Source organism: Pleurodeles waltl, chromosome 10, assembly GCF_031143425.1.
Source record: "Pleurodeles waltl isolate 20211129_DDA chromosome 10, aPleWal1.hap1.20221129, whole genome shotgun sequence".
Classification (NCBI taxonomy): Eukaryota; Metazoa; Chordata; class Amphibia; order Caudata; family Salamandridae; genus Pleurodeles; species Pleurodeles waltl.
In genome coordinates this window covers 806,511,902-806,656,080 of record NC_090449.1, presented here as the reverse complement: position 1 = coordinate 806,656,080, position 144,179 = coordinate 806,511,902, and positions in this window count along the sequence as shown.

The window sequence follows — 144,179 nt, the reverse complement described above, 5'->3', positions numbered from 1 at the left end:
CAATCATGTGCCATCCACCATGCACACAGTTTACTCACCTGTTTGTCTGGAGGACCGTAGAGTTGCGTGCACTGGGGGATGACCCCATTCACCAGTTTCTACAACTCCTCTGCAGTGAAGGCAGGGGCCCTTTCCCCAGACACTGTAGCCATTATCACTTCCAGACGCAGGTCACTGCAGCACTTGCAGTGTAGGTCCTCTCCTGTTGAAGGTCAGGTATCAAGTGAGGGAACAGATAGAAAATGGCTGTCATGTCCACGGTAGTGCGTACCGTCACCACCGGCGTACATCGTCATTGGCTCCTGGAACCCATAGGGCCCAATGGTAACCAATGCTGAATTGCGCAGCAGTCTTCGACTGCCTACCGCGACGCTGCACAACGCCAGCGCAGTTACCTCATTTCCCCTTGTCCCACCTTACAGGTCAGGCAGCCACCATTTCAGGGGGCCACATGTCAGGCCTACTAACTGCATCATACCTATTTAGGCCAGAAATACAGACAGACAAAGCCACATAGAGAAAATTTAACGATTGTGCTAAACAGCCTTGTGAAACCTATGTGGTGTATGACCGTCTGCTCACCATTCTCCTCCATAGGGCAAGTCCGCTGCAGCAGGTGATAAGATGGCGGCATCCTCCGGTGTACAGACCCCTGGTGGACCTGTCGACAATGGAAGACAGACACATCATTATCACTTGAAGACTTTATCGTGCAACAATCCAGGAACTTTGTGCCCAGTTGGAGCCAGACCTGATGTCAGCTATCCATATCCCACAGGAATCCCCCCTCTAGTGCAGGTCCTGTCAGTGCTCTATTTCCTGGCAAGTGGGTCTTTTCAAACAACAGTAGCCATGGCATCAGGGATGTCACAGCCAATGTTCTCTAATGTGTTGTCCAGAGTGTTATCTGCTTTGCTGAAACACATGCGCAATGAAAGGTGACTTTTATGCCCTGGGACATATCCCCAACATCATTGGTGCCTGTATCAGGGCCGGGCAATGAGGACGTTTAGTCAGTGGTTGAATGATATGGTGACTTTTATTGCAGTTAAAGGTATGGTTCATGTGGTTCTTTGTTCTCCGTATGTACGATGACTGTCTCTTTAATTCTTCTCCTCATCTTCTCGTTTCAGGGCTCCCAGGAGGTGCATGTGGGAACAAGAGCGTCAAAAATACCGGTAAGTAGGCGATCCTTTGCTATGGTTTTTTTGTTTCTTCCTATTTGATGTTCTCCCCCCCCCTTTTGTTCTTTGTCTCCTCTCTGAATCTCTGACTGGCTCTCCTTCGCCTCTTCTATGGCCTACGCTGGCTGCCTCTTCTTCACTCTCTTCTTTCGTTTCTCTCTTCTTTTGTGTTTTCACCTTATTTTCTATAGCTGTTCCTTTGCCTCTTAATCTGTTCTCCCTGTTCCCCGGATCTCTTCTTTAGGGTCTGTCTGCGCTCGCACTTCTTCCACGTCTGGCTTTATCTAGCGTATTGTATGTCGGGTCTTGCACACTAAGACCGCCTTCCGTCTCTGGTCTTTTCCCCTTTTTTTCTGCTTTCTTTCCTATCTCCTGGTTCAGAGCATGTGAGCTTCTAGTATCTCTGTGTTTTGTACAGATTCCCCTAAACACCCTTCGTGTTTAATTGTGCTTGTGCTGTTCCATCACCTCCCTCCCTAAAGAAAACACAAGAAAATACTGTTCTTACCTTTCCTCCCGTACTCCCTTCCCTCCCCCCAGTTCAGGGTAGCCACGCACCTGAGGGGGCCACGCTTTTCCCGAAGTGTGGCTGGAGTTCGTGCTGGGTGCCTCCCGCGGCGCTGGTGCTGGACTCTGGGTCTCTGTCAGGGACTTCCGATCCACAGCTGTCCTCGGCGTTTTCTCCTCTCCCTTCGTCGACGTCTTCATTTGTTCTGCTCCTTCCTCGGCTCTCGTCCGTCTTTTTTTCTTCACCTGGTCCATCCTCCGTTTTTTATCCAAAAACGGCACAGAGCCGCTGTCTCTGCCCCTCAGTTCCCAGATGCGAAAAGGAATTGGATGGCCAGCACTGCACTTCTGGGTCGGGAGTGGCAGTGCCGTTTTCTTCCTCAGAATATGGCGGGTCAATTATTTGTGCCAACGGCCCGTCACAGTGTCATTGATGGTACACATGTGACATTTGTTTCCCCCCCGCAGGAATAAACAGGTGTACAGAAACCGTAAAAGCTACCATTCAATGAATGTGCAGATGGTGTGTTTGGCAGACTAGTACATCTCCCATGTGAATGCCAAGTATCCAGGCTATGTGCATGATGCTTACATTTTGAAGAACAGCAGCATCCCTTATGTGATGGGGCAACTCCAGAGGAACCGTATGTGGCTAATAGGTGAGCCCAAGGTCCTCACACAGTTTAACTTACTGTTGGGGTGTGGGAGATTCTCTAATGTTTGGTGGATGTCTAACAGTTGTCCCTTGATATTTGCAGGTGACTCTAGTTACCCCAACCTGTCATGGCTACTGACCCCAGTGAGGAATCCCAGGACAAGGGCAGAGGAATGCTACAATGAGGCACATGGGTGAACTCGGAGGATAATAGAGCGTACCTTCGGCCTCCTGAAGGCCTGATTCCAGTGCCTCCATCTGAGAAGTGGATCCCTATACTACTCACTAAAGAAGGTGTGCCAGATTATCGTGGCCTGCTGTATGTTGCACAACCTGGCTTTGCGACGCCAGGTGCCTTTTCTGCAGGAGATTGGGCCTGATGGTGGTCTTGTGTCAGCTGTGGAGCCTGTGGACAGTGAAGAAGAGGAGGCAGAAGAAGAAGATGTAGACAACCGTAACAACATCATCATGCAACACTTCCAGTGAGACACAGGTAAGAGGATGGCACTGCTTCCCACATCTCATACTATTGTAGGACCTAGCATAAATCTGCCTTTTTACCTCTGTGTATGGACCCTGACCTGTCATTTTGGCTTTCCATTTCACAGATCTGGGTCCTACTTTGTGCCCTCTGCTATGTTTACTACTGGCCAGCAACTGTGTAACATTGGTATGTGAACAAGTACATTGACATTGCTATATTTCAGAGAGGTTGCAATTACACATTTGTGAAAGCACAGACTGACTCCAGATTGATTTGTGATTCAAGGGTGTTTATTTCTGTGCTAATAAGTGGAGGGGTGTGTAAAATGGGCTGGGGTGATGGTGGAGGAATGTCCATGGTAGAGTCCAATCTCTTGGTCTCACAGGTGCATTGTCCAATGGGGCATAGGAAGGGGAGCAATGGCAGTTTAAGGTGGACAAGGTGACAAAGTGGGACAGAAGGGTGACATTCAGGAGGGTCTTATTTCCTGGTGGGGGTTTTGACAATGTTCTCTGTCTTGTTCCTGGATCTCAGGGACCGTTTGCGGGGTGGTTCTCCTTCTAGAGGAGATGGGGTGCTGGTAGCCTGATTTTTCTGTGGCTGTGCCTCCTGTCCACTAGCGCCGGCAGAGGTGGAGGGCTGTTCATCGTCCAGGCTATTGTCAGGGGCCCGTTTGTGTGCCAGTGTGTCCCTCATGGTGTTGACAAGGTCTGCCAGCACCCCTGCAATGGTGACCAAGGTGGTGTTAATGGACTTCAAGTCCTCCCTGATCCCAAGGTAGTGCTCCTCCTGCAGCCGCTGAGTCTCCTGAATCTTGGGCAGTACCATGCCCATGGTCTCCTAGGAATGGTGGTATGCTCCCATGATGTTGGAGAGTGCTTCGTGGAGAGTGGGTTCCCTGGGCCTGTCCGCTCCCTGTCGCACAGCAGTCCTCCAAGGTTCCCTGTGGTCCCGTGCCTCTGTCCCCTGAACCGTGTACCCACTGCCACTGACCCCAGGTCCCTGATCATCCTGGGTTTCTGGGGTTTCCTGGGGTCCCTGTAGTGGTGGACACACTGCTGATTGATGTGTCCTGGGGACAGTGGCATGGGACTGCTGGGTGGGTGCTGTGCTGGTGTTTTCTGATGGGGGAAGCTCTGTGGTGGATTGGTACTGTGGCAGGGTAACCGGCTGTCCAGAGGTCCCGGAAGGGCCAGGTTGGTCATCGAGATTAAGGCGTGCAGAGCTGCAGTCGTCACTGTGGGCCTCTTCAGGGGGGGGGGACTGGATGTAGCTGGCACCTCCTCTCCGGTGACGTTGAGTATGGGTCCTGTGGGACGCAAATGCAGTGTTATTGTATCTGCGGGTGTCATCTTGTACATGGGTGTGTTTCCCTCTATGATTGTGATTTTCCTGTCAGCTTGGCCTTGTGTGAGTGGTGATTTTGTGGGCTGGGTGAGTCTCTCTACTGGGAATGCTGTGGTGATGGGTGTCCATGCAGGTCTTTGTTGGGGGTCCATGCATTGATGATACATGCAGGGCTTGGTATTGGGATGGGTGGGTTGTGATAGTGGGGTATATGTGAGGTGGTGGAGTGATGGGGGTGAGGGTAGGTGTAGGAGTTTGTGATGGCATGCAGGTAGGGTGGGGGATATAAAGTAGTAAAGATTTGACTTACCAGAGTCCAGTCTTCCTGCTACTCCTGCCAGGCCCTCAGGATGCATTATTGGCAAGACTTGCTCCTCCCATGTTGTTAGTTGTGGGGGAGGAGGTGGAGGTCCACCGCCAGTCCTCTGTACTGCTACCTGGTGTCTTGCAACCACGGTACACACCTTCCCCCGTAGGTTGTTCCACCTATTCCTGATGTCATCCCTTGTTCTTGGGTGCTGTCCCACGGAGCTGACCCTGTCCACGATTCTTTGCCATAGCTCCATCTTCCTAGCAATGGACGTCTGCTGCACCTGTGATCCGAATAGCTGTGGCTCTACCCGGATGATTTCCTCCACCATGACCCTTAGCTCCTCCTCTGAAAACCTGGGGTGTCTTTGGTGTGCCATGAATGTAGTGTGAGTGATATGTGTGATGATGTATGGGGTGATGTGTGGGGTGATGTGTTGGGGTGTATGCTGTGATGTGCGTGGATGGTGTATGGGTGATGGTGTTCTGTGCCTCTGATTGAGTGGGTGCTCCTGGCCTGTGTCTCTCTGTGTTGGCAATCTTGTTTTTCATTGAAAGGGTTGTGGGTAATATGGGTGTGTGTTTTATAGTGGAGTGGGTGTGTGGGTGTGGTGTGTGTATGTGTGTCAGGTGTGTGTAGTTTGAATTGTCCAATGTGGTGGTGTTTTGTAAATGTGTGTGTATTTTGAGCGTGGCGGTGTGTACCGCCAATGGTTTATCACGTATGAAAGACCGTCACAGTGATTCATGGGTCATGATACTGTGGGCGTATTCCTGTTGGCGTAAGGGTGTGGGTTTTGTTATTGCCAGTTTATCGCTGACCTTTGGACTGGTGGACTTGTGTGAGTGTCTGTATAGTGGTGGAATTCTCAGTGTGGGTCATAATAGCCGTAGCAGAATACCACTGCAGGCACGGTATGTTGCCAGCTGTCAGCACGGCGGTAGGCGGCATTTACCGCCACGGTTGTAATGAGGGCCTATATGAGATGACACAATACTTTTTACAGTTGATTTATGACATCATTGTCTACATGGTGGAGTAAGTGCAATCAATTGCACCAAGTACATGTGGGAATCCAGCCATGGTGTAGAATCCTTGCTTGGTGTTCAGTTGTTGTTGTTGAGTTTTGGGGAAGAGGAGGTACTGCAGTGTGAGCTTGATTATGGCATCCAACACAGAGGGGATGAATGCAGAAAATTCTCTCTATGAGATTCCTGCCAATATGGCTGTTATTATCTGGATAGCACCGGATGCCAGCATGTGGATCACAGCCATAAGTTTCACATGTAGTAGAATGTTATTGGGCTATGCAGTGGTGGCTGGACACTTAGCTCAATTTTATGCAGCAATCCAATGATAGACTCCCTCCTGAGTGTGTAGAATTATATGGCCTCCTACTCCCTGAGGTCAGTAAGGCATATGCACTGCAGGAAAACATGATTCCTCCTCTTACGCTGCCTATGTGGTGATGGTGATAGTGGTCTCCTAGCGACTCCAAGTTGCAGTATGATGACCTCCATGGCCTAGCTGAGCTTGCCAAATTGTTTTGTGGGGTTGTTCTTTTTATACCACAACCACTGAGTCATTTACTATGCTTGGTTTGTGGGTGCGCAGCTATTCTGCCACACTTGAGGCTTTACATTGTGCTTCAAAATGATTCATGACACACTGGCAAACCCATAAATATCACTGCATTACATTTGTGTCGGATTTTGTGGGAGATCGCCTACATTGTATATGTTAAATTGTGAGTGGTGCAGCTCGTTTCAATGCAACTTTTGCCTAATGCAACCCAAAAATATGAGACATTTTGGCAAATGTGTTGGTTAAAAATATGCCTTACTGCTTGCACCACTGTTGTGTCACAATTAGTGGTGCAACACCAGTGCAAGCCTCTCATAAATATGTCCCTAGTTTCTTTGCTTACCTGCATGTTGGTTGTATTTTTCCGCCCTCTTGGTCAGTTTTTTAAAGGAGGGGTGATGATGAGATGTCATTGTGCCACTGGAAGTAAAGTTCTTTATTGCCAAGTGGTTACAATGGCGGGCATTTATAAACACTAGGGAAGTAATTAAACAAATACATACAACTATATTTCAAAACAACATCTGTAGCAGGTTGGATACTTAGACATCTATTCATTCACTATATACAGATTGAGGGGGTCATTCTGAGGGAGCCGCCATATGGCCGCTCCGCGGTCGAAAGACCGCAGAGGCCATTCTGGCTTTCCCGCTGGGCTGGCGGGCGACCGCCAGAAGGCCGCCCGCCAGCCCAGCGGGAAACCCCTCCCCACGAGGAAGCCGGCTCCGAATGGAGCTGGCGGAGTGGGTATGTGCGACGGGTGCAGTGGCATAGCAGACACTGAAATACAAAGTGGGGCCCTCTTACGGGGGCCCCTGCAGTGCCCATGCCATTGGCATGGGCACTGCAGGGGCCCCCAGGGGCCCCACAACACCCCATACCGCCATCCTGTTCCTGGCGGGATGGCGGTATGGGGTGCCAGAATCCCCCATGGCGGCGCAGCAAGCTGCGCCGCCATGGGGGATTCCCAGGGCAGCGGAAAACCGGCGGGAGACCGCCGGTTTTCCTTGTCTGACCGCAGCCAAACCGCCGCGGTCAGAATGCCCTGCGGGGCACCGCCAGCCTGTTGGCGGTGCTTCCGCATCCCCGGCCCCGGCGGTCCTTGACCGCCGGGGTCGGAATGACCCCCTGAGTCTCTCCATTGCTCAAACTTGAATTGGCCCCAATACACTGTTCCATGGATCTGAAGGGAGTTAAGAATATAGAAGTTTCCTCGAATATTTTTTCATAAATGCCAAAGCAACTATGACTCAAAATGAGCTTATTCTCTTTTGAATTTGCTCTTCCTCTCTGCAACAAGACTTCACAGTTTCCCCAGAGGGTCCAAGACCAAGAGTGCACTCATATCCCTAATTACAAAGTGAGCACACTCCTCTCTGTGGGAAATGGCTCTTTCTATTGGGTCACCCCCACACTTTGTACCTTCCTCCTTCTACTTTTTGCTGAATTTTTGCTTGTTGGCCTAAGGACTTTATGCACTTTACCACTGCTAACAAGTGCTAAAGAGTTCTCAAATTAAAACATGGTTTAACTGGTTTATACCCATTTGGCATATTTAATTTACATGCAAGTTTTTTGTAGAGTGGTATACCATACAGTCAGTGTGAGAAAACAGAGCTGATTGCAGAGTCCCCTTACCTTTTTGCCTCAATTTGTCACTTTTTGCTGGTGTTGTCCTGACTGTGATGTTTCCCTGGGTACTGCTAAACAGTCCCAGGCCCTGTGCTCTGTATGCAATGAGTATGCAAATTAGGCTAATTATAATTGGCTATGTCAACCTACCTATAAGACCCTAGTATATGGTAGAACATATAGGTTTAGCTACCCCAGCATAGGTGCACTACTGAGGTGCCCAGTGTCATTTTAAAGTCAGGCCTGCCTTAAGTAGTTCCAAAGTCTTAAACAACCTTATTTTTACATATAAGTCACCCCTAAGGTGTGCCATATGTGCCTCTAGGGCTGGGTGCCATTTACCCATAAGCAGGGACCTTAGAAAAATAGTTTTATAAGCCCTGGTAAGGTAAAACAGGCAAATTACTTTTTCCCTCATTGTAGTGAATGGCCTCTGTAGGCTAGAATGGGGAGACTTTATTTTAATGTATAAAGTCCCCTTAAGTGTCAGATACCTTAAGTGTGGTATCAAATTAATTGTTATAATAAATACCACAAATTACAATTGTTGGATTTAATATAACTTGTTCAGGTAAAGAGTTTTAAACTTTACCTAAAAAGTTACCAACTACAGTCATGTAGTGCTTTGCTCTGATTGGCCATCCTTTGGCAGCCTGTCCAAGCTGCCTTGATGAGGTGTGAAGTACCCTGGACTGACCAACACAAAGGAATGTGCCTGTGGGAGGAGATCTTCCCTCAGCAGATGGAGAGGCAGGGGAGGACATTCGGAGCAACCCAGCACCTCCCTCACTTCCTGAAAACCCAGACAATTAGGTGTCCCCCTGATTAGATTAGGAGAGGGCAGGAGAAGGGTGTGTTTATGATTTTTAGACACCCCAGTGGGTGGGCTCAGCAAGATGTAACCTCTAAAAATCACTTTCAGCCATGTTGGATTTTTGAGGAATGTTGCTCCATGGGATTGTTTTTTGTCACACTTCCCAGGAAGTGGTCATCACAGGGGGAAGGACCCTGCACCTGATTGGAGAACCGGGACCCCCCTGTTTTTTACCCAAGAGCGAGGATAAATTTGGCAGACCTGCACCCATGCCTCAGATCCCGACCAAATTCCAACAAGGAAAAACTACAGGAGAAGGAGGACTGCCCTGCTGGACCCCGAACTGCACCTGGACACTGAACTCTGGAGGACTGCACCAGCTGCACACTTGGGCTCCACCACAAGAAGGACTTTGCCTGACTTCAACTGGTTCAAGGAGAGACTCCCTGTTTGCTGCAGGTGAAAAATTGCTAACCAGAGTCCCCTGCACCAACTTCTGAAGAAACTGACCAGCTGACCACTGTCCAGTGGCCGTTTTGAAGTTTGTGCCAGGTGCATTCTGGGAGTTGTAGTTTGCACCCTCAAGGAGCATTTCAGAGCTTCTGGAACCTTGGGGTGAGCTGTGGACCTCCAAAGAGCCTTAAAAGAACATCGGAAAGAAGATCCAGAAGTTTGAAGAAGTTTGGAAAACTTTTGAAAAAAAGCTCCATGAACGGACCGACCCGCTGCAGCAACTCAAGCCCGCTTTCCGCAACCGCGACCCGGACTGACTTGCAGGCTTGTCCCTGTGAAGAAAAGGTAAAAGGTAAAAATTTCCACTGAGGGCTCCCATGACACGTATCCGAGGAGGACTTTGAGAAGATCGGATTGGACTGGCGACTTGGTCCCGCTGAAGAAAATCTTTAAGAAAACGACTAAGTCCTAAGGTAAACTTTTGACCGAGGCCTCCTGCGAGCTATAGCCGAGCAAGGCTCTGTTGCAGTCGGCGTCAAACTTTGAGTTTGCTCCAGTCGAGGTGCGACCAGATGACCAGATTGGCGCTATTCGTTTCTAAGCTCTAAAAAGCATTAATTTAAAAAAAATCATATCTCCGGTTCCCCTTATCCGATTTGAATCGTTTTGGTGTCATTTTAAAGATAAAAATATATTCAATATTTATAAATTGGTGTTGGATTTTCATTGTGTTTTGTGTTTTACTTATTTATTGTTTTTATGATGTTTAAATGCTTTACGCTTTTTCTCCTAAGTTAAGCCTTGTCGCTCGTTGCCAAGCTACCAAGGGTTGAGCTGGTTTTAATTTATTGAGACCTAGCTGGACCTAAGTGGAGGTTAGTGGCCTATTGCTAAGTGTAGGTACTTACCTGCCCTTACCAATAACCCATTTTCCAACAGGCAGGGCCTGTAAATTCAATAATGCTAGTGGCCCTGCATCATTAATTACACCACCTACCTATGTAGCATTTTAAAACATGTCCTGTGCTGAATGCAGTGTACCACCGCCATGTCAGATTGCATTTAAAACTCCTTCCCAAGCCCTACACTCTCCCTTTTATTACATATATGGCATCCCTAAGGTAGGCCCTAGTTAGCCAATAGGGCAGGGTGTATGTCTGTGTGATTAAAATATAGGACATGTACTTTTAAATTTGATGTGTCCTAGAAGTGAAAAACTCCCTAATTTGTTTTTCCATAGTGTGAGACCTACCCCTCCCATAGGGTAACATTAGGGATTCCTTCATACGTTTAATATACTATCATTCCTAAATGAGAGGAGGTAAATAGTGCGTACTTGATACCTATGAACTTGTAATGATAAACCATGTTTAATGGTAATGTCCAATTTATCATTACAAGTTTAAAAATGCCATTTTTAGAAAGTTGACATTTTCCTGCCCTTAGCCCTCTGTGCCTGCAGTCTGCCTTAGGACACATGGCTGGGTGTAACTGACAGTTAGGACTTTGTGAATTCCATCCAGACAGTCACACATTAGTAGAATTACAAGAGCCTGAATGGCCTTCCCACTGGCAAGATGGGGGAGGGCAGAGCTGAGCACAGCCCCACTTGCATGTGAATAGGCTGTGCCCTGAAAATAGGCTTAACAACTCTGTATGGTCAATGCAGCCAGCTTGGAGCCAGGGCAGGGGAGGCAGGAAACTCCCAGAACTTTAAAGAACCTTTATGGAAACTTCTCCCTCAGATCTACTCTTCAGTTCACTAATGGACCTGCAGAAGGACTCTTACAGGACTCCCTGCTGCTGTGACCTTCTGTGCACTCTACCAGTCTGTGGAAGGACTGCTTTGCTGCCTTGAGTCTGCCTTGAACAGTCCTGCTGTTGAGTACTGCATCTTCACCTGCACCCAGGACTTCCAGAAGTGACTCCAAGGGCTAGCTTGCTGGCCTCCTGTTCAACGCCACATTGACTTAAAAGGCTCCCGCCATCTTGAACCTGCACCTGGATCCAGCCTGAGTGAGTCCTGAACCCTCAAGAGATCTCCATCTTCTCCTGAACCCTTGGTTTTGGTGCTAAGGTGGCCAATTCCAAAAAATGAGAACTTTGACCTAAAAGTGATTTGAGAATCAGTAGGAGATTGGGACCAACCTGCTCCACTACCCACCAGAGGTGCATTGCCGGTCGGATTGACTTCGATGCTTCTCCCGCTATGTTCTTCTCTGCCTGAGCAAATCCTTTTCAGCAGTCCTTCCCAAAGGGGTATCAATCAATCAAACATTTATAAAGCACAGCAGATCACCTGTGAGGGTCTCGAGGTCCTAGAGCTGTATGCTGTGAAGTAGAGGTACAATCATTCAAACATCCAGGTTTTTAATTCTCTTCTGGAGCGCTGGAGTGATGGTGTGGTCCTGAGGTGGAGGGGGAGGTTGTTCCATACCTAGGGTGCCAGGTGTGAGAAAAAGCATCCCCTGCTGTTAGCTCGACAGATCTGTGCAGTGCCTAGGATTGAGAGGGAATCTGATCGGAGGGGTCTGGTCAATTGGTGAAGTTCAGGCATTTGTTAATGTATGCTGGTCATTTGTTGTGCAGGGGATTGTAGGAGTGGGTCAGCAACTTGAACTGGCATCTCTTCTGAATATTCTGCATTGGGAGCCAGTCTACTTTCTTGAGATGGAGTGTGATATGGGTCCTTCTGGGGAGGTCAAGTATGAATCTTGCTGCTGAGTTTTGTATTGTCTGAAGTCACTTCAGGAGGCGTTCAGTGATTCCTACATAGAGCGTGTTTCTGTAGTCCAGTCTGCTAGTGATGAGGCCTTGCGTATAGTCCTTCTGGTGTTTGCTGGGAGCCACCTAAAGTTCTTGAGGAGTATGTAAAGGGTATGTCAGCAGGTGGATGAGACTGTGTTAACTTGTTTCTTCATTGATAGCTTGCTATCCAGGTTGATGCTAAGGTTGCAGAATGGTCTGTTGGGGCGAGGGTGGTGCTGAGGTCTGCAGTCCACCATGTGCTGGTCCATGGTGAGGTATTTTTCCCAAAGATGAGGGCTTCCATTTTTTCCGTGTTGAGTTTGAGACAGGTGTCCTTCATCCAGTCTACTACTTTTATCATGAATCTGTGGAAGTTAGTTTTTGTGGTGGAGGGATTTTCAGACAGTGAGATCCATCACAATGTTCACTGTCTACTTTGCGAGCCTGAGACAATGCTGTAGCCTATTTCCTGCTATGCCAGAAGGCGCAAATTAGGTTACTGCCTGCCGACCCTGCAGGAAACCCATAATAGCTCCAGCAGGGAGGTCTCCGCGTAGTCAGCGGCCACCCTGTTAGGAGTTTGGCAGACAGAGTTTTCTGTCATGTAAGGGAGAAGATATACACAGCATACAGGGATAGTTATACAGCTAGTGGATAATTATGCTGATACCAAAACAATTAGTTTTCTTCCCAACCAATCCAAAAGTGCAGCAGACAGGAACTTCTAGCATAGGTGAGATGGTGCCAGAGCAGGATCAGGGACAGGATCAGTAGTGAACCCTGAAAGTATTTCCCACAGGCATATCTTAGGGCTCGGTTTCAGCAGGAAGACCTTGTGGAAGGCATGTACCAAATGAGGGACATGGGTAGCTGACGCTGATTCCCAGGAATTATACTCCACACTGTAGCCCTCCCAGGATACCAGGAACCAAAGATGACCTTGTCATATTGCCGAGTTTAAAAGGAGTTTCACCTTATTTTCCCATCATCCATCTGTGAGAATAGGCGAGGAGGTCTGACTGTCGCAGTCCAAGTTGGTTTTAAATACTTGATGTATTTTTAAGGTCGTAGAGAAATGCAGTTTGGCTGTATTTACTTGTTTCAGTATTTCAAATGGGCCAATGGATTTTTGTAGATAGCCAGACGTTATCACTAGGAGAATAATTAAGCCCTTTGTGATGATGGCGATCTGCAAACATCTTGTAGACTTCTTTGACGGTTTCAATGCTTTTATTAATTTGGTGTCGTACTTCATGGAGTTTGTTAACCAGGACAAACTCATCTAGAAACTAGGCCGTGTCGGCAGGTATATCTATCGGCAAGATACGATGATTGAACCCATAATTGGCATAGAATGCTGACACTCCAGTGGAACGATGATCAATTTGTTGTATGCCAGTTCAGACTGCCATAGCATGTTGACCCACAAGTCAGAGGCTTTGTCTATGTAACAGCAGAGATATTGTTTCAATATCTGATTTATTCTCTCTTGCTCATGTGATTGTGGGTGGTAACTGGTGGACAGACTTGAAGAAATGTGAAGGGCCTTACACTAAATCTGCCAAAAGCAAGTGGAAAATGTGGCTCTACAGTCAAAGAGAATGATATGCTGCAGGCCATGTAACCCAAACAAATTGGACAAGAGTAAAAGTGCTATCTGAGTGGAAGCTGAGAACAGGGATTAAAATGCCCCAGTTTGGTCAATCTATCAGTCACAACAAGAATTACTGTGTAATCTTAATCCTGTGGTATTCCTACCATGAAATGAACACTACTGTTTTTTCCAAGAGCCAGTGGGAGTTGGCAAAGATTGCAACAACCTCTTGGGCACAAAATGTCTCTTTTAGCTTGGGCACAAATATCTCATTTCTTGACCCAAGCTTTGACATCTTTCACCGGTGTTGGCCACCAAAATGTTCAATGGTTTTGTCCATTCCAGAGTGTTCAGTGGTGGCTAACTCATGACTCCATTGATATGCTTCTTTTTGCAATTCCTCATTGGGTAGGAATAGATCAGTACCCACCCAATCCTTGTTTGCTCTTGTGACTAGGATCGCCCTCAGTCCAGTCCTTCTACTTCGAGGCCTGATAAGAGACTTCACCTAAGTCAAGAAAGTTGTCCCAAGTGATTATACCGATCACTTTTTGAGGATCAATATTAGAGTGTGTTCTCCTGGCTTAATCTATAGTACAGGATATAGTTGAGGAGTCTTGCCGAGTTAATGCATCAGCCCAGCGATTAAGCACAACCCAGTTTATAGGTTACTACATAGGCAAAATCCATGAAGAACTGCATCCACAGCCGTTTTTGAGGGGGTAATTGCCTTGAAGATCTCATGAACTAGATGTTCCAGTGATTTGAGTACACTGTCACTGTATGTTTAATCCCCCAATAGGTAAAGTATCTGTTGGACTTTTTCCTTATACAGGGTCATCCCCAGTCTTTTTACCTCCTTCCTCCTATTTTTTCTGACCTGTCGCTGTTGGCTCTAGGACTCTGAGCACTTTATCACTGCTGATCAGTGCTAAAGTGCAGGTGCTCTCCCATCTAAAGTTGGTATGATTGGCTGATACCTAATCAGCATATTTAATTTACCTGTAAGTCCCTTGTACAGTGCTATCTCTATACCCAGGGCCTGTAAATTAAATGCTACTAGTGGGCATTGCAGCGCTGCTTGCGCCACCCACTGAAGCAGACTTTTATATCTGGCTCAGGCCTGCTAGCGCAGGGCCTGTGTGCGCAGTTTTCTGCCACAGGGACTTGGCATCTAAATTTACTTGCCAGATCCAGAACTACCCTTTTACTGCATGTAAGTCACCCCTAAGGTATGCCCTAGCTAGCCCTAGGGGCAGGGTGCCTTGTATGTAGAGGGCAGGACATGTGCCAGGTTGGTGGCCTATCCTGGTAGTGACAAACAGCCTAACTTGGTGTATCACTGCTGTGAGTGCTGCCTTCTCATAGGATTGCATTAGAAATGCTCTGCCTTATGTGTAAGGGGCATTGTCTGATTTATGAGGGGTAGCGTAAGCATATTTGGTATGGTTGTGATGCAGCTTGACTCCAATCCATGTCTGAGCAGAGTGACAGTTGGGGCTTTGTGCATACTTTTCAGACAGCCTGTACACAGGGAGGGTGGAGGTGTCACAGAGGTGAATCTGCATACTGAATAGTCTTCCTGGGCTGAGAGAAGGAAGAGGCGGGCCCACCTACATTTGTAAAAGCGGTGCCCTGGCCTCACACAATAGGGTTGTTTACCCCCAACTGATATTTGGAGCCTGTGCTGGAGGAGAGAGGGGGCACTCCCAGAACCAGTTGTAACTGGTTGGGACCTCCTCTCCCCCACCATTGTAAAACACTGTAAGGACTGAGTATAAGTACAGGGGAATTTTCCCCACAATTTGGAAACATCTTGGAACTGGACACAGAAATTCTGGAAGGACTCACCAGGGACTGCCATGGTCTGCTCCTGCTGTGCTGAATGTAGCGCCGGAGTCACGCTGATTTCAGTGCCCCCGGGGCACCAAGGGAAGTGCAAGATTGACTTTGGAGCAAGCGTGCTCCTAGGGGTGCCCCCGTGGAGCGCCCCCGGGGCACCAGAAGGCCCTTATTTGGGCCTGGACGCAGCACAAGATGGGCAGAAGATGAGGAAGCATCTCCCTGCCCTGCCGAGCCCAGAAGGGCTCTCTGTCAGACCGCAGGCGGGACAGAAGCCTCACCGGAGGCTCCCCTGCACCCCTTTGTATGGCCCCTTGTGGGCCATTGCTGATCCTTGGCCCACCTCTCATTGGAGGGCCAGTGAAGGCCAGGGGGCCCAGCAATGATCGCGGGCCCCAGGAGGGGCCCGCTCTTGAAAAGGATGGAGTGCGTGGCGCCCCCTCCTCCTGGCACTTCCCCTTACTGTGGCCCCCTCATGAGGGGCGGTGGAGGCCTGGGGGACCCCCAGTGATCATGGGCCCCCAGAGGGGCCTGTCCTGAAACCAGAGAGGGTGCATAGCGCCCCCTCCTTTTACCAAAAGTATTCCCCGACCTTGGCCCCCCCCTCGTGAGGGTGGGTGGAGGCCTGGGTGCCCCCAGCAATCGCGGGCCCCCAGAGGGGCCCATCAGCAGTACAGAGGGGGTGCATGCAGCCCCTCTCTGTCTCAGAGCTCACAGGAGGCCCCCGTTTTGCGCAAAGGAGCGCGAGCGGCCCCATTTTTCGTTCTTCAGGCACTAGAGGTGCCTACATCAAAACAGGTACTACCCAATGACAATATATATACAACATGAGTTATTTCTGGAGACTTTCTTGATTTATATGTTGCCTACCTGTTTGATGAGGTTTTCATATGTGTATGCAAATGTTCCTTTTATGGGCATAACATGCTAATATGTTTTTCTGACTTGCCATATGTTTTATAATGTTCCAAATATGGGCGTTTATTATATTCTTATGATAAGTGCTTTGGTGTAATAACGTGTTTCCTGACTACTGCTTATGTTGCAGAATACTAAGTAGCATGTGTGATATAAGTGACTACTGCTAGTTTTGCATAGTAACTAATGTGTAACGTTCTAACAACTGCTAAGGTAGCAGGATACTACTGATATGTGATGTTTTGTCTAATAATTGTGTTGTGTACAATACAGTTTATTTTCATGTAACTTGGTGTTGTGTTTCCTTTGTGGTGGGGATAGTGTGTCATGTGTGTTGGGTATGTTGTGCAAACGCTTTACACATTACCTCTGGGTTAGGCCTGACTGCTCGTGCCAAGCTACAAAGGGGTGAGCAGGGGTTATCTTGGACGTGTAACTCCCTTGCCCTGACTGGAGTGGGTGGGTTCTGCCTGGCTTAGGTGCATACCCTAGACAAGCGGAAACCCCATTTCTTACAGTGTCCAATCCTTAAAATGAATAGCCCCTTTTATACCCAGAGCTCTTTTTTTACTATAGTATAATGGAACTCTGGCTCGGACAGTTGGCAAGACATGTAAGACACTGGATGTAGTTGACCATTTTTCACATCTCGCTGGGAAAGGACAGCCCCAATTGCTATGTCCAAAGCTTTGGCTTCCACAATGAAGGGTTCATTAGAATTGGGATATGCGAGCACTGGGGCATAAATGAAAGCTGTTTTTAGGTGAAGAAATGCTTCTTCTACATTTTGGGTGCATTGGAAGGGAACGTTTTTCTTTAACAAATGGGTACTGGGTGCCACAACAAGAAAAATGGTCAATAAGCCTCCAGTAGTAGATCGCAAATCCCAGGAAGCATTGAACATCACATTCATTCTTGCCGTTTGGCCAATCCTGAACTACAGCTACTTCTCATTCTTCCATTTGTAGACTGGATGATGATAAAATTACCCACAGAAATACCACTTCTGACACATGAAACTTACATTTACTTAGTTTACAAAACAGGTGGTGTTTACACAAGGATGAAAATATTGTGGAAACATGTACATGAGTGATCTCGCTCTCATAATAAATAAAATCCTAAACTGAACTAGGTGATTAGCCTCCATTAAATCAAGTTTGGTTAACATTTGGACCTTTTTTGCCAGTTCTCATAAAACTGTGATAAATGGCGATGATTACCTGTTCGTTCCTTTGGTCTTATTCAGTAGTCTGCAATCTAATCAGGTTCATAGTTTGTCATTTGTATTTGGGACGAAGAGCAATGGTGATACACCTAGAGATCAGGAAGGCCTGATCAAACCGTAGGACAAATGCTCATCATTGACCCCTCCTCTCGATTTGAGCTAGTTAGTTTTCTGACACTTGACTTGCAGCCACGGCTACCTTTTTGACATTACTTAAAGGATGTTACCCATTAAGTTTGATGGGACACTCTTTCACAAAGTGGCCATTCTTTCCGTAGTAGAGGCACTGGCCATTCTGTTGTTTCAAATCTCTCTCTCCCTTAGAAAGAGCTGATCTTATGGCACCTATCTTCATAGGCTCAGAACCTGAGTCAAGGCACCGTGATACCGTTGTGTTCTGATCAAACTGAGGGAAGGACCTTTCACCCCTCTTCTTATCTCCTGAACATCCGGTAAAGTGATGACCCAATCACAGGTTTGAATTTATCAAATACGTACCTCTTTGGCCGTGGCTCTGTTTGAGCCAAGATGTTTTTCTTCCCCTGCCAAAATTCTTGTTCTTTGTCTGTGGTAAGAGTGCTGGCCCTCCTACGTTCTTCCTAACTCATTTCTGAACTCATCCCAGTTTGTCAATATGGTGTCATCATTCCTGACTGGGGATACTACCCACTCATTTGTTTCCAGTATCAGATATGATATGGTAGAGGCTACCAGGGAAAGACATTTGCCCTGGAGGCCAACTGTAGCATAATTTGTGTCAGAAACATTTGGACTTTATTTGGCTCTCCAAAACATCTCTCTGACGCAAGGTATAGGCATTGGAACAGTCACTGAAAACCAAGGTATAGGGAAATTGGTACATGGACCACCTTTAGGAAACCATCCAGAGGGGACATCAAAGTGATTTCACTGTAGCTTATCTAATCTATCCTTAAGGGCTGTAGTCTCTGCCCAAGAAGCTACCATTTCTCATTGGACCTGAGCTAAGGTACCTAACGCATCCTCTAGGGAAGCCATCTTGAAATGCATTGACCGGGAGGAGCTAAATTCATGGGTGCATTATTCTGTCCGCATTGGTGCTGCTCAGGATCAGTGTGATGCTCAAGTGGGTCCACCTCCTGGCACCATCAATTGCACTTGCCATGATGGCATGGAATTTCGATGTGGCAAGGTGCATGAAAGTTTATGGGGTTAGGAACAGTTAGGGGGAGAACTAAAAGACAGAAAATATTTGTTACCCCACTTGTTCTCTAACTTCTATGTACAATGTTTTTGAAGAGCTATGATCTTGGATTAACTGAGTGTTGGTTGTACTTCCCCTATAGACTGGGAATATTTATTCACCCTCCCGGTAATTTCTTTATAGGAGGAGTGGTGGTGAGGTTTTATGATGCCCGGTGAAAGAAAAGCACTTCATTACTATGCAGTATTAATGATGGGGATTCAGAAAAAAAACAGTAGTGAAGTAATCAAACATGTACATGTGCCTACATACAACAATATAATCTGTAGCAGGTTGTATACTCAGGCATTGCTTCACTATACAGTCTCTCTATTGTTGAAACTTGAATTGGTACAGTTCACCCATGCGGTCCAAGACCAAAATATCCCTAGCTGCAAAGAGAACGCACTAGTATCTTTAACCACAAAGAAAGCAGACTCTCTCTCTTCCCTCAGAGGGCCATATTTCCATTCACTTCTCATCTGATGCTTTCCTTTGTGTTACAGCAGTGGGCGGGCTGAGGAGCTGAGGGCTTGAGCTGAAGATAGCCAGTGCAGCTGCTGAATAATGCACACAGTCACCTCAACAGGCCCCGCCTTATAGCAGTGCATGGCTCAAGGTGGCAGAAGGTTTGACAACTCCACGGCACTTGGGAGTTGAATTCTCCCCAACCATAAAGTGTGCATTGTGCCCCACAGTGGCCAGAAGCTGCAGTAAATATAGGGGAGCACATAAACACAGCACACAAGGGTAGTTATGCAGCCACCAGGATATTTATGCTGACACAAACATGATTGGTCTTTCTCCCAATCAAGTCAAAAGCATGGCAGAAAGAAACATGTATTACAAGTGAGAGTGCGTGATAGCAGGGTCAGTGACAGAATCAGAGGGGAACCCTGACATAAGCTCCCCTTTACATAATCCATTTTATATGCCTGCAAGTTAGTATCTCTGCCTTTGAAGTTCATCTTCTGAGGTCTATTCACTCTTTTGTTGTGCTCTTGCTCTGGAGGGCAGTCTATCGCTGCTGGACAGTTTCCATATTGATTGCCCCAAACTGGGAGAAAGTTCTCCAACCTTTTCTGTAAGAATAGGTACTTATGTTCAATGGAAACAATCAGCAGCTAATGATATTATTACTGTTGTAATAATAACCACATCAGATAAGATTACATTTGATTGACCATATGCAAGATTACCATTGGTGATACCCTTAGTGGAAGGCTGCCAACAAAGGATCACTTCAGTGCATCAAGCAGGGTTACAAGAAAAAAAGTAAATACGGTTTTGTTTTCTTATATTGCATTTCCATATGTAATACATAGCAGCAATAACTGCAATGCACCTGGCACAAGTGAATAATATAGTAATAACTCTCCCCTAATGATACATGATTTACCACTGTAATGTATTTTGGAAATTCAGCTATTTTTCCCCAAACATCAACATATGTGGTTTGAAAACTACCCACACTTTTGCTTCAGATGCAAAGTGTCTTCAATTTTGGCATACATATATATGTTTGCTATGCATTAATTCAGCCACGTTGGAGAGCCACCAGTAGCTCACCAGTTACTTGTTGGAAAAGCCTGGACAAGTGGTCACCAAAGGGCCCCAGATTGTCTGTTTATGATTCTCTTATCATCCTTAGATGTGCTCAGGCCCCTTTGACCAGTGACCTCCTTGCAGGATCAAAGAGCCCATGCTGATGTGCACCAAAGAGCCTGGCTCTAACTTCCTCCCACGTGTGCCCCAGCAAGCTATCAAGGAATGCAGAAAGCAACAAATCTGTTTAGAGGAACCTGTACTTCTCCCTGTTCCTATAGCAAGCTCTGGGTCTCCCAGAATGAAAACAAGTGTCTTCAGTGTGTTGTGTCCATTGCAAGAACACACACTCTCTGAGCAAACACATATACACATGCACAGGACTCTAATGTATTGTACCTTTGCTTTTGCATCCATTCTTTCCACCACTCTTAAGCTCACCACGCCCTAAGTCCTAAATGCAGTACCAGCGCACAGGCCCACATACATCCCCATGTGTACACAAAACCACATATATTGGGGGTCATTCCAAGTCTCCGCCGCCCGCCAGACTTCCCCCCTCCGAAATACCGCTCCGCGGTCGAAAGACCGCGGAGGGTATTCTAAGTTTTTCCCTGGGCTGGCGGGCGGTCGCCAAAAGACCGCCCGCCAGCCCAGGGAAAAACTCCCTTCCCACGAGGATGCCGGCTCGTAATCGAGCCGGCGTAGTGGGAAGGTGCGACGGGTGCTGTTGCACCCGTCGCGTATTTCACTGTCTGCCAAGCAGACAGTGAAATACTTGTAGGGGCCCTCTTACGGGGGCCCCTGCAGTGCCCATGCCAGTGGCATGGGCACTGCAGGGGCCCCCAGGGGCCCCGCGACCCCCCCTACCGCCATCCGGTTCCCGGCGGGCGGACCGCCGGGAACTGGATGGCGGTAGGGGGGGTCGGAATCCCCTCGGCGGCGCAGCTAGCTGCGCCGCCTTGGAGGATTCCAAAGGGCGGCGGTACACTGGCGGGAGACCGCCAGTGTTGCCGGTCCGACCGCGGCTTTACCGCCGCGGTCGGAATGCCCTTGGGAGCACCGCCGGCCTGTCGGCGGTGCTCCCGCGGTCCTCCAACCCGGCGGTCATTGACCGCCAGGGTTGGAATGACCCCCATTATTTCCTGAAGTACTGTACCTTCTTACAGGCACACATATATCACAGGAGTTACACGCAACCACATTTGCTATTTCTGATGCACTCTACCTTCCCACAGGTACACATACATCTCAGCACTGCACACAATCCCATGAAGGCCAAGCGTGAGTTATACACATATCGGAAAAACTATACCAGAGAGGACCAGGAGGCATCACTCCTGTGACACAGATAAAAAGGCCTGTTCACTATAGTGATCACTAGAAACTAAAAACACCGGCCCATATTTATGGGCTTTGTGACACAGCAAGTCACCTTGTTGCGCTGCCATGCGTTTAGAGAGAGAGGGCAGGAATGTGCAATATTTGGCACAATACGACTCATTCCTGTCCTTTCCCCTGTACTGAGGCCCTTTTGGCAGCCTAGCAATAACACAGGCACCCATGCACCAGTATGGAAGGGTGCTTGTGTTTCATGCAGGATTGTTTTTGGGCAGGAAAGGACACCTTCCTGTGCAAACAGAAAACTGAGAGTCGTTAATATTCAAAGGGATACTTTGCATATTTCTTGGAATGTTTTTAGTCTAAATTTCTATAACTGTATATGGATTTCTGCTTTGGAGTTCTTCTGCTATTAAAATGTAAGCTCTTAAAAAATATTGGGATACATATTTTTAAATTAAACACAAGTTTTTATGGAGATGTGTGATATATTTATGTTGTTACAACAAAGTACTTTAACTCTTGCTTTATAATTTGTATATTATCATGCTAGTTAGATTGAAAATAAACTACTATCCCCCAACAGTCATTTAACTGTGGCCACAACGGAAAACTGTGAGTTTCTGTGTTGAGACTCCAAGTGGCAGGATGCTTGCTTGCTATGGAAAATTCAATTTTGACTTCACACTATCAGAGTCTGTTATTTATGGGTTTCAATCAGGTGTGTGTGTTTGAACAAGTAAAGATTGATGTTTTGGAACTAGTTGTTATTGCTTCTTTGTTTTCTGGGAATTATTTCCAAAGTAATTTTTTTAAGACTTTTCATATGAAGCATACTGTACACTGATTAGATGTGAGTTTTTCAGATGGATACTTTTCATAACCAAACCAGGTGAAATATTAGCAGCCATATTTGGAGTTTGAGTCTGGTTTATACTCTTGCACATTCTAGTATGTCCATCAGGGAATTGGAGTTAATACTCAGTTACCTAACAAACATGGGCAGGATGGGAGGGTGAAGTGTATACTTGCAGCTGAATAAAGCTGTTCCTATCCCAACAAAAATAGCTGCATACCCCTCTGTAGTGTGTCTGGAGCCAGGACAGGAAAGAGAGGACCTGTGTGCACTTCTAATACACTCTCTGTAGTTACCCCCTCCCCTTCAAAGGCCCCAATGGGTATAAGAACAGGACTTCTGATCCTATTGAATCAATACACTTCTGGACCTGAGGACATCCTATCAGGAAGAAGGAATGTTGTGCTGAAGGGACTATCACTCTGCTGGACTCATGCTTTGTTGTGCCTGCCCTATTGCTGCTGCCTCTTTGCTTGGGAGTGAGAAGGACTGGACATGAATCTCTACATCCACAGAACCAAGTGACTCCAACAGCGTGCTGGCTTGCCTTCTGTTCTGCAGTCTCGGGAACATCAAAGACTGCCTGCATTTCTTCTACAGCACCTGGACTCGGCCACCTCTGAGTCTGTGCCACATAGTGGTGCCAATCCAGTCCTGCGTCCTTCAGAGTGAATTCTTGTGTGTTGCAACTCTCGACACTGACGCATCACCACCATTGCACTGATCGGAACCACCCCATCTTTCCTCAGCACAAAATTGGCACCGCTGCTGCTGAGGACTAAGGCATCGGAATACCAACTGAGCGGCTCGGAACTGGCACAGCACCATCAGCCTCAACGCATCGCCTTTGCATCACTTGGCTGTGTGGCTCGACGGCCATGCATCGTATTCGCAAAGAGCTTCTCTGCACCACTGATTGGGGATTGACGACTGCACAGCTCAACTACGACGCGTCCCCTGACTGCGCAGATTTTAGCCAACGCATTACCCTTACATCATCTCCTCTGCTCCTTGCATTGGATCCTCAACATCGATACAACCTTCTATACAAGGTACACTTTCAGTGGAACAAGGTTGGCTCCTGTAACAGGCCAGCACTCCATTGTGGTCAGCCTGAACTTTAGCTTTACCCCAGTCTAACACAACCAGATAGCCCTGGTTGGTGCTTTATGCTTCTACGCACTACAGATACACTTATGGGGTCATTGCGACCCTGGCGGTTGATGGAGAAGTGGCGGTTTTACTGCCAACAGGCTGGCGGTAAAACATATGGAATTATGACCATGGCGGTAACATCCGCCACTTCTCCGATCAGACCGCCATGGCAGAGACGACCGCTGGGCTGGAGACTTGGGTCTCCAGCCCGGCAGCCATCACAAGATCATCAGCGGTATCATGACCCGGCTTACCGCCATGGATTTCATGGGGTTTGGAACCGCCATGAAATCCATGGCGGTAAGCACTATCAGTGCCAGGGAAATCCTTCCCTGGCACTAATAGGGGTCTCTGCCATCCCCCACCCCCGAGTCCGTCCCCGACACCCCCCACCCCCTGCCACCCTCCAAAGGTGGCAGGATCCCCCTCCCCACCCCTACCCCTACCCCCGACATCACAACACAGACACACACCCGACACGCATGCACCAACACACATTCCCGCACACACACAAACAAACATGCCAACAGACACACACACAGTCATACACGCACACCCTCATTCAGACATACACGCACACATCCATACAGACATACATACAGACAGACACGCACACATTTCCATTCACACTACACCCCCGCATGAATACATGCACTCACACACACCCTCTACATACTCACACGCACACCCCCATGCACCCACACATCACACAACACCCGCCCACCCCCCTCCCCTAACGGACGATCAACTTACCTTGTCCGTTGATCTTCCGGGAGGGGACGGGATCCATGGGGGCTGCTCCGCCACCACCACACCGTCAACAGAACACCGCCACGCCGAATCACAGAACATGATTTGGTGGGCGGTGTTCTGTTGACGTGGCGGTGGAGGTGGAGCAACCTCCACTTCCCTGCCGCCCGCCAATATGGCTGCTGGCGGCTCTCCGTCCGGAAAAGGACGGAGGGCTGCCAGCAGTCATAATACGCCAAGCGGAAAACCGCCACCACTGGCGGTCTTCAGCACGGCGGTTTCTCGACGGTCTTGTCAAAAGACCACTGAGGTCGAAATGACCCCCTTAGTCTTTAAAAATTCGTACCTCAATATCTACTTTTTGGATTTTTGTCATTTTGGTCCTGTATTTCTCATAAATGTATAATCTTTTTTTTCTAACTTGATGTGTAGTCTATCTGTGGTGTTTCCACTGTGTTACTGTATTGACTGTACTTTACGCATGGCCTCTTTAGTTAAGCCTGACTGCTCTGTGCCATGCTGCCAGAGGGTGAGCACAGGTTAATTTAGAGTATGTAACTGACTTACGCTGACTAGGACTCCAGTCCCTACTTGGACCGGGTGCATACCTCTGCCAAATAGAGATCCAATTTCTAACAATTTGGAAGACTGTTGCCTAAATCAGCATGGTATCCGTGCGTAAGTAGCCTTTAGATGAGAATCCAAATAAATTTTTTATACTCGTGCAGGCCTTATAATTTAATTGAGCATCCAAACAAAGCAATATCCTAATTTTTTGTGCCTAAAGAGTGTAGTGCTTCATTCCATTTACATTTTGGGTGAAAACTGTGCACAATTTAACTTTGGATAGACTAAACATAGGAAAATATGTTGCTATGTTTGAAAGGGTCTTGAGCAGAAATAGAATATTTATTTGGCCATATATATACTGCTTCAATTTTTGGGTTATGCACTGTTTCCCTAAGCCAGCACTAATGAGATTCAGGACTTGAACTGCCCGGTGGGCTAAGTTAAATGCTTTTTCTGCCAGCTTGCAGTTCATAAGCCCTCTGCCACCCAACCCCACCCTTGAGCCAATAGTTCTCTTTGGGTGGGATTTGTTTTCTCTTTTAGAGGAAAGGGTAGGGATGAATTTTACACATGTGATTAGTTGACACTCACTGAGCAGATTGGGCATGCCATTCTCAGAGAGACAAAGAGGAGCAAGGGAGAATTCCAGTATCCGTTACACCACAGGTTCCCCTTGAACACTCATTGCTTTTGACGCCGCCCCAGATTTATGAGAATTTGTAAATCTGTGGCAGCTCCAAAAACTAACACAGCCTAAGGGGTGGAGTTAGCATGGAATGCTTTTATTTCTCCTAATTTTTGCTTTTTCTATGTGTGTTGCAGAATGCCATGGATGATTGTTTATGTGCAGGAAGGTGTCCCTTCCTGCAATCATTCCAAAATGACACTTTGGTACTTCTATGTGTGCTGCATTTTGCAGCACACATAGAATTGCCAAATCACCATTATAGATTGTTCATGTGCAGGAAGGGACACCTTCATGCACATAAACAATCTATCCCCTCAACGCAGACACCCTTGCACTATGGTGCAGGGATCCCTGCGTTGGTCCAGGCAGCTTAATTCAGCGCTGGCACAGGGGGAAACGCAGGGGTGCACTGTATTCACGTCAATACGGTGCATCCCAGCATTCCAGAAGAGGCGTAGCGTGGCACAGCTGTTTTTGGTGCTGTGCCACTTTGGCATAAATCAGGGCCTAAGTTTGCAGTTTTAGTTAGGACATGAACTAAGCCACTGGGATATCTAATGTAGACAATCACATGGTTCTGCCTGTTCCCAGTAAATGACAGTCAGGGGTGAAATGCTTATGTGGCATCTTTGAACTGGGAAGAGATTTCCACCTGGGAGTTTTAGTGGCTTTGATAAAATAATGACAGATTCAAATGCAGGTGCCTAAGAGGATCACCATAATCATTAGTGTCAAATGAAGTTTCCTGAAACATTTCTTTTTTCTGTTGACATTTTTTTCACCATCTACTGAGTGAAAGCTAGGTCCACCTGTAAATTGATTGGCACCTTTTCGCTGACAATACTCCTACATTCATCAAAAGCAGTCCTCTACTTGATAACACAGCATATTTTCGTTGTTCCTCTTACAATACAATTTCCTGTGACTCCAGCATTACAGCTTTCTCCACACAGGACTGCCAAAGAAGAAAAAGAAGAGCCATTGTCTTGTGTTCCCATGAATAGAATATGGTACGTTGGATCAAGCACTTTCTATGTTTTCGTACTTGCCTGAATGAACTGGCTATGTCAAACATAAGGCTTGGGTTTCCATCCTGCAGCACATTGGTACCAATCTTCTTAGAGGTTATGGTGCCGAATACGTTTTGACATCTACTTATTTAAAATTAGCAAGTTCAGTAGAAAATCTCCCTTTTCTTAGGAAAGTTGTTGTTTTTACTTTTTCTATTGACCAGGAACAAAAAATAAAGATTAATGCTGTCACTTTGAATAATGCAGTCAAACATACAATGCATTAAATAGTATATTTAATCGTGAAAACTGTTTTGTTTGTCTGTGATCAAAAGTTGGACTCCGAGATTCCAATAGTTAGTTAGAGAGACTGTGATAAAAGAAAGACGTATGTACAAGTTAAAGAAAAGGTCAAGTTTCCCACAATCTCCAAAACGTTGGAAACGTTTCTTTTGCAATCCAGGGACTTCCCACATGCGTCTCAAATTGTAAGGATGCGCGAGGACCATATCACTAGTCTCATCACACACAATATAGAATGGCTGATAAAATGGATGTTGTTGTATGGAACTGCACGCACAAATGAACAATATTGTATTGTATTATAGTGCAACATGTATGTAGTGCTTACTAGAGGAAATGACTGTTAGATCTCAACCACTGCAAAGACAAAGATTAGCATGATAGACAAAATTGCTGCAAGCCCCAGCACACACACACACAAAATAGCTTGGTAAACAAAATGAATGTCGCACATAGATATGCTTTCACACAAAACCACACACATGCAATAGTATGTTACAGAAAATAGCTGCCACGCCACATTTCAGGACCTTGATATGACATGCATAAAGAGGAGCCAATTAAAAACATTCCCCAACCTCATACAGGAAGACATTACCTATAATAGAATATAATTCTGAGGGCTCCCACCACCTTTCTACAAAGACCAGGCTAATACACACACAAGATACAATGCCCATAAAATTGAGGATAACGCTACGAGCAACCTTCCTATGAAGGTAAATTCACTCATCTCATACTACCCGCAAAAAAACATATCTAAAAATCAATCTAACGTCTGGGATTAACAGTACTCTTCCTATTGCCCCCACAGACATCCCACTAAAATGTTAAAATACCAAAACGTGAAGCAAACATATTGTGGAACACAGCTCACCAATTCTAACAATACTTTTACTATTGTATTGAAAAAACATAATTAAACTCAGATCCTGACTATACAAACATAAGACAAGTGGGAAAAAAAAGCATTGGGAAAGACAATAGAGGCCTGATTTTCGTGGCGGATGGAATACTCCATCGCAAATGTGAGGGATATCCTGTCTACCATGTTACGATTCCATTATATCCAATAGAAATCGTAAAACAATGAACGGATTATACATCATGTTTGTGATGGAGTATTCCATCCACCAAGATCATAATCAGACTTTGCCAATGGTTCTTGTATTACAGATGGCACAAACAGTGGTGACTGTGTAATGGCAGTTGTGACAGCATTATTTGTGGTGGTTGTAATGGTGGTGTTGATAATGGTGGATGTGAGAAATACGGCGGTGATGATGGTAATGGTGGTTTTGGTAACGGTGGTGGTGGCAATGTGGATAGTGGTGGTAATGGTAGTGATAATGGTGGCGGTGCTGGTAATAACAGTTGGATTTGTGGTGGTGAGGGTGGTAATAATGATGGTGGTGGTAACAGTGCTTGTGGTAATTCTCGTGCTGTCGTAATGGTGGTGGAATTGTGGTGTGGTAGTGGCAATAGTGTCATCACAAACCCGTGTCTACATGAGCAAAGCTTCAAGGGAATTGTATGGGGTGGAACATCTCCATAGTATTTCCTTAGTTGGCTCATGGCTTGACAGTGCCTGTCCAGCCCAATGCCTGTCATTACAGGTGCCCCTTGGAGAGAGTGAGAGATGTGCAGGTAGGGCCCAGGCCACTCAACTGAGGTCTAGGGGGCCCTTTCCTGTCACTCACTCCACTCCTGTGTGCTACCGGGGAAGGTGATCCAATCCACGTACAGTGTCGGTGTTTCATGGCACCATCAGGCATTGGGTCAGGTGCTCTTGGGCACTGGGGTATAATGCCACAGCAGCTAACGTTGGTTCTTCAGTGCTGTGCACTATGCTGCACTACTCTAAGCATTGCAGTGAAAACCTGTACAGGCACTCACAGTTCCTTAACATATGGATGATCAATTCTTATAGGGCTTTATGTTATGTCATTTCCAAGCGCTGTAAATAAAGAGTGCGTTTATAACTGATCACTTGGTTAACATGCTTGTTGGAGTCACAGTTGTGTATGTACGACCTTCAAATTGAAAAGCACATGCTAATCCCTTTATTTTCAATGCCATCACATATTGTACCTCATTATGAGATGCTTCACTTCTTAGAATGTGCATGCCAAGTCTTTATTTCAGTGCTACCACATGTTATACCTCATTCGGAAATGGCTCACTTCTTAGTAGGTGCATGTCCCCAACTTATGTCAGTGCTACCACATGTTATTACTCATTCTGAGATGGCTCACTTTTTTGAAAGTACATATCACCCCTTTATTTTAGTGCTACCACATGTTATACCTCATTCTGAAATGGCTCACTTCTTGAAAAGTGCATGTCATCCCTTTATTTTAGTGCAACCACGTTACACCTCCTTCCAAACAGCTCACTTCTTGAAATGTGCACGTCACCATTTTATTTCAGTGCTACAGCATGTTATACCTAATTCTTGAATGACTCACTTCTTGGAATGTGCATTTCACCCATTTATGTCCGTGCCACAGCATATTATGCCTCATTTTGAGAAGGCTCACTTCTTGGAATGTGCACATCAACCCATTATTTCATTGCTGGCACATGTTATACCTCATTCTGCGATGGCTCACTTTTTGAAAAGTGCATATCACACCTTTATTTTAGTGCCACCACATGTTATATCTCATTCTGAGATGGCTCACTTCTTGAAAAGTACGCCACCCCTTTATTTTAGTGCTACCACGTCATACTTCATCATACTTCATTCCAAAATGGCTCACTTCTTGGAACGTGCATGTCACCACCTTATTTCAGTGCTACTGCATGTTATACCTAATTCTTGAATGACTCACTTCTTGGAATGTGCATTTCACCCATTTATGTCCGTGCCACAGCATATTATGCCTCATTTTGAGAAGGCTCACTTCTTGGAATGTGCACATCAACCCATTATTTCATTGCTGGCACATGTTATACCTCATTCTGCGATGGCTCACTTTTTGAAAAGTGCATATCACACCTTTATTTTAGTGCCACCACATGTTATATCTCATTCTGAGATGGCTCACTTCTTGAAAAGTACGCCACCCCTTTATTTTAGTGCTACCACGTCATACTTCATCATACTTCATTCCAAAATGGCTCACTTCTTGGAACGTGCATGTCACCACCTTATTTCAGTGCTACTGCATGTTATACCTAATTCTTGAATGACTCACTTCTTGGAATGTGCATTTCACCCATTTATGTCCGTGCCACAGCATATTATGCCTCATTTTGAGAAGGCTCACTTCTTGGAATGTGCACATCAACCCATTATTTCATTGCTGGCACATGTTATACCTCATTCTGCGATGGCTCACTTTTTGAAAAGTGCATATCACACCTTTATTTTAGTGCCACCACATGTTATATCTCATTCTGAGATGGCTCACTTCTTGAAAAGTACGCCACCCCTTTATTTTAGTGCTACCACGTCATACTTCATCATACTTCATTCCAAAATGGCTCACTTCTTGGAACGTGCATGTCACCACCTTATTTCAGTGCTACTGCATGTTATACCTAATTCTTAAATGGCTCACTTTTTAGACTGTGCAAGCCACCCCTTTGTGCTACAGTATGTTATGCCTCATTTTGAGTTGGCTCGCTTCTTGGAATGTGCATATCAACCAATTATTTAAGTGCTGGCACATGTTTGACCTATTTCTGAGATTAATTTCTTCTTGGGATTTGCACATCAACCCATTTATTTTCACTGCTATTGCATGTTATACCTCATTCTGAGATGGCTCATTTCTTGTAATGTGCATGACACTTCTATATTTTAACTTCCCCTGCATGTTATCCTTCATTCTAAGATGGCTCACTTTTTCGATTGTGCATGTCACACTATTATTTTTAATGTCACTGCATATTATACCTCATTCAGAGACGTCTTATTTCTTAGAATGTGCATGCCACTGCCATATTTCAGTGCTTTAGCATGTTATACCTCATTCCAAGATGGCTGACTTCTTACAATGTGCCTGTCAACCCTTTATTTTAATACTACTGCATGTTATATCTCATTCTGAGATGGCTCACATCTTGGATTATGCATGCCACCACTTTATTTCTGTGCTACTGCATATATACCTAATTTTGCGATGGATTACGTCTTGGAATATGCATGCCTCCTCCACATTTCAGTGCTACTGCATGTTATACTTCATTCCAAGATGACTGACTTCTTGGAATGTGCATCTTATACTTTTCTTTCTGTGCTACTGCATGTTATACCTCATTCTGAGAAGGCTCACTTCCTGGAATGTGAATATCACACCCTTTATTATCATGCTCTAGCATGTAATACCACATTCTGAGATGGCTCACTTCTTGGAATGTGCATGTCACCCCTTTATTGTCAGTGCTACCACATGCTATATCTCATTCTGAAATGGTTCACTTCTTTCTTTACGCTATGAGTTGTTCTGTAATGTCTCTATGTTATAGTCAGCATTGTAAGAGTGACAGCTTCATATGAAAGACATCTTGTTTGTGCATCTTGAATATTCAAACACTAGAGTATAACACATAAGAGCACAAAAGCCAGCACCACAGTCATTTTGTAGTATTAGGATTCCCAATGGCATTATATGATGGTGCTCTCTTATCACAGTGCTTGACAGCACTTTGTTGCCCAGCAGGCAGGTGTAAGTACCCCGTAAGGTCACAAGACCTTTCTTACAGCTCACCATGTGCAAAGTAGAACAGCCCAATTTCAGCTGCATCAAGGTACATGAATTAATCTTCACATACACATACATTAGTTGCTCACACATACATTCACCTTCACACCATAGACACACCTGTATACTTCATATCTAAAGTGACAATTAATACACCCATAAACACACAAACTGACCATCACATGTCTTTGAACAAATTCCTATCAATCGACAGGCATCATCTTTTCATATACATTCTCCATCGACAGACATCTACTCATCCATCTATTCATCCACACAAGTTCAACATTCACCCAAACATAAATTCATGAGAAGGCAAGCCTCTGACTCCCCCATCTGCCCACCAACTCACCCCACCATCCTACCACCCACTCCCCAATCCACTTACATAGCCATACAGCTATTCAAAGGTCTACTTAGACATCCACATTTAACCTTTTACCCACTCAGCCATCCATACACTTACACATCAAATAGGGACCTATTATACTGTATATACACAAACTTGTTTTGCTGAATTAGTGCTAGAGCACTTTTGCTGCTATATCCTACTGTACTTGTTTGTGAGAGGGAGAAGCTTGCACTTCTGATGCCCAGGTATACCCGTTCTGTGAGTGCTGCTTGCACTGATTATGGTGTACTGTACCTGTTCTGCAAGGAAGAGGCTTGCACTTCTGCTGCTGTACTGTACATATTCTGTGAGGATTAGATGCTAAAAATGAAGATAGTTTACTTTATTTCTATGAGAGAATGACGCTTGCACTCAAGCTGCTGTGTTGCACTTGATCTGTGAAGTAGGAAAACTTGCATTGTTTATGCCCAGCAAAATCTATTATATATATGGGGAGGCTTACACCTCTGATAGTGTCCTGTACCTATCATGTAAGATAGGGTATCTCACAAATGCCATTCCTTTGTCTCAGAAGTATCACGTATACATGCTACAATGTACCAGCCAGTTGGTGCCCAAGGTGTGCATCTAGTTATGCATTCTAAGCAGATTCCCTGACCGTGAGCATCCAGTGCATGTCCTTATCTTTATTGGAGATCTTCAGAACTGGACTACGGGCTATTGCAAGGCCAGTTCTCACTTCCTTCCTGAGCCCAATGTGCTCATGTTAGACCTTTGCTGGTGACAGGTCTGCTCTCCTTGGCCTCTTTCCAGTACATTGCTGTGTAGGGGACCTGGATTAGAACAAACTAAGAAGTCCAGACTATCTCACTGCGGCCCTGTGCTGACTAACCCTGCTTTTCTAAATAACTCAAAAGTTATGTTGTTAACCCTGTTTATTAACCTGACCCGCGGTCCCGGTCCAACCTAGTTTAGTTGGTAACACCACATTGCTTGTTGGGAAATCTCAGACTCAACCCCCCTAATATTATTGACCAAGCTACACCCTGCATGTTCACCACATTAAAATCCTGAGAAAATGTTAAAGCACTCTATTTGAGTGGAAAGCTATTTCTACATATTTTAGATTCATCTAAACTCTGACCACACGAAAAACAAATCCTTTATAATCAAACTTTTCTTGGGAAAGAGGAAGAAAAGTGCAAACCTTTGCAAACTTCAGAAATGACAGCAAAAAGGAGCTTCACAAAACTTTGCCTGTAGTAAGAAGTTCATTTCGTCAAGTAATAATGATAAATAAAGCTAAAGTAACAATACCCTGTTTTATGGTTCCTACTAAATTAATGGGACTGCATATTCAGACAACAGAACTGTGGAAGACTAAGGGGGTCATTTTGACCTCGGCGGTCTTTTGTCAAGACCGCTGAGGGACCGCCGTGCTGAAGACCGCCAGTGGTGGCGGTTTTCCGCTTGGCGTATTATGACTGTTGGCAGCTCTCTGTCCTTTTTCGGACAGAGAGCCGCCAACAGCCATTCTGGCGGGCGGCAGGGAAGTGGAGGTTGCTCCACCTCCACCGCCACGTCAACAGAACACCGCCCACCGAATCACGTCCTGTGATTCGGCGTGGCAGTTTTCTGTTGATGGTGTGGTGTCGGCGGAGCAGCCCCCATGGCCCTCGTCCCCTCTCGGAGGATCATCGGACCAGGTAAGTCGATCGTCCGTGAGGGGAGGGGGGATGGGGGGGTGTTGTGGGATGTGTGCGTGCATGGGGGTGTGCATGTGTGTATGTAGTGGGGATGTCTGAGTGCCTGTATGCTTGCGGGGGTGTCGAGAGTATGGGAATGAGTGCGTGTATGACTGTAGATATGTCTGCATGGTTGTGTGCGTGTATTTTTTAATGTGGGTGTGCGTGTCTGACTGTGTGTGTGGATGTTTGCATGTATGTCGGTGTGTGTGCGTGTATGTGTGTTGGTGGTGCCTGCGTGCGTGTTGTGTGTGCATGAGTGATGTGATGTTGGGGTCGGGGTGGGGAGGGGGGTCCTGCCACCTTTGGGGGTTGGCAGGGGTGGTGGGGGGTGTAGGGGAGGGAGTCGGGTGGGGGTGGGGGGTGGGGGAGACCCCTATCAGTGCCAGGGAAGGGAATCTTCTACCTAAAAGGGTGCCCCAGCACTGTGTCTCACATAATCGTGTACTGATCTTACATGGCATGGGTTACTGAGTGTACAATGTAAAGTTAAGAGGGCCTCAATTAATCTCAAATTGCTTGCAAAGTGTTCCAGAAATGTCTGGCACGAACTAAGAAGGATCTGCTTCCCAGACTAACCAACTTGAACTTGGGAACAACAAACAAGTGTTAGCATCAAATCTGCCTCATATCTAGGGTGAAATATTGACATTGCTTACATTATGGTCGATGCTGTTAAAATGAACGCTTAAAGCATAGGCTAAATTGTAAGCATGTAAATAGAAATGATGCAATCATCACCATATTTATGTCATCTTATTAGGACTTTAGTGTTTGCAAATTTATTAACATGAGATTAAAATTGGCTATCAGGTGCTATAATTCCCCTGTATTGTCCATAGTTTGGAAAGGCTTTACGATGGAACTATCACGCCAGAAATCACACCGGTTTGCTGCACTCCAACTCAAACTGGGGGTTGCTCCAGGACTTCGAGAGTGGCACAGAAAATTAGCCGTCTACCTGGTATTGCTTATCATTCCTGTACAAGGGCTATGATAGCGAATATCTAAACAAGTATTTCTTGCTAAGAAAGGTATTCAGTGTAATCCATTTTAATTTAAGAAGCTCGATTTATAGTCGTTTTATTTCCTACTTTTGATTAATTTAGCATAGTGCTTTCAAGTATCAATAGGGTGTTAAGATGCTAGCAATGTAGTAACCATGTTAAAATTGTTCAAAATTACGGTTTTTTGGCTTTCAGGTAAAATCAAATTTAAACGATGAAGCACCACAGAAGGGAATATTTGTTTCTCCTTGGAAACTGGAAAACCCCAACTTTTGCTTCATTTTTACTTCTGTGGTGCCCTCTAGAAGCAAAGAAGTAGAATTGCAATCTCTACTTCTAAGCACTTTTGTGTGCTGAATGCTCCTGGGGCCATAGTAATCCCATCCTCAAGACCTTCCACCTCCCTGAGCCATTCCCATTTTGGAAATATGGCTCACTTCACATACATTCAGTTCACTGTTCACAACGCATTGCTGGCATTAATTCATAAACTATGGACAGGGTCTCAGTCCTGAGGAAGAGCAACCGCTATGATGGCATCCTCCTTCATACAGAGTGAGATGAAGCTTTTGCTTCTGAAAGCTCAGGTATTAAGATTGTGGCAACAGAGATTTCTGTGGCTGTGAAACATCTACAATGAATGCCTTCACATAAGGAGCTGTAGCTAACACATCCATTGTTATATTTACATGATGATGGTCCTGTAATTGACAAAGTCAATTTCATAAACATCTTCAGCCACAAAGAACAGGGTCAGAAGAAGTCCATCTGCTGGTTTTGTTGAAACTGAGCTGCCTACAGTGCATACTATATCTCATAAAGTCTGCAACGCAGTGTATAAGTTGCAGACTGTGCAACTTAGAATCGAGAAGAAACAATCACTGCTCTGTGTTTCCCAAGTCAGTGCTACATACAACACAAAGTGAATAACAATAGGAGTTTGCAGAACGAATTAGAAACTGTTCTTGATACAGAAACCCAGGTCCATCAAGTTTTCATTTCATTTGCCACCAAGTCAAAACAAAGCTTGGAACATATGGCGCTAAAAGAGGATAGAACTTGGCAAAATCACCAGTACAAATTACAGTGATGAATAAACAATGATTGCTGAATGAGAACACAAAGGTAAAGTGCATTAGGCAACTCTTGAACATGTCAGGAAGGATCACAGTCACCATAATGATTTCAAATAACAGTAACCAAAGGCCTACAAGATTTATAAAAAATAATTCTTAGCTATTTTTGTGCTAGCTTTCAAATGAATACAAAATCCCAGAGGCATGGCCTAGCAATGAAAAGTACATTTCATTAATGATGTGAAATGCGCGGACAAAAAAAAAAAAACATTTTCCACAGCAGCAGAGTTTGCTGTCATCAAAGCCTGTATAGCTAAAAAGCTGCATATTCATTATTTTGTGGAAATCTCCATTATGATCGTATGCAGCACAAATGTGACTGGGGCAGACAGTAGTAAAACATTTATTAGCCACCTTCCAGGTTTCTGGAGACAAAGAACAGGACAGCATGATACGGTTAGCAATAACAGATATCAAACCATTATATATATAGTTTGCTCCCACGTACGCTAATTTATATATGGATGGTGGGAGCAAGAGGTGGCTTGGTCCGATGACAATGATAGTTACATGGACAAAGTTGTATTATGGGTGCAATACATTGATGATCTCTTTATTATCTGGGATGGCTCTGAGCAATCACTTTTGGATTATATAAACAAATTAAATGATAACGAGTTTAACATCCATTTAGAAACCAGTTATAGTAGAGAGATCTTGGAATTTTTAGATGTTTTACTTGAAGTTAAAAATGATCGTCTAGAGACCACCATTTATCGTAAACCCACGTCGTGCAATTACATTCTGCATGCCAACAGTGGACATCCTACGACTTTAAAATGGAGCATTCCATACAGTCAATTTCTACGGGCTCGTAGAATATGTTCTGATGAGAGTAGGTATGATACTGAAATTAAGATCATGACTGAAAGATTCCTAAATAGAGGATACCCCTTAAAAGTTTTGGTGGATGCACAGAACAGGGTTAAAAAGAAGAGCAGAGATGAGTTACTTTTAACAAATGTATTGAGCAGTAATGAAATTACATCATCACCCCCTAGAATAATTTTGGAATATAATCAACAGTATGGCTCATTGAAAACCATATTACAAAAAAATTGCCACATTTTACAGAATGATAAAAACATTAGGGATGTAATTGGCCAACATCCTTCTATAACCTACCGTAAGGCCCGATCATTGGGAGACCATCTGATAAGGAGTTGAGTTTCTTTACCTCAAAGGCCAAAAATGTAACATGGTTGAGTAAGAAGAGTCTGGGGTTTTGGAAATGTGGCCACTGTAAGGCATGTAAATATGCCCAAAATATGCAACACTATCAAACATTTGATGGACGCCATTGTGACATCAAGGATCGCATCACTTGTGACACAGAATATGTGGTTTATGTTGTTGAATGTGGTTGTCTCAAAAAATATGTTGGCAGTACCATTCATAAGTTAAAAATCAGGTTTCTACAGCACTTTAGAGCCATCAAAAATCATGATAGAACATATCCCTTGGCCAAACATTTTTGGGACACACATGATGGGGATTATAGTACACTAAAATGTTTTGGTATCAAATACATTAAATGCAATCCGAGGTTGGGTGATAGAACATCTGAACGTAGACAAATGGAATCTAAGATGATTCTATTACTTGGTTCTGAATCGCCATGGGGGCACAATCTTGATGCTGAACTACATGTCCATTTATGAGATATTATGGGAAAATATACATTAACTATAACATTGGAGAATGTTATTCAATTATGGAGTAGTCAGCATTTATTAGATTTTGCAGAGAGTAGAACATTTAGACTTGCCACCCTAAAGTGGTGTTTTGTAGGACTCAATTTGCCATCCCAATTACAGAACAGTATATTTCTTTAATTGGTTTTGATTTTGATTCTTCAAAATACATTTTTTCTTCATTATATAAAAGTAAGGCAGCAGGTAAGGAGATGAATTTTCCATCATCGTTTTTCATATGCTACATTCACAATATTTTTGTAGAAGTAGATTTTAAGGGTGGCACTTTGCACTTTAATTAGCGGCCATTGGAACACTAGTACAGTTTGTCTTATTTCATTTTCACTTTTTATTTTCTACTTGTTAAAACAATTAGACATCGTGAATGTTGAGAGCTATATTTGGGATCCAATAAATATAATACGTCCACACAAGGTTCAAATTCTCAGCAAAACCTATGATATGAATAGATGATTTAACATAATACCTACCATATTTGACATTTTTAGGATTTTTCAATTATATTTTTGAAAAATGGATAGTGATTGTTTATATATATATTTTTTACATTAGTGATTTAACTGATGAGGAATGTCAAATTTTGTCATTGATAAGGATATTTTTAGGCAATATGTGGATGATCATCAACAATTTAATGTTCTTATTAGCTTTTTAATGCCAATATTTATATTTGATATTATTTGCCAGTATTTAAAATAGTGTAATAACAATATTTAGGAATTAATTTTATGTATATTAAAAATATATTTATTTAATATTGATTGTTACGATTTATTATAAATATTAAAAATATACAAAAACAGTAATACATAATAATATATAACAATCATTTGTAATATATCTAATATATAATGGCATTAAGTTAATAAAGACAGGTTGCTTTGTTGGGGACCTCATTATCAAGTTGGATTGCAATTTAAATTAATTGGAGCTGATTGCTACTTTAGATTTTGTGGTCCTATTTATTGCTGACATTCATCATTATAAATGAAGTCGTTTATAATGATCAGTCGCCTCATTTTGTTGAAATTGTAAATAGCAACAAGTGTTGTTTAAAGTTGAGACAGTGTCTTGCCCTGTAAATTCAGTTTTATTTATAAATATTTATAAGTAATTAGAAGTATTTGCATGTTACAAGATGGCCGCACTATTAGTTTGCACAAGTTTAGCATGGAAATAAATGATGGTGTTTTAATTTTGTATATAAAATGCCGTTTTTTTACGGCCAAGTTTGTCCTGTAGAAGGCATTTGCCGAAACGCGTTGACATTGCGATATTCTATGCAGGAAACTGTGAAATAATCAAATGGAATAAAATTGGTGAAACTTCACTTACGAACATTTTGTTTGTCCGTATGAGACAGCCGAGGGATTAGTGCATTCGTTTGGATGGATATTGCTTCATCTGCTTTGGATTATATATATATATATATATATATATATATATATAAAAACACCATGCTGCCAGGAAACGCGATGTCCTTCCTCGTTAGCAACACACGGCGCTGAGACTATTTGAACATTAGCGTGTTTATTCAATCACCGAACCTTACGCGTTTCGGAGCCTCTGCTCCTTGTTCACAGATTAGTACAAGTGCCCACATTCATTACTGTTTTAAATACCACCACCATCAACGTTATCTCGCAGCTTCAATGGCAAAATAAACAAAGGACTAACCAAGATCGAAATTCTTACAAAAAACATTTTGGTCATCTTTAAATATACTTTATACTTTTTGAATTCACTGTGATGTATTTAAATCTTCGAAATAAATAACTCCCATTGTCAAATCATATGAAATCAAATTAATCCTACCAACATTATTATCCACAATACAATTAAAAGCATGATATCTTTATAACACTACCCTATTAGTTGTTACACTTGACATTTCCTCATGTCTTAATTATTTCTAATAATGCCACAATCCAACCCATGCCTCAAAACTCATATATTAACTCTAAGCATACATCTAGCTTATCTTTTATCAACATAAGAAACAACAAATTTGCAAATAATTAATAAAGATATACATCACAGTTTTGATCTCTTCTTGTTCTGATTCTTGGCTTGATATAATAACTTTTTTGCATTTACATCTGCTGCCTCTAAATCATTCAAAAACAATAGATAAAAAATACAAAAACTATTATTATACCCTGCACATATGTCTATAAACGTCATAATTTTACAATTTCTTTATTTATATATTCCTGAATAGCATCTACTCTTGGATAGACACATGACAGCTCAAATCATCCTAAATGTACTGATAATTCCTCATTAAGGTTAAAACCTTCAGGGGACATTGTTATGTACTTAATAATGTATTTTGACTCAAGTCTTCTCAATTCTCGTTCTCCATTTCCTCCCCTTACATCAATAGAAATATTGTCCAGCACACAAAATTTAAGAAGATTGCTGTTTTTTTCATGGCATTGTGCAAAATGTCTCACTATGGGAAATGTTTTATCTTCTACAGATATGGCCCTCATATGTTCCAGTACACATTTTTTTGCTTTGTGGATAGTACTGCCGATATTACATTTGGCACATGGGCATTGTAATGCCGCAATACAGGGGCTTTGACTTTGGGGGATATATACATACATATATATATGTACATACATATATATATATATATATATATATATATATATATATATATATATATACATATATATATATATATATATACACACACACACTTCCAAAACAATTCCAGAATTCCAGCAAGTGCTGTCGAACTCAGGGTGGGTGCTACTTTCTGTAAAACATGAGGATGGAACTCATGTAAATATGCACAAAGAACAGCACGGAGCACTCATCGGGTTCCTTTCCTTGTTTATTTTAAGCAGACCTGTTTTGGCAACATATGCCTTTCTCAATGCTTAGGTTTGAATAAGTTAACACTTACATGTTCATTTCATATGTCTATATACACTGTTTCTATTGGAGTATCAAGACGTGGCAAGTGAAAAGGGACTCAAATGCTGCAGTCCTAGTTCCAATACTCATTAATTGGCTGCCATATCTGTGTGTTACTTATGATATTGCACTTCACTTGGGAATTACTGCGTTTCCTCAATATGTAGCAATAACAGTAACAATTTCATCTGTAAATCATTCCTCCTTCAATAGGCAGGATATCCAGGCATATTTTCTGAATATTTTCTCACACAAACGATGGACCCAGTCTTTTCAAAATTTTCACCCTAAATGTGCTGCTATATCCCCCAAACAGTAAAACATTTTCTAGCTTTCGCGTCAAGAATTTTCAATTCTATTAAAGACACAGAGGCGATGATTATGCTTCTCTTTCTATGCTTTATTTTTTCAGCAGCCAATTAAAAGAGATCTTTTTAATAACTACACTTCCCATAACTACCATAACCACGTGACCAACCACAGAGATAGCCCACATATATAAACTCTTGACATCATCAGACTTCCTCTTTTTTTGTGAATAAACAACAATAGAACTTGAGTCTGTCAAAATGCTGAAACAGTCTTACAAAACATCAATGTTCCTCAACTTCCAAACTGGAACCAAAACACAAAACTTCTTCTTGCATGCGGACCGATCCACAACTGCACACATGGGCTTTGAACCTTGAGATCCCAGAGACAATATAACTCATAAGTCGCTGAAGATAGCTGATACTTCATTGAAGTAAATCCGGAGACATCTGACCTTATCCAGACTGCTTCAGATCAAAAGAACAAAAGGAAGCCATAACCACCATTCCCTCAACTTTTTAAACAATTAATTAACGGGTGGGTATAACAAATTCTTTGCAATATGAATATTCATAACCAATATACTTATACCTTACGAAAGTCTTTTTACATACCAGCAGGTCTTCTCCTGTATGTTTACCCTGAATCAGCACATGGCCTGCCGAAACAGCCAATCTGTAATTGTTAATCTATAAAACAGGGCAGATTCAGCTAAAGATGACAAAAAATTAATTAAGGAACAGATATCTGCTTGAGAGGGATCCAAACTCCTCTCACCACACCAGCAAACCCATCTCTTCCATGCTGAAGCATAACACTTATGGGTATTTCTGGACCAGGCCTGGTTGATAAAGGCTGAGGCTTTTGCCGAAATACCTAGCAAACTCCATCTACCCCGAAACCCTCCAAGCCACCAGTGCAGCTGATTGGATGAGATCAGAGAATGTGGAAGGCCCACTGGGTCCAGCAACAGATTCGGTAGATAAGGGATCAGAAGAGGAAAGTTGCACGACATTTCTAAAGCCAGTAGAAACCATGGCTGAGCCCTCCATAACGGAGTTGTTAAGATCAGGTTGATTTTCTGACAACTCACCAGGGACAACAGCCTGATAATCATACTGAAGGGTGGAAATGCTTATCCTCTGTGGGGAGATCAGTCCTGCAAAAACGCATCTGTCACCAGAGCTTCTGGATCCGGACGCCAACTGAAGAAGGCCGGAATCTGACAGTTGATTCTGGAGGCAAACAAGTCCACTGAAAAAGAACCCCACAGGCAATTGATCTGCTTGAAAATCTTTGGATGTAACCTCCAATCGCTGAAATCCCAGAGATGTCGGGAATACCAGTCCGCCACCGAGTTCTTCGTGCCAGAAGATATTCCGCAATGATCGAGATCCAATGTTGCAGACAAAAGTGCCAAAAATCCTTGGCAATCTCCGCTAACATGCAAGACCTCATGCCCCCCAGTCTGTTGGCGTAACATACGGCTGAGATGGTGTCCATTCTCAGCAGAATGCAAAAATCCGACTTGATTGGGGAAATGCTCCTGATTGCAAAGGAGCCCAATAACAACTCCAGACAATTGATGTGAAGTTGAAGCTCGTTCTCCATCCAGCACCTCCCGTGGAGAGGGGTCCACACCTGGCCCCCAACCCCATCTGCTGGCATCTGATTCCAGAATGACATCCGGAGTCCTGCTGAAAATTGCTCTGCCATTCCAGGCCTCCATGTGGTTCAGCCACCAATTCATTTCCAGCCTGGCCTCTGCAGAGAGATGAATCTGATCGGAATATGATAGACATTTCTGCAAGTGTTGAATCTTGAGGCACTGGAGAGCCCTGTAATTAAGGTGATCTGGGAAAATCGCCTGAATAGACAAGGCTAGGAGACCAATGATGCGAGCTATGGATCTACATGATATTGTCTGGATTTGGAGAGCAGATCTCAACTCCTTCTTCATATTCTGAATCTTTTGAGGAGGAAGAACAAACTGGGATGACACCGAATCGATCTAAAATCCCCAAAATTCCATCTGTTGAGAAGGGATCAGGGATGGCTTCCGTTGATTGATGCCAAATCCCAGTTCCTGCAACAACTGCATAGTCCATGATAAGTGAGGGAGCACTGTCTGAGGGTCCTGTGCCATCAGGATGAAATCATCAAGATAAATGATTAACCTGACACTCCTACCGCGGAGGGCTTCCACCACCGGTCTCATCAATTTGGTGAAACACCATGAGGCTGATGATAGACTGAATGGAAGGACCTTGTTCTCATAACATTGCCCTTGCCAAAAGAACTGGAGAAAATGCCCATGAGGAGGGAAGATGGGAACTGAAAGGTACGCATCTTTCAAATCTAATCTCACCATCAATCGCCCTCCTGGAGCAAATTCCTTAGAAGATAGATACCTTCGATCTTGAAATACCTGTATATCAGCCATGAATTGAAGCTTTTTACTTCGAGAACTAAACGGGATCCCCTGTCTTTTTTTGCTGACTGAAAAGATATTGCTGATTAAACCCCCAGGATGAGGAGAAGAATGACAAATGGCGCCTTTTTGCAACAGGGACAGAACTTCCTCCGATACGAGCTCTTGATCTTGTTGGGAAAAAAAATATTTCCCCTGGTCGTGAATCCTGTATCGGGGAAGTGTAAAATTCCAGTTTGAAACCCTGAACCAATTCTAGAACCCAGGAGGCCTGAGTAATGTTTGACCAATTGTGTCGGAACAACTGAACCCTTCCCTCCAAAATCACCTCTGGAGAGGGTATTATCTTCACCTGAGTGTCCTGTTTCTTGGCCTTTTTGACAGCCTTTGCCACAGTGGAATTGTTGGTGACCTCCTCGAGGTCTGGAAGGGTAGAAGGTTTGGTCTGATGCTTGGTCCTGCCAGGAATTGCGATACCTGTTGAAGGCCTTGCTCTTTAAGCCCTGGTAAAATCCACAGCCTGACAAGCGGGCTCTATGATATCTGGCCCTACCAAAAAGGGTATTGTGGAAAACCTTTTTTAAAGACAGTTGTGTCTTATCTAGGGTATTGTAGGTCACTGCAAACTTTGCCACGTCCTTCACAAAGGGAGCCCCAAATAACAAACCTGGGCAATGGTGCAAGATTCGGAGGAAGTGAGATAATTTAATTTAGGATCTATACGCATGAGAATTGAACGTCGTCATTCAGTGGACATGGCGACGTTGGCATTACCTAACTGACAGACTGCTCGCTGAGCCCAGCCAATTAAAACATCTGGATCCACCAGGGCACCAGACTCTTTGGCTAGGGAACCCAACTCCAAAATTTTAGTAATGGGACCTGAAATATCCAACAACTGATCCTGACAAGATCGCCAGGCTCTGTCGAGTCCTTTTTTGGGATCCTTGGCCCACTTTTTCATAAAATTGACCATGGTCAGGTCAACCTTAGGAGTGTCCGCTACCTTGCCTTCCAGATCTGGCTTGGGACATTCTGATTTGAGCCTCGCCCTGACCTTTTTGTCAAACCCTTGTCTCAAATGCAATTGTACATAGCTGGCAGCCTCTGGAAGAGGGGACTAATTTGTGGAACGGGGATGGATAATCTCTGAAGGATCGAAGGTGGATACCTTAGTAGATACCTTAGTAGGGCTAGATCCTGTGTCCGCCCACTGCGCAAGATGTTTTTTCTTGCTAGAACCAGGAGTGTAAACCCGATCGCTGTTGGATTATCCTTTGGATGAATCTGACCCGGAAGGGTCCAAATGTTTTGAGGGGTCATCCACTGAGGAGGTTTGCAGTAGAGCGTGGCTGTAACCATGCTCGTCCACGATTATCGTAGACAACTTCTCAAAAGCCTCAGAATGTCACTTTTTTGCTTTAGAGTTACCCTTGCTTTTTCCCTCTGACAATGAGGTAGATGCCGAATTAGGGTCAGTAGATGCATTCAGCAGAGGTAACCATCATTGTTGGCGAGCGAAACATTTTTGATGAGAGGTCAGGGGACCTAGAGCTCTGGCCAGAGCTTTGTTGACTGACAATTGCACATTAGTGTCTAGAGCATTGATACTCAAAGTACGACTCGGGCCGCAGGCGGTCCCCCTGACCTTTACATGCGGCCCCCTGACCTTTACATGCGGCCCCAAAATCAAAAGCAGCAGTGGGCTGAATCAGCGCTAACACTGAGAAAGAAATTCAATAAACAAGCAAGCATTCATGTAAAGATTAACATGAAATTAAAGAAAGGAAGTAACTAAGTTATCCTGCACGGTTTATCTTTAGAAACACCTTTATTTTTAAAGCAATATTGTAAAAATATGATTAAATCCACTCAAAATTCAGAAAGCGTATTTCATTAACATATAAAACCGCTCCACCTTTATACATCACATTTTATAAGTGCATTGAGACCATTTTTTTAAAGCAATAGTTTTTAAACATGAATATACATTAATTTTTCCCCCACCCTGACAACAGTGTCAATAGTGAGCTAAAATGCATGTCAGCTGTTAAGTGCACCCTGTGGGTTGTGTTCCTGTTATACACAAACAACATTATAGTTTATTAAATCAAACACAGGGGAAGGTTTTGCACATTCCACATCGTGAAGTCATGTATTTCAACATGTTTTTGTATGTGATATTAAAGAAAAAAAGGGAAAGTAGAACAAAACAATTGCCTAGGATCACACAATTTGATAAAGTGGGGAAGCTGGGATTAATTCTAGGTTGCAGCTGTTATGTGTTTCGCTTCCAGTACACCCACTTTACTAGCACCATTCCCTGGAACTTTCTCCTTCTGAGTGCCACATTGCTGGCATCAATGAGGCCCTTGTCACATCATAGCCCAAAAATGATGGCCCCCGGTAAAATGTTTGTGAGTACTCATGGTCTAGAGCCTCCACCAGGCTTTCTTCAAAAGAAGGGGAAAACTCTTGGAATTCCCCTCTGTCCTCCTCATAATGATTATACTGGGCTATGATATATATCATATCTGTATATGTACCTTAGTTCTAACCAGGGGGGAGTGTAAACCCCGACAGGCGCAAATAATTGTCAATTAAAGTGTGGAGGGAGGAGTCTGAAACACTCTAGGCAAAGACTATGTTCAATTTTTACAACCCTGGGTACACTCTGGTAACACAGGGTGTAGGGAGCAATCAAATGGCACAAATAATACTCAAAACGAATTCTGGGTAGAGGGATCAGTCTTGGGATGGTGAAGCACACCACAATGCTGCCCCAGAACTTAGGAAAACCGCGATCGGACTTGTGGTATAATGTGCGAATGAGTGCGTGTGTTAGAAGTCTGAAAAAGTCCCGGAGGACTAGAACGAGGAGACACGACCGACCAAAGATGGCAGCAGCATCTCTGCTCCCACTCCACAAAAAAATGGAAACGTGAAAGTCTTTGCACCCCAGGAAGCTGAAGCACTCCCCAAACAAGAAATTTTAGTGCAATGAAACATGAAGCGATGTGCTAAAACACAGGTAAATGCAATCACCATATACAAAGAAATGGAAAGCGTGTACTTAACTGGCTGCGAAGCAGCAAATAAAGAGGAAGTCAGATGATGTTAAGTGTTTATATATGTGGGCTATCTCTATGGTTGGTCACATGGTTATGGTAGTTATGGGAAGTGCAGTAATTAAAAAAGATCTCTTTTAATTGGCTGCTAAAAAACCAAAGCATGGAAAGAGAAGCATAATCTGAGCCTCAAGTCCTGACATAGAATTGTGCCTCCTCAAACAAACTGTGCATGCACAGCACAGCCCAGGTCCCCAGCACTACGTCCTGCATTGTTCAACTCACTGAGTGAACCACTGGCTTAGTGGGACCCTCCTTTGTAGTGTTGAGATGACCACCATGCTCAGTTTTCTTGAACCCGTATTCTAGTTATTCTGCGGGTTCTGCCTGCTTCTGCATGGGCTCTCTGTGTTGCTGAGTGTCCCCTCTGTCTCCTCCTCCAAGGGGCGACCTCCTGGTTCTTCCTGGGTCTGACCAGCACCCATTTTCTTCAACTGCGACCTTTGCAGCTAGCAAGGCTTGTTTGCAGTCTTTCTGTGTTGAAATAACTCTGCATCCTCCAGCACGCAGTGGGACATCTTCTGTGCAAAGGAGAAATTCCTGGCATCTTCTGTTGTTGCAGAATCTTCAGCTTCTTCCACCCGGAGGCAGCCATTTTGCACCTTCATCTGGGGTTTAGTGGGCTCCTGCCCCCCCCTGGACACTTTCGTGACTCTTGGACTTGGTCCCCTTCCTTTGCAGGTCCTCAGGTCCAGGAGTCCGTCTTCAGTGCTTTGCAGTCAGTTGTGGTATTTGCAGAATCTCCTATCACGACCTTAGTGTGTTTCTGGGGAAGTAGGGTAACTTTACTCCTACATTTCAGGGTCTTGGATTGGGGTATCTTGGACACCCTTAGTGTTTTCTTACCCTCCCAGCGACCCTCTACACACTACTCTAGGCCTGTGGTCACTAAGTGATTTGCATTCCACTTTCTTAGTATATAGTTTGTGTTGCCCCAGGCCTCTTGCATCCTATTGTATTCTAAAGTGTTTGCACTACTTTTCTAACTGTTTACTTACCTGATTTTGGTTTGTGTGTATATTTTGTGTATTTTACTTACCTCCTAAGGGAGTATATCCTCTGAGATATTTTTGGCACATTGTCACTAAAATAAAGTACCTTTATTTTTAGTAACTCTGAGGATTGTGATTCTTATGATACAGTGCTATATGATATAAGTGGTATAGTAGGAACTTTTCATGTCTCCTAGTTCATCCTAATCTGCTAGAACACTATTAATCTACTAATAAGGGATAACTGGACATGGCACAAGGTGTAAGTACCATCAGGTACCCACTATAACCCAGGACAGCCTCTTACATTGGTGGTGCAGCGGTGGGATAAGTACTTGGAACTGCTTTACCACTTTGTCATTGGTGCTTTTCATAGAAAAAACATATTTAAAATACTTAAAAATATACACAGTTAACCTAAACAGTTTAACTCTCTTTCTAAAAACCTTCTAAAAAGTGTGTGAAAAGTTTTCAAAAGTTTTGAAAAAGTTAGAAAGGTTTTTCTCTTTTCTTTAAAAGTTTCTAAACCTTTTTTCCCTCTGTCCTAAACCCTTTCTAAAAACCATGTCTGTAGTAGAACTTACTCCCACTGTTGTCCAGGTAACCTCTGGTAGTTTAAACTTTAAAAGTTTGAGGGGTTTCTGCATAAAAAGAGGTTTAAGCATTGGTAAGAACCCTACCCGAGATCTTCTCCTTAGCCTTGTCATAGAAAGTGACCAGAACCAGTCTGGCCCATCCCAGGATCAGGAGGTAGAGGAGGGGGGTACCCAGCAAGAATCAGGGGAGGGTCCGGAAGACTCTGAGGAGGGTTCATTCAAAGACAGGCCACCTAGTGACACTGGTAGTGGGAGGGGGTCACACACTAGTAGGGCACCTTTCACTCCAAAAGGCCACGTAACTAGAGTCCAGCCAGTTAGAGACAGGTCCACTTCTGCCAATTCCCACATTTCCTCTGTGTCACAGAATTCCCAAGCCTCCCACCCTGAGGATAACACCCTAGAGAGGGAACTCAAAAAGCTGAGGTTGGAAGAGACCAGACTGAAGCTGAGGCAGCAACAGTTGGCCTTAGACAGGGAATCTCTAGATGTAGAGAGGGAAAGGCAGAGTTTGGGGTTAGTTCCCCATGGTGACAGCAGCAGTGTCCTTGATAGTAATCCTGTAAGAGAACACAATTATAGGAACCTGCATAACATAGTCCCCCCTTACAAGGAGGGGGGTGACATTAATAAATAGTTTGCTGCACTTGAGAGGGACTGTATGGTTAAGTTGGTTCCTCAAAGGCAGTGGGCTGCTATCTTGTGGCTATCTTTCACTGGTAAGGGTAGGGATAGGCTCCTTACTGTCAGAGAAAGTGATGCTCATAATTAAAAAGTTTTGAAGGATGCACTCTTAGATGGATTTGGCTTAACCACTGAACAATACTGGATAAAGTTCAGAGATACCAGAAAAGAGTCCTCTCAAGACAGGACAGACTTTGTAGACTGTTCAGTGAAGGCCTTGGAGGGATGGTTACATGGCAGTAAGGTGACTGACTATGCAGCCTGTATTATCTAATCCTGAGAGAGCATATTTTGAATAATTGTGTGTCTGACTTGTTGCATCTGTACTTGGTAGACTCAGATCTGAGCTCTCCCCAAGAATTGGGAAAGAAGGCAGACAAATGGGTCAGAACAAGAGTGAACAGAAAAGTTCATACAGGTGGTGACAAGGATGGCAAGAAGAAAGATGGTGAGAAAGCTCAGGATAAGCATGGGGATAAAGGTAAAAACAAAGATCCTTCTTCACATCCTAAACACTCTTCAGGGGGTGGGGGTAAATCATATTCTTCCTCTTCTTCACAACCCACACACACTAAAAAGCTTTGGTGCTATGTGTGTAAAAATAAAGGTCATTGGCCAGGGGAGTAGTCCTGCCCAGGTAAAGCCCCTGAGCCTACCACCACTAATACGTCAAACTCTAGTGCCCCTAGCAGTATCAATAATAGTGGTGGGACTGCTGGCAACAATCAAAGTAAGGGTGTAGTTGGGTTCACATTTGGGTTCATCTTAGAAACTGGGTAGTCAGTCCCAAGAGAGTTTCTGTCACACCTGGTGGCACTGACCTTGCCACATTGGCTGCTTGTCCCCTCACAATGGATAAGTACAGGCAGGCAATTTTAACAAATGGTGTTGAGGCCCAGGCCTACAGGGACAAAGGTGCCAGTATCACTTTGGTGACTGAAAACCTAGTGTCTCCTGAACAACACCTCACTGGACAACAGTACAAGATTATTGATGTCAATAACTCAACTCAGTTCCTCCCCTTAGCTATAGTTCAGTTTCGTTGGGGTAGAGTTACTGGCCCTAAGCAGGTGGTAGTATCACCTAGCTTAACTGTAGACTGTCTCTTACATAATGACCTTTAAATAAATAGAGACCTCAGGTTGGGCTGAGGTAGGGTTTAGGACCCATGCTTCCATGCTGGGTATTCCAGAGGAATTGCTTCCCCTCATTTTAGCTGAAATAAAAAAGCAAATGAGAGTAAAAGGTCTGAAATCGCAGGATCATTCTCCTACAACAGGTAAAAAGAGCATCAAAGTATCCCCTACCCACCCTGCCATTAAGGATACCATTCCTGTGGTGAGAGAAACCTCCCCGGGGTGGAACCTGTACCAAGGGAATCATCAGCTACCACAGCTGTACTCCCTGAGGTGAAAGTACCTCTCTGTGGGATAACTAATACTGGTGAGAAAAATTGCACTATTTTAGTTAAATTGGAGCATCCCTCGAACCCTCCCAGAGATACTTTAGTGCAGCAGCCCTGCACTGCCTCACAACACTTAGGTCAGCAGCCCTGCCCTAGTTTGGAGCTTATACAACAGCAGCCCAGCCCTGCTCCAACTCAGGAGAAACAGCAACCCTGTTCTCTCTTACAGCCATATGGACAAACTTTTGCCCAGCTATGGCCTCATTGAGACAGCATTCCTGTCTGGCATTCTCATCACTTGATATAGGCCCAGTGGACAATTCCCACTGATCTAAACTAAAACATACTAATAGGAATTCTGAGAATATAACTCCACATTGTTGGCTAGCTAAAAAACTCCAAACAGGGCGGCTACACTGCACTTAAGTAACTTTTAAGTCACCTATATGTCTAACCCTCAGTTAGTGAAAGTTAGGTGCAAAGTTACTAATTGTGAGGGCACCCTGGCACTAGCCAAGGTGCCCCACATATTTCAGGGCAATTTACCCAGACTTTGTGATTGCATGGACACCATTACACTCGTGCACTACATATAGGTCAATATCTATATGTAGCTTCACAATGGTAACTCCAAATATGGCCATGTAACATGTCTAAGATCATGGAATTGTCCCCCATGCCAAATCTGGAACTGAGGTGACAATCCCATACATCCCCGGGGCTCCAGCATGGACCCCGGGTACTGCCTAACCAGCTCTCTGGGGTTTTCACTGCAGGTACCGCTGCTGCCAACCCACAGACAGGCTTCTACCTTCCTGGGGTCTGGGCAGCCCAGTCCCAGTCCCAGGAAGGCAGAACAAAGGATTTCCTCTGAGAGAGGGTGTTACACCTTCTCCCTTTGGAAATAGGTGTTAAGGGCTGGGGAGGAGTAGCCTCCCCCAGCCTCTGGAAACGCTTTGAAGAGCACAGATGGTGCCCTCCTTGCATAAGCCAGTCTGGTGCAGTGCGAAACTGGGCAAAGCAAAGGGGAATGACCACTCCCCTGTCCATCACCACCCGAGGGGTGGTGCCCAGAGCTCCTCCAGTGTGTCCCAGACCTCTGCCATCTTGAATGCAGAGGTGTGAGGGCACAATGGAGGCCTCTGAGTGGCCAGTGCCAGCAGGTGATGTCAGAGACCCCTCCTGATAGGTGCTTACCTGACTAGGTGGCCATTCCTCTGAGGGCTATTTAGGGTCTCCCCTGTGGGCTTCTCTTCAGATAACAAATGCAAGAGCTCATCAGAGTTCCTCTGCATCTCCCTCTTTGACTTCTGCCAAGGATCGACCGCTGACTGCTCCAGGACGTCTGCAAAACTGCAACCAAGTAGCAAGAAGTCTACCAGCGACATTGTAGCGCCTAATGCTGCCGGCTTTCTCGACTGTTTCCTTTTGGTGAATGCTCTGGGGGCTGTCAACCTTCACCCTGCACTAGAAGCCAAGAAGAACTCTCTAGTGGGTCAATGGAATTTTCCCCCTGCTAACGCAGGCATCAAACTTCTTCTGCTTCACCGGTCCTCTGGGTCCCCTCTCATCTTGAGGAGCGTGATACCTGGAACACAGGAGCTGGATCCAAGTGACCCCGACAGTACAGTGGTCCACCTGTCCAAATTTGGTGGAGGTAAGTCCTTGTTTTCCCACGCCAGACAGTAATCCTTTATACTGGGTGAACTGCAGCTGCTAGGGCTTCTGTGCACTTTTGCAAGGAATCCTTCATGCACAGTACAGCCCAGGTCCCCAGCACTGTGTCCTGCATTGTTCAACTCACTGAGTTGACCACTGGCTTCGTGGGACCCTCCTTTGTAGTGTTGAGATGAGCACTGTGCTCAGTTTTCTTGAACCCGTGTTCTAGTTATTCTGAGGGTGCTGCCTGCTTCTGCATGGGCTCTCTGTGTTGCAGAGTGTCCCCTCTGTCTCCTCCTCCAAGGGGCGACCTCCTGGTTCTTCCTGGGCCTGAACAGCACCCATTTTCTTCAACCTCGACCTTTGCAGCTAGAAAGGCTTGTTTGCAGTCTTTCTGTGTTGAAATAACTCTGCATCCTCCAGCAGGATGTGGGACATCTTCTGTGCAAAGGAGAAATTCCTGATATCTTCTGTTGTTGCAGAAACTTCAGCTTCTTCCACCCAGAGGCAGCAATTTTGCACCTTCATCCGGGGTTTAGTGGGCTCCTGCCCCCCCAACACTTTTGTGACTCTTGGACTTGGTCCCCTTCCTTTGCAGGTCCTCAGGTCCAGGAATCCGTCTTCAGTGCTTTGCAATCAGTTGTAGTCTTTGCAGGATCTCCTATCACGACCTTAGTGTGTTTCTGGGAAAGTAGGGTAACTTTACTCCTACTTTTCAGGGTCTTGGGTTGGGGTATCTTGGACACTCTTAGTGTTTTCTTACACTCCCAGTGACCCTCTACACACTACTCTAGGCCTGTGGTCACTAAGTGGTTTGCATTCCACTTTCTAAGTATATGGTTTGTGTTGTCCCAGGCCTCTTTCATCCTATTGTATTCTACAGTGTTTGCACTACTTTTCTAACTATTTACTTACCTGATTTTGGTTTGTGTGTATATTTTGTGTATTTTACTTACCTCCTAAGGGAGTATATCCTCTGAGATATTTTTGGCACATTGTCACTAAAATAAAGAACCTTTATTTTTAGTAACTCTGAGCATTGTGATTCTTATGATACAGTGCTATATGATATAAGTGGTGTAGTAGGAGCTTTTCATGTCTCCTAGTTCATCCTAATCTGCTAGAACACTACTAATCTACTAATAAGGGATAACTGGACATGGCACAAGGTGTAAGTACCATCAGGTACCCACTATAAGCCAGGACAGCCTCCTACATTGGTGGTGCAGCGGTGGGATAAGTACTTGTAACTGCTTTACCACTTTGTCATTGGTGCTTTTCATAGGAAAAACATATTTCCACAGGGAAGTAGCCATACAGTGGATGATAAAGGGAGTAACCAATCTATTGCGGAGCTACTCTCCACGTATCACCACTTAGACAATAAAGACTCAACTGGCCAAGGTTAGCCTTATTGTCTTACGCTTGGGGGGGTTGTGTAGGAAGCTAGCCTCTTTCTAGCATTGTTACCGCCACTTTTGGCCTGTTTGTGAGTATATGGCAGTCTGTTTTTACTGTCTCACTGGGATCCTGCTAGCCAGGACCCCAGTGCTCATAGTGAAAAACCCTATTTGTCAGTGTGTTCTATATGTCTCACTGGGATCCTGCTAGCCAGGACCCCAGTGCTCATAGTTGTGGCCTGAATGTGTTCCCCGTGTGGTGCCTAACTGTGTCACTGAGGCTCTGCTAATCAGAACCTCAGTGTATACGCTCTCTCTGTCTTTACAATTGTAGGCTGGTGACCATTTTTACCAATTCTGATTGGCACTCTAGAACATCCTTATAATCTCCTAGTATTTGGTACATAGGTACCCAGGGTTTTGGGGTTCCAGGAGATCCCCATGGGCTGCAGCATTTCTTTTGCCACCCATGGGGAGCTAGACAATTCTTACACAGGATTGCCACTGCAGCCTGAGTAAAATAACGTCCACGTTATTTCACAGCCATTTTACCCTCCACTTAAGTAACTTATAAGTCTCCTATATGTCTAACCCTCACTTAGTAAAGGTTAGGTGCAAAGTTACTAAGTGTGAGGGCACCCTGGCACTGGCCAAGGTGCCCCCACATAGTTCAGGGCAATTTCCCCGGACTTTGTGAGTGCGGGGACACCATTACACGCGTGCACTACATATAGGTCAATATCTATATGTAGCTTCACAATGGTAACTCTGAATAGGGCCATGTAACATGTCTAAGATCATGGAATTGTCCCCCATGCCAAATCTGCTATTGGGGTGCCAATCCCTTGCATCCCCGGGGCTCCAGCATGGACCCCGGGTACTGCAAAACCAGCTCTCTGGGGTTTACACTGCAGGTACAGCTGCTGCCAACCCACAGACAGGCTTCTGCCCTCCTGGGGTCTGGGCAGCCCAGTCCCAGGAAGGCAGAACAAAGGATTTCCTCTGAGCGAGGGTGTTACACCCTCTCCCTTTGGAAATAGGTGTTAAGGGCTGGGGAGGAGTAGCCTCCCCCAGCCTCTGGAAATGCTTTGAAGGGCACAGTTGGTGCTCTCCTTGCATAAGCCAGTCTACACCAGTTCAGGGATCTCCCAGACCCTACTCTGGTGCAAAACTGGACAAAGGAAAGGGGAGTGACCACTCCCCTGTCCATCACCACCCCATGGGCGGTCCCCAGAGCTCCTCCAGTGTGTCCCAGACCTCTGCCATCTTGAATCCAGAGGTGTGAGGGCACAATGGAGGCCTCTGAGTGGCCAGTGCCAGCAGGTGATGTCAGAGACCCCTCCTGATAGGTGCTTACCTGACTATGTGGCCAATCCTCCTCTGAGGGCTATTTAGGGTCTCTCCTGTGGGCTTCTCTTCAGATAACAAATGCAAGAGCTCACCAGAGTCATTGACAGACAGAGACATTGTAGCGCCTAATCCTGCTGGCTTTCTTGACTGTTTCCTGGTGGTGCATGCTCTGGTGGCTGTCTGCCTTCACCCTGCACTGGAAGCCAAGAAGAAATCTCCTGTGGGTCGACAGAATCTTCCCCCTGCTAAAGCAGGCACCAAACTTCTGCTTCACCTGTGTTCTAAGTCCCCCCTCATCTTGACGAGCGTGGTCCTTGGAACATAGGAGCTGGATCTAAGTGACCCCGACAGTCCAATGGTTCATCTGTCCAAATTTTATGGAGGTAAGTCCTATCCTCCCTACGCCAGACAGTGATCCTGTGTACTGCGTGAATTGCAGCTGCTAGGGCTTCTCTGCACTTTTGCAAGCAATCCTTCGTGCACAGCACAGCCTAGGTCCCCAGCACTCTGTCCTGCATTGCTCAACTCACTGAGTTGACCACTGGCTTTGTGGGACCCTCCTTTGTAGTGTTAAGACAACTGCCATGCTCAGTTTTCTTGAACCTGTGTTCAAGTTCTTTTGGGGGTGCTGCCTGCTTTTGCGTGGGCTCTCTGTATTGCTGAGTGCCCCCTCTCTCTCCTCTTCCAAGGAGCGACCTTCTGGTCCTTCCTGGGTCTGGACAGGACCAATTTCTTTTAACCATGACCTTTGCAGCTAGCAAGGCTTGTTTGGAGTCTTTCTGTGCGGAAACAACTCTGCGTCCTCCAGCACACCGTGGGACATCTTCTGTGCAAAGGAGAAGTTCCTGGCATCTTCCGTTGTTGCAGAATCTTCAGCTTCTTCCACCCGGAGGCAGCCATTTAGCACCTTCATCTGGGGTTTAGTGGGCTCCTGCCCCCCGGACACTTTTGTGACTCATGAACTTGGTCCCCTTCCTTTGCAGGTCCTCAGGTCCAGGAATCCGTCTTCAGTGCTTTGCAGTCAGTTGTGGTCTTTGCAGAATCTCCTATCACGACTTTAATGTGTTTCTGGGGAAGTAGGGTCACTTTACTCCTACTTTTCAGGGTCTTGGGTGGGGTATCTTGGACCCCCTTAGGCCCATATTTATACTTTTTTAGCGCTGCATTTGCTACAGTTTTTGATGCAAAAGCGGCGCAAACTTACAAAATACAATTGTATTTTGTGAGTTTGCGCTGCTTTTGCGTTAAAAAGCTGCGCAAATGCGGCGCTAAAAAAGTATAAATATGGGCCTTAGTGTTCTCTTACACTCCCAGCAACCATCTACACACTAAACTAGGCCTGGGGCCCCTAAGTGGTTCGCATTCCACTTTCTTAGTATATGGTTTGTGTTGCACCTAGGCCTATTGCATCCTATTATATTCTACAGTGTTTGCACTACTTTTCTAACTGTTCACTTACCTGATTTTGGTTTGTATGTATATTTTGTGTATTTTACCTACCTCTTAAGGGAGTATGCCTCTGAGATATTTTTGGCACATTGTCACTAAAATAAAGTCCCCTAATTTTAGTAATTCTGAGTATTGTGATTCTTACAGTATAGTGCTAGAAGGTATAAGTGGTATAGTAGGAACTTTGCATGTCTCCTACTTCAGCCTAAGCTGCTCTGCTATAGCTACCTCTATCAGCCTAAGCTGCTAGAACACTACTAATCTACTAATAAGGGATAACTGGACCTGGCACAAGGTGTAAGTACCATCAGGCACCCACTATAAGCCAGGCCAACCTCCTACAGTCAGTGAAAGTGAAACAAGTAGGGAACAAGCGGCCAACGCATTTTGGTTATTTGCCTTCAACTGGGCCATTGAGTCCCTTAGTCTAGAAAGTATTCCTTTGTCGATTTCTACAGAACATCAAGTAAAACATGTACGTCAAACAAAGGACAACTTCAATCACATTTTTAGACAACTCTACCTAAATTTCTTTTTCAAATACATATGATATCAACAATGAAATTCCACTGCTTTATTGGCCTGCTCAAGGGCTGGTTTGGCTGCTTTATGACTGTTGTCTGTTGCACTGCAAAGAAAAAAATACCATATTTGAAATAAAATATATAAAGCTTCATTATATACAGTTAGGTCTTATTTACCCAAGAAAAAAATCTAAATAAATCTATGAGGACAGATCACAAAACATTTTTGCTAGTGCTATTTCATGTTCTCGGTGGTAGTTAAAGGTAATTCTTTCTCCAAATAGCTTTTACTAAGAAAATAGGATTCTAAATATGGTACTATGTGATAGAATGGTTGTGCACATTTGTTGCATGAAATTTTGTTATGGTGGTTAGATGTTGTTTTCTGTACTGCTGCATTATTGCAGTGTGATTTTATCATGTTGTAATGCAGCTCATGTGTTGGATTCTGTTTTGCTATTTTACTATAATACACTATGCTATGTGTTATTGTGTTGCTATACTGCTTTGTGGATGCTATGGTCTACTGTTTGCTTTGTATATATCAACAAATGCTACTACATTTCCTTCCAAAAGTAGCACATGATTTGAAAGTACATGTGAGAAGCAACCATTTACCATTTCTAAGGATGTAAAACAGCACTGCCTAAGCTCCTCAACTATTTAAGCCACCACTGGTGCACTAAGGAAACTTTAAGTTGTGCCTCCACCATGCACATCTCATTACTCCACATTCTATGTCACTGAGAAGATCTTGTATGGTATCTTTCACTGTAAAGTTTTCAATAACATTATTGCTAAGATAACTGGGCATGGCAATGGTGCGAGTTATAGTTACCTTAGGGGACGAGTTATAGTTACTTGAGATTACTGTAACTATAACCGCTGAATTTCTATGGCTTTGAATAAGTAATTTCAGAACCTGCACTGTATATATATATATATATATATATATATATATATATATATATAATCAATTTTCAAAATTAATATGATGGTTGGTTAAGCTGCTGTCTTGAAAGTTTGGGGTGATCATTCAAGCAGGGTCCAAGAAAAAGTGGGGGTTCTCAAAACATGTTTTCTCCAGTCATTTTCCCATAGGACCTTAAGACACGCTTACAGCCTGAACCACTGAACGGAATTACACCAAATTGGGCAGGATGCTAGACCGTGGTGTGCTGATTGTGCTTTCATCACTTGGTGCAAATCTATTCAGTAGGTTCTGAGACAATAAAGATTAAAAAAATAGATATGTGGGGACACAGAGTATCCATTGATCCAACTGTCCTTGTGCAGAAATCTGATTGGCTGCCAGCACTTCAACCAGGAAGTGTTGGCAGCCATTTTGAGACTCAGCTTGAGCTGAGTCTCAAACAGAACCAAAAAAAAGAAAAGGGGGCAGAGTACGTTAACCCTAACCCCCTAGCCTGGGTGCAGGGGAATCCCTGCTAATCCACTAGGGCAAAAAGCAGTTTGTTTAATTCACAGCAAAATTTGCAAATAGTTGTGAGTTTTGCTGTGTATTACCTGGTCTCCCATGTTTAAAAATGCTTTGGCCCACAGGTGGGCCAGGTCCCAGTGGCATTGCGGATTCCGAGAAGAAGGGGAGCAAACAGTTCCCCTCCCCCAGGGCTTTTAGAAGTCTAGGGGACCACTACCTCCCCAGACAAAGGCTCAATGAAAATAATAGCGGGTTTCCTGAGGATGCCTCCATGCCCCGGGGACCATCACCTCACTGGGGAAAAACAGTAATACAATATCAGGGTAGTGCTGTTGACTCCTCCCCGTGCCACTGGGATCACCACAACCCAGGGCAAAAGATTACTAAATTATCCTGGCTCTCAACCCCATGGCCTGCATGCCTGCTGCCTGCCTGTCTCTCCTTGTCACTGCTTTCCCCATGCTCTCAGCCCTGGGGTCTGCATGCCTGCCTGTCCCTCCTTCTCACTGCTTTCTCCTTCCACTCAGCTCCATTGCCTGCCAACCTGCTGCCTGTCTGTCCCTGCTCACTGCTTTCTCCTCCTTCCCACACCTGGGTCTCCATGCCTGCTGCCTGCCTGTCCCTCCTTCTCATCACTTTCTTCTTTCCCTCAGCCCTGTGGTCTGCAATCTTGCTGCCCACCTGTCCCTTCTTCTAACCCATTATGCCAGGCCCTCAGTCCTATGTCCTGCATGCTTGCTGCCTGCCAGTCCCTCCTTTTCATTTCTTTCTATGGGCTCTCCACACTGTGGTTTGCATGCTTGCTGCCTGCCTGACATTCCTTTTCACCGTTTTTTTTTTCTCTTTCCTCTCAGCCCTGTTTCCTGGGTGACTGCTGCTTGCCTGTCCCTCATTCTCACTTCTTTCTCTATGCTTTTAGCCTCTTGGTCTGTGTGCCTGCTGCCTGCCTGTCCCTCCTTCTCATTGTTTTCTCTGGCTCTCAGCCCTGTGGTCTGCATGCTGGCCTGTGCCTCCTCCTCGTCGCTTTCACCAGGCCCAGTGGTTTCCATGCTTGCTGCCTTTCTGATACTCCTTCTCACTGCTTTCTCTATGCTCACAGACTCTTTCTCTGCATACCTACTGACTGCCCATCATTCCTTGTCACCGCTTTCTCCTTCCTTGCAGCCCCATTGTCGGCATGCTGCTGCCTGCCTTTCCCTCCTTCTCACTGCATTCTTGGGCTCTGAGCTCTGTGGGCTGCATGCCTGTCCCTTCTTCACACCTCTTTCTCCAGGCTCTAAGCCCTGTGGTCTGTGTGCTTGCTGTCTGCCTGTCCCTCATTCTCACCACTTTCTACTTCATCTCAGCCCTGTGGTCTGCTTGTCTGCTGCCTTCCTGTCCTTCCTTCTCACCACTTTCTCATGCCTCTCAGCCATGTGGACTGTGTGCCTGATGCCTGCCTGTCCCTCCTTCTCACTGCTTTCTCCATCCTCTCAGACCCTTTTTCTGCATGCCTACTGCCTGCCTGTCTGTCCTTCTCACTGCTTTTTTGAGGCTGTTGTCTATGTGCCTGCTACCTGCCTGTCCTCCTTCTCCCCACTTTCTATTACCTCTCAGCCCCATGGTCTGCATGCCTGCTGCCAGTCTGTCCCTCCTTCTCACCATTTTCTCTGGCTAGCAGCCCTGTGGTCTATATGTCTGCTGCCTGCCTGTCCTTTCTTTTCACTGCTTTTTCCTCCCTCTCAACCCTGTGGTCTGGGTTCATGCTGCCTGTCTGTCTCCTTCTCACCATTTTCTCTTCCCTCTCAGCCCCATGGTCTACATGCCTGTTCCCTGCCTGTCTGTCATTTTCACCGCTTTCTCTGGGCTGTCATCCCAGTGGTCTGCAGGCCTGCTGCCTGTCCCTCCTCCTCACCGCTTTCTCCTCCCTGTCAGTCCTGTAGTCTGCATACCTGCTGCCTGTCTGTCGCTGCTCACTGCTTTCTCCTTCCTCTCATCTGTGGGTCTGCATGCCTGCTGCCTGCCTTTCCCTTCTTCTCACCACTTTCTCCTTTGTCTCAGCCCTGCGGTGTGCATGCTTTCTGTCTACCTGTTGCTCCTTCTGACTGATTTTTCTGGGCTCTCAGTCCTGTGGTTTGATGCTTGCTGCTTGCCTGTCCCTCCTTCTCATTGCTTTCTATGGGCTCTTAGCCCTGTGGTTTGCGTGCCACTCCTTCTCTCTGATTTTCTCCTTCCTCTCTGCCCTGTTTCCTGTGTGCCTGCTCCTTGTCTGTCCATCCTTCTTAACACTTTCTCAATGCTCGCAGCCTCTTAGTTTATATGCCTGCTTCCTGCCTGTCCCTCCTTCTCACAGCGTTAGCCTTCCTCGCTGCCCCTTGTCTGCATGCCTGCTGCCAGCCTATCCGTCATTCTCATTGCTTTCTCTGGGTTCTCAGCTCTGTGGTCTGCATACCTGCTGCCTGCCTGTCTCTCCTTCTCACTGATTTCTCTAGGGTCTCTGCCCTGTGGTCTGCATGCCTGCTTCCTTCCTGTCCCTCATTCTCACTGCTTTCCCCTTCCACTCACTGCATTGTATGTGTGCCTGCTACCTGCCTGTCCGTCCTTCACACCCCTTTCTCTGGGCTCCCAGCCCAGTGGCCTATGTGCCTGCTGCCTGCCTGGTCCTGATTCTCACAGCTTTCTCCTCCCTCTCAGCTTCATGGTCTGCATACTGCACTCCTGTCCCTCCTTTTCACCATTTTCTCCGGCTCTCAGCTCGTGGTCTGCATGACTGCTGCATGCCTGTCCCTCCTTCTCACTGCTTTCTCCTTCCTTTCAGCCCCATTTTCTGTGTGCCTTCTACCTGCCTCATCCATGTGTTCTCCGTTCATGTTGACTGCCTGTAGCTCCTTTTCACTGCTTTCTCCTCCCTCTCAGCCCTGTGGTCTGTGTGCCTGCTGCCTACCTGTTCCTCCTTATCACTGCTTTCCCTCCCTCACAGTGCTGTGGTCTGTGTTGATGCTGCCTGCCTGTGCTTCCTTCTCACCACTTTCTCTTCCCTCTCAGCCATTTGGTCTGCATGCCTGCTGACTGACTGTAACTCCTCCTCACTGCTTTCTCCTTCCTCTCAGCCCCATTGTCTGCATTCCTGCTGCCTGTCTGTCTCTCTTCACTGCTTTCTCCTTCCTCTCAGCCACATGGTCTGCATGCCTGAAGCCTGCCTGTCCCTCCTTCTGACCGCTTTCTCCTTTCTCTCAGCCCCTTGATCTGCATGCCTGCTCCCTGCCTGTCTCTCCTTTTTGCCGCTTACTCCAGGCTTTCAGCCCTGTGGACTGCGTGTTTGCTGCCTGCCTCTCCCTCCATCTCATTACTTTCTCTAGGCTCTCAGCCCCGTGGTGACTGTGCCTGTTACCTGCCTGTCCCTCCTTCTCACTGTTTTATGTGGACTTTCAAATCTATGGTCTGCGTGCCTGCTTCCTGCCTGTCCCTCCTTCTCACCACTTTTTCGCAGCTCTCAGCCCTGTGTTCTGCATACCTGATGTCTGCCTATCCCTTATTTTTACCGCTTTCAACTTTCTCTCAGCCTCGTGGCCTGCGTCCATGCTATCAGCCTGTCCTACCTTCGTACAACTTTCTCCTACCTCTCAGTTCCATGGTCTGTGTGCCTGCTGCCTGCCTGTCCCACCATCTCACTGCTTTCTCCTTCCTCTCAGCCTCGTACTCTGCATGCTTACTGCCTGTCCATCCTTCTCACCACTTTCTCCAGGTTCTCAGCTCTGTGGTCTATGTGCCTGCCTGTCCCTCCTTCTCACTGCTTTCTCCTCCCTCTCAGCCCCATGGTCTGCATGCCTGCCTGTACCTCCTTCTCACCACTTTCTCCTCCCTCTGAGCACCGTGGTCTGCATTCCTGCTGCCTGTGCCTCCCACTCTCCTCTTTCTACAGCCTCTCAGCCACAGGATCTGATTGCCTGCTGTCTGTCCCCCCGTCTCACTGCAGTCTCCTTCCTCTCAACCCTGTGGTCTGCATGCCTGCTTAAAGCCTGTCTCTCCATCTCACCAATTTCTCATTCCTCTCAGACCCGTGGCCTACATACCTGCCTGTCCCTCCTTCTCAACACTTCCTCTGTCCTCTCAGCCCCATGGTCTATGTGCCTTCTTGTCCCTCTTTCTCACCATTCTCTCCAGTTCTCTGCTCTGTGGTCTGGATGCCTGCCTGTCCCTCCTTCTCACCATTTTTTCCTCCTTCTCAGCCCTGTGGCCTGTAATCCTGCTGGCTAACTGTGCCTCCATCTCACCATTTCTCCAGGCTCTCATCTCCATTGTCTGCTTGCCTGCTGCCTGTCCCTCCTTCACACCAATATCTCCTACCTCTCAGCCTCTTGGCCTGCATGTCTGCTCCCTGCCTGTCCTTCCTTCTCACTGCTTTCTCTTTCCTCTCAGCCCCGTGGTCTTCATGCCTGCTGCCTGCCTGGCACTCCTTCTCACAGATTTCTCTGTACTTGCAGCCCTGTGGTCCGTGTGCCTGCTGCCTGCTTTTCCTTCCTTCTCAGTGCTTTCTCTGTCCTCTCAGCCCATGTTCTGGGTGCCTGCAGCTGCCTCGCCCTCCTCACCACTTTCTCTTTCCTCTCATCCCCCTGGTCTGCATTCCTGCTGCTTGCCTGTCTCTTCTTCTCACCACATTGTTCATCCTCTCAGCCCTGTGGTCTGCGTGCCTGCTGCCTGCCTCTCCCTCCTTCTCATTGCTTTCTCCTTCCTCTCAGCCCTGTGGTTTACATGCTTGCTGCATTCCTGTCCCTGTTTCTCATTTCTTTCTATGTCCTCTGAGCCCCGTGGTCTGTGTGCCAGCTGCCTGACTGTCCATCCTTCTCACCACTTTCTCTGGGCTCTCGTCCCTATGACCAACATGTCTGCTGCGTGTCCCTCCTACTACTGGAAAAGTAGGATTAGAGAGAATAAAAAAAACACACACACACACACACATGCACATCTGTCATCTACTGTTAAATCAACAGTTGTTTTTCCGTGTTCATCCTCTTTGTGATGCTTGATTCCCAAAAATGTTTGCCAATTTAATTTTTTGTATGCACTTGTAAATATCAATCCTGGTGCCAGTATAATAGGTAATCACCCTGAAATCACATTTAGAAGAGCAGAGAGTCTGAGAAACAAGTTAGTTCATTGTCATTTTAAACTGAAAAGAGCTGAGGGATGGCTACCATACCCAGGTTTTTGGAAGTGTCACAAATGCAAGGTATGTTCAATTGCAGTCAACGAACAAGACATCCTACAGGGTAATAATCAAAAATGGAAAACCCAGCAACACATTGCAATATGTTATTTATGTGATTGAATGTCCTTGTGACTTAAAATATATTGGCAGCACAATTTGTGAGTTCAAAAAGCAGATCCTAGAACACAGCAGAGCCACTAAAAACAAGGAGGGGAGTAATGCAGCGGCAAAACACATGGAGATATTTCATAACAGTGATTGGAAGCAATTGAAAGTTTATGCCAATGGGTATATAGAAGAATCAGAATGTGGTGGTAATGGGGAACGGACTCTTAGACAAAGGGAGTCAAGTTACATTACACTAATGAGAAGCTTAAGTCCCCATGGATTAAGTCCATTTGTAGAGGAAGAAACTCAGATGAATCAGTTATATAATAACCCCACACTTAGTGAATAAAATGAATAAGGGGAGGACATGATAAATTGACTCAATGGAGATTAATGGAAACCATATAAATGGGAGCAGTTAAACCTATATTTCACAGAATCAGTTGACAGGAAATGATGAAGGAAGGGTTTTTAAAATGGTGGAGGGATCAGTTAGAATCATTCCGTGAGCAAGGTCTGTGTGGGAAGAAATGTGTTGGTATGGATTTTATGATGCGCTAATAGAGGACATGTTATAAATTCCCGTACTGGAGTAAGAGTGCGGTCTTTCTTGTGATTTCACTACAACGTGTTTGGATAGTATTATGGCTGGGTTTCACTGTGGGGAACTCGCACCACTGGAAGGGTGCCGGAGGAGTCGGAATAAGGACCAAGTGAGAAGGGCACATATATATATATATATATATATATATATATATATATAGATTGAACCATGTTCCCATAGAAAAAGCGTTTTTTTGATAAATTTTCACAAAATTTTCCCAAAAAGTGTGCAGGTGATTCTTCATGAACACAGAAAGTTTGGGAGTGATCCATCAAATGGGGGCCGAAAAAGGGAGGGGCCGGCAAAAAAGTTGCGCTTCCCATATTGATTCCCATAGGACCTTTGAACAGAAATACAGCTGAATCGAATGACACCAAATTTGGCAGACAGCTAGCTTTCAGTAAACAGATTGTTATTTGGTTATTTGTTGTAAATCTGTTCAGTAGTTTTTAAGAAATATAAGGAATTCCAAATTTGTTTATCTCGGGCAGTGACGACTTTGCAAATAATGACAAGCTTGTGCAGGGAAATGCACAGCTCTGATTGGCTGCCAACACTTCAACCAGGAAGGGTTGGTAGCCATCTTGAGACTCAGCTTCAGCTACGTCCCTCATAAAAATGTGAAAAACAGAAAAGAGGCAAGGTTACAGCCCCTTAAGTTTTTTGCCGCAAATTCACATTTAAAAAAAAAAAACAAGCGTGGGCTCCTGCGCTTTTTTTTTTAAAGCCCCCAGATAGGCCAGGTCTCGGGGGGACAGTAAAAAATAAGGAGAGTGGTGCATGAGCCCTCCTCCTGGGCATTTCAGTGCCCCAGGGACCGCCATCTTCCCAAAGCTTAGTTTTCATTTAATGCGGGAGGTCGTGTTGAACTCCCCCATAGTCCTGATGACCCTCACCTCCCAGGTCTTGATTGTATTTAAATGTGAGAGGGGGGTGGCCCTCCACAGCCCGGGGGACTGACACATTTCTGGGCTTCCTTCTATTTCAATGCGGGGGGCTTCCTCCCAGGGAAAACATGAAAAAAAAAGAAAGAAGTTTGTTTTGAACCTGGGCAGCCCCAGGGACCACCACCTCCTCAGGGCTAAATTCACGGATGGAGGGGGGCCGCACCACTCCCCTAGAGGAGCCAATGATGGCCCTAGGGGCCACTACCTCCCCAGGGCCGACTAGTGTTATGTCCCCAAACATCTTGCTAGTTTGATGCTTTTACATGATTGTATGGAGAGACCATTGCAATGACAATCTCTCTCTCATTCTCTTCCATCCCACTATGGGATGGGAGAGGCGGAGAGAGAGAGAGAGAGAGAGAGAGAAAGGACTGTGGGGGGAGACTGAAAGCCCCAGCGGTCATAGCTGGCTCCCTACTTATTGTGGAAGCTGGCATTCCTCACACAAGCAGCTAGCTGCTTCAAATAGCAGCTCACTTCTTGTGGAAGCAATGTTTACATCTGTTTCTCTGTACACATATTTGCTGTTTGACAGTTCCCACTGTCAGAAAGTGGACAGCTCCCACCAAGCAAAAGCAAACAACCAAACAATTATGTCCTAGGGATGTACAGCCCGGGACATAGCAGGAGCCGGCCCTGGGGGATGGTGGTGCCTGAGGCTCGAGCGTTTGAAAGAGACCTCTTTCACTCTTTTATTGTAGCCCTCGGGGAGGTGGCAGTCCATTTTATATTTCACCCCTGGGAGGTGGCAATCCCCAGGACTGCCGGGCAGCCCACTGCATCCATTTTATGTATCTCTATTTGCTACCTCCCAGGGGCTGCGGGGAAGCTCAGCACTTCCCGCATTAATTTTCTATTTCACCCCGGGGAGGTGGCAGTCCCGTGGACTGCCAGAGGGCTGGATAGCCCTCCCATTCAAATTTAAAATACCCTTGGGACCTGACCCACCAGGGTCTTTAGTGCAACAAACACTGGAGCCTGCGCTTGTTTCTTTTTTTGGCTGATCTTCTGTGATTTCTGCTGAAAATGTAAAAAGAAAATGCTTTTTTTGCTCTGGAGGGGGTCCCTCTGGGACCCAAACACCAGAGCTAAGGGGTCAGGGTGACTCTACCCTAGCCTCTTTTTCCTCTTTTTTTCAGGAACTCAGCTGAAGCTGAGTCCCAAAATGGCTGCCAACACTTTGTTGTTGAAATGTTTGCAGCCAGTCAGATCTCAGCACAAGATCAGAAGGGTTCGCAAAGCCTTTGTGTCCCTATATACACACATTTGTTTATTCTTTATTTCTGAAAAACTACTGAATGGATTTACACCAAAACAGAAAAAGGTTGCTTTCTGGACCAAGAGCTACTTTTCTGCCGCATTCAATGTAATTCCGTCCAGTGGTTCAGGTGCCATTGCTGTTCAAAATCCCTATGGAGAAATAAATGGGGAAAAACGGTTTTGAGGTCCCTCTCCTTTTCGGCACCCACTTGATGGATTACCCCAAAACTCTCCAGCCAGCATCTCATGTGAGCATTGAAATTTTGTAACGATTCATGTAATGGCGCTAAAGATATAGGCAAGTAGTTTCTCTATAGAAACTAGGTCCTAACTATAACTACCTAGTGGCATTACTATATATATATATATATATATATATATATATATATATATATATATATATACATAAAAAACAAAGGCTACAGTGACATTAGGGTTAGGAAAAAGAATAAAAAATCCTTAGAAAATCACTGAAAAAGACAAAGGTTACAGGGAGATTATAGTTAGGAAATAGGAATTAAAAAACCTTAGAAATTCACTGAAAAGAACAAAGTTTACATGGACTTTATAGTTAGGTACTGAATTTGCCCACACAAACCCATATATATTCAGCAGTTACAGTTACCAGCGCCAACTATAACATACGTCCCCGCAATGCACTGATTATGACCTCATTACATATTACATCACTCATGACATGGTCAGTGACATCACTCATGACATCTTAAAGTGTGGCACATGTGAAGCTACCTTGATTGAATCAAACTCATAAAACTTAAAATATTTAATTTTAAAAGGAACAAAATGAGGCCATCTTGATTGAATCAAACTGGTAAAACTTAAAACATTTAGGCCCATTTTTATAGAAAAAATGACAGAGAGTGATGCTGCGCCAAAACTGGCAGTGCCGTGCTCTGTCATTTTTGCAACACAGAGATGTGCCGAATTTAATTGAGTAAAGCGCCCCCTTGTGTTGTCCCCTGAGCTTGCGCTAAATTTAGCTGCCAGCACCAGCAAAGGCATGTCTGCGTTGAGGGGTGTGGTTGTTTATGTGCAGGAAGGTGTCCCTCTCTTCACATAAACAATTACTAATGGCGATTTGGCACTTCTGCCAGATGTGCCAAAGCGTAATTTTCAAATGATTGCTTATGTGCACAAAGGGACACCTTCTCCCACATCAAACAATCATGTCTGGCATTTTGCTCTTTCTATGCAGAATGCAGCACACATAGAAAAAGCAAAAAACAAGGAGGAATAAAAGTATTCCTCCTTGTTGCATCTTGCTAACGCCACCTCGGGGTGGTGTTATATTTTGGCGCTGCCTCAGGTTCACGAAAACTCGCACATCTGAGGAAGCGTCAAAATGCAATGGATGTTGCTGTGCACGCCCACAGAAACACCCACTGCACTCCCCTTCCACGCAAAGAGCTGCGTGGGAAGGGGTCGTATTTACAAGGTGGTGTCAAGCCACAAAACGTGGCTTAATGCCACCTTCTAAATACAGCGCAGTGCATAGTGACACCAGAGCGTCACGGATCGTGGCGCCCTGGTGGCGCTAAATTCTCATATATCTGCGCCTTAATTTGGAAAGAAACAAAATGAGGGGTTTCACTTTGTCATAGAAATTATGGTTAGTGCTGTAGAAAGAAAAATTAGGACACATTTTAAGTAAGTTCTCAAATATCTTTCTCTTCTATTTCATTAAAACATTCTGACATGTAGACTGAAACTCAAACATTCTGAATTTATGCCAAACATGTGTTACATCTTATTGCCATCTTGATGGAATCAAAGAGGAAAAATAAAAGTGTTTGCTACTGAGGAGATTGCAGCAAATGAGGAGATTAGGGCACTCTATAGCAAAAGAGTCTCCCAAGATGGCCCCCAGAGAAAAAAGAGCCCACATGTAGTACAAAGTTCACCCAAATGTAGCCCAAGTGTAGCCCAAGTGTAGCCCAATAACAGAAATGTGCAAAACTCTTAGGGCTCATTTACACAGTTTTGGTGCAGGGCATCGGTGCAAGGATTCCTGCTGCGCGGCCCTGTGTCAAAACAAAAGGAATTCACTGGATATACAAACTATGGCACATATGTTGCCCCCGCCCCCTTTCACTTGCCTTTCATGGTCTAATGTAGTGCCACTGCTCCTCCCGCCTGCCCAGGGTGGTCAACTTGTTGACTCTGCACCCTCCTTCCTGCCCTCAATTCTCTGAGTCAGTGCCCCTGAACTCTGCATCCCCATGTTATTCTAATGCACAACTAGATTGTTATCATTCTATATTTATTTTAAAAAGTGTGGTATGCCTCGTGTCATCCTGATTTAATCAAAACGGTAATACCAAAAGCATTTTCTTTAGAAATTATGAAAATATGATGGTCTTATTCCCATAGAAACTATGGGTAGTACTCTAGAAACCTAAAATTAAGAAATTTTTTCAGAGTTCTCGAATAGCAACAAAGCAACAAATCACTATTAAAATATTTGCTACCTTTAGGTACACAATTAATGTGTCCTTGTGTAATGTAACTGATGCTCATGTAAAGCACTCCAATACATTCAGGGCAATTCTGTTCTATATAAAACTGCAAAAAAACTAAAACCAAATAAGTATTTTGCACACTTCTGTTCTTGGGCTATATCTGGGCTACATTTGGGTGACATATGTGGTATATTTGTGCTTTTTTTCTCTGGTGGCCATCTTGGGAGACTTATTTGTTATGAAGCTCCATGATTTCCTTATTTAATGCAGTATCCTCAGTAGAAAATGATGCCACTTTTCTACTTGTGTTAGCACTCTGCTTGTTCATTAGAAAACTGTAAGTTGCTGATCACCAGCGAGATAACTGGCAGTCTACTGCTGGTGGTGAAAGTGCACATTTCAGTCCATATGTCAAAATATTTTTATGAAATAGAAGAGAAAGCTATCGGGAACTTACCTAAAACATGTCTAATATTTCCTTGGACAGCACTAACCATAACATCTATGACAAAATGAAGCCCCTCATTTTATTCCTTTCTAAATGGAGGTTTTCCAAGTAAATTATGAAGGAAAGTCTTAAATTTATTAAAGACACAGAGACAAGTATTATGCTTATTTTTCCTTGCTTTAATCGAATAGCAGCCATAGCCAAATACCGTTAAACCAATCCCAAGGGCAAGCAAACAAGCAGCCAATGGGAAAAAAACAGATTATATGATGCACCACCCATCTTGACCACTAGCAGCCCTCTTTTCTTGTGTGAGAATAGTCATGAGAAAGTATCAAACATTGGTAAAACACATGCAATAATACCAACAGCTAACACTAGGGAGAAAATGTTTTGAATCCAGTCCAAGTGAAAATCTGTAACATTTCTGTCCAGAAAAAAAGGAGAAGGATCCTTGGGAGAAACAGTCACCATGAGGAAATTCCAGCCCAGAGAAACGTTGCAATGAAGTTTGTTGGGTGGAAGATGATGTTGCATTTTCTGAGAATAAGGGAGGGGAGAGAGAAATGAACAGTTAGTGAAATCCTGAGGTGGGATAATACTTCCCTCTGTGTCTTTAATAAAATTAAGACTTCCCTTCATAATTTACTTGGAAAATCTACATTTTATGACAAAACCAGAGGCTCATAGAATGCTTCTTTAAGGCACATCAATAACAACAGACAATGCTGTATTAATAGGTTTGCAATAGAAGGTGTGAAATACAGAATGATTAGACCAATCTGCCGATCTCAGAATATAGTCTAACTGGGAATCTGCCCAAAAGGATTTGGAAGCCATGGCCGCAAGGGAAGAATGGGCTCCAAATTTGGAGGTATCAATACCCGCTATGGATATAGCCCATTTAACCCAGTGCGCTAGAGTAGGAGACAAAACATGTTTGTGAGGTATTCAGAAGGATACAAGTAGTTGGGTAACAGAGGACATTCTGAGATGGAGAGTTTTACGTTCATAAGATTTTAGGCAATTTCCACCACACAGTTTTTGTTCATTGGGGCTAAAAAATTAAAAGACAGTAGAAACATTAGTTTTAGTGCATCTTTAACATTGAAACGAATACCATTAGGAGTGAAATGCCAGGCAGGAATATCTAAAGACTTTACACCTGAAAGTCATTTTTATAGAAATCAAACATAATAACATTGTTAATTTAGCCAAAAGCATTTTGAGAGATAACAAATCGTTATCAGGCCAGGACAAAAACAACTGTAAAACAAGATTAACATCCCATAATTCACTGTATTTAGGAATCAGGGGGTTGGAAAATGTTACACGTTTAACAGACGGCGTATAAGGTGGTGTTCACTGACAGGCTTGCCATTAATGAAAGGGTGATTTATAGAGATGGCCGAATGATAGAGGTTGATTGTTCTATAAGATTTGTCTGAACTGGCTTGGGATGCCAGAAAATTGGCAAATAGAGAGATATCTGCTGAAAAGGGATTGCAAGATTTTTCCAAACACCAGCTAGACCAAATCGACCAGTCTGATTTATATGCCTTTGTTGTACCTGGAACCCATGACTTGCTGACAAAGTTTGAAGCTTCAGCCGAAATTCCTGGATAAGAGAAGGAAGACCTGTTAACTTCCAGGCTGGAAAATGAAGTGTGTTGTTGAGGACAAGGTCGTGAGGAAGACCCTGAGGGTTGAGTAGAAGATCAGGAAAAGAGGGGAGAAGAATTGGGACGTCCATCGCTAGCTCTAGGAGGGGAGGATACCAAACCTATGATTGCCAGAAGGGAACAACCAAGACTAAGATGGCTTTTTGGCATTGCACCTGGGTGAGTACCCTGTTCATCATCAGAAAGGGAGGGAAAGCATAATTTGTTGACCCAGACCAGTCCTGCAGAAAGGCATCTGTTGCTGAGGGTAGAGAATCTGGTCTCCAACTGAAAAAGTTGAGGAAGTTGAGAATTCAGGCAAGACGCAAAGAGATCAATGCGTAGAGGTCCCCATGTCTGAAAAAGGGCATGTAAGGCAGATGGGTGAAGTTTCCAATCACTGGTGTCGTGCAAGTTGTGGTAGTACAAATCCACTATTGCATTGAGTTCTCCTGGTAAGTATTCCGCCTGGACAGATATTTTGTTTCGAAGGCAGAACTCCCAGAAGCTTTTCGCTAGTTATGCTAATGGTTTGGATTTGGTACCACCAAGATGATTGATATACCTGCAGCCAAGAGATTGTCCATCCTTAGTAGAATAGAACACTGAGCCTTGCTCTTTGCAAAGTTTTTGATTGCAAATGAGCCTGTAAGCATCTCTAAACAATTGATGTGCAATGAAGACTCCTGTGGAGACCATGTACCTCCAGTAGATATTTGTCCACATCTTGCGCCCCCAACCTGTTAGGCTTGCATTGAATTCTAACACAATATCTGGGGCTGACGCAAAGATAGTGTTGCCGTTCCAAGCATCCAGGTGATTTAGCCACTATTAAATTTCTATACGGGATTCTTGCGGAGGTGGTGAATTTTTTATCGCTGAAGGGACCAATAATGGAGAGGACCGGGAAGCATTGCTTGATTTGAAGAAGAAAGTAGACCTCCAATCCTTGCAAGAGACCTGAGGGAGAGAGAAGGAAGGCATATAGGTTGGGTTATATCTGATTTGATTACATTTACTTTTGATTGGGGCAGATGAAGAGTAGCTTCTGTGGAATTTACCAGAAAACCTAGAAACTCAATGATTTGAGAAGGAGTGAGGATAGACTTTTCCTTATTATGAAGCCTAGGTTCGAAAGGAGAGAAGATGTATATTGGATTTGTTTGTGAAGAGTATGAAGATCTTGACTCATGAAGAGGATGTCGTCCAGATAGATTATTAATCTGATACCCTGGGCTCTGAGATGAGCCACCACAGGTTTCAATAATTTAGTAAAACACCATGAAGCTGATGAGAGATAGGAGAATTGATAAGTTTGATTGTGAAATTGGAAATTTTTCTGTGTTGATGATGAATAAGAATGGTGAGGTAAGCGTCTTGGAGGTCAAGATATACCTTCCAATTGTTCTGAAGTAAAGCATCTCTGAGATGCAAAATAGTCTACATTTTGAAGTGTCGAACCACCACAAATTTGTTGACCTGTTTTAAATTTATGACTGGTCTCATTTTCTTGTTCTTCTTTTGAACCAGAACGATAGAACTTAAGAACCCCATTGGATGTCGTTGGGTTGTTTGAATTGCTTGTTTGTGAAGGAGCGTTTGAATTTCCTGTGAAATTAGAGAGGATGTATTTGTGGAGAAAGTAAGGGGAAAGGGAAGAGACGTTTGAAAAGGTTTTTCGTTGAATTTTATGGAATAGCCCTGAACAGTATTAAGAACCCACAGATCTGAAGTGATGTTTTTCCATCTGTGGAGAAAATATTTTAAACGACCCCCTATGGAAAGATGGGCAAAAGGGACAGTTACTTTCAGAGTGATGGGATCTGAAGTTCCTCTGATTTTGACCTCTGAAGCCTCCTGTTCTTCGGGGGTAGAACTGTGGATGATATTCCTGTTGGGAAGCATTGGAAGAGTCTCTGTAGCCTTGAGATCTGGCAAAGCAGCAGGTAAAGCGACTCCTTCCTCTTCCAGACCTGGCAAAAACACAATTGCTGAATACATTTTTGGAGAGACTGTTGAGCCTTGTACTGGGATGCAAATGTAGTGACGTACTTGCTGAGTTCCTTGAAGAAAAAATCCCCAAACAATAAACCATCAGCTATATAACCTGGATCCATAACAGCTAGGTTGGCTAATTTCAAATACAGCTTGAGAAGTAAGCATTGCACCTCTCATGTTATATGGCCGAGTTCGCATTTCCTAAAAGACAGAAAGCTCACTGGAACCATAAAGATAATTCCTCTGGATCAATAGTGTTATTCTCCAGTCTTGCTATTTCTGCCATGTCAAATATACGGGCTAGAGGACCAACAATATCCAACATTTTGTCTTGGCAGACGGACCAAGCTCTGTCAACCCCATTGCGGGGGTCTTTTCCAAATTTGGTAAAGAAAGTACTCATGGAAGAGTCAATGACAGGAGTGGAAGTTAAATGTAGGGTAAAGACAGTCTGGGGCATTCGGAACGTAGCTTCCTTGTCCAATGGCAAGCGTAGTTTTGCGGTGATATTATCCCCACATGGTCTGAAGGTAGCCACTCCGTGGAATTAGGCTGGTGGATCAGGTTGGGATCGAACATGGGATTGCCCTCTGAGTCCAGAATAGTTTTTGAATCAAAAGGATCAACCAATGGAGAAAACTTTAGTTTTTTAGGAAGGGGTCCGGACCAGAAATCGGAATTATACTTGTCATCCGCAACATCATCTGAGTCAGGATCATCCAGATCAACATGTGTGTCTTTTATAGTGGAAATCATAATCTTTTGGGCAGGAGATAGTAGGTGTTTGATTTTAGACTTACTTTTAATGCCCAAAATTTTCCCCTCCTGATTAGAAGTTCTGTGAGGAGCAGATAGGGCCTGGTTAGATTGTGACATAAAAGATGATACAGTATTCTCCAGTTGTTTGGAAACCTTGCTCATTGAGGCTGACACCGCCTTAGCCACAGAGGAGTAAATAAATGTTTTCAAATTGCTTTTAAACTCCTCCTCACTGTCATTGGATTCATTAAAAAATGAAGAAAAAACAATTTTGGTAAGTAAAGGGTTAAAAAAGTAAGGGGAGTGTTATGGGAGGAGGTTTTCAGTCAGGGAAGGAGGAGCAAGCTATTGTAAATGGTGAAGAGGGGCGTGACAGGCCGAAGGAAGGCCGTATCCACCCAGGAAATGCCAATGGCGTATTCAGGAGGCTACAGAAGCGAAAGGGAAGTTTCAGCGTTGAGGGCCGTCTGGGAGTTGCTGAAACATACCTCAGGAAGGTGTATCAAGAAACATAACCGACACACCCTGAAGGAATTGAAGGAGGCAGCATGATGCGCTCTGAATGAGAGAAAAGGAGACAGTGCGTCGTTGAGAGACGCGCGCGGTAGCCAGAAGCCGTTAAGGCCGGCACCAAGAGGTACCAGGCGGGAGCCGGAAACTTCAGAATAATGTCACAAACACGACAAAGTATAAGAAACAATGTAAGAAACACCACAAATATGCATTAAATCAGCAAACACACACTTTAAAAATACAATATATAGATAATATTTAGCGTGTAACAGAAAATATACTTATCTTGACTGCGAGCAGTAAGAAAAGAGGGCTGCTTGCGGTCATACCTTGCATGGATGCCTGTATCTGATTGGTGTGTTGTATATTCTGTTTTTTTCCCATTGGCTGAATGTTTGCTTGCCCTTGGGATTGGTTTAATGTTTCTTGAATGTGGCTGCTATTGGATTCAAGCAAGGAAAGATAAGCACAATATGAGTCTCTAGTCTTGTCATAAAATTAAATGCTTCAAGTTTTACCAGTTTGATTCAATCAAGATGGCTTCAGGTGTGCCACATTCTTTTCAGAAGTAAAACTGTTAGCTCTCTAGGTGTTCTTTAGAACACTCTGGGAGGCTGCAGTAGAACACAAGGGAATCAACTGACAGGCTGAACCTGAAGGAAGTACATGTTTTACTGAGAATGTCAGACTTTATTCTAACATCGCTGAAAACATAATGTGAATTTATAGAAAATATGCTTTCATTTTAGCTTCTAGGAACACTTTCCATAGCCTCTGTGGGAAAATCATGAGAAAACATGATTTATTAAATCTCAGCAGAAAGCTTTTTCACAGGTTAAAAACACCTCAGAACACAACGTAATTCCTAAACTTAGTATGGTACCATGAACTAATGATTTATATTGTAGCTAAAATCTGTTATCACCCTTTATATGTTCTCCTTTTTTGACCTTCAAAACTTTTCATTCACTACAATGCATTTCAATGCGGTGCTATCATGTAAATTGATCCCAGAACCATGACATTTGTGCTTAGGCTCCACCCAAATATACAAATTTGGTTTTCTTCAAATACCTCTAACAGAACTGAACCAATGTACACCAAATAAGAAAAACCGAGTTTTCTGGTCCAAAAATTACTTATCTGCCATATTTGGTGTAATTCGGTCCAGCAGCTCGGTCTGTTCAAAATCCCTATGAGAATTAAAATAGGAAACACACTTTTTTAACCCCTCCCCCTTTTTCTCAAGCAGATCACCCCGAAACTTTCCATGTACAAAAAGAGCCTTGGGCACACTTTTTAGGAAACTTTAATAAAGATTCAGCAAATGGACTCAAAGATATAGCTAAGTCAAAAAACACTTTTTCTATAGAAACTAGGTCCTAACTATAACTACCTACTGGCAACTGCCTGTAGGTAATATATATTCACTGAAAAAAACAAAGGTTACAGGGACATTAATCTATCTATCTATCTATCTATCTATCTATCTATCTATCTATCTATCTATCTATCTATCTATATTTTTCAAAAACCTTTCTTCCTAATATCAGGAAAGGAAAAGCAAGCACTCTAGGTGATAGAATAATAATCCATTTATTTAGACTTAGCTAACACGTTTCTACTATTATGTTCCTCCTCACATCCTGTGTTTCATTACAATGCTCCATCTCCCTTAGGAAATATATCAAGCAGTTTCATAGACATAGATGAAAAACTAACACGCTCTAACCATGAAAATAAAATAATGCTTCTTATTTACATTTCTACTTAATAAATCAAATCAAATCAAAACACTCACCATAATCTTTATGATACAAAACATTATGAAAATATGAACACAGATTAACATGAAATGATATTAACCCCTTCGCTGTCAGGCCTTTTCCCCCTCTGGTACCAGGCCTTTTTTTGGCTATTTGGGACAGTTCACACTTAGATCCTCATAACTTTTTACCTACGTAGGCTACCCACACCAAGGCCCATATTTATACTTTTTAGCCCACATTTGTGTCATTTTTTGATGCAAAAGCAGCGCAAACGTACAAAAAACTATTGTATTTTGTAAGTTTGCGCCGATTTTGCTTAAAAAAACAACACAAATGCAACACTAATAAAGTATAAATATGGGCCCAAATTTGCGTCCTTTTTTTAACACAGCTTAGGGATCTAGAGGTACCCAGAGTTTGTGGGTTCCCCTGAAGAAGACCAATAAATTAGCCAAAAAACAGCAAAAAGGCTCATATTTATACTTTTTTGGCACTGCATTTGCGTCATTTTTTGACACAAAAGCAGCGCTAAAAGGGCTGCAGAAGAAGGCTTGTGTTTTTTTCCCTGAAAATGCTATCCACAAGGGTTTGCGGTGCTAAAATCACCAGCTTCCCAGCTTTCATGAACAGGCAGACTTGAATCAGAAAATCTAATTTTTCAACACAATTTTTGCATTTTACTGGGACACACCCCATTTTTATGATTTTTTGTGCTTTCAGCCTCCTTCCAGTTAGTGACAGAAATGGGTATGAAACCAATGCTGGATCCCAGAAAGCTAAACATTTCTGAAAAGTAGACACAACTCTAAATTCAGCAATGGGTAATTTGTGTAGATCCTACAAGGGCTTCCTACAGAAATAACAGCTGAAATAAAAAAATATTGAAATTGAGGTAAAAAAATGAGCCATTTTTCTCCCCGTTTTACTCTGTAACGTTTTCCTGCGATGTCAGATTTTTAAAAGCAATATACCGTTACATCTGCTCGACCCTTCTGGTTGCGGGAATATATGGGCTTGTTGGTTCATCAAGAAACCTAGGTACTCAGTGCCAATAAATGAGCTGCACCTTGTAATGGGTTTTTATTCTATACAGGGTATACAGCAATTCATTTGCTGAGATGTAAAGAGTGAAAAATAGGTATCAAGAAAATCTTTGTACTTCCAAAATGGGCACAAGATAAGGTGCTGAGGAGCAGTGGTTATTTGCACATCTCTGAATTCCGGGGTGCCCATACCAGCATGTGAATTACAGGGCATTTCTCAAACAGACATCTTTTTTACACACTTTCTTACATTTGGAAGGAAAAAATGAAAGACAAGGGGCAATAACACTTATTTTGATATTCTGTGTTCCCCCAAGTATCCCGATAAAAATGGTACCTCACTTGCATGGGTAGGCCTAATGCTCGCGACAGCAAATGCAACATGGACACATCATATTTTTACATTGAAATCTGACTTCTTTTTTGCAAAGTGCCTACCTATGGATTTTGGTTTCTAGCTCAGCCGGCAGCTAGGGAAACCTACCAAACCTGTGCATTTTTGAAAACTAGACACCTAGGGGAATCCAAGATGGGGTGACTTGTTGGGCTCTCACCAGGTTATGTTACCCAGAATCCTTTGCAAACCTCAAAATGTGGCCAGTAAACACTTTTTCCTCACATTTCCGTGACAGAAAGTTCTGGAATCTGAAAGGAGCCACAAATTTCCTTCCACCCAGTGTTCCCCCAAGTCTCCCAATAAAAATGGTACCTCACTAGTATGGGTAGGTCTAGTGCCCACAAGAGGAAATGCCCCAAAACACAACGTGGACACATCACATTTTCCCAAGAAATCAGAGGTGTTTTTGTAAAGCGCCTACCTGTGGATTTTGGCCTCTAGTTCAGCCGGCACCTATGGAAACCTAAAAAACGTATGCATTTTTGAAAATTAGACACCTAGGGGAATCTAGGATGGGGTGACTTGTGGGGCTCTCACCAGGTTCTGTTACCCAGAATTGTTTTGCAAATCTGGCTACAAAAAACCTTTTTCCTCACATTTCGGTGGCAGAAAGTTCTGGAATCTGAGAGGAGCCACAAATTTCCCTACACCCAGCGTTCCCCCAAGACTCCCGATAAAAATGGTACCTCACTTGTGTGGGTAGGCCTAGTGCCCGCATCAGGAAATGCCCCAAAACACAATGTGGATACATCACATTTTCCCAAAGAAAACAGAGGTGTTTTTTGCAAAGTGCCTACCTGTGGATTTTGGCCTCTAGCTCAGCCGGCACCCATGGAAACCTACCAAACCTGTGCACTTGTTAAAACTAGACACCCAGGGGAATCCAAGATGGGGTGACTTGTGGGGCTCTGACCAGGTTCTGTTACCCAGAATCCTTTGCAAACCTCAAAATCTGGCTAAAAAAACACTTTTACCTCACATTTTGGTGACAGAAAGTTCTGGAATCTGAGAGGAGCCACAAATTTCCTTCCTTCAACCCAGTGTCCCCCCAAGTCTCCCGATAAAAAATGGTACCTCACTTGTGCGGGTAGGCCTTGTGCTCGCAACAGGAAATGCCCCAAAGCACCATCTGGACACATCAAAATTATCAAATACAAAACTACCTGTTTTTGCGGGGGTGGCACCTGCTTTTTTGGTCATGGGCTCAGCAGCCATCTAGGGAAACCTACCAAACACAGACATTTCTGAAAACTAGACACCCGAGGGAGTCCAGGGAGGTGTGACTCGCATGGATCCCCCAATGATTTCTTACCCAGAATCCTCAGCAAACCTCAAATTTAGCTAAAAAACATTTCTGTGTGGGATCACCGCACCTGGACAAATTTCCTACCCCCAACGTTCTCCTCAGTCTCCGGGTAAAAATGATACCTCACTTGTGTAGATGGGCTAAGTGCTTAGGACAGGGAAGAGCCAAAAACATGTCGAAATTGAGGGTGAACCAAAGTGGGTCCAAAAGGGCAGTTTGAAAAAGTACATTTTTAGGCTGCCAAGTGCAGCAGAATTTTTATCGGTATAGATGAGACAATGCTGGGTGGTAGGAATTTTGTGGATTCCTGCAGATCCGGGAAGGTTCCTTCACAAAAATGTAGGAAAAATGTGTGATTTCCAGCAAAGTTGCAGGTTTGCAGGGCATTGTGAGTAAGGAAATGGTGCAGGGTGCATGTGAAGCACACTGCCATGGAATCAACCAGATGATTAGTTTTCAGATGTGTCTAGGTCTTGTGGATTTTTCTACATGGCAGCGTCCCAAAGTAAACAAAAGTGCAGCCCTCACTATTCCAAGTGGGACAATTTTGAGAGTTACCAAGCTCTCATGGCCCAAATGTAAAACAAAAAACAAAAATATTCAAATGTCCTCTTGCTTGCAATGGGATAAGATGTTCTAATGTGCGGGGGAGAGCTGAAAAACTGTTTGCCCCTTCAGTCGGGAAAGGGGCATAACCAGGCCCATACAGGCCCATACTGGTTGGTAGCCACCACCCCACTATTTTTTTTATTCCCTGGCATCTAGTAGACTTTCTGTCCCCCCAGGGTGTGGATCGGGGGTAATTCCCCAATCTGCCCACTGATGGGCAGAACAACGTTGACACCATTTATTTGGGGTGGGAGTATTTTGAAAAAAATCTTCCCAGGTCTCTGGTGGGCTTTCTGCCCCCTTAGGGGGAAATGGGCTTTCCACAAATAGGTCAATCTGACCCCAAGGGGGGCAGTTATGGCCAACAGTAATGTGCTCCCATGGGGAGCGACCCTTTCCCCAGGGGTTGCCCCCATAACAAAACACACACACACACCCCAATCAATGGTGTCTAAAGGTTTGGGGGCAAATTGGCCTAACAAAAATAGGCCGATCTGCCCCCAAGTAGGGCAGTAATGGCCTAAATACAATTTTCCCCCTAGGGGAATGACCCTTGTCTAAGGGGTCACTCCCCATACATGAAAACATAAAGTAAATAAAAAAAATATATATATCCCTGGTGTCTATAGATTTCTGCCCCTCCAGAGGCAGATACCCCTAATTATATTAGGCTGATCTGCCTCCGGGGGGGGGGCAGAAAAGGCCTAAAAATATTTTGCCCCCCCTGGGGAGCGGCCTTATGTGTTAGTTTATAAAGAAATTCCCTGTTGTCTTGTGGTTTCTTCCCCCGGGGGCGGCAGAAACGGCCTAAAAACAATTTGGCATCCCGGGAACGACCCTTGCCTAAGAGGTCGCTCCCCACACATAAAAAAATAAAAATAAACAAAAACTTTTTTTATCTAGGGTGTCTAGTGGTTTTCTGACCCCCGGGGACAGATCAGTCTAAATCGGCAGAAATGGCCTAAAAATAATTTGGCCCCCTGTGGAGCGACCCTTGGCCAAGGGGGCGCTCTCTTTATGTGCAAGTATGAATAAAAATAAATAATCCCTGGTGTATAGTGGTTTCTGCCAGAAACGGGCTAAAAATAATTTGGCCCCCGGGAGCGACCCTTGCCTAAGGGGTCACTCTCCACAGATAAAAAAAAAAGAAATTGCCTAAAAATACTTTGGCCCCCTGGGCAGCGGCCCGTGCCACAAGCGGCTGCTCCCCTTATGCGCACATATGAATTGTAATAAATAATCACTGGTGTCTAGTGGTTTCTGCATTATATTAGTGGTTTCTGCCTCCGGGGGGGCAGAAATGGCCTAAAAATAATCCCCCCCCAGGAGTGACCCTTGCCTCAGAGGTCGCTCCCCAGACATAAAAAAATCAAATAAAAAAGTTATCCTTGGTGTCTAGTGGTTTCCTAATTATATTAGGACGATCTGCCCGGGGGGGGGGCAGAAATGGTCTAAAAATCATTTGCCCCTTGGGGAGCGGCCCTTGCCCAAGGGGCCACTCCCCTTATGCGCAATTATGAATAAAAATAAATAATCCCTGGTGTTTAGTAGTGGTTTCTACCCCCCCGGGCAGATTGGCCTAACTATATTAGGCTGATCTGCCCCCAGACATGGCCTAAAAATCATTTGCCCCCTTGGGGAGCGGCCCTTGCCCAAGGGGCTGCTACCCTTATTGAAATTTACAAAAAAAAAAAAATCCCTGGTGTCTAGTGGGCATTTCTGCAGCAGAAATGCTGTGAGAGACAAAAAACAGAAAGGAAAGACCTTTCCTTTCCTTTCTTGTCTCTCCCGCCCCACCTCCCGGTCGGAAGAGAAATGCAAAAGCATTTCTCTTCCGTGATCACGCTGGAAGCGTGTGATTTGCATGCTGACGTCATCAGACATCACTGGGGGGTTGAGGGGGTCAGGGGTGGAAGGGGAAGCAATTCCCCTTCCATCCCCGACTGGGGTGTGTGGGCCGGATGCAGGATGAGCTGGTCTCGCCCCAGGCACACAGGAACCGTGTGCCAGGACAAGACCAGCTCGCCCCAGGCACCCTGGGGATTAAATGTTAAATATAAACATGCCTCAGCAAAATAGCCAATATATTTACTCTCATATCACATTTGATGGGTGTAAATATGTACCACACAAAACTATACAAAAATATATGTATATGCCCAGTGCCAAAAGTAGTCAAACACCCAACCCCCAAATGTCCTTTCAAACTTATGTCTGATCTTTGCAATCGGACATAAAGGAGCATAAATTTACTAACCAAAGTTCCCAAGAAGAGGAAAAATAATAGACAATAATACAGAGTGGAAAGACCAAAAGTATAAGCACATTTACTTTAATTCTTCAACCTCAAACCCAAACTATCTAATCTTAGTTCACATCCTACATATACGTAAAGTTTTTGTGAGAAAACAGGGCTGATTGCAGCTGCCCCCTAACTTATTGCCCCCATTTTTCACTTTTTGCTGGTGTTTTCCTTACTCTGATGGTGCCCTGTGTGCTACTAACCAGTCCCATGGCCTGTGCTCTGTGTAAAATGAGTATGCAAATTAGGCTAATTATAATTGGCTAAGTCAACCTACCTATAAGTCCCTATTATATGGTAGGGTGTGTAGGTTTAGGGACCCAACATAGGTGGTGCACCCATAGTTGCACTTCTGAGGTGCCCAGTGTCATTTTAAAGGCAGGCCTGCCTTGCTGGCTTCTTTTAGATTAAATTTACATGCAAATTCGACTTTGGAATTAAAAGTAGTTAAATAGCCTTAAAGTACATTATTTTTACATATGTCACCCCTAAGGTGTGCCCTATATGCCCCCAGGGTTGGGTGCCATGTAACTATAACCCAGCACCTTATAAAAATAGTTTTATGAGCCCTGGTGAGATAAAACAGCCAAATTTGTTTTCCCTCATTGTAGTGAATGGCCTCCGTAGGCTAGAATGGGGAGCCTTTATTTTAATTTACAAAGTCCCCTTAAGTGGAGGATAAATCAATTTTGGTATCAAATGAATTGTTATAATAAATCCCACTACTTACAATTGTTGGTTTAAACATAACTTGTTCAGGTAAAGAGTTTTAAACTCTAACTGAAAAGTTGCCAGCTTTAGCCCTGTAGTGCTCTGCTCTGATTGGCCAGCCTCTGACAGCCTGGCCAGGCTGCCTTGATGAGGTGTGAAGTAGCCTGGGCTGAACACAAAGAGATGTGTCAGGGGGAGGAGAACTTTCTTCAGCAGATGGAGAAGAAGGAAGTGGGGAGGGCTGCCAGACTGGCCTTCAAAGGCAGGGAAGGATATTTGGAGCAACCCCCCTCACATCCTGCAAACCCAGACAATTAGGTGCCCTCTTGATTAGATTAGGAGCGGGCAGGCGAGGGATGTTTTTAAGATTTTTAGCCACACCAGTGGGTGGGCCCAGCCAGGCGTAACCTCCAAAAATCAGTTTCACCCATGATGGATTTTTTTAGGAATGTTGCTCCCTGGGATTTTTTATTGCCCCACTTTCCAGGAAGTGGGTATCACAGTGTGGAAGACCCTGCTTCTGGTTGGAGAACCAGGACCCCACTCTTTTTCATGCAGGAGCAAGGATAAAACTGGCAGCCACATCTCAGTTTCCTACCGGATCCCAACAAGGAAGAACGTCAGAAGAAGAAGGACTACCCTGCTGGACACCTGACCCGCACCTGGACACTGCAGTCTGAAGGAATGCACCAGCTGCATACTTGGGATTCATCCCTAAAAGGACTTTGCCTGTCTTCTACTGCTTCAAGAAGGGACTCCATGTTTGCTACAGGTACAAAGGAGCTGCCCAGAGTCCCCTGCATCAAGTCCTGTAAGCAGAGCCCAGCTGACCTGCGTCCAGTGGCCGCTGGAGGATTCTGACCTGGTGCATTCTGGGAATTGTAGTCCCAAGGAGCAACTCAGAGATTCTGGAACCTTGATCAAGTTGTGGGCCCTTCAAGGATCCAAAAATGACCTCTCAAAGAAGATCCAGAAGTTTGGGGACGTTTGGAGCAACTTAATAAATTGAAGAGGTGCATTGTGGGAGTTGTAGTCCCAGACCCCAAGAGGCAAACCAGGGCCTCTGAACCCTTGGCTGGTGCTGTGGACCACTTTCCTGAATCAGAAAACACTTCTGAAAGTAAGTGTGACAGTGTTACCTCATGGGTGGCCTGAACTCTGGACTCTGTGTTCCTTTCCAGTGTGACCTTTTTAACCCTTTGAGCGCTAGTTGCTTCTATGCCCTAGAAAACATTATTTCTTAAACAATTCATATCTCCGGTTCCCCTTATTCGATTTTATTTGTTTTGGTATCATTTTGAAGATAGGAATATAATATATTCTTATAAATTGGTGTTGGATTTTTTTGTGTTTTGTGTTTTACATATTTACTGTTTTGCAATTTTTAAATGCTTTACACATTTGTCTCCTAAGTTAAGCCTTGTTGTTTGTTGCCAAGCTAATAAGTTTTAAGCTGGGTTTAATTTATTGAGACCTTCTGGACCTAAGTGGAGGTCGTGGCCTATTGCTAAGTGTAGGTACTTACCTGCCCTTACCAATAATCCATTTCCAATAGTTCTACAACTTGGTTAAGTCTGCCCGAATGTCTACTGTTCAGCCTGATGATATATTCATATTCCATCTTCCTAAGGGTGGATTCCCTGTCTCCTCCTCTTCAAGTCAGCACCACCCTGTCAATTGGGAAAAAAGACGTACTATCAATTTCTCCATTGTGCACTGTCTGCAGTGTCTTGCCACAGGATAGCTTACATCATTATTCCTGGTGCCACGCCAATGTTCCAAGATGTGTTTTTTTACAGGGAAGGTCGTACTGCCCACATACAGAAGTCCACATGGGCAAGTTCTAACATAACAAAATTAGAATTACAATTGGTGAACTTTTTTATCTTCGCTTCTCTGCCTGTGGGTAAACTGAAGGTCTTACGATTAGTACTATGTGCACAGACCTTGAATTTAGTGCATCTGTAAAATCCCTGGTGCCCTCCAAACCATGTATCCATCTGCTTAATTGAATAACTATGCACCAGCATGTCCCTCAATGAACTACTCTTTCTGTATGTTATTTTGGGACTGGGACTAACTAATTGGCAAATCACTCTATCTGCTCTGATCAGGTGCCAACACTGTTTCATAATCTTTACCACCTGATCATAATCAGAATTGTAGGTGGTAATAAATCTCACTGTATTGTCCTCCTCTTTCTTTCTTTGGGGATAAAAAGATTATTTTGCTGCATCTTGGAAACCTTTTCACAAGCATTCTATATATATATATGGAACACAAAGGTATCGCCTTCGCTACAGCCACTTACTCACGGTGTCACAGCAGGGCGGCGACCCCTTCAAACATTAATCCAGCGTTGTTTCAACCTCAAAGGAAAGAAAAATCCCTCGATGAAGAACAAACAGCCATGACAGCTATAACGTGTTTATTGGCATAAAGATTCCAGGCGCGTTTCGGAGCACCCGTTCCTTGATCACAGGTTCAAACGCCATACTCACTCGTGCATGTATTTAAACTAACAACACAAACAAAGGACTACCAGCAATGATTGTGCTAATGTCGGCCATTTTGAAGTGGAGCAAATATAATACATCATTTCAGTCTATACGTCCATATCATATCTATCTCAGTGTATTCAGTATAATTAACTTCATTGTACCTTAATCAAAAACAACTCCCTGCTACATGTAAATAGAAATATAAAAATATATACTTATATAAATTAACAGAAACATCATAATAAAGTGATTTGTATTTTGATATACCTAATCCTGTGTCTCAGTCATAATAACAATATTTCACTATATTACCCCTACACACCAATACATCTCAAAGGTTTTTAAAAGGAGCTCAATTATTAATATGGCTCACAGAACAGGTCTCCCCTTCAAAAAATAGAAAATAAAAAATAAAATACAAAAAAATAAAAAATAAAAAATAATAAATAATAAAAAATACAAAAATAACAAAATTTACATAAAATTAGGTATCAACACACGAATAATAATATGGTACTCATCTCATATGTAGAGTATACTGGTCAAGATCTAATAGCTCCTTGCATTTCCCACTGCTCCACCTTCTTTCAACCTTAAACAAACAATCACATAATGAACATTCAAACATAATACCAATAACTAAATGTAACATATACAAAATGTAATTAATTAACTATAATCCCTCTTGAAAAATATATATCACATCACTACTACTCTACTCTAAACAGAATTAAGATGAACGAAAAGTTCCTCATCTTGATAAAATCCATCAGGTGTGTTAGTGGAATACTCAATTACAAACTTTGATTCCAGTTGTCTCAATTCCAGTTCCCTATTACCCCTTCTTATACCAGGTGGAATATTATCCAGCACACAGAATTTCAACAAATCTCTATTTTTGCCATGAACCTCAGCAAAATGTGTTGCCATTGGATAATTTTTAACAACATTTGTTAAAGCTCTCATATGTTCCAGAACTCTCTTCATTGCCCTATGCATAGTACTGCCTATATAATACTTATTACACGGGCAGCTAAGGGCATAGACACAATATTCTGTGTTGCAAGTAAGATACTTCTTAATAATGAAAGGGTTTGAATATCTAGATAGCTGGATCTTACGACAATTACTACTGCCTCTACATGCTTTACATTTCCCACATATGAAGAAACCCTGAACACTAGAGTCTTTACTTCCCTGAGGTGATTGTATTAAGCTCTTACATAAGCGATCTTTAAGGGATGCACACCTCCTAAAGGTCACCTGTGGCTGTTGACCAATGAACTCTGTTACCACTTCATCACTTTTGAGGATATCCCAACTCTTCAATAAAATGTGTTTAACTTCCCAGGCCTGAGTACTGTATGTGGTGATGAACCTAATTGTCTGAGTGTCCAACAAATTTGTACTTTTCTGTAAAACCAAAAGTTTCTCTCAATCTAGTGAAAGTACTTTTTACATGTACTGTCAATTAGTTTCCTAGAGTATCCTCTCTCAAGAAACCTCTTTTTCATCACTTGCATTTCCCGCACAAAATCACTATCTTCACTACAATTCCTTCTAGCTCCTAGAAATTCGCCATAGGGGATACTGTAAATCAAATTTTTGGGATGACAACTACTAGCATGTAAGAGACCATTTCCAGCTTTCTTCTTACGAAATAAAATACTGGTTAATTTTGTTTCCTTAGCACATAGTTTCAGATCCAAAAATTCAATTTCTGAGCGATGTATGTGTGATGTTAATTTCAAATTCATCTCATTTATTTTACGTTGTTTAACAAATTCTCCAGCCTGTTCTTCACTACCTTTCCAAATGCAAAAGATGTCATCAATGTACCGAACCCATAATACTACATGCTCATCAATCATTCGCATATTGTACACCACTTGCTCCTCCCACCAGCCTAAAAAAAGGCCTGCATAGCTTGGTGCAAAGCAAGTCCTCATTGCGGTCCCTTGCAATTGTCGGTACACTTGATGGTTAAATATAAAAAAGTTGTTAGTTTGACAGATTTGCATCATATAGAGTAACATTTCAGTGTGTTGAAAATGGGAAAGTGATCTTGCTCTTAAGAAATGTTTACATGCAAAGATACCTAAGTCATGCGGGATACAGGTGTACAAACTTTCCACATCTAATGTTAATAATAAAAATTGCTCCTGCCAAGGTAACTCATGAATCCTTTTTAGAAAATCCCTTGGGCCTTAATATATGATGGCAGCGCTTCCACGAATGGTCTCAGGAAAAAATCAATATATTTAGACGTATTTTCCAATGCACTGCCCCTCGAAGAGACAATAGGTCTACCAGGTGGATTATTATAGTTCTTATGTAAATTGGGTAATAAATATAGTACCGGTAATTTAGGATGAGCATACCTTAGAAATGAGAATTCTTCCTTCACTATAATCTTATTATTTGCCCACTCAGTTAGTTTCTCAGCATACTTATCATTAGCTTCATAGTACCTCTGTTTACAAGTTTTTTCATATTTACTACTCTCTCTCAGTTGCTTCAAGCCTTCCTCTAAATATTTAGACGTAGGCCAAATGTCCACATTACCCCCTTTATCAGAGGGTTTAATAACTATGTTTGCATTCCTACTCAGCTCAGCTGCTCATAATTAAAATTTCGATAACCACATCTTTTGTTCCTACTCACATTTAGTTTCTTGAACTCACTAACAACAACAACACATTTCTCAAATACATCAATTGCTGCACACCTTACTTGGGGATAAAAAATAGTTCTAACTTTAAATCTGTTAGTGTCCGCACAATCTAAGTTCATTTGGAAACCTTCCCTTTCCAAACTAATTATTGGGTCAATATCCCATCCACTGTCGCCTATTAACTGTCCCATGGTATGGATCGTCTCAATATCCGCAATTTGTAGCGGGATGGTACCGTCTTTTCCCCTCTCATTTGTTGTACCTCATTGGCCTTAGTAGCATACCAATACTTAAGCTTTAATTTCCTACTAAAGTGAAACAAATCTATTCTATTCTGAGTATAGTTAAATAATGATGACGGACAAAATGCTAAACCAAGGGATAAAACCTTCTCCTGCATCTTAGATAAACTTACATCTGATAAGTTTACGACAGTTCCTTCTATGGGTTGATAGCAGTTTGACCCCTGGTGCGTATTCCCCATGTACTTTCTATATCTCTTTGTCATGGTCCGCTTGATTTTGGTTCTCTTCTTCCTCCGCTTCCACGAGCTCTGAAACCTGTTGTGCCTCGGCCTCGTTGGGCCTTTACTCTTCCTTGGGCCAATAGGTTGAACTCCTTTAAAATTTGGGATTTTACTCCCTCAAATTCAGAGTGACTTGACACATCACTTTCACTTGTTTCACTCTCTGCGGATTCCCTTATGATGTTCTCCTGTATATTATTCGATCCCGAAGACGAGGCCTGTGTATTTCGTACTACTTATTGTGATCCTTTATTTTCTTGATTTTCTCTCAAATGTTCATATTTTCGTGCAAAGGTTAAATCTGTCTCTTTTCGTAATCACATTCATCATGGTAAAATGTACGTGGTTTTTAGCCATAATTTCACACTCAACTTTATCGAATCTCACTTGCATTCTTTCCATTTCAGATTTGAATTCATCCACACTACATATCTCTTGTAGTGCAAGAGTGTGTTTCTCTATTTCCTTTGCAGCCTTCTCCACATCCTTTTTTGCATATTTAATTCATACTTTTAGCATTCCCATTGAGCAATGGTGGTTATTATTAGCTCATTCTTCGACCATTTCAGGGTCAGGGTTAAATATTGTTGGTAGGATAAAAATTCTCAATCCTCGTGGCAGTCGGTCCACATCAATATATTTTTGAAGAGTGGTGGCCTCCCATCACTTAGCCTGTTCCCGCTTGGAAGCTTTCCACGAATTGTCCCACAATTCTTTCTTATTTCCTACCTCATTACGTTCTCTCAGTTCATCAGAGAGATTATATTGTCCCCCAGTGGGCAAAAATAACTTAGCTGCTGCTTCTTGTCATTTTTGTTCTCGTGTAGAAATCATGATAACAGCATGATGAGCACAATCCTCACTTTCAAAAGTTTCAAACCAGTTATTTTTTTACAAATGCCAATAGTATCATGTTTCCTTGCCAACACTGACTCAATACTCAATTCGAGTCTGTTGCTGTGTGCCTCGATTATTGGAAAAGAGTCAAAAGCTGTATTTACAGTCTCTTTACACCAGACGATTGTCCGTTAATGGCATACAATTATATGCGCTGACACTTGTTAAAAATGACTAGTCAGATGCAACTGCGGTGTTATTTTAACTGATCTCATGATTAGGCACCGAACCTTTCACTCGCGTCACACCGTCAGATTAGGAAACGCGAGCTTGGTGCTTACACGATCCCGCGGCATTTTAAACTTATAAAGTATTCAGCGCTCCATGCAATATTTCTATTTACATGTAGCAGGGAGTTGTTTCTGATTAAGTTACAATGAAGTTAATTATACTGAATACACTGAGATAGATATGATCTGGATTATAGACTGAAGTGATTTATTATATTTGTCCATTCCAAAATGTCCGACATTAGCACAATCATTGCTGGTAGTCCTTCATTGGTGTTGTTAGTTTAAATACATGCATGAGTGAGTATGGCGTTTCAACCTGTGATCAAGGAGCGGGTGCTCCGAAACGCGTCAGGAATCTTTATGCCAATAAACACGGTATTGCTGTCAGAGCTGTTTGTTCTTTGTCGAGGGATTTTTCTCTCCTTTGAGGGTGAAACAACGTTGGATTAATATATATATATATATATATATATATATATATATAAATATATGCACATTATGTACCCCATACAGGGCCATATCACATAAAGTGAGCATTGGGGGCGATGTTAAGATTAGGGTGACTGGATTTTTTGCAATTCTGTGGCTGAAGCGTTTTCTGCAGATTTATAGATTAATCCATGATCTCTGCATAACCTCCAGATTTTAATAAACGTTGATGGTCATTATGACATTGGCAGCCTATTCCGAAGACTGCTGTGGTGACCAGTTTCAACCTGGTGCTAACCCATTCGCAAACGGGAAGGGGTCCCCATGGAACCCCTTCCCCTTTGCGAATGGCAGCGAAAATACTGATGTGATGACTACAGACTGCTTAAACCCATTTGTTGGATGGATTTACACATTACAGGACATCTGCACAGGATAATACAGTTCATTACATTGCACATTTCTGTATGATAAAGCACTAATATTCCAGTTGTGTTCAAGGGTGTTTATTTAAGTGACAATAAGGAAGGGATAGTGCAATAGAGTGGGGTGATGGTTGAGGAAAACTTCAGTGTAGTGGCCCACTTAATTTGTAGCACAGGTCCAGTGTCCATGGGGCCATAGGAAGAGGAGCAATGGCAATCCAAAGTGAAAAAGGTGACTCAGTGGCACACAAGGGGGACATTCTAGATGGGATCATTTCCTGGGAGTGGTCTGGGTCTTGGCAACTGCCTCTGTTGTCTGTCTGGGGCGCAGGGAACATTTGCGAGGTGGTTCACCTTCTGTATGGGGAGGGGTGCTGTTGGCCTGTGGGTGGTGTTGCAGGTCCTCCTGTCCACTAGCTTTAGCAGATGTTGATGGCTGCTGAGTAGACTGGCTAATGGTAGTAGGCCACTGGTGTGCTCTGTTCTCCCACATCGTATTGGTCATGTCACCCAGCACCCCTACAATGGAGGCCATGTTGGCATTTAGGCCCTGCAACTGCTGCATGACCTCTTGGTGGTGTACCCTCTGCAGCCACTAGTTCTCCTGCATGATGGTGATCACCTGACCCATTCTGTCCTGGGATCGCTGGTATACCCCCAGGACATGTGCGACTGCCTCCTGAGCAGTCGGTTCCCTAAGACTTGCCTCTTCCTGACTCACAGCTGACCTCCCACTGTCCCTGGCCCCCTGTGCCTGTGTCCCCTGAATGGTTTGCCCACACCCACTTACACCAGGACCTTCACCATCTTTCCTCTGTAGGGATGACTTGGGTCCCTGTACAGGTGGGCACACTATTGATCGACGTGTTCTGGGGACAGGGGTCTGGGGACATTGACTGGCTGCTTTGGTGTTGGAGTCAGAGGGGCCCTGTGGTGGGCTGACTCTGGGATGTGGAAGCCGACTGACCTGTGGTCCCAGATGGGCTATGGAATTCATCCAACTCTGGACATCCAGAGTTGCTGTTATCACTGAGGCATCTTTTGGTGGAGGACTGGGTTGCCGTGAATAATTTGCTAGGGTCATTGTCTGTCACATTTTCTGCATTTCTACCTTTCACTATGGGTTTGGTGCTGTACACCCACTTTTGGTAGTATATGATGATGGATTGTGGGACTGGTATTTCTACATGCTGTCCATGCATTGCTGGTGACTGTGAATGCAGAGCTGGGAGGACTGTGCTTGCTATGGGTAGGGCAGGCATAGGTACACAGGTATAGAGAGTCGGGTGAGGGGGTGACATGCCATTCAGGTATCGGTGGATGTAGATTGTAATGGTGACTTACCAGTGTACAGCCCTCCAGTGACTCCAGTGAGGCTCTCAGGATGCAGGATTGCCAAGACTTGCTCGTCCCATGCTGTCAACTGTGGGGGAGGAGGTGGGGGTCCACCACTAGTCCTCTTGATGGCGACCTGGTGCCTTGATGCAATGGACACATCTTCCCCCGTAGGTCGTTCCACCTCTTTTGGATGTAATACCTTGTGGGTGGATATTGTCCCACGGTGTTCACCCTGTCCACAATTCTCTGCCATAGCTCTATCTTTCTAGCAATGGAGATCTGCTGGACATGTACACCAAACAGCTATGGCTCTACCCTGACGATTTCCTCCACCATCACCCGCAAATCCTCATCTGTGAAATGGGGGTTGTGTGTGTTATGTAGAGGGTGTCCAGCGTTAAGGTAGGGTATGTGGTGTGTGATACGTGATGGATATATAGGTAGATGTGGTGTGTGAGCAGCTCTCTATGGGATTGGCCCTGTGAGCAGTTCTCTAATGGGGTGTAGCGGTCTTTAGTATTTGCAAAGGATTGTGGGCTATCTTGGGGTGTGTTTTATACTGCTGTTGGTGGGTGTGTAGGGTGTGTGTGCATGTGTCAGGTGTGGGTTTTTTAGTCTGGTCAATGTTGGCTTCAAGTGGTGTTGGGTGCTCAATTCCGCCCCGGCGGTGTGCATCCCAGTGGCTGACTGCGGTTGAATGTCTGCTGTGGTGATTCGTGGGTCATAATTTGGGGGGCGGTATATTGCTGGCATAGCAGTGAGGGTGGTGGGTCCGACAGTTTTTCGCCTTCTTTTGGGTCTGGTGGACTTGTGGTTGAGGCTGGTTTATGTTGGTTTTATGTTTGTGTGTCATTATCTGGCGGGTGGATTACTGCTTCAGTGGTGGTCCAATGGACCACTGCCTGCTCTGAAAAACTGAAAAGAATACTTTTCATTTTCGTTTTTTAAATGCATCTCGTTTTCCTTTAAGGAAAACGAGCTACATTAAAAAAAAAAAATGCATTATTTAAAAGCAGTTACAGACATGGTGGTCTGCTGTCTCCAGCAGGCCACCATCCCTGTGAGGGCGGCCATTCCCAATGGGGTTGCAAATTGCAACCTGACGTAGGGTTTTTGCGACCCCATTGCGAATTGCAAACAGTGTAAAGTACACTGTTGTACATCCGGTTTTGCGACTCACAAATTGCAAGTCGCTAAGACTCGCAGTTTGCGAGTCGCAAAACCGGATCTTTGTACATGTGACCCTTAGTCTCTTATCTCTTTGCTTTTATCTGGTATATTCGAACAACAAGGCCTAGAATTAATCATTGTACAGACTCCACCATCCTTCACTAAAAGAATGTCTGAAGCAAGACGATTTTGAAGAGTCATAGCTCTATCAGCAGCTAATTCAGTATCTATCAGGAGTATGGCTCCTGAAAATGTTTTCCGCATGTCATCCACAACAGTAGACAACTTTCAAATCTTTATAGAATTCAGAATGAATCCCACTGAAGGGATTACTGCTCTAAATATATATCCCACAATAGCAGAAGAGGACCCCCTCCTCTGTCTCTTATGATGTAATTCAGTCACTTTCAGAAACTTTTTCAAATCCTCCATTGATAAATCTTTGGGAAAACTATCCCCAAATAACATGCCCCATACCATCCTCTTGGAAGACGGTAATAAGCATTAAAACCACAGATGTAATACATCCCTAGAATTGCAGGGTCCCGTCCATTCAACATAAACGTCCATTTACTCTGAAATAAAAAAACATGCCTACCTTCACTCGTTCCCAAAAATAAAGTGTCAGTGCATGATTTAGGCCTTTATATACAAAGTTTCCCTACGTGTTGTGCATCTAAAGCTAACTTTCTTTGTGTTTTAATTGCACTGTATGCATAATCATTCTTGTAAGTCCTTTTCTCTAAGCCTTTTTCTAATTTCTCTTTTAATGCTTTTCTCCTGTCATCTGTGTGATCTAAGAAGCTTTTCTCTAAAGGTGAAAGCAAACATGTCAAATTATTGCGGTGTGCATAAGCTGTACCAAACATCAATGTATGTTCAAAGAAACCTCTAACTATTACTATGTCATTATCCTTAGCTACTCCACTTCAACACCCAATTATAGGAACAAATGAAAACACAACATCACAATTCGAATAAAGGTACTGAATGTACTCCTGGTTATAAAATCTTGTTAGTAACAGACTACAACTTATCCCGTAGGTTAAAGGTAGACTATGATAGGTGACTCCTTCCTCGACTGATGAAGGAATCTGCGTACACACAAAACAATTCTTCGCATCCATTATCTCAACATACTCACTCAATAAGCAATAGAAAACATTAGAAGAAAGTTCTCCCTGTGCACTAGTATCCTCATGCAATGATTTCTTAGCGAACCTAAACCTCTCTAATGCCGTTAGTGCAGTAGTTGTCTCAAAAGCAGAAGCATGGTTGGCCTCTCTATTATCAAGAACAGACATACCCACAATCAACACTACAAACAATACCCCACACATAATCGCCAAAACAATGGGTATATATTTCCAGCACCTAGCATCTTTACCCTGCTGACTAAGGTTACTCATGATCTGTAAAGAATCAGAAAGCAGAAGAAATTTAGAAAAATTTGCAGCAAAAAATCAAAAATAGACAACTCTTCTTTCAGCGGTTATTTATAGCTCTCAGTCTCACTTCCAGGATATCCTTGTTAAAATCGATTAGCAGCTTTGTTAAAATCAGGTTTCAAATGTCAAATCAGGTTATCACTGTCTCTTCTGGTTAATTTCAACAGTCTCTTTCTCAAAATCTCTCTCAGATTGTTTTAACAGTTGAGTTCATTAGATTCCTTCACGTGCCAAAATACTGACCAGGAATCTCTCTGTCAAAACAGAAAGACAAAAACTCTTGCTGCCATTCATTTGTAGTTGCATATGCCCACTCAGGACCTGGGTATATTCAATTTGCTATTCTCTTTCTTTTCAATTTTCGATCACCATTCAGTTCTCCTTCACTTAGATTTTCTCTCCTTGTGGTATCTACTTCCTCCTCGATTATTGGTTCAATAACCACTTCTTTCCCTTTTTCCACCTGTGACTCCGGCCACTTATCTCCTTTCAGTGGACCCTTTGTCAGTGTTCTCTTCAGAGGAGAACTTGTACCTTCTCCTTGGTCTGTTGTGTTTTCTCTTGACTGAACCGCAACCGATTCAGGAGGAGTCAGATCACATTGACTTTGATCCACCTCAACTCCTTCCCCCTCTACGTCTGGCAATTCCTCTGTTTGTCTCTCAAGATCGTCGTCTTCTGGGAAAGCCCTTCCCTGACTTGGCTCTCCTGCTGCTTCAGTTGAGATAGGCTCTCTGTCACCCTCCTGGAGGTCTTCTTCTTCGTCTCTCACCGGCGTGACTGACCCGAACTCAACAGGCTCAGATCCGGTCTCAGTTCCCCTTTGTTCTCCTTCCGGCCCTGAGACTTATGTCACTGTTGTTGGTACTCTCAACAACGCTCCTTCGTGATCCAGTCGACATGCCACTTTCTTTGTATGGCTCGCATGAATCCAGTTCGGAATTCCAGCAAACTTCACAGCTGTGGTAGTTGTCAAAACTACCTGATAGGGTGGTGTCTTCCACCTGCTGAGAAAAAGAGAGAACCACATCAGCCAGACCTTTGCAGTAATCCATGACCATATCATCTGTAATGTTGACAAGTTCATTTGCAGGCACTGCTGGCAACCGCATTGCTCTGCCCATGAGGATCTCATGCAGCGGCAATCATGTCTTCCTGTGAGATGTGTTTCTCATTGACATCAACAATAAAGGCAATGCGTCAGGCCAATTCAAATTCGTGGACGCACACATCTTTGCAACTCTTGACTTCAATGTGCCATTTATCTGTTCCACTAGTCCTGATGCTTCGGGGCGGTAACTACAATGCAACTTCTGCTCAATGCTCAGTGATATACACAGTAATTTAATTACTTCATTGTTGAAGTGCCTTTCCCTATCTGATTCCAAAGCGACTGGAAATCCGAAACGCGGTATCAGTTCCCTAAGCAGTGGTTTAGCTACTGTGAGACTATAATTTCTCCGTGTAGGGTAAACTTCAATCCAGTGACTAAAGATGCAGACCATCAACAACACATATCTCAAACCTCCACACACAGGCATTTCAATAAAATCCATCTGCATTCTGCTGAATGGACCTCCTGCTCTTCCAATGTTGCTCAAATTAACCACTGTCCCTTTTCCTGCATTTAGTTGTTGACAAATAACACATCAATGGCAAACTGCTTCGGCAACTTGTCTAAACTTTGGGTTGAACTAATCATGTTTGAACAAACAAATCATTGCATACCTCCCAATATGTGCTTGACCATGATAGTACCTCACCATTTGAGACAGCAGGCTATTTAGCAAAACTAATTGACCCTCTTCTGAAACCCACAATTTGTCTTGTCTGTGCACACATTTCATTTTGCTCCATGAATGTTTTTCTTCCCTGTCAACATTATTCTGTAACGTTTTCAATTCTTCGAAAGTGTTAATTATTTTCAAAGCATAGCTTGTACAAGTTTCATCTTCTTCAGGTAATAATCCCCACTTGTCTTTGAATGATATACAGTTCAATACGCAAAACCTTGCGACTTGATCCGCATATCCATTTCCCAATGATACAAAGTCCTGAGACTTCAGATGTGTACTGCATTTCACCACAGCAATCTTTTCAGGCATTTGAATAGCATGTAACAATTCTTTAATTCTCTCACCATTTCTCACTGGTGTTCAGGAAACCTCTCTGTGAACACAACTGGCCAAAATCATGGACTATTCCAAATCCATACTGGCTATCCGTATAGATTGTTAACTTTCAGCTGAGCAGAAACATGGCACGCTCTAGTAAGGGCTACCAGCTCCGCTACTTGAGCAGAATACACTCCTCAAAGCCAAGAAGCTTCCAAGGTACCAGTAATTGTGCACACAGCATATCCTGCTCTCAGTGTCCCTGTATTGTCTCTCATACAAGAACCATTTACAAAGATAATTTGGTCATTTTCTTCCAATCGGGTATCTCTAATGTCAGGTCTTGGTTTTGTGCACAAGTCAGCTACTTCAAGACAATCATGCTCAACATCTTCCTCTTTTTCAATTTTGATATTTTCACTCAGAAGTAAGGTTGCCGGGTTAAGCACTGTACATCTTTCCAATGACACATTTGGTGACCCTAGAATACTAGTTTCATATCTGGTCAACCTCGCACCAGTCAAATATTGGGTTTTCATCCATGTGAGTAGAATCTCAATAGAGTAAGGGACCATTACAGTCAGGGGATGTCCCATCACAATGCCCTCACACTGTGTAATGCTATGACCAAATGCTGCAACTACGCGCAAACAATCTGCTGCAACGGGGTCGAAAGTAGCTGAGAAATATGCTACTGGGCGGTTTACACCTCCATGGACCTGTGACAAGACAGACAAAGAACACGCATCACGCTCATGACAAAACAGATGAAAGGTTTCATGTAATCAGGCATACCCAACGCTGGAGCCCTGCACAGACTCTCTCTCAATTCAGTGAAAGCTTTCATTTCATTCTGGCCTAACACTATGGGATCAGTGACTTCCTTAAGAGTCAGCTTCTGCAGTGGTCTTGAAATGACTGAGAAATTTGGAATCCATTGGCCACAATAGCCTACCATCCCCAAAAATATCCTGACATCGCTCTCTGTTATCGGGGGATTTATCTGCAATATGATTGTAATCCTTTCTCTGGATATCTTTCTTTAACCTTCTCAATCTGGTGACCCAAATATTTCACTACTTTCTGACAGTACTGCAATTTAAGCAGAGACACTTTAAGACCATTCTTTCCCAAACGGTTCAACAGGGCAATCGTATCATACTTGCACTCGTCCCTTGTCTTGGACGAAAGCAGTAACGGTCGGTTGGAAAGGTAATTCCAACGACTCCAAATTATTTTTCAAAATCTGATTGAATATGGAAGGTGACTCTGAAAACCCTTGAGGAATTCTGCACCAGCAATAAACTTGATCCAGAAATTTGAAACAAAAGAGAAATTGACTATCCTCATGGAGAGGCACAGAACATAATGCTTGTGACAAATCGATGACAGTGAACCACTCGGCATTACCTGGAATCTGGAAGGTTATCACAGCTGGATTTGGCACCACAGGACAACATTTGACCACAATCTCATTTATTTTTCTCAAATCCTAAACAATTCAAACTTTCCCACAGGGCTTCTTCAAACCCATTATTGGTGAGTTACATTGTCTGCTCAATACTTCCTTCAGAACCCCTTGCTTTAAAATAATCTGCAATTATCTGGGTTACTTTCATCGGGACATCTTGCGGCATATGGTACTGTGGAAGTTGAGGGAAAACTGCATTAGGCTTCACAGTAACTTTGACTGGCTCAACTTCATTTATCAAACCTGCTTCCTTTCCTGTCAGATCCCACACTTTCTCCTTAATCGTTCCCTGCCAATGAGGATGAATTTCTTTCACTGTAAACATTGGGAAAAATTCAATCAAATCATACTCCTCATTTGTGGTTTCATATTCTGTTTCTGGGGCTTGGTCCTCTTCATCAGCACTATTCGTCTGAATCTCAATTCCATCATATGAAGAAGTAATCAAACACCTCGTTTTACACAACAAGTCTCTTTCCAGTAGAGATACCGGACTTGAATCACAGTCTACAAATTTATGCAGTCCCTTAAACTTGCCAATTTCAACTTGAACTGGATCTGTAATCGGGTTCGTCAAATACTTGTTCGCTACTCCCACAACCTGAACTGTTCTACCTGAAAGGGGCAAATTTGGAACTTCTGCACTTCTCACTGTAGAGTATGTAACTCCTCTGTCAACCAAGAATGAAACCTTGTGACCCATAAACTTTTCCTTCATATAGGATCCTCTTTGATCTTCTTCTGGGGAAGTTGCAAGCACACATGGCTCCTCATCTAAACTGCCACTCGCCCACTCATCATTTATTCCATTCTCACTGTGTAACAGGAATTGGTGCACTGTGTTACTATTTCTGTTATGCCTCTGACCTGTGACCTGCTGAGAAAGCATCATCTGTTGCTGTTCCATCGGGCCTGAGGTATTTGAATTTGCTATATAGGTACCATGGGAACCTGCTGTTTCATTGGCTGCAACGGTGACATTTGTGCTCGTGGCATTTGCACTTGCTGCATGGGCTGAACATTTTGCACTTGATTCACATTATTCTGAAAATTTGAATTGGGACCTCTCACTCTCAGTCCTCTCACATTCTGGAATGAATTTATGTCATTACTCTGCTGAACTACACCTTTCTGCACCATCATCGGACACTCCCGTTTCCAATATCCAACGGCTCCGCCAATGTGACATGACAATAACTTCTTCATCCCCTTCACATCATTCTGATCCACTACAGTACCTCTGTCTGGACCACGATTCACATTTCCTCCACGACCTCTACATCTCATTTGTGGCTGAAACATCATGTGTCCCTGCTGCTGCTGCAGCAACTGCTGCAAAAAATTCCCTTGTACTCCTGTTTGAGCGGCTTTAATTTGCATCACCATCGCCTTCTCTTTCAACTTTTTCTGCTTCAACTCAATCTCATCACCACAGTATTTTGCATACTGCAATCAATCGGCTTTGCTTGCCAGCCAATCAAATGACTCTTAATCATCTAGCTAATTTCAGGTCTTAATCCTTTAACTTATCTGAACACAAAATTAAGCAATATATTTTGCCTCAATTGACCCTGTACCACTGTAATGCTTGAATGCCGGCAACAATCTCTCATAATATGCATGAATCGACTCCTTTGCTTCCGGACCTGTCCTGCCAATCCTCTGCCAATCAATATTCTTGGGTAAAACTCAATCACTTTATAGTAATATTTCATTACCTCAGGAGATGGTGCACCTGTATTCTTGTCTCTCTGTGGTTCACTTGTTGGCCAATCTTCACTCCTCTTACACTCGATCCACAGATCAGCTGGAACTACTATCTCTAGTAGTGTGTTCAAGTCCTCCCATAGGCACTTCGCAAGTTTCACAAACCTGTCTGTCTGCTTCTACCACTCTACTGGCTTTTCTCTCGATTTTGGATAATCATTGGTAAATGACAGACTGTCACTTCTGCTCCACAGGACATGAACAAAATTCCCCCTTGGAACCTCTCTCACTGGTAAAATTTTCACTGGATCTTTATCCTGCCTCACATTTGCAGTCAGTTCCAAACAATCCCCTTTTCTCTTGTCTCTTTTCTTTACCCATCTGCCTTCCCATTTACCCAATGCTCCCCAGGTCTGAGCACTTTGAAGCAATTCTTTAAGGTGTGCCTTCATTCCGGCAGATCTTATATGTTCTAAATCTTTAGTTCAAAATCTAATCTCTAAATCCTTTTCAAATGCTTCGTTTTCTCTATTCCTATGCCGTACTTCTCTGCCAAGTCTGCTAATCTCTGATGCACATTGCTCACTTCTCTCGTAATCTTCGGGCACAAATATCTCAATTCTGTCTCTGTGTAGGATTCTAACCTATTCACCCACATAGTTCCCTCAATGAGTTCACCCACTTCCATGCTTATCCTAGTATAATTCAAATGCTCCTCTCCCTTAGGGGCACTGTGTGGGGCATTCAGCTTGTCTAACCATTCTGTTAATTGCTGAGCTGTCAATCCTTGTAACAAAATGTTAATTGCTTGGACTTGTGGCACCTGCTCTGCAACTACATTCGGAGTCTGTGGTGTCAATAATTTCAAACTCTGACATTTGGACCTGTCACAGTATCTGGAAATGCTACAAATGGACTAAGGTCTAGTTATGATCTTGATCCGTCAAAAATCTATCCCGCAGGAGACACTACGCGAGCATTTTCATTATGTCCTCCCGTCATTACGTTCTGGGACATTGTTCTCTGTTCACCTACAGTAGGTCTCTTTTGTGCAAATAATGGTACCACTGGACCAACAGTAATAGGTAGCGATATAGCATCTGGGGCTGTTCTGGCACCTAGGCTCTATGGGGGAGTAACTCCCATATTCCGAATCATAATTGGAGTCCTTTCTGACTGTGTCCCTGTCACTGGAGTAAATCTTGGCATTACCTGTGGCAGCACTTGGGTCAGTAAAATCGGAGTTGGCTCAGTCTGAACCAGTATTGGTCTCGGAAAGACCTGTTCTGTTGGCACCACTAAGTTCAAAGTTGTTTCCACAATGGGCACATCAGGATGCATTCTCTGAACCTGAGGCAGTGGCATCTAGGTCTGCACTACAGGAGCGGTAGGCACATTAGGACCACTTTGCATGGCATTCTGTATCAGGTTAGCATTAACCTGCACTGGACTCATCATCCAATTAACCTGTGTCACGGCTGTTGGATTATGACTGGTACTTGGACCACTCTCATGTACTGTATATGGTGGTGATCTCTCAATAATTGTGTAATAAACTCATCATAGTACGAGTCTTCCTCTTCGTTTGAGGATTTTCTAGCCTCTTTACTCTCAGACGGACTTTTATTAGTTTTCCTAGGAGCTTTCTTTCCTTCCTTCTTATTCTCCAAGCTTTCTGAACACAATCCCATCTAGCCTCTGCTAGAGTCTTTTCTGCCTTTCTCATCCTCCTCTCGAATTTCTGTTGCTGTTGCTGTCTGGCTACTTGCTCCCAAATCACTAATGCCTCAAACTGTGCTGGTCTCGGAAGGGGCTTCGATTCATATAGCACCACCCGTAAATGCTCCAAACCCTCAAATTAAACATCCCATTTGCAAGAAACATTAAGTTCCCATCTTTCTCTGTCAATTTGCACCATTGCTTTAGCCAAAGACATGTCCGACACCCTTCTCTTCCATTACAATGTAAGCTGGTGTACCTTCTGATGGTGTAGCCTCACCTACACTCGTTGTAATATACGTATCTACCCTTAGGACACGTTTTAATGCTTTGAAAAATGTCATCTTTTCGACCCTTTTGTTATTCAAAATCAAATCAGGAAGTGGCTTTTAATCCCAAGATTCCTTTCACCTACAATCTCAGCCAATTGCCTCTCACGGACGGCTGCTAGTCCGTGCCCGACCCTTCTCACTAACCAACCTATCCCAGCGCAGCTCCTATGACATCACACTTACACGTACTGCAGCTGACAAAGTCTTGTGGCTTGTCCTCCCTTCACTTTCATTCACAGAAAACGAATGCAAAAATTGCGAGCACTAACCAAAAACTAAAAACAAATCTGCTGGTTTACTACAAGAAAAGTAACACAATCGCTTCAGAAACCTTACAGATTTTTCACTGATAGCTCTTCCAGCACTTAAAGCTACTCCTGCTTTCGCGGTCTCCCAGACTTGCAAGCAAAATGCGACCCGCATATTTTACTCTCAACTGATCAATGGGTCTGTCCTGGTGAACTAACCAAATCTCAGTCAAAATTTTCTTTCACTCACTTGAACTCACTCTCTGACTTGTTGACCACGCCCGATCAACCTACTAAACCAGACAGATTACAAAATAAACAAAGTGTCTCAAACGCTTTTTAATATACTCCGGAGTCTTAGACCACGCAGGGTCCGTACTTCAACAACCACATGGACAATTTTTTAGCACAAAGTGCCACACACATACTGTATGAAGTTCGATGACTTCCCTACTCTCACACTGCGGAGTACGCACACTCCTACTACAACATCATTTGGAGTATGCAAACTCCCTAAAAACCTCATGAACCTCACAATTCACCAGCGATTTGCATAAGCTGTGCAAGCACACCCTGTTTCTTTCACCCTGTCACTAGAACGCCTGGAACATCCTCAAACAACCATTAGCAGGATCCAGGATCTGGGAAAGTCATTTCTGGACTTAAGGGAACATAATTTTCTCTCCAATTAGCATCACTGAAAGACAGAATCCAAATCTCAATAATAATGAATCGTGCCACCACCTCTGGGACCTTAAATCCTGCTACTATCTTTGTTAACACCTATCACTCTGTACCGGATGTGTATGGCAAGCTCTTAAGGTGACAAACCATCAGTCTCTCTTACCGTCTCTGTTTGTCTGTTATTCTATATCGGAGGTCTATGGTAAGCTCTTAAGGAGATGAACCATCAGTCTGCTACCATCTCTGCTAGCGCGTCTGACCTTAATAAGTGAACTTACAAGGGGACGCTAATAGGTCGATGAACCTTTTGATTCGCAATGAAGATGTTCTTACCATAGCTCCGGTACATAATCAATAATCAATACACAATAATCAATAATCATTAGTGATCAATAATCAATGGAGTCAGTAATTGTCACACACCATGACCTTTCAGTCATGAATAACCACACCTTTAGTATAAGTTAGGATATTTATTTCCCTATATTAATATTGCTAAGGTCATGTAGATTAATCTCAAAATCAGATGAAACGCATACAAAAACAATACTGGCTGTCCGAAACGGCGGAAGAAACATAATCTAATTAAAGCTTGAACAACAACACATTCTAAGATTATGGTGCAAAGCAATAGAAAAGTTAGCTGCGTCAATGTAATTATGTACATGAAGTTTGGCAGAGAAATTCATCAAGGTCCCTGTTATCATAATTCCTTATTGAGCATCCTTAACTAACATCAGATTACTATCAGCATGTTGGGCTTCATGCAAAACAATTTAGTAACACAAATTTGGAAAAACACCTAACTATGGCTCAATCAAAACAGCACATTTGGTACCTAGAAAGGAAAAGCAAAAATGCATAATAATTACAGTTTTGTTATACCTACCCCCAGTATGGATCAGCAAAGCAGAGTCAGTCTTCATCCTCAGGACATCAGTCGATCAGCAAGTCATCAAGATTCAGCATCAACGTTTAGAAAAGGCAAAGTCTTTAAGCATTAAACTTAAGCACGTCTCTTGTCATGAAGCAATATGGTGAATGGTCAGAATGAACTTTCGGCTAGTAAGAAATGGGCAATGGGCTGTCTCTGTGTACTCTTGTTAAGTCAAAACTTTTAAAACTACCCCCAAGGCCCTATTGGTCAGTTAATCGCATGTTAACACTTTGTCCAATAAAACGAAAATCCCACATCTATGAATTATAATATTACTCTGTTCACATGTCGTTGATTGGTTTGTCTTACAATGTCCTAATCATCCGGTTTGTCAGGTAACAATATTGTTGCAGATTCCACTCTATTCAGTACCTTCATTGTTCTTGTCCTGGGAAAGTCAGTCTCACAAACATTACATATAAAATGTTGCATTAGCTGGACCATCATCTGCTAGCAGTCGGTTCTCATGAGAAACTTCTGTTATGAGCACATTCAAACAATACAATAAAAATTCGCAGTTTAACTCCCTAGGGCATCCATTTCATTAAACACTAAGAAATACAGCTTTTACATGAAGCCTGGCAAGTAGGCCAAGACACTCGCTGAGTTAAGGCCACCAATTAATAAGCCAAAGCTGAATTCATAACCCTTAATATCACACATTACTGCATTAGTCTAACATATATTCAACATTTCATAAATAATCATTGATTAGTACACTTCGTTAACATTGGTGGCCATTTTTCGTGATCACATTTTCAAATGTGTGCATTATTTTTCTAATTTATTTTATTTTCTACATAAACTTATTATTCAAAATTCACAAACACTCATTAATAATTGTTATTAAAACACCTGCTCTAGCAGGCATAATGGGGAAGGACGACGACAACAAAACAAAAAATATAAATAAATAAACGTATCTGATTCACCGCTGCATCACCAGACTTCAGGCCACACTAAAGGCAAAGGCTCCCAGCCTGCCCTGCCGCCAGTCCTAACACTGCTATCATGCTGCTGGCAGCATGAAAGCAGCATCAGGATTGGCCTAGATGCTTGGATTTGCGCTCCAGGCAGACTGGGGGCCTGTGCCTACTCTCTCGAACCTATCAACACAGTGCCCAGATGGAGAGAGCTCAGTGAGCATGTGTGTCTGGCCATCCTGAAATGGCCTGCCAAACACACATGCACACTGAGGGTAGTGCACACCACTCCCCGTCCGTCCCTGTCATTCCCCATTACCCCACCTCTTTAAAAATAAAACAATAATGAACATTGCTTATTATTGCCTTATTTTTAAAGATTTGCAGCTGCTGCTATAGGCCGGGGTTTGGGGGGGTCGCTCGCCATTGTGGAGGTGCTGCTGCTGTTATAGTCACCCAGACACAAAATAAGAAAGCAGTACTCTCACAAAATGTGCCACATTACACTAATTTGTCTTTTCTTGCTGCATAATTTACCCAACTCTGCCACATTATTTGATCCTCCCCTGCTGCATAATTCCAGAAGCCTGAGTTATGACTCAGGTGGTCATTACGACTTCAGTGGTCTTTTTCCAAGACTGCCAAAACATTTGCAGCCAGCTGACCACCACTAACTTTTGAGTTAGGATGGATTTCTGCCCGTTTATGGGAGGAAATCCGACACTGTTGGCCTCGCCAACAGAGGAAGAGAAGCAGTTCCACCACCAGCACCGCCACACCAACAAGACTCCGCCGTCTGTATTATGATAAGTTATACAGCATGGCGGGGTCCTGTTGGCAGTGCTGTGCTTGTGGTGGAAATGCCAGGACCCATCCCCTCCTGGACAACCACCTCACCGAAAAAGGTAAGTTGCTCTTCTGAAGGCGGGTGTTGGGTTCATGTGTGTGGTCTGGGTGCGTGTATGTGTGCGAATGGGGGTGTCTGGGTGCGTGTATGTGTGTGAATGGTGATGTCTAGGTGCATGTATAAGTGTGAATAGGGGTGTCTGGGGGTGTGTATGTGTGCGAATGGGGGTGTTTGGATGCGTGTATGTGTGCGAATAGGGGTGTCTAGGTGCGCAAATGGATGCAGTGTCTGGGTGTGTGCATGAATGTACAGGGTAACGCGTGTGCATGAATGCGGAGAGGGGGAGTGCGTGAATGGATGCGGTGAGGTTGTGCATGATTGCTGAAGGGGGGTACATATGTGTGAGTGCGAGTGGGGGGGTGTGTGTTTGTGTGCGGTTGGGTGGGGAGAGTGCGTGCATGTGTGTGGAAGTGGGGGGAGGGTGTTTGCATGTGTGTGGAAGTGGGGGGCAGGGTGCATGTATGTGAGTGGAAGTGGGGGGAGGCAGTATGCATTTTCGTGGAATTGGGGGGAGGGTGTGTGCATGTATGCTGATGAGTTAGGAGGTGCATGGGGGTGTGTGGACATGTGTGTGTGTATGTGCAGGTGAGCAGGAATGGGGATTCCTGTCACAGTGTGTGTGACTGCCAGGTTTTTTGTGGTGGGTCGACCACTGGGAAAGGCCTGGCGGTATGCTGCCTCGTAATGCGGCTGGCAGCCTAAGGCCTACCTCCGGCTCTAAGAAGCTCACCGCCGGCCACGTCGAGCCAGGCGGGGTTGTGGCGGTTTGGCTTCGGCCAAACCCTACAACTCATAGTGAGGCAGTCTTTACCGCTGGGTCTGCACCAATAAGACCGCCACAGCGAGGCTGGCGGTCTGATGACCGCTGGCCTCGTAATGAGAGCCTCAGTCACTGCCACAGTTTTTTGGCTGAGTGGTGTCTTAATTAGTAGAGGAGCCTGGGCAGCACTGTTTTACTATCTTAGAAAGTGCTGAACGGTTGCTTCTCACAGGTACTTTTAAATAGTGTGCTGCTTTTGGAAGGAAATGCAGCAGCATTCGTTGACATATACAAAGTAAACAGTAGCCCATAGCATCCACAAAGCAGAATAACACAACAATTGAAAAATAACATGGCGTATCATATAAAATAGCAAAACAGAACGCAACACCTCAGCGGCATTACAGCATAACAATGTTACACTCCAATAAAGCAGCAGTACAGAAAACAACACCTCACCACCATAACAAAGTTTCATGCCGCAAATGTGCACAACTGTTCTATCACATAGTACCACATTTAGGAATCCTGTCTTCGTGGTAAAAGGAATGTGGAGAAAGAACTGCCTTAACTACCACCAGGAACGTGGCATAGAACCAGTCAAAAATGTTTTGTGAACTGGCCTCAAACATTTATTTAGATTTTGTTTCTTGGGTAAATAAGACCTAACTGTGCATACCGAAGCTGTATGAGTTTCATTTCAAATATGGTAGTATTGTCATAAAGCCGTCAAACCAGTCCTTGGGCAGGCCAATAACGCAGGCCCATTTAATTGTTCCATTCCAAGGTCATTAAGGGGACCATGTAAATACCTTTGAAACTACAATACAATTACAGAGGTCTAAACAAGGAACAGATGTACAATTGTACCTTAGGGTGGCTGCATTAGGAGCACAAGACTGCCTTCTAACAACTCTCTCAATTACAGCTTCACCTGCTCGCTAAACCACACCTGAGCACGGACAGCAGGCAAAGGTATACTACAGGTTTTCTTTGTCTCCATTGGTTCCCGTGTCCCTATCTTTTCTGAGTCCTTTTCTTAATAAAAAAAAAACGTAAAGACGTACTTCAAATTTAGGAGATGGGTGTGAATGCATTTCTGAAAAAAGTAAATGTACGTTAGATAATACAGAATCCTTTTAAAGCAAGCATAGTGAAATCATGTCAGTGAAAATCTTTAGTGAAAGGGAGATATACAGATATGTCACACTGCCACCAAGTGCTGTGCCAGCAAACTGCAAACATGGAGTGATGAACAGAAGGTATATTTGCACGGCTTGTTTTATTTTCCATTTACAAAGTGTCACTTCTAGCTAAATCAATTTAAATACATTGTTTCAGATAGAATTCATAAAGTACAGTTTTCAGAATATATGTCCTGTGGCCAAAGAAAAATACATAAAATCCTTCAGTTTAACAGTCAATAAGGTAATAATTGAGCTCATATTCATTGTCAGCATAACTTTCCAATTGCATTGTTTATGACCTCACCCACGGCATCACAAATTTTGTCGCTTATGTGATATCTCTGATGAGAACACAGAGACATCACCTAAGATGTGACTAAGAATCATAACTAGAACCCCTGAGGTCCCATTGTATACGATTTGATGTGGAGATAAAACAATGAATTTTCACAGGTTCGTTTTAGATGTCCTTGCGGGTGTTTTATCAACGAGATTAATGAAGAAGGATTACTCATAGCTACACTGTGTCCTGTGTTATGGCAACTAATACATGATGTTACTGATCTAACATATAGGAGAATGGATGGAAGGTAAAAACATAATCAGTATAATTATAATATATAAAAGTCACTGGTGTTACTATTATAATATTTTCTTATTTCAAATTGGTTGAAATATCCAAGATTTTGAAATGTGATGGTCGAATTAGAAGATTTTGTGTCACTTTTAACGAATGTCTAAGCACATATAAGGAATAGGATGACATCATTTGGAATATGAGGCACTCAACTAAGATACTATTTTACAAGGCCAAGACTTTGTTTGGAAATAGGCTGAGAGAGTGGGCCCTGGGTCAGGTCCATTCAGCTTTTGACTTGTTCGGCTGATTTTTATTCAACAATTGCATTGACACAGGGATATTCAAATATCGGAACAGCTCAGAGGAGATTTCAGTCTCAACATTGCTCCTAGATGTATTGTTCCACTTTATGGAGAGCGTTTCCCTGCAATGAACGAGGCTCATTGTTTTCAGGAGTAGCAGCAGCTGGGAGGGTCTAGTTGCTAAATGCAGGAAGGCGTCCCCCCTAAAAGCAAGCAAATGCTGGCGGTAAGTGTCATCTGACTAAGTATGTAAATACACTATAATATGTGTCATATGTTACTTAGAATATGTAATGGCCTTTCATTATCTATTAATGTAAGCGAGAACTTCGTAAAATGGTTAGTGGTACGGTGATTTTGCATTTCTGTATAAAAATGGAACTTAGACAGCAGGTAATGATCAGTAGCACTGCACCCTTTCATCTCTATGTAATCTTTGTGAAGACATCAATTCGTCGTTACATCTAAACAAGATATTGGTTGAAAGCATTTCTTTTTATATTGTGAAATACATTTTGTCATAAATTGGGTTATTATTATGGGAGCTGGACACCTACCGAAGTAATAAGCACAATCTCCTTCAGTAGCAACACAATTCTAAGATAATCATGTTTCACCCCTGGTAGATGGTACACGCAGTCAGGAAGCTCTCCAGAGAAATGAGTGTTAATTTTAAGCAGTGCCAAACAACATTAAAGGTAAGGACTTTGGGCCTCATTACGAGTTTGGCGGTCTGACTGCAAGACTGCCATAGTGGCGGCCGCTAAACGACCGCCATGTTGGCGATCATACAGATCGCTGTTGCATAGCTAAGCCACCAAAAGACAGCCAAAGTCCTTGGAGGGTGAAAAAGAGGCAGTCTGATCACTGGGAACGCCAGCCTGCCAACCAACCACCAAACCTATTACAACTCAAAAATCACCATGGCAGTCTTGCCATAGCGGTCTTCCAATGGCGGTGAGAACCGCAGCGGCAGGGGGCCCCAACAGTAATACACTGCACATTGGATAGATTTGAAAACAACATAGCTGACACGCATACGCACACACTAGACGCACCCACCAACCACACTGTAAAACACACCCCTTCACACACCACAATCCTTTGCCTTCACAACACAGACCACAACAACAGTAGTGCAAACAAAAGAAAAGGCACCACTCCACCTCACATGTCACTCATCCCACATCTGCACAGCACTCCCAAATCACATATTTCCACACTACCACGCACTTTATTGCACATCACCCACTCATCACAGCACCTACAAATGTATTGTTTTTCACATTCCCTCACTTTTTTTACACCACCGTTTCACCATAAAAAGACCCTCATTTCACAGATGAGGAGTTAAGGGTCATGGTGGATGAAATCATTAAAGTAGAGCAAAGAATAGTCAACATAGTGAAATCTCTAGGCAGCTACCTGTGCACAAGGAACTACATCAGGAAGAGGTGGAACAACCTCAGGGGGAAGGTGCGTTACATGGCTGCCAGGCACAATCTGGCAGTGCAGAAGACTGGCAGTGGTCCCCCACCTCCTTCCCTACAGTTCACATCATAGGAGGAGGTCTTGGTCATCCTGAGGGCTTGACAGGATTAACTGGGGGAGTGGAGGCGGGTAAGTCACAACTACAAAATGTGTCCCCCGAATGTGTTGTCATGCATGCCCACTGCTCACCCTTACCTACCTAGAATGTCACCCCACTCAGAAGCCCAGTGTCCACCAGCAATAGACCCCTGTATGGCCTCCAACATTTTGATGAGACCCACCTAGGGGGATAACATACCAGTAAACCAGGTGTACCTCAGGAATTGACAACACTACAACTCCCAGCAGGCACTGTGCTACTATCACCAATGCCAGAACACAATACCCCTTAAAGAATTCCCACCCTTAACAACTCCCCATTGGAGTGTTCCAACTTGAGGGGCATTTAAATGGATGCTGAGTGGATAGGACAGGCCATGACAGCAAAGCTAAGGCCAGAATTTAATGGGAATGTCACTCCACACAGCCACAACTGTGTACTCATTTACTCTGACCCTTCTACCTCTACTCAGCTACTGAACTGTACTCACCGAAGAGGATACCATCTGTATACCCTGTGGTGAGGACAGGCCATGACAGCAATGCTAAGGCCAGAAGGCACTGGGAATGTCACTCCAGTCAGCCACAACTGTTTACTCACCTACTATGACCCTTCTTCCTCTACTCAGCTAGTGAACTGTACTCACCTGAGGAGATCCCATCGGTATACTGTGTGGGGAGGACAGGCCATGACAGCAATGATAAGGTTAACAGGCACTGTCTACACAAAATACCTGCCCAATGTGTATCTGTACTAAGATCCTCCCACATCATCTCTCAATAAAACTTTCCGCACCAGAGAGGAGGCCTTATGTATGCAGTTTGTAGTAGTTGATGTAACCTTACTTGAAAGCCCAACACGATATGTGCCCCAATGCAGCCTCCTTCCATGTATGGTCCAGCTGGTCCCATTGCAGTTGTGCAAGTGGTTTTGTGGTAGTTCACTTTGTGTCTTTTGTATGTTTGTCCTTGAGTGTATTGTGCATGGCATTTTTAATGCATTGTGCTATGTGTCTCTGTGATGTGTGTGGATTGCGTGTTGTTTAATGTTGGTGTTGTGTGTGTGCCATGGCAAATGGATGTATATGTGTGTTGAATGTGTGGCCAGCCCCTGGCCAGTGTTGTGTATGAATGTGTGGAATATATTTGTGTATGTGCATTAGTTGTGTTGATGTTGCTGTGTGTGTGTATTTTGTGTGGCCTTCGGTGTCCCTTATCGAGAGTTGTGTAGCCATGCGTATGTGTGTGTTATTGCCGTGCAGTGAATGTGTGTGCTGGCTGAAGTCTGAGTGTTGTGAATGTGTGGGTGTCTGTGTTGCAGTATGTGAGAGTGTGTGTCATGAATGATACGTGTAGGTGCTGGCCTTGGCCTCTACCCCCGATTATATGTTTGGTAGGGGTACAAGTTTAATAAAAAAATTAAAAAATAGAGGTAGGTGTATGTACTTACGGTTGCTGTCGTCCATGTCAACATTGCATCCGTTATCTTTCGGCGAACAGGAGCAGCTGTATGACGTTGAGGTATGGCTTCTTGGCAGCTCCAGATGTGTATTTCAGTGTGCAGGTGAGTGTCTCCCTTTATACTGCTTGTTTCTGCCTAGTGCTACATGGCGGTTCCACCGCTGCAGTCACATTGGCGGTGTGCAACCTCGTAATATGTCATGTGGAAACATGGTGTCCGCTGGCCTGTTTGTTGCTCCAGACGTCCGCAGTAGTCCGTGCTGCCTGGAAGTAGTGGTAGACCGCTAGTGATCTCCTATTTTCTATGCTGCTGGTCTCATACTATGGCAGTCCAGTCTGTGAGGCTGTTGGTGGTTGGGCCGCAACCATGGCGATCACGGGACTGCCAAACTCATAATGAGGCCCTTAATATTATACAGATTATTGCCCATATATGTGATCATCAAGACCGTGATGCCATGATCCAGGAAGCCAAAAAGCAGGGACATCTACACTATGAAAATAATGACGTGAGATTACTCCCAGACATTACCTTAAGGGTCCAGAGGTGAAGGGGCAGTTTTAATGAAGTTAAGAGAGTGTTATGAGAAAAATACATACATTATGGACATGATGCTCTTCCCAGAGAAGCTGCACATAAATGCATTAAATATACACTGCTCTACAGGAAACAGCATCAGCAGAACAGGAAAAGTATGTGATTAAAACTGTGGGGGAACTTCAAGTATCTGGGGAATACCACCATGGGTGCATATCACTGGGCAGAAATTGTGGGTGAAGTAATGGTCATACAACGGAAAGAGGAGGGCTTGACAACATTCAACACTAAGCCCAGTGACAGCCATCAGCCGCACAGTAAATACATAGTGAGTTGACTGGGGATGAAAGCAAACTATCGACAGTGCAACAGTGAAAATTCTCAAAGAGGTGGGTGTTGAGCCTTCTAGATACTAGTTTATTGTAAGTCCTACAAGTTGACATGATGGAATTGTGTTCAGCAGGCACTCTGAATTGGGGATGCACGTAGTTAAAAGATAGCAGTGCAAAAAGGTGGAGAGGGGGGAGTTAGGGAGGGTAGGACACTTGAGATTTTGGTATGTATTGTCATCACAGCAGTTCAAATCCTGTTGTGGTCCTGCTCCCAAAGACACACAACTGGGGATTCAATTAAGGGCAATAGAAAGGGAAAGGTACATGGTCTTGACCCACTCAGGCTTTACATATGATTTGAGAGGGACAACAATCTTGCTTATGAAGAGGATATTCTTTAGACCGGGCAGATGTGGTCTGATAACCAGGGTGTTATGCAGCTTTCACTAGAAACTGGAATAGAATAACCTTAAATCACTGCTCCCTATACTTACCTCCAAAACTGCAATCTATCACATTAAACACCATTGGATTTATATTAGTACTTTGATGGTGCCTTAATGCTAAAAGTACTGGTAGATGACTTCAGTAGATGGCACCATAGGCTGGCAAAGGATTCACATCATTTCATGGAGGTCCTACGTCTGACAGATATTTGGCAAGCTCAAACCTCCGAGGTTCTACTCTATTCTGTGGCTCATAACTCCTGCATTGGCTATTTATCACAAACTGAGATACTTCCAGGATGATTCCAGGATGAGAGTGTCCTAACCACTCCATATCACCAGCCAGTATAAATAGCATTCCATGGACTGCAGAGGAGGATGTATGAAATGTCAGTACTTGATATGCGGTTTTTGAGAGACAAAGTGCTCCTGATAGAAATGCACAAAGCCACAGACCATCACTTTGAGGAAACTTCATGAAAGATGAGGTTGTATACACCAATATGGGAAACTTACAAGATGACAATCAAGAGTCTGGGCCTTATTGAATCATATTAATGGACCCAGGCATAAGGACAGGGAGAACCAGATGGTTTATTAAGCAGACTATGGGCCCAAGCTAGAGTTTGGCAGAGAGGGTTACTCCATCACAAACGTGATGGATATCCCATCTGCAGTATTATGATCCCATTATTGACTATGGAGATCGGAATATAGAAGATGGGATATCCATCATATTTGTGATGAAGTAACCCATCTACCAAACTCTAAATCAGGCCTTAAAACTCTTAGGTAATTAGAGAACTGCAAGCAGGTGAAGTACTGGGTTCTGATGGCCACCTAGAGGAATTGTATAAAGACATAGCATGCAAAAAGTCTCCTTACCTTCTTAAAATGTTTAAAGAGGCCAGTGCAGAGAGTCTGCAGTCGTATGAGCAACACCTGGTGACTATAGCTGTAATACTCATAGACTGCAAGATGATGCACATGTGCAAGTCATAAGGGCCTGTGATAACCGTGGTTGTTGATTGAGGGGAAGGTGTGAGCCCTTCTCAAGCAACTCAAGCAACACTCACATTCCTTATCAGGGTGAACCACAAAAAGTCACTAAATTAACCCTCTGGCAGCTTCACATAAAAGCTGCCAGGCTTATCCTAGGGGCACAGTGTAAAGTATTTATGTAGCACTCAAACAACAATAAAGTGAAAACACAACACAAAAAAATCCCACACAAATTTAGGAAAAATAATAAATGCTAATTAGTGATTTGTCACCGAAATTACAAAAATGCAATCTGTAGAACCAAAGTTATGAATTTGTATGTTTTAAAGTGAAAAACAGCACCTACAAGATCAGTGCGCCAACTGCTGATACCTTGTCGTGCAAGACCAAGACAAAGCCAAAACTTATGGCTGACTGTGATGGAGCATGGTTTGGATACACAAAGTTGATTGGGCTGGCCTCCGCTTACCTTCAGACTTATAAGAATTTTTGAGAAACAAATTCTGAGAAGGTAAAGTTCAACACAGCAAGGCAGCTGGCAGTATCCAAGGAAGAGGCATCATTGTTGGGGAGCCACTGGATGAACTTGCAGTGACGATTTCTACATTCAGACTTAGGGCCTGATTTAGAGTTTGATGGATAAATTACTCTGTCACAAACGTGACAGATATCCCATCCGCCGTATTATGATTTCTACAGACTATTATGGGATTGTAATATGGCGGACGGATATCCGTCACAGTAACCCCCTCCTCCAAACTCTAAATCAGGCCCTAAGTCTCTTTTTTGGAAGTTCAAAATCCTAGCTGGAGGAAGCTTGAGGCTGTAGCTATTGAGGACTCCATGAAGTTGAATACTACTTCTGCAAACAGCTGCTAATCCAGATTTGCTGATGAAGAGAAGAACATAGTGGATGCTACCATAAATTCAGACTGACCAGCAATGCACCTTGGGCAGATTGGCAAGCATGCAGGTTCTTTGTTTCCTTTCAGTTTTCAGGGTTCTTTTTGACAGGAAATGTCCCCAGGTTTTGGATTTGGGCTATCCTGGCTTCTCTAGCACCACTTCCGAGGCTTCATGAGTGGAGTTGCACCACTTGGAGGGTCAGGACTCATTCAGGCTGGGTCCGGGTGAGGGTCCAAGATGAGTGAAGCCTTTTCTATCTCTGAGGCTCTGAGCAGGAGGCGAGCCAACTAGCCCTTGGGGTCCCTCTGAGATTCCTTAGTTCTTGAAGAAAGGCAGGTGTCAAGCAGCAAGGCAATTCTCTTGGAGCAGCTGAGCAGTTATTTGAAGCACACAGCAGGCCACAAGCAGAAAGACAGGCCTCTGAGAGGCCTAGCCGGGTCCAGAAGGGAGCTGAAGAGTGGGCCTGATGGTCTTAATTTTATTCCTGGTGCCAGTTTTGAAGTGGAAGAAACCTCTAGAGCTTTTCCCCACAGATGGTTTTGGAATTTCTTTTCTTATTGCCCTGGTCTCAGGATATCTGGGAAGGCACAAAAGGCTAGTGTGAAGTTCTTTGTGTGGGCTGAAGAATCTTCCTTGAACCACAAGTGGAGCAGTGCATTGCTCTGCCATCAACCCTGTAATTGCCCAGTTCCGCTAATCTGTGACTGTCTGGGAGCAATACACAAAGGCCAACTGCACCTACTCATGTGACTGAGGAAACAAGCTACAGGCACCAAATGGTTAGTACAAGAAAATGCCATCTTTCTAAAAGTGGCATTTACAAAAGGGTGATTTGAAATCTGACTTTAACATTGCAGAGCGTTTTAAGTAAATTTAAAATTTACTTTTAAAATTTTATATTTAGTTTTAAGTTTAGCAAAGTTTTTTTTTTGCCAAGTCAAATTGTTAGTTTAAAACTACATAGGGCTGCAATTCCAGGCCTAAATAATATTTAAAGGAGCAACTTAGATGGGTGGCCACAACAAATGCTGCAGGATCAGCTCTTCAAGGCTACATATTTGAAAAGAATAGAGGGGGACTGCGTGGACCCATGGGCCCTGGGGAACACCACCTCCATGGGGCTATATTTTATGTTCATACAGAGGGGCTGTGCGGACCCCTCCGGACCCCAGGGACCACCACATCCCCAGGACTACATCATAATGAAATTCCCCAGGACAACAGCTTTATACTTTTGAGGGGGGCTGCATCGGTCCCGCCTGGGACCCAGGGACCACCACCTCCTTGGGGCCACAATAACCAAATGAAGCAGTGGGTTGCAGGGCCCCCTCAGGGCTCCAGGGACCACAATCTCCCCAGACTATATTTAAAAATAATGCAAGGGCACGTGGACCCTCTGGGCCCCAAGTCCATCACCTCTCTGGGCCAAATAAATTTTGTTAAAAAGAAGGGGGGCATTTGACCCCCCTCTCTAGGCCGATATCAGGACCCTATCATCCGGGGACAAGCCACATGTTGGGTGCCCTGGCCTCATCCATGCAACCCAGTTAAGACTTGGGGGTTAAGACATTTTAAATGCATTTTTTAATTTTGCACATGGTTACCACCAAGTTCAACTTGGTGGTAACCATGTGCTAATTTTAAAAATGCATTTAAAATGCATTTTTAAATTGTACATGTGAAGCACACATGCCCTTTTGGCATGTGTGCAACTTACATGTCCCCCCAAAAATGTTTGGGGTGCAGCAAAGGGGGCCTTAACCCCCAGCACCTGGGGTTTTGCATTTCCAAAACTGTGATTTCTGGTTCATAAATCGTAACTTTGGAAATGCTAAAAATTCGCAGATATGGGCCAACAGGCCCATAGCTGCGAATGAGGCCGGTATCGCAATTTGCGAATCGGTAATAGCATTTGCGATTTTTAAGAAATCGTTATTACTGATTCGCAATGTGATACATGGCACTTTGTGAGTCGGAAATAGCGATTTCTTAAAAATCGCTATTTCCGAATTGCAAAGGGCTGTGATGATACATCTGGCCCTTTGTCCCTATCTAGCTTTGCGTGGATAGCACTGTGCTGATCCTATGTTTAAAAACTTTGCTAGACAAACAGACCTTTGAGGTGAGCAAATCTAGTGTGTCGCTGGTGTTGCAGGGCGCTCCTTACTGGAGCTGCTCTCCACCTAAAATTGAGAACTATCCAGAGTTCTCTTTTCTTTTTTGCATTTGTATATATATATATTTGCACCAAATTTGGCAGGAAGCTAGAACCTGTTCCACAAATTGTGTTTTTTGTGATTTGGTGTAAATCCGTTCAGTAGTTTTGGTTGTTTTAAAGGTTACAAATATAGATATCTAGGGACACAGATTCTCCACGGATCCATCTATCCCCATGTTGATATCTAATTGGCTGCAAACGCTTCATCAAGGAAGCGTTGGCAGCCATTTTGGAACTCGGCTTCCGACAAGTCCCACAAAACAAATTAGAAAATAGAAAAGGGGACAGGAGAGGGCTACCCTAAGCTCCTAGCCTTGGTGCAGGGGTCCTCAAAGACCCCACCAGGGCTAACAAAAACGATCTTGGAAAAATCAACTGGTCTTTCTGAATGTTTGATCTTTAAAAGGGCGATCTCCCACTCTTTTCTTTTATTTTGCCCCCAGGTGGGCATGTTCTTTGGGGCATTTGGAGCTTAAAAAAGGGGGTGCACATGGAAGGGCTTATATTAGCCCTGGGGATAACCAACTCCCTCAGGGCGATGATACAAAAATATGTAGTGGAGCTTTCAGCACCCCAGGGACCATCACCTATTCGGGGCAAGATACATTTATAACAGTGGGGGAGGGGGTCCTGCGGATCCGTCAGGGACCACCACCTCTGTAGGAAAGAGCCTCTTTTTGACATGGTTATCCTCATGTTTTTGCCTGATATCTGATGTGATTTTGACTGAAAGTGGACTGGGTTCCTGCTAACCAGGCCCCCAGTGGCAGATCTCTTTCTGTAATGTTTCCTTGATTGGCAAATTTTTTAGTGCCCTCTGTAAGTCCCTATTAAATGGTACTCCTGGTACATGGGTGCTAAAGAGGGTCTCTATGGACTGCAGCACAAATTATGCCACCCCAAGGGACCCCTCACCAGGCATGAAAGGGTGCCATTGCAGGTTGCATGTCTTGATGCAGACATAAGTGAAAAAACAACACAGCACACAGACTTTGTGCCATGTCCCCTAACACTGCATGCAATATGTGTAAGTCACCCCTCTAGCAGGCCTTACAGCTCTAAGGCTGGGTGCATTATATTACATGAGAGGGCATATCTGCACAAGCAAATATGCCTCTGCTATGTCTTTGTCAATTTTCAGACCTAGTGAGTGAGTAAGTATTTTAAATGCATGTGCTGAACACTCCTCAACACGAGTTCCCCAGCTTCATGATGGCTTCACTGACGATAGGGATGTTTGGTACCAAACATCTCATATTGTTGAACCCACACAGATGCTAGTGTTGGATATACCAATACATGTACCCAGTGGGCACCTTAGAGGTGCCACCTGAAACCCTATCAGCCTCCGGTGTGCTTACTCACAAGATTTTGCCAGCCTGCCCCCGTGACATGGTTCTGGCCCCTCTAGGGTGAGAGCCTTCTGCTCTCACAAGGCCCAGAACAAAAGCCTGTCCAGGCAGAGAGTGTAACACTCCCTCCTATGGAATGACCCGCTGATTAGCCTTCCTAAGGTAGCAAGCCTCAAAAGGCTGCCACCTTTGAAATTGAAATCTGGCTCCCCTCACAGGAGAGGAAACCACCCCACCATCCAGAGCCCATCTGGCACCTGGATAGGTAGTAAAATTAGCTAGTCGGGTAGGCATGTCACCTCCAGGTGAGTACCACCCCTAAGATAAGCTACTGCGAGGTGGACAGACTACCTTCTGCCTTAAAACAAGACTAAAAAACTCTTGTGAGCAGCTGACCTGTTCCCCAGCAAACTCCAAAAGAAGGGACTCTGAAGCCTCTGGAACCACCAAACCCTGACACCTGAAGTCATCACTGTATCCACCATCTTCAACCTGAGTTGAAGTGGACCACTGGTGCCAACAAGAATCCCAAGTATTAAAAATACTGAAGCTAGAACTATGCGACTCAAGTCAAATTAAAAATCTTTATTCGGCCAACAGTAAGAGACCATAAAAAAACAAAAAAATCCATATGAGTGTATATATATATTTCTTACTGGTGGTCGGCACCTACCTCATGAATATTAATGAGGTAGGTCAATTTGCGAGCCGTTTGGAAATTGCTAAATGAAACTCCTGAAGTTTCATACATTCAAATTGCGATTACCTAATAGTGGTTCGCAAAACATTGCAATTAGGGAATCGCTACTGGCAAAATTGATACATTTGGCCCCACGTTTCGACTGAAAAGCTTTTTTTTCACTTGGCTCCTTCTTTGGCAAATCTTCACAAAATTCTCCAAAAAAGTGTGCCCAAGGGTTTGCTGTGCATGGAAACTTTCGGGGTGATTCATCAAGCGGGGTCTGAGAAAAAGGGGGGTTAAAAAAGTGCATTTCCAATGTCAATTCACACAGGGATTTTGAAAACGACTACAGCCCAAACCGCTGAGTGGAATTATACCACATATGGCAGCAAGGTTGTTTTGGTCTGCATATTACACTTTTTGTTATTTGGTGAAACTCCATTCAGTAGTGTAAGAGAAGTTAAAGGAAAACCAAATTTGTATAGCTAGAGGTGTGAACACTTTGCGTGTCCTCTTGTTCTCGTCCTGAGATCTGATTAGCTGCCAACAGTTCAACCAGGAAATATTGGCAGCCATTTTGAGATTCAGCTTCAGCTGAGTCTCAAAAACAAATGTAAAAAAAAGAGAAGGGTCAGGGTACGTTTATCCTAACCCACTAGCCTTGGAACAAGGGTGCCCCTGGAACCCTGTCAGGGCAAAAAAAAGCAATTTTTTAAAAAGTCACAGTGAAATTAACAAATATTCATGATTTTTTGATCTAGGGGACAATGCATAAATGTGAAAGAATGACATTCATGGGGCCCTCCCAGGGCTTTGAAGAGCCCCGGGGACCACCATCTCCCCTGGGCTAAAAGTAAAATGAATGTGGGGAACCACATGGACCCCTCCAAGCTCCAGGGACTGCGAAGTGTCCAGGGCAAAATGCAAGTATAGATTTAAGAAGGGGCTCGGTTGTGGGGCCCCGGGGACCACCACCTCCATAGGGATAAATTGAAAAGAAGGAGGGGGCTGCAAGCCCCTCACATGTAGCCATATATAGCCTTGGGGACCTCCACCCCCTTGGGCCAGCTCCTGCTAATCCTGAAGTTCTCTCTCTCTCTGGAGGTAGCTGCCTGCTTTTGCTTGGTAGGAGTTGACAGCTCCTGTGAAACAAAAACAAACATAACTCTGCGTTCAGCAAACAAGAGCTTAAAAATTGCTCCAGCTTGCTGAAAGCTGAGTTTTCATCCCTTTCCCTGCCCGTATTATGGGCAGGGAAAGTGCTGAAATAACTGCTCTCGCACGCAACAAGCTGCTATTTGCAGCAGCTCCCTGTATGCAAGCTCAATGCCAGCTCTTGCAGGAGGAAGGGGACGGTGGGACTGTGGGGGCCTTGAGGCTCTTCCTGCGGTCCCCACAAGTCTTAACTGGGTTGCATGGATGAGGCCAGGGCACCCAACATGTGGCTTGTCCCCGGGTGATGGGGTCCTGATATCGGCCTAGAGAGGGGGGTCAAATGCCCCCCTTCTTTTTATCAAAATTTATTTGGCCCAGAAAGGTGATGGACTTGGGGCCCAGAGGGTCCACGTGCCCTTGCATTATTTTAAATATAGCCCGGGGAGGTTGTGGTCCCTGGAGCCCTGGGGGGGCCCTGCAACCCACTGCTTCATTTGGTTATTGTGGCCCCAAGGAGGTGGTGGTCCCTGGGTCCCAGGCGGGACCGATGCAGCCCCCCTCAAAAGTATAAAGCTGTTGTCCTGGGGACTTTCATTATGATGTAGCCCTGGGGATGTGGTGGTCCCCGGGGTCCGGAGGGGTCCGCACAGCCCCTCTGTGTGAACATAAAATGTAGCCCCATGGAGGTGGTGTTCCCCAGGGCCCATGGGTCCACGCAGTCCCCCTCTATTCTTTTAAAATATGTAGCCTTGAAGAGCTGATCCTGCAGCACTTGTTGTGGCCACCCATCTAAGTTGCTCCTTTAAATATTATTTAGGCCTGGAATTGCAGCCCTATGTAGTTTTAAACTACCAATTTGACTTGGCAAAAAAAAACCTTTGCTAAACTTAAAACTAAATTTTTCATACATATGAGTCACCCTTACAGTAAGCCATAACCAGTCCATAGGCAGGGTGTATTGTATGTAACGAGCTGGGCATGCACTTTTACGTTTTACTTGTCCTGGTCCTGAAAACGTCACAATTTTATTTTTCACTACTGTGAAGCCTACCTTTACCATAAGATAATATTGATTTATCTTATCACATTTAGTAAGCAATAACTTTTGCTTGGGAGCAGGCAAAAATGTCATGTTTGGTATCTAAGATATTTTTACTTAAACTTAAAGACCAAGTTGAACTTGGTGGTAACCATGTGCAAAATTTAAAAATGCATTTAAAGTGCATTTTTAAATTGTACATGTGAAGCACACATGCCCTTTTGGCATGTGTGCACCTTAGCGATTTCTAAATGCCAAAATCGCATTTAGGAATGGCTTCCTACATGTGCCAAGAAATCGCAAATAAGGAATCCTTATTTGCGATTTCTAATTTAGAGAGTCGCAATTTGCGACTCTTTAAACAGGGTCGCAATTTTAAGGAATCGCTATTTTAGCGATTCCTTAAAAATTGATTCCAGAATGTATTTCATACATTCTGAACTGGCTTTTTGCATTCGCAAACGGGCATTTGAACCGCTTGCGAATGCAAAAAACCTTGATACATCTGGCTCAAAGTCTTTAAACATAGGTTTGGCAAAGTGTCAACCTTGCCGAGCTGTAAAACAACAAAAGCCATTTACCACTCCAGGCACAGTATTACAGCTTTAGACTGGTTAAATACCATCCAAGCCAACCTGGAATGAGTAAAAGCAACCCCTGACATGTGTTTTGCTCTCATTAGAGCTCTTCAGAGAGGTTTAGCTTTGTCCTGACACAAGGGAGCACCCAGTATAAGTCAAAACAAATCCATTTAAGGGTTAGAGTGACACTAAAATTATGCAAAAAAGAACAGAGAACTCTGGGTAGTTCCCAAGTTTAGGTGGAGAGCACCTCTAGTAAGGAGCACCCTGTAACACCAGCAACACTCTAGATTTGTTCACCTCAAATGTCTGTTTATCTAGCAAAGTTTTTAAGTATAGGATCAGTACAGTGCTATCCACGCTGAGCTAGATAGGGACAAAGACTTTTGCCATTTGTACAGCAAAGTCTTTAAGCATAGGTCTGACACACTGTCAACCTTGCTGAGCTGTAAAATCACAAGAGCCATTTACCACTCTAAGCACAGTATTACAGCTTTGGACTGGCAAAATACCATCCAAGCCAACCTGGAATGAGCAAAAGCAACCTCTGATACGTGTTTTGCTCTCATTAGAGCTCTTCAGAGAAGTTGAGCTTTGTCCAGACACAAGGGAGCACCCAGTATATGTCAAAACACATACACACTATTATCCAGTGCCATTCTACCTCAACAAAACACGTACATGCCGAAAATATACGTTGTCATACATCCATGACACAACATGCACACACTATTGACACTACACCCACACACAACACAACCATGACAATCAACACAACTACACACTCTTCTACACAAATACACTTACACAAAAGCACAACTACACACATTATGAAAACGACCACCACACAACATGAACACTCACCTGAATGTTACACACAGCAACGCAACACACAACCGAACATATACAGCAATATCAAACTCATATGTAGGTGGCACACAATCTGACATATCCATATCCCTCCAGCTCCCTCCATTGTGGTGTGAGCATAAAATTGGCAATGAATACTGACATCAAAATGACATCTGTATATGTGTGCGATATGTGCCTTGTGCCAGTGTGTCCAGTTCCATGTCCAACACAATTCTGTATATCCATGTCACAGTAATTTAAAAAAACCACTGTGACATGTATATGACTGCAGTGGTCCAGAGCTAATGTGCAGTGACCACACAGCGTAGACTGAGAATTGGGAAAAAAAGGCAGTTTTTTACCTCATATTCCCAAGAATCCGCAAACTCAGGTGTGGAAGTAGCACCACCACAGTTGGCTTGGCCAGAATGCAAATCCAAATCTGCTTGGCAGAAAGGGTGGCTATAGTCCTGCCATCAGCTGCTTTATTCTATAGCGCTATCAATGTGGTTGGGAAGTTCTGGTAGAGTTGGTGGGACTGAGGTGGGTTACTGGCTGTGGGACCGCCAACATCTAAATTGTGCGGATGGACTGCCTAGTAGCTGGACGGATTTTCATCGGAAAATGGTCAGTGGGACAGCTACTGCCTAGATCTAAATCTGGCCCTAAGACCCGAGTCCTGTAATGGCTACCAGCAAAAATGTTCTAATGTTGCTGTCAGCCAATCAGGTTGCTCACTCCAGCAAGAGTTTGTCTTCCGGAGGAGCAAATAGGGCTACGGGAAATAGATCTCCCCAGGCCAATCAGAACACTCTATTTTTAAAATGGTGCTCCCACAAGTGTCTCTCGAGCCTCTCAAGGACCCAAAGGTCCAGATATGCAAATATTTTTGAACCTTTATTTCTAAAGAACTACTGAACAGATTTGCATCAATCACAAAAAGCACAATCTTTGGACTAAAGCCTAGCTTCCTGCCAAATTTTCTGTAATTCCATTCAGCAGTTATTGGTTCAGGCCTGCTTAAAGAAGTCTATGGAAAATGCATTGGGATTTAGGAGCAGGCAAATTGCAATTAGGGAATGGCAATTCCAAATGTAAGAAACCCATTGAGTTTCTTTGTGATGCCCAGTGGATCTCAAATAGACCTGTCTCATTAATATTAATGAGGTAGGTCACAATTTACGACCCACCGGGAATCACAAAAATGACAGGGATGGTGGCCTACTGGTGTTAGCAGACCACCATGTCTGTGACTGCTTTTAAATAAAGCAATCTTTTTTTTAAACGCAGCCGATTTTCCTTAAAGGAAAACAGTCTGTGTGTGAGAAAACAAGGCTGATTGCAGAGGCCCCTTGACTTTTTGCCCCCATTTTTCACTTTTTGCTGGTGTTTTTTCTGACTCTAATGGTGCCCTGGGTACTGCTAACCAGTCCCAGGGGCTGTGCTCTGTGTAAAATCAGTATGCAAATTTGGTTAATTATAATCGGCTAAGTCAACCTACCTAAAAGTCCCTAGTATATGGTAGAGCCTGTAGGTTTAGGGACCCTAGTGTAGGTAGTGCACCCATAGGCGCACTGCTGAGGCGCCCAGTGTCATTGTAAAGGCATGCCTGCCATGCTGGCTGCTTTTAAATTAAAGTTACAAGTTATTCAACTTTGGAATTAAAAGTACTTCCAAAGTCTTAAACTACCTTATTTTTACATATAAGTCACACCTAAGGTGTGCCCTATCTGCCTCTAGGGCTGGGTGCCATGTAACTATAAGCAGGGACCTTATAAAAATAGTTGTATAGCACTGGTGAGGTAAAACCGCCAAATTTGTTTTTCCCTCTTTGTAGTGAATGACCTCCACAGGCTAGAATGGGGAAACTTTATTTTAATATATGAAGTCCCCTTAAGTGACAGATATCACAAGTTTGGTATCAAATTAATTGTTCTAATAAATCCCACAATTGTCATAAATTGGATTTAATCTAACCTGTTCAGGTAAAGAGTTTTAAACTTTACCTGGAAAGTTGCCAACTTCAGCCCTGCAGTGTTTTGCTGCTTTGCTCTGATTGGCCAGCCTCTGGCAGCCTGGCCCGGCTGCCTTGATGAGGTGTGAAGTGGCCTGGCTCAACACAAAGAGATGTGCCTGGGGGAGGATGTCTTCCCTCAGCAGAGGGAGAGGCAGGAAGGGGGAGGGCTGCCAAACTGGTTTTCAAAGGCAGGGAAGGACATTTAGAGCAACTCAGACCCTTCCTCCCATCCTGCAAACCCAGACAATTAGGTGCCCCCGATCACATTAGGAGAGGGCAGGAGAAGGTTATGTTTAAGATTTTTAGCCACACCAGTGGGTGGGCTGAGCCAGATGTAACCTCCAAAAATCACTTTCAGCCATGATGGATTTTTTAGGAATGTTGCTCCCTGGGATTGATTTTTGCCACACTTGCAAGGAAGTGGTCATCACAGGGGGAAGGACCCTGCACCTGATTGGAGAACCAGGACCCCCCTATTTTTCACCCACAAGCAAGGATTAAACTGGCAGACCTGCACCCACACCTCAGATCCCTACCAGATTCCAACAATAAAGAACTACAGAAGAAGATCTACTGACCTGCTGGACCTCTGACCTGCACCTGGACACTGCACTCTGAAGGACTGCACCAGCTGCACACTTGGGCTTCACCACTAAAAGGACTTTGCCTGTCTTCTACTGCTTTAAGAAGGGACTCCCTGTTTGCTACAGGTACAAAGGAGCTGCTCAGAGTCCCCTGCATCAAGTCCTGTAAGCAGAGCCCAACTGAACAACGTCCAGTGGCCATTTGAGGATTCTGACCAGGTGCATTCTGGGAATTGCAGTCTCAACTCCCAAGGCGCAACTCGGAGCTTCTGGAAACTTGGATCAAGTTGTGGACAATTCAAGGACCCAAAAAGGACCTCTGGAAGAAGATTCAGACGTTTGTAGATGTTTGGAGCAACTCCATAAGTTGAAGAGGTGCATTGTGGGAGTTGTAGTACCCAGACCCCAAGAGGCAAACCAGAGCCTCTGAACCCTTGGCTGGAGCTATGGACCACTTTCCTGAATCAAAAAACACTTCTGAAAGTAAGTGTGACAGTGTTACCTCGTGGGTAGCCTGAACTTTGGACTTTGTTCCTTTCCAGTGTGACCTTTTTGTTAATCCTTTGAGTGCTAGTTGCTTCTATGCACTAGGAAGCATTCGTTCTTTAAAAATTCATATCTCCGGTTCCCCTTATCCAATTTTAATCGTTTTGGTGTCATTTAAAAGATAAAAATTGATCTATTTGTATAAATTGGTGTTGGATTTTTATTGTGTTTTGAGTTTTTTTATTGTGTTTTACTTATTTACTGTTTTTTGATTTTGAAATGCTTTACGTATTTGTCTCCTAAATTAAGCCTTGTCGCTCGTTGCCAAGCTACCAAGGGTTGAGCTGGGTTTAATTTATTGAGATCTAACTGGTCCTAAGTGGAGGTTAGTGGTCTATTGCTACATCTAGGTACTTACCTGCCCTTACCAATAATCCATTTTCAACAACAACTTTTATAACGTCAATAAAAATACCAATGAAACATTAGAAGTTAAATTATTGAAGAAAAAACTGTACCTGTCAGGTTGCGAGTTATAGTTACCTTTAGTTTATTAGTTACCTATAGTTAGGGTCTTAATTTACTTGTGTAAAACATTAGAAATTCACCAGTTATAGTTATAGTTATTTCAAGCAACTATAACTCATGCCCTAAGGTAACTATAACTGCCCCCTCCATGTACAGTGTTATTTAATGAAAAATTTCACAACAAATGTTACAGTGATATTATCAATGATGTCATAAAAGATGTCATGAGTGCTGTAATATCTAGGGTAATTAGCAGTGCATGGCAAGGGCGGGATTTATAGTTACCTTAGGGCATGCATTAAAGTTACTTGAAATAAATATAAATATAAATGGGGTATTTTTAAGGTTTTGCATAAGTAAATTTAGAACCTAGCTATAACATCTCTGTAACCTTTGTTTTTTTAAGTGGATTTCTATGTTTTTTTCATTCTATTTCCCAACTATAACGTGTATTATTACAATACATTATTCTAACCACCACTGTTCTCGGCCTTCAGCTGTGCATGGTGGCAGTTGGCCGCAGGGTCTGGCCTTGTGGTCATCAACCTATAACCACCACACCTTGTACCACACACTGCCTTTGACTGTGTGAAGAGGGGTTGACTACAGGGCCTGGCCTGCAACCAGTCCATGCGGCCACCCCCCATAATGACCCAACCCTGAGAGAGAGAAAGAGAAAGTGAGAGAGAGCAATTTAGGCTTTCATTAATGATATAGAGTGAGGTATTTCCGGACAAACTGAAAAGAAAAATATTTTTGACAATTATAAAGAGTGAGATCACTTTTCAGTATGTAACTCAAATATTTATAGTTAAAAAAGAAACTAAAGCAGGAAACGACCACATACTCACACAGACTAGAACCCTTAACCTTTAGTGTGCATGTCTGAGACCTTAATCACTAGGCCAGAGGTGACTAATTACTGTATGGTGTCCAGACTTAGCTGTGGCAACCCACAGATTTTGAGTAAAAATACTTAAATGTTCCATCACTAGGAATGTTTAACAGTGAAAACATTAAGAAATGCCAAATGATACAAGGATTTGAACCTTCAACCTACTGAGTGACAGAACAAGACCTTGAATATTAGGCCAGAAGTAACTCTGTTTTGCTCTACATCCAAACGTAACTATAACATTCGTACCAAACATCTTGCTAGTCTGACTCTGTGAAGTCATTGTATGGTGAGACCATTGCAATGATAATCTATCTCTCTCTCTTCCTCTTCCATCCCTTTATAGGCGACAGGACCACGAGGAGAACCTCAAGACCCCGTGGTCCTAGCTGGCATTGCTTCCACAAGCAAGGAGCTGCTTTAAATAGTAGCTCGAGGCTTGCAGGAGCAATGTTTTCATCTGTTTCCCTGCACTCATATTTACATGCAGGGAAATAGATGAAAACTTCACTTTCTGCAAGTGAGAGCTGTTTGATAGCTCTCACTAGCAAAAATGTTTGCTCTGACTTGACGGAAGCTGTTAAAGCTCCCACCAAGACAGAGCAAACAGCTATGTTCCGGGTGTGGGCACCTCAGAACATAGCAGAAGCTGGAGTGAGTAATATGTGAGCTCATAAGCAGTTCTTTTCGGCGGCACAAGTTATAATTAGCTGAGGTAACTATAACTGTTGAATTTTACTGGTTTTGTACATGTAAAATGTGAGCCTAACTATAATATCCCTGTAACCTTTGTGTTTTCAGTGAATTTCTAAGGTTTAAAAAAAAAATCAAAGTATAATATCCATGTAACCTTCGGTATTTTCAGTGTATTTCTATGGCTTTTAAAAGTAGCTCATTTTTTGTTTTGCATATATTTGTTTTATGAATTGTGAAGAGTGATGCGTAGTGTGTCTACATGGAATAATATATAAAAAATGGTGGGAAGAAAATAGTAATTTAATTATATTGATTAAGAAGAGAAGATAAACAAACAAACCTTAATTTTAGTAAGTAGTGTAATATAAAAGAGGTATGTCATATAGTAAAAACAGTTTTATGTTTTTTTTTAATTCAGATCTGCAGATATTCTATAAATTATCGTGCAAGTGAATACCATAGTTTTTGCTGCAATTACATGTTAGTTGGGATTCGGATCCGCAGATTCTCTTATTTATTTTATAAATATTTTATGTATGTAATAGCTTGTAAATTAAACGTTACTATGGAAATAGATACATTGCAGAGCTGTTAGATGATTGTGGTATTTATTTCTGTAGGAATAAGGTAGTTTGAGAAATGCTGCAAAATCTGTAGAGTCGGGGAGTAAAAAACATCCTTTCCATTGGTTCACAAGCTCCACACCCAACTTTTGAAAGAAACCACACCCCAGACACTCATTTTGCTATTGTGTCTTGGTAAGGAAGGCTCATTTTGTCAGTTGGCAACCAAAATGGCAGAAGGTAGTGATACTACCAGCTTTGTAGGAATGGAAGAACTGGAGGTTCGATGCAGGTGGCAGGAAAGAAAGTGATGTATGCAGATGGTTTACTATCCGCAGTGTTGAGAAGAAGGCTTGCGCAAGGTTGGTTGCCTGCACTCAATGTGGCGAAAACCTGTCTAGGGGCACTGCGAAAAGTACAGCTATGGTATTTCCACTATGTGGAAACATAGTAAAAGTTACCATGAGCTTACATACCTCTGTCACATCAGGGAGAGAGCTAGTGATCCTTCTGCGCCAGTTCCATCTACTTCTTCTGCTCTTCTACTGCACCTGTACATCTATTGCACCAACATTAAAAGACCTCAAGAACATGGTCATGCATTACAGTAAGTGCCAGGAAGTTGTCATAAAAGAAATGATGACATAATTGCCACGCTTTGGAACGTTGAGAGCCACCACTGTTAATTTTGTTCTGTTTATACTAAAGTAATTTTTCAAAAACAATTTTTTAAAAGTTTTCTCAAAAAGGTTTTGAAAAAATGGCTGTTTTTAGAACCACCATATTTACATGAAAGAGCTGTGTCCATGTTTTTTTTGTTGAGTGGATATAGTACAGTGTGTGTTAGTATTTGTGTATCAGTGTTTGTATTAGCGTACTTTTCAGTGACTTGCTGTCTGTGTTAGTGTGAGCATTAGTGTATGTCTGGGTGTACCACTGTATGGATCAGTGTCTTCCTAGGTGTGTGAGTCTATGCCTTAGTGTGCGCCTTAGTATGTCCTAGGGTGTGCCAGTGTATGCATGAGTGTTTAGGTGTTTGAGTGTATGGATAACTGTGTGCTTGAGTGTATCTGTGAGCATTAATGTGTGCCTGGGTGTGTTACTGTCTGCAGCACTGTTTCTCTGGGTGTGTTAGTATATTCATTATGGTCTGCTTAGGTTTGTTAGTGTATACATCAGTGTGTGCTTGGATGTATGAGTGCATAAACGCATGTGTACCTGGCTATGTTAGTGTATGCATTAGTGTCTACCTAAATATGTCTGTGTATGTATCACTGTGTGCTGGGCATGTTAGTGTGTGCATGACAGTGCACCTGGCTGTGTCACTGTATACATCCGTGTTTGGGGGGGATGTCATGGTGTGCATCAGTGTGTCCCTTATGTAGCATTGGGTGCCTGGGTGCGTCCGTGTATCCATGAATGTTTCCTGTATGTGTTAATGTATGCATTAATGTTTGCCTGGGTGTGATAGCCTATACATTAGTGTGTGCTTGGATGTATGAGTGTATGCATGAGTGTGCACCTGACTATGGTAGTGTATGCCTCAGTGTTTGCATAGGCATGCCATTGTATGTACCAGCGTCTCTCTGAGTGTGTTTGCACACATGTCAGCATTTGCCTTGAACTGTTAGCCTATGCATCATCATTTGCCTGGGTACATCAGTGTATGAATCAGTATTTGTCTGAGTGTGTCAGCGTATACATCCATTTGCAGCTTGGTATGTTAGTGTATTTATCAGTGTTTGTCTTGGTATGTAACTGTATGTATCAATGTCTGTCTGGGTATGTTAGCTTGTATGACAGGGTTTGCTGGGGACTGTCAGTGTATGCATCAGTGTTTGTCTGGGTATGTCAGCGTATAGATCAGTGTTTGTCTGAGTGTGTTATGGCGTGCTTCAGTGTGTGCCTGGGTGTGTCAGTGTATCCATTAATGTGTGCCTAGGTGTGTCAATGTATGCATTAGTGTGTACTTGCTGGAAACACGCCGAAGTCAACGCCCTACTAAAGAAACCTACGGCTGACCCGAGTGACCTGAAAAACTTCCGCCCCATCTCTCTTCTGCCTTTTTCAGCCAAAGTAATAGAGAAGACCGTCAACAAACAGCTGACCACCTTCCTGGAAGACAACAACCTGCTCGACCCCTCACAAACCGGATTCCGAACCAACCACAGCACTGAAACCGCCCTCATCTCAGTCACAGACGACATCAGAACCCTGATGGACAACGGTGAAACAGTTGCCCTCATTCTCCTCGACCTCTCGGCTGCCTTTGACACCGTCTGTCACCGCACCCTAATCACCCGCCTCCGCTCCACCAGGATCCAAGGCCAGGCCCTGGACTGGATCGCCTCCTTCCTCGCAAACCGTTCACAAAGAGTTTACCTCCCTCCGTTTCGCTCAGAACCCACCGAGATCATCTGCGGCGTACCTCAAGGCTCATCACTCAGCCCGACACTCTTCAATGTCTACATGAGCCCCCTCGCCAACATCGTACGCAAGCACGACATCATCATCACCTCCTACGCCGACGACACCCAACTTATACTCTCCCTCACCAAGGACCCCGCCAGCACCAAGACCAACCTACAAGAGGGTATGAAGGACGTCGCAGACTGGATGAGGCTCAGCCGCCTAAAGCTGAACTCTGAAAAAACGGAAGTCCTCATCTTCGGCAACACCCCGTCCGCCTGGGACGACTCCTGGTGGCCCACGGCCCTCTGCACCGCACCGACCCCCACAGACCACGCCCGCAACCTCGGCTTCATCTTGGACCCTCTTCTCACCATGACTAAGCAAGTCAACGCCGTGTCCTCCGCCTGTTTCCTCACCCTCCGCATGCTCCGTAAGATCTTCCGCTGGATCCCCGCCGACACCAGAAAAACCGTGACCCACGCCCTCGTCACGAGCCGCCTGGACTACGGCAACACCCTCTACGCCGGGACCACAGCCAAACTCCAAAATCGCCTGCAACGCATTCAAAACGCCTCGGCCCGCCTCATCCTAGACGTACCCCGCAACAGCCACATCTCCGCTCACCTGAGACACCTGCATTGGCTCCCAGTTAGCAAAAGGATTACCTTCCGACTTTTCACCCACGCACACAAAGCCCTCCACGACAAGGGACCAGAATACCTCAACAGACGCCTCAGCTTCTACGTCCCCACCCACCACCTGCGCTCCTCTGGCCTCGTACTCGCTGCTGTCCCTCGCATCCGCCGCTCCACGGCGGGTGGGAGATCTTTCTCCTTCCTGGCGGCCAAGACCTGGACCTCCCTCCCCACCAGCCTCAGGACCACCCAGGACCACTCGGCTTTCCGGAGACTCCTAAAGACCTGGCTGTTCGAGCAGCGTTAACCCCCCCTTTCTTTTCCCCTAGCGCCTTGAGACCCGCACGGGTGAGTAGCGCGCTTTATAAATGTTAATGATTTGATTTGATTTGATACTTGGGTGTGTTAGCCTATGCATCAGAGTGTGTCTGGGTGTGTAACTGAATACATGAGTGAGTTCTTGAATGTGTTAGTGTATGCACCAGTGTGTCACTGTGTGTGTCAATCTATGCATGAATCTGTGGTTTTGTATGTCAGTATGTGCATCAGTGCGTGCCTGCATGTGTTACTGTCTGTATTAGTGTGTGTTTGAGCATGTGCATGTATGTATAAGTTTGTACCTGCATGTATCAGTGTATACATGAATGAGTCTCTTGGTTTGTCATACTATATACCAGTGTGTGCCTGGGTTTGTCAGTGTATGCATTAGTGTCTGCCTGGGTGCGTTAGTCTGTATGTTAATGTGTGCTTGGGTTTATGAGTGTATGGATGAGTGTGTAGCTGACTATGTAAGTGTATGCATCAGCATTTGTCTGGGTGTGTATGCATAATTATCTATCTATGTGTATCGGTGTCTGCATTAGTATGTGCCTGCATGTATCAGTGCATAGAACAGTGTGTCCTTGGGTATGTCAGATTATATATCAATTTGTGCCTGGTGTGTTAGTATGTACCTGCTTGTATCAGTGTATAGATCAGCGTATCCCTGGGTATATCAGGGTATATATCGGTGTGTGCCTGGGTGTATCAGTGTATGCATCAGTGTGTACCTGGGTGTATTAGTGTATGCATCATTGTTTGCCTGGATTTGTTAGTTTATTCATTAGTGTCTCTCTGGGTGTGTTAGTCCATACGTCAGTGTATGCTTGGATATCAAAGTGTATGGATGAGTGTGTACCTGGCTATGTTAGTGTATGCATCAGTGTTTGCCTGGTTTTGTCAGTGTATGTATCAGTGTCTGTCTGGGTATGTCAGCATACATGTCAAGGTGTGCCTGGGTGTGTTAGTGTATGCATCACTGTTTGCCTGGGCATGTCACTGTATGCATCAGTGTTTGTTTGGGTGTGTTATTATATGCATTGGTGTCTATCTGGGTGCGCCATTGTCTGCATTAGTAGGTGCCTGCATGTATCAGTGTATAGAGCTGTGTATACCAGGGTGTGTCAGTGCATATATCGGTGAGTGCCTGGGTGTGTCAGTGTATGGATCTGTGTGTGTGACTTGGTGTTTTACTGTATGTTTCGGTGTTTGCCCGAGTGTGTTAGTGTATGCATTAGTGTCTGCCTGGGTATGTTAGTCTATACATTGGTGTGTGCATGGGTGTATGAGTGTATGGAAAAGTGTGTAGCTTAGTATCTTAGTATATGCATCAGTATTTCCCTAGGTATGTCAGTGTACGCATCAGTGTCTGTCTAGGTATGTCAGCATACATTTCAGGGTATGCTTGTGCTTGTGAGTGTATGGGTAAGTGAGTGCCTGGCTGTGTTAGTGTATGCATCACTCTTCGCCTGGGTATGCTAGTCTATGCATGTGTCTATCTTGGTGTGTCAGTGTCGGCATTACTATATACTTGCATGCATCAGTATCTGCATTAGTATGTCTCTGGGTGTGTCAGTGTATGTATCAGTGTGTGCCTGGGTGTGTCACTGTATGCATCAGTGAGTTCATGCGTTTATCAGAGTATGCATCAGTGTGCGCCTGTGTGTCTTAATGTATGTATTAGTGTTTGTGTAGCTATATTATTTTATGAATCAATGTTTCCTGAGTGTGTTAGTGCATGCTTATTTGTATACCAAGCTTTACTGACACTACTGTGTTGGTGTATTAGTATAACTATGTGTACTTGGATATATTTATGAATAGTGTGTCAATGAAGAATTACATATCTAGTTGCCCTCATTACTGCAATTAATAGGTTCCTCAATCTGTGTAAAAACAGACAAAACATAAATAAAGGTTAAACTTTCATATAATCAAGTTATCTATTGAAAGTTCACAATCTGTAATAAAAGTCATATTGTTAAGTACAACATACAAGACATTTATATTACTGTATAGCAATCACAAATATTATTTAAGCATGTTACATTCCCTGATCCACTTCTCGACTTCTGTACTTTTGCACTATAAGAGAGGAGTGTATAGTTATTCATCCTTGAACAGTGGGGGGAAAACAGTCATATGGACTGTAAAAAAACCATAACTCCATAGCATGTTATTTCAAATTAACATTAACATGTACAACACTCACCATAAATATTTACCAAACGATTTTATTATATTTGTTAAATAATATAAAATATATTATAGCTTCATGATATAATTAATGCGTATGAATCATACTAGTAGTTAGCAAGGTGTATAAAGATATCACCCTTAGTAGACCGCATTATGTCATAAAGTCCAGTAGTCCAATGAACAGGAGTACAGAATATCAGTAGTGTTATTATTGTTATTGTTTTCCAGCTTTTCTTGAAACAGAAATTTTTCGTATTATCTTCTGTAGATCTTTGTCCTAGTTGAAACTTTCTGACCTCTGTTTTCAGTTTAGTAGTACATATGTGGTTTCCTTCCAAGAGTAAGAAGATTTGAAGATTCAAAATTCCTTCGAAAGACATCACCCCTGTTACACTGTATGATGTCTTGGTTTGTTTTATTGAATGTCCCAGACATGTGTTATTCCATTTCTCCAGTATTAATTCTTCTTAGAACTTTGGTTCAAGGAACAGAAGGTAAGAATTTGTGAATTTATAGGGTATTATGTGCTTAAATGAAAGCTTTCTCTCAATACAATCTGTCCATCCAGTGGTTTAATGTCCAGGTGCAACATTTACTCCTTCGTGGAAAATAATGGCTATACAGGTATTTGTTTTACCAGAAAAAGAGGTTTGTCTATCTTTAAAATTGGTAATTTGAGTTGCTTATTTAGTTCCACCTGCTTTGAATCATTGTAGCATTGCAATGATCTACTTGACACTTTTTCTGATGTTCAAAGTTGATAGAAGGTCAGAGTTACACTTTGTGCAGGTATTATTCTGTAATGCATCTTTAAACAATTTATCAAAACTGACAGTTTTACAGTCTGGTTGAGTTAGATAGATAAATCATTCTGAGTCTATTTCTGTTTTTGAAGAAAAGGAACAATATTCACAATTATGCTACCATGAATAACTTAGTCCAAATAGTTGCTCAATAGGTACCATCTCGCCTTCCAAAATACCTAGTAGGACCATCAAACACTCTTGGGCATCTTCTTGAGTGTTTTGAGTGAACTGTACTGATCCACTGCACAGCTCTGCAAGATCTCTAATACAAGATGCAGAGTATGTTTTTGTTCTATTACTGCACAAGCATTCTAACAAGCTTAGGAGGGCAGAGAATCATCTTTTTTTCCTTTTTCTGTTTTAGTTCATGAACCAGAGTAGGCAAACAGAAACGTACACTGAGAACTATACTAGCTTAGCAGTTGATCCCAGAGATATTTGAGAACTAGTCACCTACAATTTCACTATCAGTCTTACTATTTTTTCTCCAATACTTCTTTACTTACGTTTTTCTTCTTTTTCTCAGTAACATCAGTCTGATCCTTTGAAATCTTTTGGTTTGGAAAGATTGTTTTTTGTAAACTGGATGCTGTCCTAGTTGTGGAGCATACAGGCTTCTCAAATGGTTGTACTGCTGTACAGAAGTACATTCTCATCAAACTCCATCAGATACAAACCAGACAAAGTTCTAACCCAAGACAGTGCTACATAAGACATAACTTCCTTGAACACAGTGCTGCCAATATCAATAAATGCTGCATCAAAACTTAAACCTTGGGAAGTATGTACTGTCACAGCTATGCAAGAGATATTGGAAACCGCTTTCTGTGAACATATAAGTCCTTTACAAATGATAAATGTGCAACAGACCTTGCTATTTGTTTTATACCTTCAAGATAATCAAAATGAATTGCAAGATATTGCGCCTTATTTTTGTTCAGATACAAAATGAAATCAATTATTTTACCCATAGCTCCATTAACTAATACTTCTTCAACATTTAAATTATGCTGTAAAATCATTTTACAGTTCTTACAAACACATAAAACACTTTTCTTATCCTTCAGTTTTGTAAATAGACTTTTCCAAAGAGTTGGGTTTTGATCGTAGTTTTTCATTCAACAGTATTGTCACTCCTTGGTGTTCCATTTTATCGATTGACGTGAGTTCCAATATTTGTTCTTTCTCCAGTTGAAGTATTTTTTTATTGAAAAAGGTACATTCTCTAAGAGTAGGCATTAGACACACAGTGGATTTTCCTTGTTGAATGAATTCAGACATTAACTGTGCTGCAGATGTTTTTGAAGGATATCTGTACTTTGTAAGTCGGTTGCCAAGCAACGCTTCTCTTCTGTTGACAGTATTCCTACTCTGATATTCTTTGGAATATATCCATATTACATATCAGATGCTTGACATATGTTTCTAATTAGTTTCTTGTAGTGGAAATTCAATCCAATGTTCACATTTCCAACACTTTCTAAAGAATTACAAATTTCTTCATGGGAAAGTGTTTTGAATACAGGCTGTCCTTTCACTGGGGTAAATTGTAACAAATCACCAAAAATAATTAGATGTTTTCCACCAAAAAAGACATCATAATCTGTCTTCAATGTCTTTTGCATTCTTAAATGTACAAAGGCGAGCTTTAAGTTTGAGACCATGCTCACCTCATCAATGATAAAAGTTTCAATTTCATCAAAACTCTGGACACTTTGTGACAAGCTTCTCCAGATAACTTTTGTTACTCCAGTTTATTATTGTGTTCAACAGGCAGCATAAGTAGATGATGTAAGATAATTCCTTTCATATTGTGTGGAGCCAATCCAATAGAAACTGTGATAGAATGGAATCTGTAGTATCATGCAGATAAGCAGTGAGAACTTGTATCAAAACACTTTTCCAAGGTCCAGCTTGATCGCTTACATACAAAAGAATTGGCTTAAAACTAGAACATTTACATTGATTCTTTTCATAGAGGAATCCATGTTCTAATGTATCTTTAACCTCCATGTATATTTCTTTCTGCTCTTTATTGAGTCATTCTACTAACTGTTTCAAGTCAAAATTGTCTTCTCTTGCTTGTTGCATTTCTGTCTCCATCTTATTCATTGCTATGGCAGCTTCATTTTTGATTATGAGCTGTCGAAGAGGATCTTGATTAAGAGGTCCAGAACTCTGGCTGCTTTGTGAGCTATCCTTTGCTACCTCAGTAGCCAATTAATTCCTCTTGTTCAATTTCTCCATTCAACATTCTTAGATGGTTCAGATTAATTGGACATGCAATGCTGTCTTTGACAGTATTAAATGAGTCTTCATATAAGTCATATTGTCCGGGTAACTCTGTTTCAGAACGCCAAGGTTTGGAAAATTGGAGAAGTGCTAAGTAGAAAAATTATTTTTTCCTCAGCAGTTTGACAAGTAAGTTTTCTACGGTTTATGAAGTTACCTTTTGGATGCCAAACCAAACAATCATCGCAACCAACTACACCATATTTTCGTTCATTAATGTTTTCTGAAACGTTATTTTTGTACATATAGTGCTTTTGAATTTCATAAAGGCACATATTTTCTAACTGCTGACTCACTGGATAGTAAGTATCCAGCATCTTTGTTTCTACAGTATCTGCACTGCTGTCTGGATGAAACTCCGCATAGTGCTGAATTTCTGAATAAGATTTTAAGACTATGTTTTGCATGTTGGCAAGGGCTATACTAACCTAACCAATTCCTTTAGACTTTGAGAACAAACTAGCTGAACTCAACCTATCTCAGCACTCATGAGAGCTTATCTCTCTATGTGAAAGCATTTCAAGCTGAAATGGCATAATCTTTTCGGTAGAGATTTTTCTGCAGAAATCTCCTCTGATGTTCCCTTCATCACTGTTTGTTCTGATTTTTAATGTTTGAAGTGGCATAGCAAGCAACAGCAATGGAATTATCCGAAACAAACTGTATATACATGTTTGCATTCCATAATTTTAGGTTGATAGGGTTTCAATTGTCAATATATTTGGAGGCCTCTTATCTTTTTAGATTGGTGATTTTCTTGTCAATGTGAGCCTCACTGCTGATAAAAAGCTGTTGACTCTTCATTTTGAAATGATAGGCCTTGGAAATCCAAAACAACACCTTATATAAAACTTCCCTTTAGATCTGTAAGTTCGGCTGCAATACTTGCTACATCTATGTGTTTGGAATCCTACAACCTGCTGTTTTGTTTTTCTTCTCACCTGGAACACTACATGTAACATACTTTTCTATGAAGAACGTACATACTCATCAGTATCAGTGCAACATTTTGGTGCATCTTTTATATATAAGAGCATGTGCAATGGGGAGCACTGCTTGTCTAGTATTCCTTTCTTTAAAAAAATCTGTGACTTCTGCAAGAGGAGGATATTTTTCATTGCACATAAAACTCATCATCGCTTGAAACTTGTGATTGAAATACCTACATATATTAGCAGAAATCAAAAAGCTAATTCTCCTGCTGTCTTCAAATGTATATCCTTAATACTAGAGTTTACTTCTCTTAGAAATTGTAGCAAATCCTCCCATGCATACGCTGTGCAACTAATTGTTACAAACCAAGTAGGTGGATCTAAGTTGCAGTGCATACATTTAAGTTTTTCATGATGACAATACCAGTATTCATTAGTCCTGTGCAGACATGCCATTAAATTAATTAAGTTGTACTCTAGATTTTCATCTTTACCTTGTATTTTATCCACAAACTCTCTTGCAGAAAGATTTTACAGATTGACTCCTATCTTAAGAATGTGGTTCACAGCATAAGAGAGTCCTGACAAGTCCCTTTCAAATAACTGATGAAATATGCAGGGAATAGATTGTCAAAACTTAGGGTCGTCTGAATATAGCCTTGTTGACCTATTTTGAGATGCTGGTATTTCTATAGGTCTCTCATTGTAGCATCCACTTTCTACTGGGGGAAATAGATGTGGAAAACAGAGATCCTCTAAACTTTTTTTCCAGACTCTCATTGGAGCTCCTCTGGCTTGTTTCATTTGAAAACGTTCAATAGCATCCCCAATAACCTATTTCGAATGAAGTGGATGAATACTGGAGTGTTCATTAATTTCTTCCGATTTCTGAATATCCACTTTTTCTAATTGTCCACTTGATTATAGTGCTTCATCATCAATTCAAATTACTTTTCCAGTGATATTGAAATTTTTGTAAAACAATTATTTTCTTTCAAATGTATTGTAGCTTTTTTACTTTATTCACATCCACCAATTCTTGCCAGATGTTCCTACTTCAATAGGTACTCCCTTTACTAAAATAATAAGTGGCATATCTATATCTTGTTCAACACCAACAGTATAAAACATTTTTTAAATCTAGAGTTAAATATACAAATCTTCTTTAACTCCTTCGCTGCCAGGCCTTTTCCCCCTCCTGTGCTGAGCCTTTTTTTGGCTATTTGGGGCAGTTCGCGCTTAGGCCCTCATAAATTTTTGTTCACATAAGCTACCCACGCCAAATTTGCGTCCTTTTTTTCCAACATCTTAGGGATGCTAGAGGTACCCAGACTTTGTGGGTTCCCCTGAAGGAGACCAAGAAATTAGCCAAAATACAGTGAAAATGTTGTTGTTTTTAAAAAATGGGAAAAAAGGGCTGCAGAAGGCAGCTCGTGTTTTTTTCCCTGAAAATGGCATATCCAGAGGGTTTGTGGTGGCAAGATCACCATCTTCCCAGCTTTCAGGAACAGGCAGACTTGAATTGGAAAACCCAATTTTTCAATATAATTTTGACATTTTACTGGGACATACCCCATTTTTACTATTTTTTGTGCTTTCAGCCTCCTTCCAGTTAGTGACCAAAATGGGTGAGAAACCAATGCTGAATCCCAGAAAGCTAAACATTTCTGAAAAGTAGACAAAATTCTGCATTCAGCAAGGAGTCATTTGTGTACATCCTACAAGTGTTTCCTACAGAAAATAACAGCTGAAATGAAAAAATATTGAAATTGAGGTGAAAAAACTGCAATTTTTCTCCACGTTTTACTCTGTAACTTTTTCCTGCGATGTCAGATTTTTTAAAGCAATATACCATTACGTCAGCTGGACTCTTCTGGTTGCGGGGATATATAGGGCTTGTAGGTTCACCAAGAACTATAGGTACCCACAGCCAATAAATGAGCTGCACCTTGCAATTGGTTTTTATTCTATACCTGGTATACAGCTATTCATTTGCTGAAATATAAAAAGTGAAAAATAGGTATCAAGAAAACCTTTGTATTTCCAAAATGGCCACAAGATAATGTGTTGAGAAGCTGTGGTTATTTGCACATCTCTGAATTCCGGGGTGCCCATATTAGCATGTGAATTACAGGGCATTTCTCAAATAGATGTCTTTTTTACACACTGCCTTACATTTGGAAGGAAAAGATTTAGAAAAAGACAAGGGGCAATAACACTTGCTTTGCTATTCTGTGTTCCCCCCAAGTCTCCCAATAAAAATGGTACCTCACTTGTATGGGTAGGCCTAGCTCCCACAAAAGGAAATGGCTCAAAACACAACATGGACACATCACATTTTTTCACAGAAAACAGAGGTGTTTTTTACAAAGTGCCTACCTGTGGATTTTGGCCTCTAGCTCAGCCGGCACCTGAGTAAACCTTGCAAACCAGCACATTTTTGAAAACTAGACACCTAGGGAAATCCAAGATGGGCTGACTTGTGGGGCTCTGACCAGGTTCTGTTACACAGAATCCTTTGCAAACCTCAAAAGTTGACCAAAAAAACACCTTTTCCTCTCATTTCAGTGACAGAAAGTTCTGGAATCTGAGAGGAACCATAAATGTCCTTAAATGGTACCTCACTTGTGTGGGTAGGCCTAGCGCCCACGAAAGGAAATGGCCCAAAAGACAAAGTGGACACATCATATTTTTTCACAGAAAACAGAGGTGTGTTTTACAAAGTGCCAACCTGTGGATTTTGGCCTCTAGCTCAGCCGGCACCTAGGGAAACCTAGCAAACCAGGGCATTTCTGAAAACTAGACACCTAGTGGAATCCAAGATGGGGTGACTTGTGGGGCTCTGACCAGGTCCTGTTACCCAGAATCCTTTGCAAACCTCACAATTTGACCAAAAAAACACTTTTTCCTCACATTTCGGTACCAGAAAGTTCTGGAATCGGAGAGGAGCCACAAATTTCCTTCCACCCAGCGTTCCTCCAAGTCTTCCGATAAAAATGGTACCTCACTTGTGTGGGTAGGCCTAGCGCCCACAAAAGGAAATGGCCCAAAACACAACGTGGACACATCCCATTTTTTCACAGAAAACAGAGGTGTTTTTTACAAAGTGCCTATCTGTGGATTTTGGCCTCTAGCTCAGCCGGCACCTGGGGAACCCTAGCAAACCAGCGCATTTTTAAAAACTAGACACCTAGGAGAATCCAAGATGGGGTGAATTGTGGGGTTCTGACCAGGTTCTGTTAACCAGAATCCTTTGCAAACCTCAAAATTTGACCAAGAAAAAACCTTTTCCTCTCATTTTGGTGACAGAAAGTTCTGGAATCTGAGAGGAGCCACACATTTCCTTCCGCCCAGCATTCCCCTAAGTCTTCTGATAAAAATGGTACCTCACTTGTGTGGGTAGGCCTAGCGCCCACGAAAGGAAATGCCCCAAAACACTATCTTGACATATCAAAATTATCAAATACAAAACTACCTGTTTTTGCATGGGGGCACCTGTGTTTTTGGTCCTGGGCTCAGCAGCCTTCTAGGGAAACCTACCAAACCCAGACATTTCTGAAAACTAGACACCCGAGGGAGTCCAGTGAGGTGTGACTTGCGTGAATCCCCCCATGTTTTCTTACCCAGAATCCTCAGCAAACCTCAAATTTAGCTAAAAAATAAAAATGTTCCCACATTTCTGTGTGGGATCACCGCACTGGGACACATTTCATATCACCCAATGTTCCTCTCAGTCTCCCGGTAAAAATGATACCTCATTTGTGTAGGTGGGCCAAGTGCTTGTGAAAGGGAAGAGCCAAAAACATGTCGATATTGAGGGGGAACAAAAGGGGTGCAAAAGGCCAGTTTGCAAAAAAACATTTTTAGGCTGACAAGTGCAGCAGAATTTTTATCGGTATAGATGAGACAATGCTGGGTGGTAGGAATTTTGTGGATTCCTGCAGATTCCGTAAGGTTCCATCACAAAAACGTGGGAAAAATGTGTGATTTCCAGCAAAGTTGGAAGTTTGCAGAGGATTGTGGGTACAAAAATGGTGCAGGGTGCATGTGAAACACACCACCCTGGATTCACCCAGATGTTTAGTTTTCAGATGTGTCTAGGTCTTGTGGATTTTTCTACATGGCAGCGTCCCGAAGTTCATAAAGTGCAGCCCTCACCATTCCAAGTGGGACGATTTTGAGAGTAAGCCAAGTTCTCATGGCCCAAATGTAAAACCAAAACCCAAAATAATCAAATGTCTTCTTGCTTGCTGTGGGATAAGATGTTTTACAGTGCGGGGAGAGCTGAAAGACTGTTACACCCTACAGTTGAGGTGGGGGCGTAGTCATGCCCATGCTGGTTGGTAGCCACCACCCCAATATTTTTTGTTTTTTTTTAATTCCCTGGCATCTAGTAGACTTTCTGGCCCCCCGGGGTGTGGATCAGGGGTAATTGCCCCATCTGCCCACTGGTGGGCAGAACAACTTTGGCCCCATTTATTTGGGGTGGGGGTATGGCCATACCCCCACCCTCTTATTTTTGAAAAAAATAATTCTCTGGCCTCTGGTGGGCTTTCTGCCCCCCCCCCCTTGGGGGCAGATGGGCCTTCCAAAAATAGGCCCATCTGCCCCCAATGGGGGGCAGATATGGCCAACAGTAATGTGCCCCCATGAGGAGCGACCCTTACCCAAGGGGCTGCCCCCCCAAAAGAAAACACATGCATACACACACCAATCCCTGGTGCCTAAGTAGTTTCTGCCCCCATGGGGGCAGATTGGCCTAACAAAAATTGGCCAATCAGCCCCCAAGGGGGAGCAGAAATGGCCTAAAATAAAGTTGCCCCAGCGCCCCCCAAGCCCCGAAGAGAGACCCTTGCCTACGGGGTCGCTCCCCTTGCATGACATTGGCGCAAAAAAAAAAGATCCCCGGTGCCTAGTTGTTTCTGCCCCCCTTGGGGGCAGATTAACCTAAAATCGGCCGATGGGGCAGAAATGGTCTAAATCCAATTTGCCCCACAGGGGAGCGACCCTTGCCTAATGGGTCGCTCCCCAGCTCTAAAAAAACAAACAAACAAAAAAAAAAAAAAAAAAAAATTGCCCTGGCGCCTAGAGGTTTCTGCCACCCCTGGGGGCAGATTGGCCTAATAACAATAGGCCGACCTGCTCCCAGGGGGGGCAGAAATGGCCTACAATAAATTTGCCTCCCCAACCCCCGGGAAGCGACCCTTGCCTACGGGGTCGCTCCACTTGCGTGACATTGGCACAAAAAAAAATCCCCGGTGCCTAGTTGTTTCTGCCCCCCCTTTGGGGGCAGATTGACCTAAAATCGGATGATCTCCCCCAAGGGGGCAGATATGGTGTAAATACAATTTGCCCCCCAGGGGAGTGACCCTTGCCTAATGGGTCGCCCCCATCTCTAAAAAAACAAACAAACAAAAAAACACAAAAAAATGTAGCCCTGGTGCCTAGAAGTTTCTGCCCCCCCTGGTGGCAGATCGGCCTAATAACAATAGGCCGATCTGCCTCCAGGGGGCGCAGAAACGGCCTAAAATAAATTTGCCCCCCGCCCCCCTGGGGAGCGACCCTTGCCTACGGGGTCGCTCCCTTTGCGTGACGTTGGCGCAAAAAAAAAAGATCCCTGTTGCCTAGTGGTTTCTGCCCCCCTTGGGGACAGATTGACCTAAAATTGGCCGATCTGCCCCCAAAGGGGGCAGAAATGGCCTAAATACAATTTGCCCCTCCAGGGGAGCGACCCTTGCCTAAGGGCTCGCTCCCCATCTGTAAAACATCAACAACAACAAAAAATCCCCAGTGCCTATTGGCTTCTGCCCCCCTTGGGGGCAGATCGGCCTAAATAAAATAGGCTGATCTGCCCCCCAGGGGGGCAGAAATTGCCTAAAATAAATTTGCCCCCCAGGGGAACGACCCTTGCCTAAGGGGTTACTCCCCTTGAGTGAAATTCATGAAAAAAAAAAACTCCCTGGTGTCTAGTGGTTTCTGTCCCCCTTGGGGGCAGATTGGCCTCATAAAAATAGGCCAATCTGCCCCCAAGGGGGGCAGAAATGGCCTAAATATTATTTGCCCCATAGGGGAGCGACCCTTGCCTAAGGGGTCACTCCGCACCTCCAACAAAAAAACAAAACAAAAAACAAAACAAACAAAAAAAATGATCCCTGGTGCCTAGAGGTTTCTGCCCCCCCTGGGCCAGATCGGCCTAATAATAGGCCGATCTGCCTCCGGGGGGGCAGAAAAGGCCTTCAAAACAAATGCCCCCACTGGGAGCGACCCTTGCCCAAGGGGTCGCTCCCTCATGCTAATTTCCCGTAAAAAAATAAATTGCTGGTGTCTAATGGGCGTTTTAGCAGCTGCATTGCTTGCATTCCGGCTGCTAAAACGCTCAGAAAGACTTCAAAGGGAAGGAAATTAATTTCCTTCCCTTTGAAGCCTCTCTGGCCTCCTCCATGTGATCGGAAGGGAAATGCTTTGCATTTCTCTTCCAATCGCGCTGGAAGCTGGGAGGAGGTCTCTGTGATAATCAGCGCACGGGGGTGGGGGGCGGAAAGGAACTCCACAGAGGGAGCACTAGCGCTCCCTCTGGGCTCTGTGCCAGGACATAATGATTACGTCCTGGGCACACGAGCACTGTGCCTCAGGACGTAACCATTACGTCCTGGGCACAGAAGGGGTTAAGTCCTTTCTGTAGTTCTTTTGGTGTCAGTCTCCCTATTTTTGGCCCCAATCAAATAATTGCTTGAAATGGGTAATGGGTATTGAAATTGATTCATACACATTTAATTTAGTGAGCTCTTCTGGCATTGGTACTAACTCGAATTTATTGTGAATTGGCTAGCTGGTTTTATATCTTTCTCCAATCTGTTATAGCAATAATTATTGTTTTGTTTGCATCTAAATTAAACCGTTCTTCCATAAATAGATATACCCAAATTCCTTCCACTCATCATTGCTGTTTCCTTCAGTTTTAGAAAATACAACTACTTTCCGAATTTGGTTTTTGTAATGAGGACGGTATCAACAGATGCATACATACTCAGATTTATCAGAACACACTGCATTGAACCTTTCTATCTCCTGTGTAAAATGTTCAGGACCTATCTGTCTATCCACTTTTTCTATATCTCTCAACACTTCCTCCACATTTTCTCAGTTATCATCTTCAGGCCCAAAGAAACTGAATTGACTATCTTCTGAAACTTTCTCAACTTCTGCCACACTACCATGTAACAGAGTACTATTCAAATCTCCTAAACACAAAGCTGGACGTTTTCCTAAAAACAGTCTCCTAAGTAGATTGCACATTTTTGAATAATGCAAAGCTAACGTTCTAAAGTGGTGAAAGTACTT